Below are 144179 nucleotides of genomic sequence, written 5' to 3'. Positions count from 1 at the left end.
AGCAAAAAACTATATATGTGATTCGATCATGCTCGTATGTGTGCTAAGGCAGTAAAAAAATTGAATATGTGAATATAGCATGCTCATATGTGCTCTAAGGCAGGCAAAGCCAAAAATTTTATATGTGATTCTATCATAAATGATATATAACATGTTCATATGTGTTCTAAGGCAGTTAAAAAACTCTATATGTTATTATAGCATGTTCATATGTGTGCTAAGGCAGTCAAAAAACAGAATATGTGATTATAATATGCTCATATGTGTTCTTAGGCAGTAAAAAAACTGAATATGTGATTATAGCATGCTTATGTGTTCTAATGCAATCAAAAAAACTTTATATGTGATTCTATCATGCTCATATGTGCTCTAAGACAGACAAAAAGTTAAATATATATATATGTGATTCTATCATGCTCATATGTGTGCTAAGGCAGTAAAAAAATTGAATATGTGATTATAGCATGTTCATATGTGTTCTAAGGCATCTAGAAAAACTCTATATGTGATTCTACCATGCTCAGATGTGCTTTAAGATAGTCAAAAAAACTATATATGTGATTATACCTGAGAGGGACCTGGAATCGAAGATCCCCTATCCTGAACAGCGGCCTTGATCTCATTTCGGAGAAAGGGGGCGACGGTGTATTGGAAGTAGTTATTCAGTGATTCATTAATGATCTCGCGTACATCATCACCGGAAAGAATAGTCGGCTGCTTGGAGCTTATGTCGGCGCAAGAAGTTGGTGAGCCGTAACTGGAAGAACCAATAACTGGTGAAGTGTTCATATTACTCCCAAACCCGAACACGCGACCTTTTTTGGGTTCACCTGCTGCAGTCACCCATGCTGTAGGATCAAATGATGGATGCTGAGTAGCGTCTTCACCATATCGCTCTACCATTTGTTGCTCATATGCCTCCTACAAAATAATGTTTAAAGTATTCATTAATAATTAATGATAACATTTATACCGTAGTCTTTTGTATGGAATCGATAACCATTTACGATATACCCGTTGTAGCATTGCACAACTTTGGTCGGACCATTTTCTAAATCACATATTCCTTGATCTTTAACATCACCATGGCGAACCTACGCACAGACATAAACAATTATTGTGATCACGATCAATTAAGTAACTTAGTGTTGTTTATAAGTACAAAATTTATGTTAGCTTCTTTACCAACTGTTTCAACCACTCCACAAACTTAGTTTCACGTTCTTTTTGTACTTCTGCATTAGTGAGATGTGAAACTTTGCTTTGCAACTCCAGATCAAATCGTCTGCAAACCACAAATACTTATATTACCGAGCCATGTATCCACATATAGAACATAAAAGGATTTATAATTGAGTTGCATATACATATACTTACTCGATGTATGGGTCGATCGCTGAACAATTAAAAAGAATATAGATGTGTGCTGCATCTTGCTCTCGATCTGTCAATAGCCTTGATCGGCAACTACCAAATGCATGCCCAAGTCGTTGAAATATCGATAGCTTGTCAGCTACAGTTACTTGTTCTCCATCATCGTTACGGGGCGAGCATGTGTAACGTGTTGAAATATATGAGGTTCGAAGTACATAGATGAGAAATTTGAAATCTCTTCTAAAGTGTACGCCTCACAAATAGAGCCTTCTACTCTTGCTTTATTACGAACCTTTTTTTTTAGGTCGAACATGCATCTGACAAGAATATACATTTCAAATTTTAAATATCTGTCATAAAATCTACTAGCTGCATCGTTTGGTGATTCTTCATCTACGACAGTTCTTACATCACTAGAACTCATAGCAGAACCCAGTTCTGTTCCTGCAGCATCAAATATCAAATTCGTATATGGATTATCGTGCACCACATTCACCCGTGCATCAAAATCGTTTCTAAATTCTTCTCCATGAAACGCCCAGTTCTGATAATCACTCACAAAACCCTTCCTGTATAGGTGATGTCTAACGCCATGAGGTTCTACAAATCGATTATTCTTACAAATCTTGCAGGGACACCTAATCCGACCTGTGGGATCTACCGTACTGACACTCGCCGTTGCAAATTCAATAAAACTATCGACACCATCCATATATTCATGCGATAACTCATTGTCCACTATCCTACGGTACATCCATTCACGGTTTGCAGTCATTCTGTCGTATGATATTACGAATAGTATCCTAACGAATTAAGAAAAAAACAATCAGAATGCGACGATGAAGAAAATATCAAATTTATCATGCAATATACTATGTCAAACAATAACAAGAATTTTGATGCATGCATTGATAACTTAATATTTTCATGTGCAAACTATTAATGACATGATACAATCATTTGAAGCATGCTTTTATTATAAAATTTCACATGGAAGTCAAAATCAAATTGAAAGTAACTACATGCAAGCATGGATACAATTACATCAAACATTGCAATACATCATAATCATTCATATCAAATAAATGGCAAACATGTACCTGCAGCAAACACACTTCAATATCTCACTAACTACTACCATGCTTAGCATGGACTCCGTACTCCAAAAATAAGAACACTTCCATATTTCTACATTAAAATCATGCTCAGCATGATCTCCGAACTCCAACAAAGCAGTCCTAGATATCAACAACTAAGTGAGTGTGTGAACAATAAAGTGCTGCATTCAATAAATTAAATAACATGTGATACGTTTGCATCACTTACTCACCACGGGTATTTACCCGATTTGCATTGTTTTTGTCATTTACTTACCACAGGTGGCCGAGCACGAGTTGGTTCCGTTGAAAAATCTGCACAAAAACAAAACAAATTAAGTAACAAACTAACTAATCATGAAACAAGATGAAACACTAACTAAAAAAATCGGGTATTTCTCTCAAGGTACGGGCATTTTCTTATGTGAAACGTTTGAGAAATCGGGTAGAGGTAGGATTTCCATGCATGTTTTGATGGAAATCCATGGCGAATCAGTGGATCTACGAATCCACTATGTTATATTGATATTTTTCCTTGTTTTTCATTTTTTTTTTCAAAAAGAAATCCATGGCACGATCGATGTGGTATGGGTGTCGGCTGACAGACCAGCCGAAGTCAAGCCGTGAACCCTCGTTGTTGGCCCAGCCGAGTGATCGGCTGGGTATGATCCCTTTATTTCAAAAAAAAAAATCTTTTTATTCACGTTGGTGGCTGTTGGCTGGCTGGCAGCCAGCCGAGTAGCACTCGGCTGACTGCCAGCATGCTGGCAGGTGCGCCAGGCCCAGCACCCAGTCGGCTGGGTGCTAGGCGAGCCTATGACAGGGCCATAGCCGGCCCAGCCGGCCCAGCCGGCCCAGCCGACAAAAATTCTTTTCAAAACAGGGAAGGGGGTTAAACCCCCTGCCGGAAAGGCAGTTCCGGCATGGGGGGTTGACCCCCTGCCGTGCCTTTACGGCAGGGGGGTCGACCCCCCATGCGTTTCCGGCAGGGGGTCGACCCCCCATGCGTTTCCGGCAGGGGGTCGACCCCCCATGCCTTTCCGACAGGGGGTCGACCCCCCTTGCCGGAAACGCAGGGGGTCGACCCCCCCTGCCGGAAAGCACGGCAGGGGGTTAAACCCCCTCCGTTTCCGGCAGGGAAGGGGCGTACCCCCTGCGTTTAGAAGAAGAAGAAGAAGAAGAAGAAGAAGAAGAAGAAGAAGAAGAAGAAGAAGAAGAAGAAGAAGAAGAAGAACCTGCGCTTCGCCGGACGGTGGCGGGAGGTTGACGGGGAGCGGCAGCTGGCGAGCGCCGGCTGGCGAGCGGTGGACGGGGAGCGGCGGCTGGCGAGCGGCGGTGGCCGGACGGTGGCGAGGGCCGACGGGCGGCGGGAGGGTGCAGTACAGCGAAACAGGGAAAAGAGAAAGAGGGATGGGATTAGGGATTTACGCGACATTTAGCGACGGCTTAGCGACGGAAAAATTCCGTCGCGAAGCCGTCGCGAAACCCAAATACCAAAAAAGCGACAGAATATATTCTGTCGCTACTCCATCGCTAATTAGCGACGGAGTAGCGACGACAGAGTTCCCTCTCTAAATCCGTCGCTAAAATGGTGTTCTTGTAATCAAAAGTAGCGACAAAAACATGCAGTCGCTAATCCGTCGCTAAGTAGCGACAGATTAGCGATAAAAGTCGTTTCCTCGCTAATCCGTCGCAAATTAGCGACAGATTCTATCTCTAGCTAATCTGTCGCTAAGTAGCGACGGGAAAAATCCGTCGCTAATTTCCGTCGCTAATTAACAATTTTCTTGTAGTGGGAAAGGGTAGGAAGTTCTAAAGAAAGGGTTGATTGGATATTATGTTTTCAAATTAAACAATATTTTTTTGGTAAATGACAAAGAAACATTATTGTGCATATTATTAAAATACACCAATGGTTGTGCATTGTAACACTTCTCATATATATATATATATATATATATATATATATATATATATATATATATATAGAGAGAGAGAGAGAGAGAGAGAGAGAGTTGAGGACTGGTAACTGTTCAATTTAACTCAACACATGGAGTCTCTTCTTTTAGATAACAATTCCCAGGATCAGAGACCAAGCCACGCTGCTTCTACCTGCAGCACTTAAGGTCACAGTGTAAAGCTCAGTGGGCTTACCCTTGCCTCCAAATAGTTGCCATGCTTAGTTTTGCGCAAGGGGTGACACCCCTGGGATTTGAACCTCGACCACCAAGCTGATATGAGCTACCATCTCCAGACTTTCTTCTAATTGCATGAGAACCACCAAATGCTTGAAGCAGGAGATTTGAATTGGCTCCATTTTAACATCCAGCCACACGAGGAAAATTTCTTGAAAATAGGGGCACAACCAGAGTAAATGCTTATCAGTTTCAGCGTTATTTTCACATAGACAACATCTGTTTTCTAAATAAATTCCTTTCTTCAGGCAGTCTTGAGTGTTTATCTTTCCAGCTAGTAACACCCAAGCAAAAAATGAAGTTTTAGGCATAGGTTCTCTACACCAAATAGTATTATCTGGGAGCCAAGACATACCATCTTCATTGCATGCTATATGGCAGGAAGCAACAGAAAAACAACCATCTTTGCTGAACGCCCATTTAACTTGGCCCAATGAATCAATATTGGCCAACCCTTTTTTGAGAGTATTTAAAGCTTTAACTATTGCTTTTCACACTTGCCAACCTTTCTTTCATATTGAATTTGAAGACCTGTAGTGCATTGAATTGAGGTTAGGTTAAAGTCTAGATCAATAAAATTTGACAGTATTTCTCAATTAAAAAGAGCATTTAGAACCTCACCAACAACATTTAAAAGGAGAAGCGAAAGTAGACAGCCTTGACAAAGGCCACATTGTATTTTGAAGTATCGCTCTTTCACACCATTAACTATAATCACAAATTTTGCAATAGTGATCATCTCCATAATTCAATTTATAAATTTGTCATTAAAAGCCATTTTCCTCACACTCTTCTAAATAAGACTATCTAACTGAATCAAAATCCTTAAAAATATCCAGTTTAAGCAAGAAAAAAGGCTTCCCAAAAGCACTTAGTGAATGCACGATTTCATTGGCTAAAAGAACCCCATCATGCAACAGACGACCTTTAAGGAAAGCTGTTTGAAAAAGGAGAGGGTGTTGTGTGTTCTCCCCGGAACACAAATTTGCGTGTTCCAGTGTGTAGGGAGGAATATCTTGGGACCCGCGATAATTCATATGCCAATGTTGCCCACGATGACTTTATAATAAAGTAACATATAAAAAAGGTAGATATGCTTTTGACGAAAATGTCCTCCCGCTGCCCGTATATAGATTTGCACGTTCCGCCTTTGTTTTTAACACATGGTCGCCTTCTTGTTCTGCCTTGTATTAGATAGAAAACTTTTTTTGGGTTCATTCCTACGTCGTGGAGATAACTATAAATCGAATGACTGGTTCGATCATTGGTGGGCGTTAAAGGGAGATTTGTTGGCCATCTCTTTTTATAGTCTTCTCTTCTTCTTCATTTTTGTTAGGCAGTATGGAAAAAAACAATGACGCACAAACATTCCAACAAGTGCCATTAAAGCATGGTGAGTACCTTTCCATGTCATCATGCTATTGTTGAAGAACGTATGTCATCGTGAGTGTCATTAAGATATTGTTTTGTTATTGCAGGTAGATTTTATTGTTTCGACGGTTAGAAACTTGAAGATATTTGTAAGCCAGTGGGATCTCCTGACAAGAATGCTTAGTTAGAGATGCGAGCTAGGGCCTCTATCCCATCCGGTATCGTTCATTCACTCAGTATATGCAATGTAACCAAATTGCGGCTGTAGTAACATGTATATCGATTTATGATATATTATTTTGTTTGTTAATATCGATCTGTAATATATTATGCTGAATTGTTGTATATTGATTTGTAAGATATTATGTGTTTTCTAGTGTCGATTTGTGAGATATTATTTTATTTGTTGATATCGATTTGTAATATATTATGCTGAATCGTCGTATATCGGTTTGTAAGATATTATGTGTTTTCTAGTGTCGATTTGTGAAATATTTTTTGTTTGTTAATATCAATTTGTAATATATTATGCTGAATTATCGTATATCAATTTATAAGATATTATGTATTTTTTAGTGTCGATTTGTGAGATATTGTTTTGTTTGTTAATATCGATTTGTAATATATTATGTTGAATAGTCGTATATCGATTTATAAGATATTATGTGTTTTCTAGTGTCGATTTGTGAGATATTGTTTTGTTTGTTAATATCAATTTGTAATATATTATGCTGAATTGTCGTATATCGATTCCTAAGATATTATGTGTTTTCTAGTGTCGATTTGTGAGATATTGTTTTATTTGTTAATGTCGATTTGTAATATATTATGCTGAATTACCGTATATCAATTTGTAAGATATTATGTGTTTTCTGTTGTCGATTTGTGAGATATTATTTTATTTGTTAATATCGATTTGTAAGCTATTATGCTGAATTGTCGTATATCGATTTGTAAGATATTATGTGTTTTCTAGTGTCGATTTGTGAGATATTGTTTTGTTTGTTACTATCGATTTGTAATATATTATGCTGAATCGTCGTATATCGATTTGTAAGATATTTTGTGTTTTCTATTATCGATTTATGAGATATTGTTTTGTTTGTTAATATCGATTTGTAATATATTATGCTGAATTGTCGTATATCGATTTGTAAGATATTATGTGTTTTCTAGTGTCGATTTGTGAGATATTGTTTTGTTTGTTACTATGGATTTGTAATATATTTTGTTGAATTGTTGTATATCGATTTGTAAGATATTATGCATTTTCTAGTGTCGATTTGTGAGATATGGTTTTGTTTGTTAATATCGATTTGTAAGCTATTATGTTGAATCTTTGATACTGTGATTCATTCAATCGTTTCTTTGACTTGCTTAACTAATCAGTAGCCATTGTTATATGCATCTTGAATAAATCGTAGTAAACCTACGTGCTGGCTAACGCAAATTGATATTTTGCTCATGACAGTATTGAACATATCAATAGTTGCAGTGAAGATGATGTATCTCAATCGTTGGGAAGTCATGGAGCAATGAACATCCGTGCTATCGACGCACCTGAAGAATTGAATATATGCACTAATGATGCACATGATAAGAAGGGTGCATTCATTAGATTCACTCTTGACTTGAATATTCCAATAGACGAAATGTAATTCAATAATGAGGTAGACGGTCATGACATTCCACTTGACAAAGGTGCAGGCACCTCAAGTCTACATGATAGTACACTTGACTCTGTTCCCGTAGAGGGAATGCAGTTTAATAATGAGGAAGCTGCATACAAATTTTACAATGATTATGCCTTAAAACTTGGCTTCAGTGTTAGAAGGTATTCTTGGGCAAAAAATGCACAGAGTGTCATGGTGAGAAAGGAATATGTTTGTTCTAAGCAAGGTTGAAAGAAGTCTAGTGGAAATCCAACAAGGAGCAAGCCAGATTCAAGATGTGGATGTCCAGCAAGAATGGTGTTAAGAAGACTTTCGAATGGAAAATATGTAGTTTGTACTTTAATCAATGATCATAACCATGAATTAGCCGCTTCATTTATGACTCCTATGTTAAGGTCACATTGTAAAGTAACTGAAACACATGCTGTAATTGCTGAAATAGCTGATAGCGCCAACATTGCACCAAGGAAGATATATAATTTATGTGCGCACGTAGATGATGATCACGAGAATGTACCATTCACATCTATGAATCTAAGAAACCACTTGAGAAGGAAGAGGTCAAAAAACATGAAAAATGAAAGAATATTTTCTTTGGTTGATTACCTACAGGAAAAATCAAACATTGACTCTGGTTTCTTTAGTGCAATGCAATTGGATGAAGATGGGTATGTTGTGAATATGTTTTGGGCAAATTCAAAGTCAAGAGTAGATTATGAAAGCTTCAATGATGTACTTCTTTTTTATACGACAATGAAGATTAATACGAAACAGTGGTCATTTGCGCAGTTTGTCAGAGTAAATCATCACTCACAGAGTTGCATATTAGGCGGTGCTTTTTTATATGACCACACCAAGCAAACCTTTGAGTGGTTGTTTAGAGTATTTACACAGGCAATAAATGGGAAGCAACTTGGAGCTGTACTTATAGATGGTGATCATGCAATTGCGACTACAGTGTCTCATGTATGGCCATGTGCACATCATCGCCTAAGTTTGTGGCATATCTTTCAAAATGCAGCAAAGAACATAGGACACATTTTTAATCAGAAGATATGGTTTGATAAAAAGTTTAGACAATGTGTACTTGAGAGCATAGACGAAGTCACCTTTATGTCTGATTGGGAGCAAATGATTCAGATGTACAACCTTGAAGATTGTGTATAGTTACAATATTTATATGCAGACAAAGAGAAGTGGGCATTGGCATATGAAAGACAATACTTTTGTGCAGGTATGATAAGCACACAAAGAGTTGAATCTATGCATGCCACACTGAAAAAAACCTTATATTCATGTTTAACAATGTTTCGCTTCATGGAATAGTATGGATTATTTGTAGACGGTCTTACACAGAATGAGCTTGAACAAGATGTGAAATGCCTCAACACCCGCCTTGTAATTTTGGACATGAAAATATTGATGCGACCTATAGATCTATATACACTAACTGTACTTGAATGGACTAAGAAGAAGGTTATACAGGTCATGAATTGCAACATAGAAGGATGTAAGAAATATGGGAATATGCACAAATATCATGTTGTATGGGAGGGCATCCAAAAAGGCAAGAAGCACATGTTACGTATAATGTTGACAACATAACAGTTAAATGTACGTGCAAAATGTTTGAATTCAAAGGTATTTTATATCGTCATTCATTAAAGGCACTTAATCAATAGAAGATACAAGAAATACCTGAGTCATATATAATGCGAAGATGGATGAGACAAGCAAATATTAAACTACTTGATACAAATAATGTCAGTCCATCTAGTGTTAATGAAAAGTGTCATCTAGCCTCCCGTTACCAACAACTATGTAAGTCACTTATGCATGTTGCAGATTTGGCATCGAAAAGCAAAGAAACCTATGTACGTATAAGAAAAGTGTCAATATAATTACTTAAAAAAGTGCAGTTAATTCACTATAAGTCCGTTGTAGCTCGTGAAGACCAATCTATGAAAATGGGATCGAACAACATAGGTGAAAATCATGCTTCCCCTGACCCTTGTGAAAAGTTGCGCTGAAACATAAACACTATCTTCGACAAGTCAGGAGTAAACATTGTAGATTATGATAGAAATACTCACCTAGCGAAGGGTATCAAAAGGAAACCTGCCTCTAATCGCAGTTGTCGGAGGACAAATGGTGCACTGGAATCGGTTGGCAACAAAATATCTAAGAAACAACCAACCCCTAAGCAACCAAGCCCTTCGCATGAACAAGTATGTAATACAATATATTGCTTCCCATGTAAATTATATTATGTGCAACTTATCAATATCTAACTTGTGTAATTTCCAACATGCAGCAATATCATACAAACATGCACTATAATGTTGGAACCTGTAATTCACCCGACCTGTTTGAGTGGAACGATAACATGAGTTTCACAAGTCTTTTGGTATGTAACAATTTTGAGAGGATGTTTGTATTTCTTGTTGAACTTAATGTAGTGTCTGATATTGTTTTGTTTCATGATATGCTCAGTTTAATTCAAAAGTGAGCAACACAACACAACACAAGAATCACGTGTGGATTCTTCAGCTACAAAATAGTTATAGCATTTAACTTTCATATCTTACAAATCGTTGTAATGTTTAGCATTCTATAATTCTTTGTTGTAGTTCTATAATTCTTTGTTGTAAATCGATAATTTTTTGTTATAATTCTATAATTCTTTATTGTAAATCGATAATTCTTTGTTGTAATTCTATAAATCTTTGTTGTAAATCGATAATTCTTTATTGTAATGTTATAATTCTTTGTTGTAATTCTACAATAGAAATCATACTACAAATATCATAAAAATTCACACTAGAAAACACATAATATCTTACAAATTGATATATAACAATTAAGCATAATATATTATAAATCGATACAGAAATTCAACATAATATCTTACAAATCGATACTCGAAAATACATAATATCTTACAAATCAATAAACGACAATTCGGCAAAATATATTACAAATCGGTATACGACAATTCAGCATAATATCCTACAAATCGATATACGGGTGCACTAGAATTGGTTTGCAAAAAAATGTCTAAGAAACAACCAAGCCCTTCGCATGAATAGGTATGTAATACAATATATTGCTTCATCTGCATGGTTTTTAGAACATGGTTTGCTCAATGCATTTGTTCATCTATGTGGTTTTTAGTTTATAGTATATCGTCAACCTTTTCTATCTTTTGCTTTAGCTAATATTCAGTTTGAGACAAAGGAAAGATGATGATTTTGAATACGAAGTGCCATTGACCCGATCATGGCTAAGAATCGAGGAACCTCCATCTTATCTACCCTCTATTTCACCGTTGTCTTATCGCGACACACCAACACCGTCGAAGAAACCCATGCTGGAGGAGCCAACCCCACCAAGAAGGCAGTTGCAATTGAAATTGGAGCCACCATCTTCCCCACTTCAGTCTTCTCCTCCAAGATTGTTGTACCATGAAGCCTCGTTGTCGAGGAGACCCATGTTGGAAGAGCCTCCAAGAAGGCGGTCTGTGAGATTGCAAAAGCCCCCACGTTCACCATCAACATCTCTTCTATGATTGCCATATCAATAATTCTTTGTTATAAATCGATAATTCTTTGTTGTAATTCTATAATTCTTTGTTGTAAATCGATAATTCTTTGTTGTAATGTTATAATTCTTTATTGTAATTCTATAATAGAAATCATACTACAAATATCATAAAAATCGACACTAGAAAACACAAAATATCTTACAAATCGATATACAATAATTGAGCATAATATATTACAAATCGATACGAAAATTCAACATAATAGCTTACAAACTGATATTAATAAACAAAACCATATCTCATAAATCGATACTAGAAAACACGCATTATCTTACAAATTGATATACAACAATTTAGCATAAAATATTAAAAATCGATATTAAGCAATTCAGCATAATATCTTACAAATTGATATACGGTAATTCAGTATAATATATTACAAATCGATATTAACAACCAAAATAATATCTCACAAATCAATTCTAGAAAACACATATCATCTTACAAATCAATATACGACAATTCAGCATAATATATTACAAATCAGTATATGTCAATTCAGCATAATATCCTACAAATCGATATATGGCAATTCAGCAAAATATATTATAAATCGATATTAACGAACAAAATAATATCTCACAAAATGACAGTAGAAAACATATAATATCTTACAAATCGATATACGACAATTCAACATAATATATTACAAATCGATATTAAGCAATTCAACATAATATCTTATAAATCGATATACGACAATTCAACATAATATATTACAAATCGATATTAACAACCAAAACAATATCTCACAAATCAATATTGGAAAACACATATTATCTTATAAATCGATATATGGCAATTCAAATAATATATTACAAACCGGTACATGTCAAGTCAGCATAATATCCTACAAATCGATATACGGCAATTCAGCATAATATATTACAAATCGATATTAGTAAACAAAACAATATCTCACAAAACGACACTAGAAAATACATAATATCTTACAAATTGATATACAATAATTAGCATAATATATTACAAATCGATTTTAACAACCAAAACAATATCTCACAAATGAACACTAGAAAACACATAATATCTTACAAATCAATATATGACAAATCAGCATAATATATTACAAATCGATAATAACAAACAAAACAATATCTCACAAATTGACACTAAAAAACACATAATATATTACAAATTGGTATACGGTAATTCAACATAATATATTACAAATTGATAGTAACAAACAAAATAATATCTCACAAAAATGTATATAATATCCTATAAATTATAAGATGTATTGATTTGCAAGATATTTGTATTATGATTTTGAAATGTATGCCTGTAGAATTTACAATGTTGCGATTTGGGCGCTTGAGGTGGCGATTTACGTATTCAACACAATTATGCCAAGTTAATAATTTTGGTTTATGGATCAATGTGAATTTTGTATGCAGTCTTACAAAATTTGTATACACAGTCTACAAAATCTGTTACAAATGTTTGTACACAAAAAAATTAGAAATTAAAAGTTAAACAAAAAATTGCTATCTCTCTCTCTCAGCAGTAGAACATAACCCTCTTCACGTTATCCTTGAGAATAGGTAGACGTTTAAAATGACTTCCTCTTACTCCTGGGGACCTCACGTCCTTCATAGCTTTCTAGGTAATCTTGCAGTATGGGTTTTTTATCTTCCTCAACTAGAAAATCCTTCAATTTTTCGTACAGTTTTGTGCAAAATCCAGGTATATCATCTTGAAAAAAACCCAAAAGTCAGACCAATATAAAAATATAGTCACCAATAATATATGATAATAAAATATGTTTAAGTGTACAGTATACAATGGTGAATTTTGGTGCCCATCCATAGTATATTGCTTCAATATACTTTATTACAAAGTTGCCATAATCGATACCATTATTTTGTAAAGGAGCATCATCTACGATGTCAAGCCTCCACGGGCCAATGTCGACACCCAACAAGTCTCTGAAAAATCCAACTTGTGGTTTATGCAAAAGCAAGTAAATTTTGGGCCATGGTATATAATACAATAATCTTAAAGATAAAAACTTACCAAATGCACAATGTCACGGTCTACACCAATGTTATAGTCCAAGGAGTTGTATAACCATATTTTTTGTTCTCATACATCCAACACGTATAATACTCAATGCTTTTCTGATTGCAACAATGTAGGAATCGATATTTGCAAATCGATTATAAAGTATCTTAAAAAATAGATATGAAAATGCGTACTGATACCATAAAAATCGATGTTAAGAAACAACATATAAATCAATATTAAGAATCAAACCAATATCTTAAATCGATATTAGGAATCAACATAGAAATCAATATTAAGAATCAGAACATCTTAAATCGACATGAAAATTTCTATTGATAGCTTAAAAATAAATATTAAGAATCAGCATAGAAATCGATATTAAGAATCAAAATAATATCTTAAATCGATATTAAGAATCAGCATAGAAATCAATATTAAGATTCAGAGCAAGATCTTAAATCAATTTAAAAATTCGTATTGATATCTTAAAAATTGATATTAAAAATCAAAACAATATCCTAAATCGATATTAAGAATCAAAACAACATCTTAAATTAATATGTAAATTCATATTGATATCTTAAAAATCGATATTTAGAATCAAAATAATATCTTAAGTTGATATTAAGAATCAAAATAATATATTAAATCGATATTAAGAATCAGTATAGAAATCGATATTAAAAATCAGAACAATATCTTAAATCGATATGTTGATAGCTTAAAAATAGGTATTAAGAATCAACATAAAAATCGATATTAAGAATCAAAACAATATCTTAAAAATTGATATTTAGAATCAGCATAAAAATCGATACTAAGAATCAAAACAATATCTTAAATCTATATGAAAATTCCTATTGATAGCTTAAAAAACGATATTAAGAATCAAAACAAGATCTTAAATAAATTTAACATCTTACAAATCAATATGGTTATAAACCTTTTCACTTGAACAAAAGTCTGCCATTTGTTCATCGTTACCCCAGTATTGTAGTCCGTCTAGAAATCCAGTCGTGTATGGCATTCGGCGAACAATATTTTGTTGAATGAAACAATAATAATAGTAAGTTTAAAACACAAATATTAGTAAATAAAAAAAAAACATATAAGATAACTGATATACCATAAAATAAGGGGTGACGACGCAGACCGACATGGTTGTTTCCTTGCTTTGAATATACATGATGAAATCATGTATAGTCTGTTTACAACAAATATGCACTTGTTAATATACATACCCATAACATACGTAAATGCATAACTAATAGTGGTTTTATACGTACAAAATTACTGATAGTGTGTCCTGCAAATTCATCTCGCATCCGGTCGATGTTCTCTTCGAGCACTTTGTTGAGTTTTCTGGCACCTTGTTTTGTAGATGTTGCACTGAAATTAGCTGAATATTGAGTAAACGAACTGTAGCATTATATTCAGTAAACGAACTATAAACGAAGTAAAAAAGATGAAGCAAGTTATAGGAATCGAAGGTACCCTTCTTATGACAAATATGTAAAAGCGATTTATGATGTAGCCCATCGACTCTTCAAGGGGACAGTGCCTGAGCTGAAGTTTGTGAAGCATATTCTCAAGGTGCACCATTGCTAGAGTCTCTATCAGCCTCAGTCCGAGAGAAATGGTGCAGTGGCCTGCCATTACTAATGAGCTCATTTTCTTGGAGAGGATATATCCGCAGCTGCACATAGAATCGCTTTGCAGCAGAAAATGAACTTGACAATAAATAATACGAATGGTTTGAGTACCTCTTCTATAAAAATGGGAGTCTCTAAAAGATAAATATGTGTTTGATGGGAATGTCCTCCATAAATAGCTGTCCACATTCCCGCACCTAGATTTCATTAGAAGCACATCACTATTTCAGACGTGGGTTTCATACTAGTGATGATATCTATTTTCTTTCTTGATGATGGTCATGTATTGTATCTAAGCCACACCATTGGTCATGATGTATTGTAACTAAATACTAATATTTTTTGTATATGAATATGGTTTTAAATCATGTGGATTTGTAGTTACGAGGTTTCAACGAGAACGATATATCTTTATGAATAAAATTGATTTGTATTTAAGAAGTTGACTCGATTTGTATCGTTGAAGTAAAACCCAAAATTCTTAAACCAAAAACCTAAACCCTAAACCCTAATCACCTGTAAAAGCAATTAGGAAATATCGTTGATATAGACATAGCCCGTAAAAGCAAATCGCGATAGCACATGGCCTTCATACATCATTGTGTAAATCACGATGGTATGTGTCATTCACTTAGACAAAGCTCATTGTCTAAAAGACATACGTCATTATATAAATCACGATGGTATAACGATTTACACAATGACATCTATGTCGGCCACATCTAGATAAAAATCGCAGTGCATGAGTACAAATCGCGTTTATGCAAATTATTTCAGTTGTTTGTCAAAATTTATGCAAAGAGATTCATTACTAGTATATTGCTTTTATGTTTCAAAATTCATCGTTTCAGATGTTTATCAATCATTGTGCAAATCACGATAGGAACACAGCTCATAAAAGCAAATCAGTGGCATTTTCACTATACACAACGCTAAACGCTTGTTTGATTTTTATTTACAAACGCTGATTATTACAATGATTTGTTCAGTGGCAATGGTTTAGTCGATTTGCCTTTGTTACAAAAATATTGTCTTAGTATAACGTAATTTGATGATCAAATATCATATAAATTGATATGAAAATTCCTGTTTATAGCTTATAAATCGATATACAGAATCAACATATAACTCAATATTTAGAATCAAAACAATAGCATATACATCGATATTAAGAATCAAAATAATATCTTAAATCGATATCAAGAATCAGCATAGAAATCAGTATTAAGATTTAGAACAATATCTTAAATCGATTTGAAAATTCATATTGATATCTTAAAAATCAATATTTAGAATCAAAACAATATCTTAAATCGATATGGAAATTCCTATTGATATATTAAAAATCGATATTTACAATCAAAATAATAGCATATAAATCGATAATAATAATCAAAACAATATCTTAAATCGATATCAAGAATCAACACAGAAATCGATATTAAGATTCAGAACAATATCTTAAATCGATTTAGAAATTCATTTTGATATCTTAAAAATTGATATTTAGAATCAAAACAATATCTTAAATCATTATTAAGAATCAAAACAATATCTTAAATCGATATGGCATTTCCTATTGATATCTTAAAAATCGTTGTAATGTTTAGTCGATTTGCCTTTGTTACGAAAATATTGTCATAGTATAACGCAAATCGATGATCAAATATCATACAAATCGATATGAAAATTCATATTGATAGCTTATAAATCGATATACATAATCAACATATTAATTGATGGTTTAAGTAGAGGGTTTAGTGTTTAGGTTTAGGGTTAGGGTTAGGGTTACGAGTTTAAGGTTTAGGGTTTAGTAATATATTAAGGGATTATGGTTTAACATTATGGTTTATTAAGATATTAAGGGTTTAGGTTTAGGGTTAGGGTTTAGGTTTTAGGTTAAGGGTTTAGGATTTAGGGTTTAGGTTTTAGGGATTTAGGGTTAACAATTGAGGTTTAGGTTTTAGGGATTTAGGGTTTAGGGTTTAGGATTTAGTTTTAGGTTTTAGGGTTAGGCTTTAGGCATTAGAGGTTTACAGTTTCGGGTTTAGTAATATATTATGGGTTTAGGGTTTAGCGTTAGGGTTTAGTATGATATTAAGGGTTTATGGTTTAGAGTTAGGGTTTAGTAAGATATTAAGGGTTTAGTGTTTAGGTTATAAGATTAGGTATAGTAATATATTAGGCGATATGTGTACCGATTTGTAAAATAATAAGTCCTTTCTAGTGTCAATTTGTTAGATATTTGTAGTATGTAATTGAAACCTGTGCATGAGAAATTTACATTATAGATACATGAGGTGGCTATTTGCGTGTTCAAATCGTTGCTCATTTAGCGGTTTCTATAGAAATTGCTTCAAAGCATCGTACCTGTAATTAAATAGTTGTCACGTGAATCACTATCGTCAACAAGTATAAATCACTATTGCATCAAACATATAAATCATTCCTGCTTTAAACGTATAAATCGCTGCTTCAAACATACAAATCGATGTTGAAATAACACCCTTCAGAAGTACATATCGTTGTAACGTTTGAGCTTCAACAATAAACATCATTATACGATTTAGCAAACTTGATTATAAATCTTGGTAGCTTTATAAATCATAAATCGTTACTATATTAAATGTATAAATCGTTGATGCTTTAAATGTGTAAATCATAAATCATAACTCATAAATCATCACAATGATTTACCTTTGTCATGAAAATATGTGTCATTCATTTATAAAAGAAACATATACGATAAGTCATTTCTTTTATTGGCACGGTAAATAACAACTCGATGCATAGTATAGTGTGATGCAACTGACGATCATGACAGATAACATGGAGAATGATGTGCATGTAGATTTAATTTTGCATGGTTGGCAGGAAGAAATCCTTTTGCCTCATAAGTGCGCGTAGTTTTCATTCTCCTCCTCCTCTTTCTTCCTTTTCTTTTCCTTCTCTTCGCCATCCTCCTTCTTCTTCTTCTTCATCTTTAGTTCTTCCTCATCTTTCTTCATTTGCTTTTCATCTTCAATATCTGATGGATCAGGCTCCACATAATAAATATCCAATAATTTGTTCCTGTCTTTTTCATTCTCAATGTTCATTATATTTTGGTACTTTACATCACCCTCATATATATTGGATTGGAGGATGATTTCTCCAAGAGTCATCCCCTCCAACGGTGAAGGCTTTCTTAACTTAAGAATTATAGTCATTGCTAACCTGCACAACACATAAATTTAACCGCATCATTGTATGTTACAACCGCCTCCCTAAGTATATATTATTATAAATTATCACATTCATTACACAATCACCAACATTACAAGTCATTGTAATATTTGGCTTCATAAGTAAACATCGTAGTACGATTTAGCAAAATTAAGTACAAAGCGAGGTAACTTCATAATTACACAACGCTACTGCATCAAATGTATAAATCGTTGCTGCTTCAAACGTATAAATCTTTGTATAAATCACACCCTTCATAAGTATATATCGTTGTAACATTTTGGCTTTATAAGTAAACATCGTAGTACGATTTAGCAAACTTAAGTACAAATCGTGGTAACTTCATAAATCATAAATACACATGACTACTACTTCAATCGTATAAATCATTCCTGCATCAAACGTACAAATCACTCCTTCAAATATACAAATCATTGTATAAATCGAACCCTTCATAAGTATATATTGTTGTAAATCATAAATCGCTATTGCATTAAATGTATAAATCATGGATGCTTTAAATATATAAATCATGAATCATAAATTGGCTAAATCGCTACTGCTGAAAACGTATAAATCGTTGTTGCATCAAACAAATCGCTACTGCGTTAAATATATAAATCATTGTTAAATTCAAACTTACAAATCATTTTAGAAATTTAGCCTTCATAAGTACATATCGTTGTAATGTTTGACCTTCATAAGAACAAATCATGCTAACTATTTTTTGATGCCCAGAAGGTGGACAGGTACAAGTTGATTTGTTTTAGTATGAAAATAGGTGTTATTTAGCATGAATAGTATAACCAGTTGTAAGATTTAGCATTCCAATTTACATAACAAAAATCGATTTATTTACATAACGAAACCTTACACAAAACTCACCAAAAGGACACAAGTTTTTCTAATCCGACAGTGGAGGAGAAACACCTAGAAAGTAGATGCAGTCGATGGTGGAAACGGTGCTCCGACTACGCTCTGACAACAATAGACAATGAAAAGGGGTGCTCCGACAACAGTAGACGATGAAAAGGGGTGCTCCGACAGCAGTAGACGATGAAAAGAGGTGCTTCGACGCCAGCAAACGACAACAAAGGGTGATCCCGCGGCATCAGACAACGTCAAAGGCTGTGTCATCAAAGGGAGCTCCTGTTACAATAGATGGTGCATCGTCAAAGAGTGAGACAAAACGTTTAGGGTGACATATTGCGATGAGATCCTGTTAAAGCAGAATCGTTTACTCCTTAGGGCGAAAACAATGATGATTTTAACCCTTTCTTCTAGCGGGAGGACATTTTTGTCCTTTACTCGAAACATCGTTTCATGGCACTAATGGCGGGAAAGGGTACTTAAGTCTTTGCAAACAAACCAGAATCTGATGCTAAGTGATGCCGATACACACGGGGAAACGAGCTCCATGTGCTTACATACATGGCGCTTATTCAGACCCGAGAACACGCACCCGCGTGTTCCAGGGGGGAACATATAACCTACTTCATTGAAAAAGAGATGATACCAGGCAAAACAAACTTTAACCTACTCAGCAAGAATCTTATACAAACTATTCAACAAAGAAATAGGTCAGAATCTTGAAACATCCTCAACATTTAGGTTCTTAGGAATCAATATGAACTCCATCCTATTAATCTCTTAAGATAGCACCATTATCTTGAAATTTTCAAACCATTTGCAGGAACTCAAGCTTACAATCGTCTGTTTAAAAGTAAAACTAATATTACTATGATAACAAAGTTATAATCGGTGTGTTTGAAACTGAAACTAATAGTTCCAAGGGCACACATATTAAATTAAAATGTCATTGTATTCAGAATATGGTTCAAAAAGAAGAATTAACAATTGACTTATTTTCCTTTTGAACAAATGATAGTAGATCCCTTAACAAAGGGTGTTATAAATGATATATTCAAAGCATGTTTATTTAATGGGACCCAGGACACTCTAAAATTCATTATGATCGAGGAAATCCAATTAAAGCATGAATAACCTCATGGTAAATATGTTAATGGCATAAAAATATAGATTCATTGATATATGCGCATAATATCATGACAATTCCATGATAATTGGTTTAATTCAAGTAGTATAAGTGATATAAATCATGGTGCATGCATTCGATTCCATGGCCAAGTGAAAGGTGTTGGTGCACATATGAGCCATGTTATACATACGCTCAAGTTAGCCAAGTGGCTTAATGTTCTGATAAAGGTTTAATTTTTTACTGATCTATTTCAAATTCCTTTCAATTTACAAGCTATTTTTGAAAAGGTTTCATCTCTCAATTGGATTAGATAAGAATAATGAGAGGGAAATGGGGGTCATCTTGTGTCAGCAGGAACCACCCTTATAATATGAGATAATAAAGGAAATGGATAATATGGAAAGCTATTCGAGAAGAAATCCCATTCACTTTGAGTGGTCTTTGCAGATATCAGTACAAAACTAGAATGGTAACATTTTACTCCCTGTTCATCTGGATAATGCAGCTCATTCGCAGCCTTCATGCAAGCATCTTCTATGCCAAGAAAAAAATTCTCTTGTTAAGATATATTTGAGACCAATAGAAACGACTATGATATTACTATTATTAATTAACTATATGTTCCTTTCTTGCATTCACTTTTAGCTTGACGTTGCCATGGTGCCTAATTTTGTTTACTATTTAGAGCTACTAACCTACTAGTAATAAGAGAGAGAGGACACCTTGGGTGATATAGGGGAGCCAGAGAAGGATGTTCTACAGGCGGGTTGAATTCGTACATGGTTAGTTAAGGGTTCATCTTTCTACCGAGATTCAGAAAGACCAACCCTCACCATGCAAAAGTCATGCAAAGCTGACAATGTCCAAGGCTCCCCTTGACATGGCCTCAGTGGATGCCATAGTACAACAGGATGGAGCACATAAGGTTTGGTGGTTGAGGACCTACAGAAGCAGGTTTCACTCTACATATCAAATTAAGAGAAGGATTGAGGGATTGCACTGGCGCCAGACCAAGATGTTAATCTGAAAAATTTCCTTCTTCTAAGGAAATATCTTTTGATCTTAGAGAGGAGCAGATTTAGGGAGGAATGGTTGCCAATATTGGTGAGGTGTGTGCAGACCAGAGGATTGTCATGGCAGGACATGTATAGCCTTCTTCAATCAATTCAAGCGCAACCACGGGTTTGAATCACATTGAAAGATGGCTAAATCAACTATCATGTATTTTATTTTACTAAGGAGAAATTTGCAAATGTTCACTTACCTGAAATGCTTAAATCTTCACTTTAAGAAAATACCTTAGCCTTCTCGTATGTTTTGATCTGAAATCAATGAATATCCTGTATTATCATTTACAGTCTCATCTTTATAAAAATTATTAAAATACCCCTGAGCTTAAATGCCAAACTCTGACTTTGTTCTTTCAGAATTTGTCATCACGTCCCCTACTAATGGACCCCACTTGAAGAGGAGAATCCAAGGATTCAAAATTCACTTGATATTGACTTCGATATACCAAATTATGCCTTATTTACTAATCAGTCATATTGAGGATAAAATAGTCTTTTTACTTTTTGACCACCCTGGTTCAATGAAATATTTTTCGATATATGTTGTCTTTACACCATATCTAATTCATCTTAAATTTTGGATCTAGATCCACTCTGATTTCAAAATAGATCACTTAGATTTTTAAGTGTAATTCCAACTGGATCTTGGATATGGTACACCTGATCTAAACTTATTTGTGATGGTTTGGCACATGTATGACGTCTATGCTGAATAGTCTTGGATTTTAGACTAAGCTCTACTAAATTCACTTAGTTTCGGATCCACTTTGGGTATTCGCGATCCAATTTGAGTTTTGGATTCAAACTTGGATTCAGTTCGTAGTGGAAAATTGAGGTCTTCGCTATCTCGATTTTCCATCACACCCATTCAATTCTACTTACATGCACACATATCTATTAATATACATAAAAAGTCTGGTTTGTCTTGGTCTAGACCGAGTCAGTTTGATCCATATCAGGCCCGACATGGTCTGGATCGAGTCGGTTCATAGAAATAGACCTGACTCGTTCTATCTTGAACATAATCCAGGCTCAGTCTGTTCTGGCTAAGCCGGTTTGTTAAGAAAATAGACCCGACTCAATTTTTCCAGACCGAGATGGTCTCTAAAACCACTCAAACCTGACTCGATCCAAACATACTGAATCAGTCAAAAAAATTAGATTTGACTAGATCTGTTACTAATACATAGACCCGACTCAGTTTATCCAGACTGAGACGGTCTGTCAAAATACACATACTTGACTCGGTCTCTCTAGACTGAGTCAGTTTGTTGATTTTTTTTTTCTATTGCTTGGATCGGTCTTGGCACGCCCAGACCGAGTCATATCCCGGTCTGCACCTAATCCGGCTCGGTCTAGGTCATGCTCAGACCGAGCGATATGGCCGATTCGGTCTGTAGAAAATGCAAACTGAGTTTGCTATTCAGGTGTGTGGTAGTTCCGACAACCCCACTGTTGTCGAACTACTGCAGTCTCCTATTAGTGGGGCGGCACCATTGGCGATCTCCGATCGTTGATGGCTGTCGGCCCCTTTATATTTTGTCATCACCATCCGAGGGTTTTGATAGCAGAGGAAAAACCCCTTTGCTACCCTCTTTGCACTGAACAAAAAATGGAAAAGAGAGGGACTTACCTGTGTTGGTGGAGCAGCTCCTCCTCCTCTTCTTCTTCTCTCTCTCTCTCTCAATTTTGAGTAGGGAAGGGAGGAGCCCCCCATGGCTTTTATAGCTATGGGTGAGGGGCGTTTGTTACCCCCCTCACCCCTGTCCTTCCATAATAGGTGAGTCATTCCCCCCCTTCCCTCTCCCACTTTTCATTTCCATGGGAGAGGGAGAGGAATAGCAGTTCCCCCTTTTCCCATAACCGCCTTAGGAGGGTGGCATTACAATTTCACTCCCTTTAAAAGAAGATTTATCCTGAATCTTACTTGAAAACAATTAAAAAAACTGTGTGAATGTCTGTTTCATTCTCCCATGTAACTTCATTCAAATAACCTTATTCCTTAGCTTATGTTTTTTGAATTCTAATATATCGATTGGTTCCTCCTAAATACTTAAGTCTTCTTAGATATTTAATACTGATTCTACTGTATCCAATATATGTGAAGGATCTGGTATGTACTTTCTTAACATGGATACATGAAATACATTATGCATCCGAGAGGGCGATGGGGTAAAAGTCAACCAATAAGTTGTAGCCCTTATCTTTTTCAAAATTTTGAAGGGTCTGATATACCTTAAACTTAATTTGCCCTTCTTTCCAAACCTCATTACCCCTTTAAACAATGATATCTTTAAGAAGACATGATCACCCTGCTCAAATTTTAATTCATGTCGCCGCTTATCTGTATAACTTTTTTGATGACTCAGCCATTTAGAGTCTTTCATGGATGAATTTGATCTGCTCCTCTATTTGTCAAACCAATTCAGGCCTTAAGGTTTTTCTTTCACCTACCTGGTCTCAACATAGAGGCATTCTAAAACATCTTCTGTATAAAGCTTTGCAGAAAATCATACCAATGCTAGCCTAAAATTTATTGTTATAGGCAAATTTTGTTAATGGCAAAATCTTGTGCCAAGAGTCACGTTACTCTAATATGCATGCTCACAACATATCTTCTAGCGTTTTGATGATCCTTTCTGACTACCCATTTGTTAGAAGAAGAAAAGTTGTACTCATCTTCAATTGAGTCCATATGGCTTTTGAAAGCTTTGCCAAAACTTGGAGGTGAATTTTAAATCTCTGTTAGAATCAATGAAGTCTAACATTTCGTGCAATCTCACTATCTTTCTAATGAAGAGATGAACCAACTGTTCGAAGGAACACGTTATCTTGCATACAAGAAAATGTGCAGACTCAGTCTATCGACAATCACTCAGATTGCATTTAATCCTTCTTTGGTCTTGGAGAATCTTGTGACAAAATCCATTATTATATCCACCCACTTTCATACAGGGATAGGTAGTTGTTGCAATAGTCCACCCGGCCTTTGATGTTCAATCTTTACTTGTTGACATACCAGGCATCTACTAAAAAAATTAGCAACATTCATCTTCATTTCATTTCATTTCACAAAAAGTTGTCCTTCAAGTCTCTGTACATCTTTGTACTGCCTAGGTGGATGGAATACCTGGAATGATGCACTTTGGTAAGAAGTTATTTCTTAAGTTCTTCATCCTTAGAAATACATACTCGATCTTGAAATCTTAGAATACCTTGGTCGTCTATTTTAAAATGTGGATTTTCACTTTTAGATATTGCTGATCTGATTTCTTATAATTCTTGATCTAAGGGTTGTTTCTTCTTAATTTTGTCTCAAATTTCAGACCCTAAGGTCATTTGGACAAACATCAACCGACATGAAAGACATTGCACTTCTACTTTTTTCTCCATAATGCTAACAAATAAGTTTGACATGGATAGTCTTGTGGCTGATTCTACTTTCTGACTAAGTGCATCAGCCACTATATTGGTTTTTCCTGTATGATATTTTAATTCAAAATCATAATCTTTGAGTAGCTTAAGCCATCGACTTTGTCTCATATTCAATTCTTTCTCTGATAACAAATATTTTAAACTTTGATGGTCAGTGAATACCTCAAATTGTTCTTCATATAAGTAGTGTCACCAATTTTTTTAGTGTGAACACTACTACAACCAACTCCAGACCATAAGTTGGGTAGTTCATCTCATACACTTTTAGTTGTCGAGATGCATATGCAATAACCCTTCCATGTTACATCAAGACACAACCCAATCTTTTATGTGATGCATCACTATAAATGGTAAAAATGCTAGTACCAAAAGGTAGGACTAACACTGGTGTAGTGGTTAATCATTTTTTGATTTCTTAAAAAATTCTCGCACTTCTCATTCTATTCGAACTTAATATATTTCTTCATCAGCTTAGTCATTGAGAATACCAATATTGAGAATCCTTCAACAAAGCGCCTAATATCTAGCTAACCCTAAGAAACTCTGAATCTTTATGGCATTCTTGGGTGTAGTCTAGTTGGTCACCGCTTCAACTTTTATTGGGTTCACCATCACTAATTTTTTACTGATGATATATCCCAAAAATGAGAGTTGATCTAGCTAGAATATACACTTAGAGAACTTAGTATATAGCTTTTAATCTCTAAGTATTTACAAAATTGTTCTTAAATATTATGCGTGTTGTTTCTTACTAGCCGAATATATGAGAATGTCATCCACGAATACCACCATGAACTTGTCCAAAAATAGTTTGAACACTCAATTCATTAAATCTATGAATGTCGTTAAGGCATTTGTTAGCTCGAAGGACATGACCAAGAATTCATAATGGCCATATCTTGAGCGAAAACCTATCTTGGCCACATTCTCTTCCTGAATTTTCAACTGATGATACCCAGAACGTAGATCCAACATAAGAAAATGAGCTTCTCCTTGAAGTTGATCGAATAAGTCATCTATCCTTGGCAGTGGATACTTGTTCTTTATTGTCACTGTATTCAATTTCTTGCAGTCGATGCACATACGCAATGACCCATCCTTTTTTATGAACAAGATCGGTGCACCCCAAGGTGACACCGATGATCGGATAAATCCCATATCCAACAATTCTTGCAGTTGATCTTTGAGTTTCTTGAGCTCTGCAGGTCCCATCCTATATGGTGGAATATAGATGGGTGTCGTGTTAGGAGCTATATCTATCTGGAGCTCGACTTCTCTATCAGGTGGAAGTCATGGAAGTTATTCAGGAAAAATATTCATGAATTCTCGCACAATCTCTACCTATGTGACTGAGAGTTTATTGTTAACTTTGGTCTTTATACAAGCCAAATATCTAATACATCCCATTTGTAAGTAACGATTGGATTGAAGACATAAAATAATTGTCGGTTTGCAATTTCTAAACACCCTAAAAGGTGAAAGTTAGAGTTTTTGGGTGTTAAAAACTGATGTTTTTTCTTCGACAATTGATCATCGCATGATGGTTATATAACCAATCCATGCCCAAGATAACATGCTTTCCCTTAAAGTCCAATATCAGGAGGTCTACCGATAATAGATGTTCTTCAATATGTACTATGAATCCTTTGGTGATCTTATCTACACATACGGTCTTTCCCACTAGTGTATCTACTTGATATTTTATGTCTAGAGTTGTAGGTAGAACAGGTAATAATGTCACAATGTAGAGGTAATGAAGCTATGCATAACACCCGAGTCAAATAGAACATGTGCACTAACACTAGGAATCAAAAGTGTACCTTCCATCACATCTGGGCTAGCCAAGGCTTCCTGCAGAGTCACCATATAAACTCGTCCTAGAGCAATTGGTTTCTCTCTGGGTTTTGCTCTCTCTCTCTCTCTCTCTCTCTCCACAAGCTGGGGGCACTTCCTCGTGATATGTCCCATCTGCCCATAATTATAGCACTTGATATTATTTTCATCACAGCGGCCTTCATGCTTGAAGTCACAAGTCTTACAATTGTTGTTTCCCTTTGAAGGTGGTCCTTGGTATCACGATTTCTTTGCTTCTGCTTGCTCAGGTTTCTTGCCCTGCTGCTTATTATTGTTTCCCGCTCTGCTTCCATTATGCACCTTCAAAAATATGTTGTTTCCTTTCCTCTTCTTAAAAAAACCACGAGATGTCGAATTGAATTATCTCTGTTGTACTTGCTTGAGTTTCTCCTCCATCCCTGGCTTTGTTGTCGGCGTATCTCAAAACTCGTAACAAGATGCCATCTCCACCAATCTGATGAATTTTTGAATTTATAGCAGTCCCACCATTCTTAGAATCTTAGGCTTTAGTTTGCACTCATAGAGCATGCATTTCTGTTTTTCTTTAGAGTCTAAAGACTTAGCGAATCTGGATAATGAATTAAACTTGGTGGTATTGGCCGCCACACTCATGCCTCCTTGTTTCAACTTTCTAAATTCTTCTTCTTTCTCTATTTTTGGAAAGAATTATTTGTAGAACTTGTTCTTGAAGGTGATCCAGGGAACACACTTTTCACTTCTCAAGATATCTCTGATAGATCGCCACCAGTACTTAGCATCCCTGACTAAATTAGATGTTGTCACCCAAGTCTTCTGGTCCTCTGGGCACTATATTGCACCGAGTGCCTTCTCTACTTGCATCATCCACTTTTCGGATGCCTCTCCTCCAGAAGTTTCGTCGAAGGTAGGCACTCTCATGTTCTTGAACTTCTCAGCCTAAGAACTACTTTCTAATGTTACCTGATTCTAGCTTTGTTGCAATGAATTTTGTAACAACTTGTACAAAATTCTTTCTGTGGTATAGCCGAGAGACACACCACTACCCACTGTAACATGCTCATGTCGAAGTGAAGCTCATCCACCTTATGCTCACATACTCCTTGGAGACAAATTGCCTTATGCCTGTGGAAACACAAGACCACCAGGTCTTGTAGTACTCCTCGCAAAACCCTCATTTGCTTGCCTTGCCTAAGAAGGACCTGCATGACTCATGCTTGCTTGGGAGACCCTGGATTTATATGATGTACCCTAACGAGTCTTCATACTGCAACATTAGTAGAGTGTATTATTGAAAAGTCATATTTGCTTACTCATTCACATTTATGTAAGTAGACACATTTGTTATATGAAATTTTATTATTCATAAACAAAAAACATCTTTACATTTTTTTGTGGTTTCTTGCATAATACAACCCATGACTTATTACGAACAACTAGGCCATAACAACCTTTATTATATGACTAACAAGACACTAAACCAAGATCATAAAATTTCCTTTGGTGTAGGGGTACTTGGGGTGTAAGTGGAGTCCTCTTCGTCCTCAAAATTTGAAGGAACCTAACCGATACTGATGTTGTCGTGTTGCTAAAAGCACGTAGGTATGCATGCATATTCATATACTCTCTACCTCTCTTAGTTAGGGACACGCCTCAAAGAGGTTGCAAAAATTCTCTTGTTTGATCTTCTTCTGTCTTGTTGCACTACTGTCTTCCTAACACCCTCATGATAAGATGTTCTGGGTTAATTTTGACTTCTTCTCCTGCTACTGGTAGGTATATTGTTGCTTGGCCTTGCCCCGTAGTGGCCATAACAAGTCCTACCACAACCTGAACAACATGCTACTGCTCCTCTACCTCCATGATTTTCCAATGATCTTCTCTTGACATGCCTATAGGGAGGACATCCCCAGGACCCTGTTGATTCTCCAATGGATAGTTGAGGTGGTGCTACCCCTTCCTCTTCGACTTTGTGCTCTCGGTCATTGATTATGACCATAAATGAAGCTAGGAGAGGAATGAGATGTGTCATACTCCCAATTGCCCTAGTCACATCTATTATAGCTGTCACAAAAAGATAGAGGATAATGACCATTTAGTCTGTGTGTATAACCTCGGAATGCTTTCATCTCTTTGCACTCGTATCACTCCTACGATCGCTTCTGTTGCTATTACTACTATTAGCGTTTGTTCTTGCGAACATGAAACACTCAATAAGTTTACGTTCTAATCACTACTTGGGCTTTCCTATGACTTATTATCACTTATTCATTTTTATGGTTCAAATTATCTATTTTATAGGGTTTTCTAAACATTATAATCCTCAACTTTCTCAAAATTGAACTTTTCTAAAAAATCTGGCTCTGATACCACTTGCAACGACTCAAACTAGGGTCTCTCGAGCCCAGGTTCATGGACATTAGTTTCTAGAGAGAAATTATTGTAATAACCTAAAAAACAACCTAAAAAATCATGACAATTTTTTTTAATTTAATAATTGAAGGTCCATACAACTATTTACAATAATCATAATCATCCAAATACAACTATCATAAGTAGAATAAACAAAAGAGTGAAAGTGAGCCATACTTCAAACGTACTAAAATCTGGTGATAGAGTTGAAGTCCACTACTAAGTCCTATGATTAGAAGTAGTTTCTGAACCTACTATTATAACCAAGAGAAGGGGTGAGTCTACAACCCAATAAGTTTTCATTTACAAATACACAACCATTACAATTGTAGTGAGTTTTAAGCTGCTAGTCTTAGTTTAGTTTGTTAATTATGCGTACATGTTGTTTATAAATTTTACCCCTTTTATCGTATCTCTGTCATCATTCTCAAACTCATACTCTACTCTAATTACCTATTTCAGACATAGCCTTCTCGAGCATAGCAACCCACGTAGCAACTTATAGTTTATGGTGTTTGTCAAACATATAAACTACTCACAATAATATAGTCCAAACCGGCCTTGATTATGGATACAAGTGTTGTAGTTGCTCGCCGGTTGTAAGTCAGGAGCTACAAAGAGCTTAATCGATAGCTAGCAAAAGAACCATGGTGGCTATACCTGCCCCTAAGGTACTCAAAGAGCTATACCTGCCCTCAAGGTGTCTAAAGGAGTTATACGTACCCTCAAGGTGTCGAGAAGCTATACCTACTCCCAAGGTTTTGTGGTTCATGCTACATCTTACATGTGTCTAGTGGGCAATGTTTTAATCCTTAAGGGTAACCTAGGAACGTCTGAGATATTCTCAAGGTATATACGAGGTACACACCTCCACAATGCCCTAGACCATGCCTCATAGTGGAGTTCCTTATTATGTTTTATGTGGTCATTTTATACACATCATTCTTTCAACATTCATTTCTTAAAGTTAGTGCATTATACAATCATCAATGTATGTTAACTAACTATTTTTTAATACGTGTTCACATGTCAGAACTTTAAGGATAACAACCCACCACAGACTTATTAAGTCACGACACTTACAATGTCCCTCCCAAGGCATAAGTATGAGATCCTCAGGATAGTTCCTACCTCGAGACTCTAAAACTCTACACTCAATTCTAAAAAACCATACATCAATCTTTTACATGAAGTAATGTCATGATTTCCTCCACACAAGATATATTCATAACTAAAGCATGTCGTCAATCAAGTGGCATGCTATATGTATTATCATATTAAGCATCATACTGAACATCATAATTTATGGATTCCTAAGCATGTTACATATTGTTCTATTCAAAATAAATAAAACTAGCATACTTAAAGCATATAAAATCACATTAAAAGATGTATAAATCAACTAGCATGTATTTTATTTGACTAAGAAAGAATTTACAAATATTCACTTACTTGGAACACTTAAATCCTCACTCTAAGAAAATACCTTAGCCTTCTCGAAAGTTTTGATATTAAATCAATAAATATCCTATATTATCATTTACAGTCTTATCTTTATAAAAATTACTAAAATACTCATAGGCTTAAATGCCAAACTCTAACTCTGTTCTTTCAAAGTTTGTCATCACATCCTCTGCTAATGGATCCCACTTGAAGAGGAGAATCTAAGAATCCAAAAATCACTTGAATCTGACTTTGAGGTATCAAATTATGCCTTGTTTACTAATCAAACATATTGAGGGCAAAATAGTCTTTTTACTTTTTGACCACCCCCGGTTCCATGAAATATTTTTTATCTATGTTGTCTTTACACCACATATTTACACCATATCTAATTCGTATTGAATTTTGGATCCAGATCCACTATGATTTTTAAACAGATTACTTAGGTTTTTCAACTGTAATTCCGACTAGATCTTAGATTTGGTACGTCTGATCCAAACCTATTTGGAATGATTTGGCATATGTATGGCGTCTATGCTGGACAAACTTGGATTTTGGACTAAACTCCACTAAATTCACTTAGTTTTGGATCCACTTTGGGTGTTCACAATCCGATTTGAGTTTTAGATCCAAACTTAGATTCGATTCGTACTAAAAAATTGAGGACTTCGCTATCTCGATTTTTTCACTGCACCCATTCAATTTCACTTACACACATACATATCTATTCATATGCATCAAAAGTCTGATTTGTCTTGGTCAGGACCGAGTCGGTTTGACCCATATTAGGCCTGACTTAGTCTGGATCGAGTCAATTCATAGAAACAGACCTGACTCGGTCTTTCCAAACCGAGTTGGTCTGTCTTGAATATAATTCAGAGTTGGTCTGTTCAGGCTAAATCGGTCTGTCAAGAAAACAAACTCGAGTTGGTCTGCTAAAACCACTCAGACCCGACTTGGTCTGAACAAACCAAGTCGGTAAAAAAAATCAGATTTGACTCGGTCTGTTAAGACTGAGACGATCTGTTCAGATCGAGTCAATCTATTCAGACCGAGTCGGTCTGTTGCTACTATACAAACCAGACTCGGTCTGTCCAGATGGAGACAGTCTGTCACAATACACTGTCTAAGTCAGTTTGTTGAAAAATTTGCTTTGTTTTTATTGTTTGGCTTGGTCTGAGCACGCCCAGACCGAGTCATATCCCAGTCCGCAACCGATTTCGCTCGGTTTGTAAAAAATATAGACCGAGTCTGCCATTCACAATGTGCGGCAGTTTCGGTAATCTCACCATTGTCGGACTGCTGCAGCCCTCTGTAAGTGGCGGATGCTGACACCTTTACATTTTGCATCATCATCCAAGGGTTTTGATAGTAGAGGGGAAACCCCTCTGTTATCCATTCTTCTATCGAAGATAGGGACATAGTTTTCTCTGTCCCTGTACCTCAGCAACTCGTCGACAGCCTCACGATTGTCGGTGACCTCTATACTGAATAAAAAATGGGAGAGAGAGGGACTTACCTGTGGTGGTGGAGCCGCTCCTCCTCTTCTTCTCTTGTTCTCTCTCCCTCTCTCTATGTTGATTTTGAATAGGGAAGGGAGGAGCCCCCCCCCCCCCCCCCCCCCAATTTTGTGGGAGAGGTAGAGGTTCCCCCTCTTCCTGTAACAACCCTAGGAGGGCAACATTACACTTATATTGGCAATTTGGTCCACCTAAGGCTAGTGATAATTTGGTCCACGCTTTGTGTTGGATCTCACATTTTGAGAGGCTAACACTACCTGTGTGCAGTAGCAATGATACGTACTCCATGGCACCAGGGATTCTAGCAACACATAGTGAGTTCTTCTTTTTGCCAGTGATTCTATCAACTTGCACTCCTAGTTAACTTGCTCAAACAATTTCCTGATGCTAACCCTCCACTCTCAATAGTCAATGCTAGGAACATGATTGCTCACACAAGAACACCATGGAGTCAAGGTGTGGACCTAGTTCAAGTAAGCTAGGTCACATGTCAAACCTAGCCAAAACTAAGTCCAACTACCTCCATTGCTGAGATTCAAAGCTTTCTCCGATGTCATTTGACTAGAACTCCACAAATTAGACACTGATATGCTATCTTGATTTCCAGGACTCCACATACACACATTTTTCACACACTATTCAGATATCTCATTGTCATTCCCACATGGGTCCTGACCCCTTTGTTCCAGGTTTGACTCCCACGGGGGTGTACGGGTGCCTTACACTAGTGGTCGTAAGGAAGCAGATCAGGTCATGCTGAACATGAGCTTTTTTGCTCATGCCAACATCGTGGCTATCCGTTTTGTATTTTGAAAAGTTAAAAAGACAACAGAATAGTTGTGTGCTATGTGGCATTCATCCAAAATGCAAACAGACGGCCACGATGTTGGCATGAGCAAAAAACTCATGTTCAGCGTGACCTGATCTGCTTCCTGATCGTAAAGGCTTGATCAGTGTTAGTGACCCCACCTGGAGATTATCAGTTTTCATGAAGCATACAGATTAATCATATATGTTACCAGCATAGGAAAGTCATGAATGGAGGTTTGATATTTGATGCATAAGAAAAATAAATAGTTATATATATCATTTTACCTTCTGCTGAATATATGAAAGCTAACACTAGGTCCATGCCAAAACATGATCTAGCAATATAATATCTTAGTTTTTTTATTTCTTAAATGCTATTATTTACAAAAGTTCTAGGCAAAAATATAATTTCATATTTCAACACTTAATGTTGTTGTTGGACTCAAAATTTATAACCTTTTGTCTCTAGTTCTTTGGACAAATAATTCTCTTTTCCTAGTTTTTTACGAAATAGATTTTGAAGAAAAAATTTACTTTATGAAATATGTTGTCACACATTAAACTTTTTTGAGAGACACATTGGGTTTAAAATGTGTAGTTGAACTTTGGACTTACATTTAGATTCAGATTTAGCTTGACTCAATTCAGTTTAATCTGATCTTGGTTTGACTTTGATCAATCTTTTTATTGCCGTTTTTTGGAAAATTTGTACCACATATATTCTTTAAAAAACTTTTATTTTACCAAACCATTTTGGTGGTTGATTAGAGCAGTGAAAGCCATTTTTGACATATTTGGGGAGTGACACCTAGCCTTAACCACTAGCCTCAGTGTCTTTGGCATGTTGGAAAAGCGAGTGGGTGAATGAGGCCCTGTTGTGGGTAGTCGTTTAAGCCTTAAATGAGTGCATGCTCATGCCACACGTTTGGCCTTTATGAGTCCATTCAAATGGTCATCTAGACCGTTCTGTGGGGGTTTATATAAGCCCCAGTTGCCTCAGGTCAGTGAGCTTAGCCTTTTTCTTCTCTCTCTCTCTCTCTGTCATTTTCTTGAAGCTGTTTAGGGTGACCGTATCGTGGTGGCCAACCTTCTTAGAGATAGGAGTAGTTGGCATTGCATGCTGAGGTGCAAACTTGGTTATATCCTAAAAGTGAACCCTACTACAGCTGAATTCATACTTGGTGGAGCAATTGTGCTTTTAAGAAAGCATCATTGTTTCGTGCCTCCAATCTTTTGTTCTCACCTTTTGTTAAGAAAATTCTAACAAATGTTGACACCAACTTAATGCACCTTAAGACTCCTTAAAAATTGTTTTAATTAAAACACCACGTCCAAAATAAATAAATAATATAGAAACGACCCCATAACAAATTAAAAATGGTCCCATGTCACATTTAAAATTGTTATGAAAAAAAAAATCAAATTTGGAATAGTCTATCCCAATTCAACTTGAAAAGGCGTTGGATGGATGGACCTACATGAACTCTTTGAATTTCTGCTATTGATGTTACGTTCAGCATTTTGTGAAATATCACCAAGTTCATGATCCATTGTATCTCATCTAAACTTTGACACTTAATTAAATCTACGTCTATTATCAAGCAAAACATGACCAAGATTACGAACTGCAATCTTTCTGCTATTAAGGATGTGTTTTGCTTCACAAGCTGCATGAAACTTGCCCAAGTTTATGAACTCAAAAAAGTTGGAACTTACGCTCTTGTCCAGTTCAAAGTTCATGAATTAAGTTAGTAGTGCTCCATGTGACATCCCCACGTACCTAAAGCTGCACTCCTCAGGCACATAGCTGTTAATAACTATCATTTCTGTATTCTTGACATGTCCCCTTCTCCATTTTGCAAGCGGCTTTATATGGCACACCATTCAGATCCTTTGAGAATGATAATTTAACTTGGGGTTGAGTTTTAGCTAATAAAAAAGGAGAATCGTATTGATCCCTTTGTCTCAAGTTCGACTTTCATGGGGTGTGCGGGTGCCTTTCACTGGTGGGCTCTGTAAGGGTTTGGGTGTCGCGACCCTCCCGAGGATTACTCGCTTCGGCCGGGAACTTGTTCATTAAAAACAATGAGAATAATGGTATCGTTAATTGCTAACCTGTAAATGGCCAACTATTTTAAAATGTGCCAGGACATAGTGGCCCACCTAAAAGTAGCAAAACAATATGCAACATCAGTTTCCCTGTCCAGTCACTAGCATTTATCCTCTTGTTTTGTTGTTGCTCTATTATTTGTGGCTGTGTTCCATTGATGGTCTCACTTCAAATGGTACCAAGATACACACACACACCCAGGTCGCCCAAATGGCAGTGAGATTGGTGTGAAAGTGCTGACCCCTTCATCCCCAGGTTCGACTCCCACGGGGTTACCATAAGAGTTTGCGTGTTGGTGGCCCCACCCAGGGTTTACCTTGCAAGGGGTAGGTTTTTTCTTTTAACATGGGGAAACCACTGCTATAGTTTGGATGTCCCATTACAGGTAGAGAGGTGTCATGTTGATCATGGACTTGAGTCGATGTCCACAGTGTAGAACTCCACTAGTACTTCCCCCGCCCAGCCGATATAGTTTCCTATTAGGCTGAATTCTCGGGGACAAAGGACGCGCACTCCAGGTGTCACTCTCTCGACTCTTTTCAACTTGAAAGCTTTAAGCTGACCCACCTAGCCAGGTGTGTGGAGATCTTGAAGCTTAGCTTGACCATCCAAACAAAATCTAGAAACTGTAGACAACCCTGGGTGATCATGATTTTCCTTTCATTACACACTCGTGGGCTCCTTCTCCTTGTTTATCTTCTTTCAGACAGCATCCTGTGATTCGCAGGTGTGTAGGGCCATTCCCGGTCCACCTGTTGTCAGAGCCGAATTTGTTCGACAGGGACACGTGTTGCTCTGTGGGCAAGATAAGCCATAGAGAGGTTCTCAGTTTCACAGTAAAATAATACTTTGCTGCACTGTGGGCCCTTCCATCATGCAATGCCAATGCTATTTGACAATCAACAACACAAGTGGTGCTCTGTTCTAGCTTCCCAACAAAATATCTGCATGTGTGGTTCTAGCTTTCTCAAGCCTATTTGCCAACTAAAATACAGTCATAAAAAAGATTTATGGATGTATTGCTAGAGGCAGGCACAGACAGATGAGTCCGGATAGGGTGCAATATAATTGCACAAACATTGTGAATTAAGCACATGATGGCTCTCCATCAGGTCTTGGCCCAGCACCTGACATGCCTTATCCCCAAGATGGAGGGCGCTTAATGCACAAATTTTTGTGCAATCATATTGCACATGTTTTCACCAGACAGATGACGGTAGACAATAGTTGTTTATTTGGGTCATTGCCACACGTGACAAAGAAAGTCCCGAGTCAGGACAGAAGGCCATCAGGTGCAATGTGATTGTACACTTTTAGTATACTGTTACACAAATCCGTTTCACCCACCTCCAAAGTCATCCCCATCTTTGTACCTTTCTTTGGGCTCTAACTGACACAAATTGTTTTGATCAAATCGAATGCCATAGATGTGATCTACATCCTTCATTTGGTGAAGATTGACATTTAAATCTTTGACATCTGTGCTGCAAAAATCAACAGTTGACAAAAGATAAAATTTTGTGAATTAAAAAATTCACATTTTTTCATCAAAATAGTATGATAAGGGTCGAATTTTTATTAAATCGAGTATACGGTCAGATTTGATAAAAAAACTTGCATCATAAGATTGTAGAGGGGTATGAAGATGGGAGATGACATAGAGGATGAGTCATGAAATGGTACTGTACTGTTGCACCTGATCACCTATCATTTTGAGACACAACCTGTCAGCTGTGAGGCCCAAGCAAAGATGGTGGGTGATCTGCAGCATACTAAAAGTGTGCAATCAAATTGTACCTGATCCTTCTTCCTGCTCAAACCGTTGAAACTGTAAATAAAGCAGCTTATATGCCCCCCCCCCGAACAGAGCAGGTAGCTACATCTCATGTTCGGGGGTCCCAAAGAGCACCACATATGTAAGCATGTGCGACTCGTATCCCCATGTTTGTCAGCATCATTTAGCATTTGAGTTTAATGTGATTGCAAAGACTTAAGTACCCTTTCATCCATTGATGCAAAAAAAAATGACGATTCTAGAAAATGAGTGGTTGTAAAGACTTAAGTACCCCAAAGATGGTTATTTAAGACCCAGTCCCTGCACTGCAGGATTATCCAAGAAAGGAATCCCCCTGAAGAAGGCCATGAACATCAACATTCTTACTCTCTCTCTCTCTTCTCTTTCTGCTTTTGTGCACATCCAGCAGATGATCCTACATTGCTCCATCAAGCACCGACTAACCAACACACTTACTGTAGCATCGTTCAACTTGATGAGTTGTGGAGCCTGATTCAGAGTTTTTGCCCTTACAGGAGGGGAGTCTGGGAGCTCTCTCCGACGTAGGTAGCATCATTCAACTTGATGAGTTATGAAACCTGATTTAGAGTTTTTGCCATTACAGAAGAGGGGTCCGGGGGCTCCCCCCAGACCAAATTTTTTTGGGGCTTTGTATAAATTTTTTCTTTTCTTTTCCTCTTGTAACTATAGAAAAAGAGCAATAAAGTGTTTTTTTTAATTGTGGTGCTCATGTTTCCTTCGGTTGTTTCTTGCTTGAGGTTTTCGTAACACCCTTTCCCACAATTTTTCTATTTTTTTTTGTTTTGCGATTTTCGTAAATCGCTACTCGATTTGCCATTTTTTTTCGCTGCGCAATTTTCATAAATCGCTACTCGATTTTGTGATTTGCTATTTTTTCGCTACACGATTTTCATAAATCGCTACTCGATATAGCGATTTACAAAAATCACATAGCAATTTGTCCTTTATTTATTTTTTTGCTACGCGATTTTCATAAATCGCTACTCGATTTTGCAATTTGCCATTTTTTCGCTACGTGATTTTCGTAAATCGCTACTCGATATAGCGATTTACGAAAATCACATAGTGATTTGCCATTTTTTTTTGCTACGTGATTTTCGTAAATCGCTACTCGATATAGCGATTTACGAAAATCACATAGAGATTTGCCATTTATTTATTTTTTTGCTACGCGCTTTTCATAAATCACTACTCGATTTTGCGATTTGCCATTTTTTTTATGCGACGCGATTTTCATAAATCGTGATGCCGAACACCGCCCCTTGAGCACGATCTTCGCCATGATTAGGTTGTAGTCGCCAGCCATCTCGATGGCAGTCTTAAGGTTCGTGATGGGGAAGCTAGAGGTTGTACTCCGTTGTAGGTGTACTGAAAGAAGATTCCATTGTAGGTGTCCCTCAAAGGCGAAGGAGGAGCTGCCACAGTCGATTGCCTGTTGAACGAGAGCAGCATACTCCGTTGTAGGTGTACTGGAGGAAGATTATGTTGTAGGTGTCCCTCGAAGGCGGAGGAGGAGTCGACACAGTCGGTTGCCCGCTGGACGAGAGCAGCATACTCTGTTGTAGGTGTACTGGAGGAAGATTCTGTTGTAGGTGTCCCTCGAAGGCAGAGGATAAGCCGCTGCAGTCGGTTGCCCGCTAGACGAGAGCAACATTCTGGCCACTACTAGTAGAAAGACGATGACAATCACCATCGGATTGCTGGCTCTTTGTCTCCCTTGATTTCTTCTCTGGAGAGAGAGAGAGTTTTACAGTGTTTTATGGAGAAGGAAGAAGAAGAAGAAGATGATGACAAAAAGTTCAAATTGACATTTTTGATGGCTCAGGTTCGTTTCGTCGGATCACCATCGGATCGCCGACTCACCATCGTTTTGCCGAATCACCATTGGATCGTCGGCTAAGGTTCGTTTTGTTGTTTAGACTTTGAAGAGTCAACATCATCCTCGACTTTCTGGACGGAGGACATGTTTGTCTTTTTTTTGAACTGTTTGTTTCCCTTTTTTTGAATGAAGGATATTTTTGTCATTTTCTCAAATCATCGTTTTATGGCAAGAATAACAAGAAAGGGTACTTAAATCTTTGCAACTGCACCAGACTTCGATGCTAAGTGATGTCAATATACACAGGAATACGAGCCCCATGTGCTTACATACGTGGCGCTTATTCGGACCCCCTGAACACAGACGTGGGATTTAGTGAATCATCGGGGGAGAACATATATCACCCTCTTGTAAATATGGTCCAAATGATGAGCTGAATCACACATTGCAGGAAAAGATCTTCATATATAAACCTTTTTTTTTTCTTATTTCTGATGAGAAAGGTCTTAATAAACCTAAGTTGGTGTGCTGTTGTAACTCGCAACAATGGGTCGAAGGCAAGCAAAATGAAAGCAAGCGTTGAGGCAACAATGGGGGAAGCTCTACATAATGCGCAAGTGTGTGTTGAAGCTGCTTTGCTGGCACAAGTATGAATATACAGATAGCATGGACGCTTGTGCATAATGTGGAGGACTATTACTGCTAGCAGTTGTTGGTCTTCATCCTCAACAAGCTTTGAGGCTTCAAGACCGCTTTGCCTTGTAAATACTAACTAAAGTTGTTTTAGAATCCTCTAGACGAGACATTTTTGTGGCTACCAATAGCTTAGTTGATGCAAATGCAGACTTGATGCCATCTGATGGATGCGCTCATGGGATTTCAATAGTTTAAGGCGCGAGGGGTGCACCACTTGTTTACACCGTTGGGATAGCAATCGTAAGTATGGCATGCATAGCCAGCATGACTAGATCTTTGTTTTGGGCGTGGTTGGTGGTTTATTTGTTCTTCATGGAAAGAAAAAAAAAAGTGTTGTTTTGTAGATAAACAATGTGATCTTGCTACTCAGTGTCTAGTTAGATTTTGTTCCTTGAAATGTATTAGGGTGTCTGGAAAGACAAATCGCCTGACTCGGCTTCCAGATCTCCACTACATATGACATGCTTATATTGTGTAATCTCATGCTGTGTAATTGGTCAGTGTCTGCCTAATGCCCAGCTTGTCAATAAAAAAAATTGGTAAAAAATCCATGTGTAAGCCTCATTTTTTTTGAAGAATCTCTTGGTGTAGCACATATAGACGACTTCAAAGTAGCTGAATTTTCTCTTTAAATCTTAAAAGGGTTTTGGATACACAAGATAGGAAGCAATAGTAGTTTATATTAGCATATGGGTGTATTCCGGCTCGGAGCCACTGATCCGGCCCTAGTACTTTACAAAATACTCAAGCCACACAAAACACAGATGATGTGTGTGTTGGGAATAAATTAAACTTGAACAAATATTTCTAGAATTATTGAGTATGTACAAGTTTCTAAGAGTCTTCTAGAATTATTGAGTATGTACAAGTTTCTAAGAGTCTTTTAGAATTACTAAGTAGGTACAAGTTTCTAAGAGTCTTCTAGAGTTATTAAGTAGGTACAAGTTTCTAAGAGTCTTTTAGAGTCTCAATACATCTAGAAAGGTCTTACTAGTGCTATAAAAGCCTAGTCTAAGAGTCATTGTAGGTATCAAAGTGTGAAGAACATTTTTGAGTAAAAGTATTAGAAGTCATTCTCCATCATCGTTCTCCACTTTTCTCTCTTCTCTTCAAATTGGTATCAGAGCTTTGTTCGATTAAAATGAACAACTCTATTCCTCTTTCTTTCGTCTCTCAATTAGCCAAAGAAAATTATGGCAATTGGAGTATCCAAATGAAAGCTATTCTTGGATCTCAAGAATTGTGGGAGATAGTAAAAAAAGGTTATGTTGAAGTTGAAAATGAAGAAGAAATGCCACAGGCTCAAAGAGAGAGTCTAGAAGCGTCGAGAAAGAAAGATAAGAGAGCTCTTGTGGTAATCTACCAAGGAGTAATCTCAAATGAAGTCGCTTTTGAGAAGATTATGTGTACTACTTCCTCAAAGCAAGCATGAGAGATTTTGGAAAGTTTATTTAAAGGAGGTGAAAAGTTAAAAAGGGTCTGCTTGCAAACTCTTCGAGGAGAATTTGAAGGTTTGCATAAAACAGAGTCGGAATCAGTTTCTGATTATTGTTCATGAGTATTGTCTATAGTTAACCAATTAAAAAGAAATGGTGAAACTATGGATGATGTTCGTGTCATTGAGAAAATTCTTCGTTCTTTGGATTCAAAATTTGACTACATTGTGGTAGCCATTGAAGAATCAAAGGACTTGAATACCATGACCATTGATGAACTTACGGGCTCGTTGCAAGCTCATGAAGAAAGGCTAATCAAAAAGAAGAAAGAAGTAGTTTTGGATCAAGCACTCTAGTCAAAATTGTCTCTAAATAAGAAGGAGTATTTCAAAAATCGAAGAGGTTGAGGACGTGGTCGTGGAAGAAGTGAAAGCTTTAGAGGAAGAGGCTCATATGCTCGTGGAAGAGACGATTATTCAAACAAGGAGAATGGCTTGAATCAAAATCAATTTTTCAAAAGCTCGCAAAGAGGAAGAGGTCGTGGAAATCAAAGAGGGAGAGGTCGTAGCTATTTTGAATGCTATAATTGCCACAAACCTGGTCATATGGCAAGTGAATGCTGGTATAAGGAGGAAGAAAGGCATGATGCTCGTTTGGTGTATGAAAACAAAAACCAAGAGAAAAATCATGACACTTTGTTGCTTGTGTCTCATGGTGGAGATCTTGATAATGTCTGGTACATAGACAGTGATGCTAGCAAGCATAAGACAGGTAACAAAAAATTATTTTCTAAGTTGTTTGAATCTAATTATAGTGAAGTTAAAGTAGGAGATGGAAAGGCTTACAAAGTTAGTGGTGTTGGTGAAATGAAGTTCAAAACAAAATCAGGAAAAATGGAGAAAATGTCTGAAATTTATTTTGTTCATGGTTTGAAAAATAATTTGCTCAATGTGGGGCATCTTTTGAAGAAGGGATATGACATTCATTTCTATGACATGGCTTGCTACTTGTCAAAGAAAAAGCAAGTTATTGCAAGGGTTGAAGTTGCTTCAAATAATCTTTTTTCACTCACTCTTCAAAATAAAAATATGTCTTATTTTACTAGTATTGATAATGGAGTTTCTAAGTTATGGCATGATAGATATGGACACTTGAATTATGGAAATTTAAAGCTTCTTGCAAAGAAAATGATGGTCAAAGGCTTGCCTCAAATTGATCATCTTGATGAAGTTTGTGAAGCATACCAACTCGGAAAGCAACACAGAAACACATTTCCTCCTCAATCATCATGGCGTGCAACAAGACCTTTAGAGCTTATTCATTTATATTTTTGTGGTCCAATGTTGGTGACATCTTTGGGAGGTAATCGTTATTTTATCTCTTTTATTGATGATTACTCACGAAAAGTTTGGGTGTATTGTGTCAAAGAAAAATCTGAAGCTTTTTAGAAATTCAAAGACTTCAAGGCGGAAGTTGAAACATTTACTAGGCTGAAAATCAATACTTTGCAGACTGACCGCAGAGGTGAATATTTTTCAAATGAGTTTGAAAAATATTGCAAGGACAATGGTATTCGACATGAAATGACAGTCTGACATACACCACAGCAAAATGGTGTGTGTGAAAGAAAGAATCGGACAATTATGGAGATGGCCAGATGCATTCTTAAGAAGAAGAAATTGTCAAGAAGATTTTGGGCAGAAGTTGTTTCTTGTGCAGTTTATCTTATTAATAGATCACCAACAAGAAGCTTGAAAAATTGCACACCACATAAAGCATGGTATAGTTCAAAGCCTAGTGTTCACCATCTTAAGGTATTCGGGAGAGTGGCTTATGCTCATGTTTTAGATGCTATGAGAAACAAGTTGGATGATAAATCAGAGAAGTGTATTTTCATAGGCTACAACAAAAGAAGCAAGGCCTACAAGTTGTACAACCCGGTGACAGAAGAAGATTGTGATCAGTCGAGATGTTCGATTTGATGAAAATTCCATATTTGAAGACTTAGAGGCAGAAAAGGAAAATTTGCCTATCTTTCCTTTTGAAATTGAAGAAGAAGAGAATGGTCTAACATTTAAAAATAATGAAAATGGTGCCCAAGCAGAAAATTCTCCTGCTTCCCCAAGTTCTTCATCGAGCAGCCCTATAAGAAAAATGAGAAGCGTCCAAGAATTATATGATGTCACAAAAGAAGTTAGTCAGAATGATGTCATATTTTTTGCCTTCTTTGCAGGTGAAGATCCAATTTCTTTTGATGATGCATGTCAAGAAGAAAAATGGAGGAGAGTCATGAAAGAAGAAATTGGTTCAATTGAAAACAATGATACATGGGAGCTTACAGATTTACCACCACACAAAAGTTCTATTGGAGTAAAGTGGGTGTACAAGACAAAAATGAATTCAGATGGCTCTATCAACAAGCATAAGGCAAGGCTGGTAGCAAAAGGGTACAAGCAAAAAGAAGGAGAAGATTTTACAGAGGTATTTGCTCTTGTTTCAAGACTTGAGACTGTTTGTTTAATTATTTCTCTTGCTGCTTAGAATAATTGGAAGCTTTTTCAAATGGACGTGAAATCTGCGTTCTTGAATGGTGTTCTTAATGAAGAAGTCTATATTGACCAACCACATGAGTTTGTTAAGGAAGGAGAAGAGAAGAAAGTGTACAAGTTAAAGAAAGCTTTGTACATGTTGAAGCAATCACCCAGAGCATGGTACAACCGCATCAATTCATATTTTGAAAAGTGTGGATTTCAAAAATGTCTATATGAGCATACTCTCTAAATCAAAGCCAATTCGAAAGGAAGATTCATTGTTGTAAGTCTTTATGTTGATGATCTAATTTTCACAGGAAATGATATGCAGATGTTAAATGAGTTTAAGAACTCAATGATGGCAGAGTTTGAGATGACAGATTTGGGTGAATTGCATCATTTTCTTGGTATTGAAGTTTATCAAACCAAGAAAGGGATTTTTATTTCGCAGGAAAGCTATGCAAAAGTGATCTTGAAGAAGTTCAAGATGGAGAGTGCTAATCCAGTTTCGACTCCATGCATTTCAGGTTTGAAGCTATCTAAAGAAGGTGAAGGAAAACTTGTCAATTCCACTATGTTTAGAAGTTTGGTTGGAAATCTAATGTATCTCACATCCACAAGGCCTGACATTATGTATGTTGTCAGTTTGGTGAGTAGATTCATGGAGAAGCCATATTCAAATCATTCGGAAGCTGCAAAAAGAATTCTAAGATATGTGAAAGGAACTATTGATTATGGAATTCATTATGAAACTAATGTTGCAGTCAACCTTATTGGTTATATTGATAGTGACTTAGCAGGGAGTGTTGATGATAGCAGATGTACTTCAGGTTATGTATTTAATCTTAGAAGTGGAGCAATTTCGTGGAGCTCAAAGAAACAACTAAGCATTGCGCTTTCTACTATGAAAGTAGAATATATTGTTGTATCTTTTGCAGGTTGTCAGTTAATCTGGTTGCGTGGAATTTTGGAGAGTTTGAAGCAAAAGCAAAATAAGCCAACAACTATTTTTTGTGACAACAACTCAACTATCTCCATTGTGAAAGATCCAGTTCTTCATAGAATGATGAAACACATTCGGATTCGGTATCATTTTCTGAGGGAACTTGTGAATGAAGGTGATGTTCATGTGGAGTACTGCAGAACGGAAGATCAGATGGAAGATATTTTCACGAAGCCACTAAGTGGACAAGTCTTTAAGAGAAATGCAGAAAGATTGGGCATAAGGAGCAAGTTTAATTTAGAAGAGGCATTGTTGGGAATAAATTAAACTTGAACAAATGTTTCTAGAATTATTAAGTATGTACAAGTTTCTAAGAGTCTTCTAGAATTATTGATTATGTATAAGTTTTTAAGAGTCTTCTAAAATTATTGAATATGTACAAGTTTCTAAGAGTCTTCTAGAATTATTAAGTAGATACAAGTTTCTAAGAGTCTTATAGAGTTATTAAGTAGGTATAAGTTTCTAAGAATCTTTTAGAGTCTCAATACATCTAGAAAGGTCTTACTAGTGTTATAAAAGACTAGTCTAAGAGTCATTGTAGGTATCAAAGTGTGAAGAACCTTTTTGAGTAAAAGTATTAGAAGTCATTCTCCATCATCATTCTCCACTTTTCTTTCCATTCTATATTTTATTCTCTTCAGTGTGTGCAGCAATTTTCTGTGTTTTGGGTTTTATACAAAATCACCTCGCAGTATGTGTGCTGTGTGGCCGGAGCACTTTGCCGATCACCTAACCACACAGTAATAAAATATGATTATCAACTATCTTAATTTTATATAATGGATCAAAGTTTTAGCCAAGTTCTCTCTCTCTCTCTCTCTCTCTCTCTCTCTGGTTAAATGATCTGTGTGTGTGTGTCTGTGTGCGCCCTTGCATGTATGTGAATGCCATGAAAAATCAAGAAATAGAAACAGCTTTATATTGCCCTTCTGTTAATGCCACATTACTTCTGCTATATGTACACATGATGAATGTGATTAGACTGTCTTACAAACTCTTGGCAGATTCCATTGCAACAAAGTCTAACATGCAACTCTCACAATGTAATACTAACCGTTTTAGAAGCTGGCAGCTGGGTTGGATGGATCCAAACCAGTTTGGCTAGGAAAAGGAAAGTCCCAAACTAGCTAATATGGCCCCCCTTGACTGAAAAGATGGATTAGTGACACCATTTTGAAACAATTCATGAGAAAGCAAGGTGAGCAGGTGTGCAAAACGAGTGTCATATGCACATGGAGTAGCTGCAGGTGGCACGTGAGGGCCTCATAGGAAGTTGGTGTTTCTGTGAAGCCGTTTTTACCATTGTTGGGAGGTGGGTCAAGACCCGACATCCACGGCTGGCTTTGCTAATTATGAACCACCATTTGTGTCTGGTTTCATTGACCACCTCTCTATCTCTCTCATTGATGCACAGTTGATTGCTCAGATGGCTTATCATGTCTTTCAATGGCCCTGATTAGTCGTGTCTCTTCGGATGAGAGGTTTTAGCCTCACATCATCATCCTCTTTCAGACACGTACATGACCTATACCTTGACAATTGAGAGGTACATCTATGCATGCACCGTACATATACGATGTAAGATCAAGGCTACAAATATTGCAATGCATCCAATTATACAAATTGTTGATTAGTCATGAATTTGGCCTCACTTTAAATTGTCCAATTCATTGCAATAAACTACTCGACCATATGATCGAATGAGGATCAGGTGCAATGTGATTTGTATACCTGAGTATCCTTACTCTTTGAGATATAGGTTGTCCGCTGTGGGGCTCAACAACAAATGGTGGGTGATCAGGTGCATAACACACCAAAAGTGTGCAATCACATTACACCTGATCTTTCTGTTGGGCTTATACGGGGAAGAAAACATGATTTATCTATCTATGTATGTGTGCATGTGTGTGTCACAAACAATTCGATAACAACCATAATAAATTTAATAGAAAAAAAAAAAAAAAAGATCAACAAGAACCAAACCACCAAACACCAGATATAAGTGGAAAACCCTCTCAACATATTGGGAAAAACTAGGGGGCAAACAAAAAACTGAAATCCACTATGTGAAACAGTTCACACACTGATCTTCTCAAGTTTTTTTTCCAAAACTTGATAAATACAAATAAAAGCAAAGAAAAAATACAAGGTTACCTGTATTTGGGTGAAATACCCAAATCCACACCACACAAACCCCAAACAGTGAAGTGTCTCTTCTCTAGCCTCTCTCTCTTACAAAGCATTGGACTTGTTTGGACAACAGTGAGGTATGGGTGCTCAACAAGGGCAGGACATAATAGCTTCGATCAAAACAGGGTCGGCTGGCACAATAGGACTGGATGACACAACAACAACGAGAGAGTGACAGAACGGGGCAGGACAACTGAACGACATAGCAATGACGATGCAACATGCTCCTCCTCAATGATGATCTCATTTTCCAGCAATGATGAAGTCTTGCAGTGAGCTCCTACTTGATGACAAGACCCTGCAACAAGCTTCTCTAATCGCTCCCCCACAAAAGTAAACAAATAACCAGAAGTAGACTTTCAATTATCACAATCACCAGAATTGGTTGTGTCTCTAAATCTTAAGCACTTATTTGAACTTCATCTTAGATATCTGAAAATCCACTTTACAACTTTTCAATTGTCCTTTCCTAGATTAAAGAAAAATCTATTCACAACTCCAACTGCATGAACAATATTTGGCCTAGTGCAAACTATTGCATACATCAAACTTCCTTCAGAGGCATATGGAATACGTAATTTCTTCCTCATCTTTTTTGGTAGAAGCATTGCACATTGTCAATTTTGAACTAACCACTTTATTTGCAATTTTTATATTAAATCTCTAAGTATACGTTCAATATATTTTTCTTGCGACAACTATACATTTTTGGCATTTCTATCATGAATGACATGCATGCCCAATAACTAGTGTGCTAAGTCTTTCATGTCAAATGTCTTGAACAAATCCTATTTGAATTTGGCAATCATCTGTGTATCTTGTCCAAGTATAAGCATATCATTCACACATGATAGAAGGATAATAGTATTGGCACTTGAGAAATTGTTGAGATAGACACATGAATCTGCAAGAGTCCTTTGAAAATCATGACTCATCATAAAAGAATCGAATTTCTTCATGCCTGCTTTAACCCATAGAGACTCTTCTTCAATTTAAAGACTATGTACTCCCATGTAAATCTCTTCCTCCAAATCTTCGAGGAGGAAAGTAGTCTTTACATCAAATTATTCAAGCTCAAGATCCATATCAGCTGTCAATCTCAAGGTTGCTCAGATGAAAGTCATTTTTACCACTAAAGAAAAAAATCTCATAAAAATCAATTTCATGCTTTTGACCAAAAACTTTTATCACAATTCTTGCTTTGTACTTAAATAGGTTTTTATTTTCATCTCTTTTCAACTTATATACTCATTTATTCTTTAATGCTTTTCTGCCTTTAAAAGGCTCCACCAGCTTATAAGTGTTATTTTTCTGAAAAAAAACTCATCTCTTCTTGCATTGCCTTAACCCATTGGTCCTTGTCTTTATGAGTTTATACTTTCTCAAAATTCTTTGGCTCTCCCTCTTCTATTAACAAAATATACTCAGAGGTGGGGTATTTGGATGAAGGTTGGTGCTCTCTTGCATATCTTCGAAACTCATGTTCTAAGCTATATTCTTTGTGTTGGTGCCCCTTGCTCAAGAGCATCTAGATGTGACTCATCATCCATCTCTGGTATCTCATCTCTATCATCTTCATTTTGGTTATCTTCCTCATTTCTTATGGCGGCGATAATGAAGGAGGAATATGTGTAAGATCCATAACACCATCGACATAATTTGACTTCTCAATCTTCATCAAGTTAACTCCAATCTGGTCCTCATGAAAGGTAACATCTCTATGCCTGGCAATCTTATTAATTACTGGATCTTATAATCTGTAACCAAACTATTTAACTTCATAGCCTACAAAAATGTATAGGATTGTCTTGTCATCAAGTTTGTCTAAGATTTCTAGGAACATATGCAAATGCTTTACACCCATACACCTTTAGATGAGAATATGATGAATCCTTCTCAGTCTATACCATCTCTAAAATGATGAAATTTTGTTAATCAAGTAACATGTTGAGCAGCTTCACCCCAAAAGGTCTCAGGTAGTTTTGCCATCTTAAGCATACATCTCACTTTCTCTATAATGGTGTGGTTTATCCTTTCAGTCACCGATTATGTTGTGGAATACCAAGCACATTTCTTTCATGATGTATGCCCTGATCTACACAGTAGGCATCAATTTTCCTAGAGATGTATTCTCCACCATCATCAGTACGGAGACGTTTTAACTATTTTCATATCTTCCCTCTTAACCATGACATGAAATTGTTGAAAATATTTGGGTGTCTAATCTTGTCCTCAAAAAGTATATCAATACTCTTCTTGATGCATCATCAATGAATGTGATAAAATACTTGTTTACTCCTAAGGTCTTCACTTCAAAAGGACTACACACATTATTTTTCTTTTCTGAGGTCTTTTGAAAAGACACCTTGTTATAGTTCATAAAATCAAGGGTTATACTCAGGGAATGAGGAACTTCTTTCTCAAAATATGTAAACCTTTCTCACTCATGTGTCCAAGCCTCTTGTGCCACATATTCGGAGATGAATATCATGAATTGCATTCAAGCCACTCTTACACACATTTGCATGTCTTATACATGTTTCAACAAGTTTTGCCTCTGGCTACAAGTAATGATCCTTTGGTCAACTTCTACATTTTATTTCAAAAGTAGTTTTCAAATCCTTGTTTGTCTAAAGTTAAACAAGAAGTTAAGTTGATGCACAAATAAAAATCATGACACATCTTTCATAACTAATGTTCACCCAAGATCTATCTACAAGAAAAATATCACTCATTCCTACAATCTTGGATTTACTAGTGTTTCCCATCTTTACTGTCCCAAAGTCTCTCTTGATTTGTGAGAAGTAAAGAATTTCTTGTTCAAGATGATATGAAGCTCTTGTATCCACTACCTAGTCAGTGTTTTGGTGATCTGCAGCATGCAATTTTCTGTATATATATATATATATATATATACTGCATGCATTAACAAATTTTTAAGTTTTGTATATCACTCGACCCGATCACCTAACCATGACAGAGTCTCCTCTGGCGCCTTTGTGGGATTGGGCGTCTGTCTCCCACCTCACGTGTGCTGATGCTGACAAAACTCACGTGCGATGGGATTGGGAGACGGTGGTCCCCACCTCCCTTCATTAAAAAAAAACGTGTGGGGTCCACGCGAAACTATTCTCGCGACCGCACATGAATCTCGGTGGGGCCCACGTGACTACGTACATTGGCAGACGGCAACAGATTCTCCCAATCATAGGACAGGCTGTGGGCCCCACGCAGTGGGGCAGTCTCTTTACGAGTGGAGCCATAGGGGGGGGCGTGGCCCTCACGTGGGCTGAGCAGGAGGGGACCCCACCCCAGTTCTGGTGAGTGGACCAGGTATGACTGGCTGGACGTGCTTGGATAGGTGGGTCTGGTTTTGCTTATTAATTTCAATTCCACCACTTAAAAAACTTGGCTGATGTTGCTGAACTCATATTTGTGCTGCTGTCAACGGGTCGGGTTTGGTTTGGATCCTAATAGGAGCAAACTCAGACCTGGTTTGGGATGATGGTATTGGGTCCGAACCCATGTCTAATCGGAATCACCATAAGATAAACCATACCCGGATCCTATAAGGATTCCATGAACTAGAATCGGGCCATACCCGGTAAAATAAAAAAAATTTAATCTTTTTTACATTGAAAATTTGTGGATCTTAGTCGGAACTTGGGTCGGGTCGGGTCTCGTATGAAATTTTACAAACCATACTTGGCTCCATATATTAACTAAAATTCTAATTGAACCTTCTTGTTCATCACCAAACCCTGACCCAGGTATGGGTCAAACCCGACCCATTGACACCCCTACTTGATATTAGAGCATGGTTAGAGATTGAACAAAAGGTTGAACTGTTCACGTACACTGGTCGGAATTTAAGAACCAGTCGTTGGTCTGTCTCATACGAAAGAACAGGGAAGGATTTTGCTAGGTCATAAAATGTGTGCATTAATTATAAAGAAAATATCTTGTGCAGCCCACAAGGGCTCAGCTCATCTAGTAGGGGGCACTTGTGAATGTCATCGAGTTGACAGGACGTCACAAGTTCGAAACCATGGATGATGACACTTGCCGCAAGGTCGAAACTGGGTGTACTCCTTGGTGAACAGGCAGAACCTCAAGGTTTTATCAACAGGAGGCCAGCCAATGTGCGATCTGTGATGAGTTTTTTTTAGTTGGATTATCAAAAAAATAAAAAAATCTTGTGCAGGAAAAGGAGATCTCTTTTTTTTTAAAGGTATGAAACATATCCCTTTTAAAAATGATTATGCCTTTCCTGTACAAATATGCAAAAAGGGGCCATTTCTTGATTTTTAACTTTTTTATATATATTCAAAACACTGTAACTCAGCTGATTTCTTTTCAATTTGAAAGTATTCAAGGTGGTTAACAGGAGCGTAAAAGTTGTAGATCACTGCATCCTTGGAGCTGCGATGTTGCTAACTTCAAAATTTAAAAGCAATAAGCACTTGTGCCATGTACATGTTGCCAATTTTAATGTTTAATAGAATTTATTTATTTTTTAGGATAAATAGAAAAAGGATTTAAGCATGTCTTAAAGACACGGCAACAAAGGCAGGAGACATGCCATTTTCTGTAGAATTTTCCATTAAGAATGAATGGTACATTAGAGGAAACAACATGAGTGAATTGGAGTATCCCTGTGATATAGTTTTTTTTCTCTGAATGATTCGAAGAAACTGCATTTGGGATCGAAGAACTGGTCACACTGGCTCAGTCTGTCATGCTTATGATCGTCGTTCCCAAGGTGTAAAACTCTGAAGCTAGGATCCTCACTCCTAAAGCCCATGCAGGACATTGGCTTGCCCAAAGGAATGACACCCACACGAATCAAACCTTGACTACCCGTCTAATGGACTAGGCCCCATCCCACTATCAATGCTTGGGATACAGGATTTAAGCACAAGAGATATAAGATGACTCTAAAGTGAAAGCAAAGGCTGGGGTTCTATTATCCAAGCGATGCAGAGAGGCGATCAGGGAACTAAAGGATCATGTAGGAGAACATTGGAGAGCAGAAGACTGGATCAAATTTACAAATTGCAAAGTAGTAGTACAAAATTGTGGCAACTTTTTCTCAACCGGACCATGAAGCAGCAGGGAAACAAGCCAAGCTGTTTGTGTCTGGTTGATGTTCGGTTCATAAAGAGCTCATTCAAGCTTGTAAAATACACGCTCAGCAAGCTGAACATGAAAATAAGTATTCGGCTCAACTTGACTCATGTGAGCTCCTTAAGTAGTAAAATATATATTTTAGATATATTTTACACCATATACTATATGTAGAACATATGATTGAACTATAATTGGTTTTCAAAAAGTACCATTAGTGATAACATCTTATTACTTCTAGCTTTGAAACATTGTGTTTTTTCTTTATAATCATATTTATTCCAACTCTAAAACAATGTATTTTTTTTTAAAACAAGTTAGCTTGAACTCGACTTATTGAACTTGGTCTCAATATGAGCTCGAACTCTGCTTGACTTGCCACAAGAATAAGCCAACACCCACAACCTAATCTTGGCCTTAGGGAAAAGGATTAGGTTTAAGTGACAGGAATCTAAACCATAAACCATATATAACACTAGGTCCATGACTTTATCCACACTGGTAGCCAAAAATCCTTTTGGAACAAAACCAAGGGCGCCCAACAGAGTGAAACCAAACTACGGCATAGTGCTTATTTTATGTATCGATCCTGTTTCGTTTTGCCTATGATTCAGGTGAATAAGCCGATACTGATACTCAAGTGAATCGTTTTGAACAGGCCAAAATATAATTAAAAAATATTATGTGTCAATCACACATGTTAAAGCTATTAAAATAATTTATAGTATTTTTATATTTATTAAAAAATAGTCTATTCAGGGGTGAAACGTACCGATTACAGGCCGATACGCACAATATTGGTCGAGAGGACAAGTCCCACGTATGGGCACGGACACGTTTGTCATCTGAGTTGTCACGTAGCTCAGTTGGCCGGACAACCCTGGCCAGCCTGCCCCCACCCAGCAACCCTTTCCCTCCCCTCAATCATTGGTGCTTTCTCTCTCTTTATCTTCATCCCCCCACCTCTCTCTCTCCCCTCCTTCAGCCATCTTTTCTTCATATATAAATATATGTGCACAAGCGAGCAAAGGGTAAAGTGCGGTAGAGTTTATATACAGAAAAAAAATAGCCTTGTTCTTCTACCTCCCATCCTTTTTTTTCCATTCTCAAGATGAACAGAAACATGTCTTCTTCAGGTTCCTACACTTCAAAATTCCCCAAGCACCAAGCGTTGGATCGATGCTTCAGGCACGCGAGGGAGCTGAGGTCTAGATTCTACATCATCTGGAGATGCACTGTCATCCTTGTTTGTTGGGACGAGTGACCTCTCTCTCTCTCTCTCTCTCTCTCTCTCTCTCTCTCTGAGAGTGGCATGTACACACAAGTGGAGTCAGTTCGAAAGGCAGAAAGCAGTAGGGGGAGAGGAGCCTTGAGGCTTATATAACATGGCACACCTTTGATGATCAAAGTTGTGTGGGTGGCTGCAAGTTCCACATGGTTTTGTAAATTGTGTAAATATTATACAATATAGAACAATTTTGTGGTGAATATTGAGCTTATAGATTTACGTGTTTCAAATATTTGCGCTACAGTTTTAATTCCAAGACCATTAACTTCAAACATTTGCTTTAGAGCTTTTTTTTTTTTTTGCTCAAAGACAGTGAATGGAGTAACAGAGATATTGATCATCCGCATGCCAAATCTTTGGAGAAGCGGAGAAGTAAATGTGGGGATCATGCATGTGCTCAGAGTCTGTTGCAGATACTGAATCTTTTCATGAAATTGGCCTCTCCGAGCCATTTTGGACTCGGGACTGGTTTTCCTAAGAGCTACTATGTGTTGTGTTCTGCAATGAGAGTTCAAAACAACATCATGCTGGAAACAATTTCCTGGAGCAGTGGAGGAAAGAGTTTGGGAAAATATCAAAAGCGTTTATTTCTCAATCCAAAACCCCAATTTTTGAAACAATAAGACTTTTTTTTTTTGGGATAATAAGCAAAACTGCCTTGCTAATGAACTCATTGGTGTAAAAGCCCTAGGTCTCTCTTGTCCCATAGTTACCTAAAGCTTCTTGCTAGCTTACCTAGGAAGCGTTCCCCAAAAGTAGGGAAAACTTTGAGAAACCCACTTTGGGAAACACGGTTTCTTTTAGCGGGAAGCACGCTTCTTTCTCATTTTCCAAATCTATTATCTTTCACTTAATAATTTCCTATAACTTATCACTTTTCACTAGCTTTTCCCTTGCTTCTTATATTGAACAATTATAATTTTTTTATAACAAGCTTGCATGTTAGTTTTTATATCATTTTATATTTGTGTCACATCATTTCTTATTTGTTTTGGCTTACACTTTCGTATTGATTTCCGTGTTTTCTTTTTATTTTTGGTGTACTTGAATAATCACCGTTCATTCGAACCATGATTGGATGTAGAATCTTCTAATCAAATGAAAGTAATTCTAAACCAACCTATTCTATATACAAGCATGCCACCTATTAAACAACTTATTAGAAACACAAGACAGCACATGAGAAATGTCACAAAATCTCCTGCTCTTTGACGATGTCCTCAGCGTAGAAGAACATGTACTAGGGTGTATGTGTGACTCGTTCAACCTAAACTAAACCAATAGTATGTGTCATTGCTTCTTATACATTTTTAACACTCATTTTTCCACTTCCACTTCAAGCATCGCTTTTCGTATCCATTTTGTTTCTTGATAACTATGCATGTATACTTAGCTTCGGCCTCGCGGCAAGGGATGCACACACATGGGTTTCAAAAACATGGCATCCCTTCAACTTGACGACCATCAGTTGCCCCTACCAGACGAGTAGAGCCCTTGTCGGCAACTAGACTGTTTTTAGGAATAAACTTTTACCCATTTCCTTTTGGTGAAAACCTATATCATAGTAATACGCCATTTATAGTGTATGACATGAACTCATGGGTGACACGAGTCCCATTTGAAAGAGACTGGTCGAATTCAAAGTTCAAACAATTCATGTGGTAACAAAAGATGAATAAACCTCCTGGAAAAGCACATGATATTGACATTCAACATGATCTAAGTACACTGAAGAGCAAAGCAAATGCATACTTACATGCACGAGCAAGTGCACTGAAATGTTAAAGAAGCCCCCATCACTACTCTCAACCGTATACAAAGTAAGGCCTGCCCCGAAATTTTTGTTCTCACAATAGAATTCACCTCTTGTAATGAACACCCCTGTAATTTTCTCAAATGAGGTAGAACGTGTGGCCAGGATTTGGTGAAGAAAAATGAAACACCAAATCGGAGGGTGCAACTGCAGATTTATATGATGGATCATATGGCAGAGTGAACACCATGGTGATGATCAAATCATAACCCTTTCCACGCACATACATATTCAAGGTCACCAGCATAGTGACAAAAGTTTTAAAAAAAAAGGCAAAATCTCAGCATCCAAAAACTCGTGAAAATTTTAAAAAATTTGTAAATCTGGCATTTTTTTGACAAAATCTCAGCAACAAAAAATTAATTAAAATTATAAAAAATAAAAATACATTTTTATAAAATTAAAAATAAAAAAATATTTAAAAATAAAAAGCATGCAGTTTTTTACAATAAACAGCCGATAAAAGCATAAATATCACGTTTAAAACATGATATTTATGTTTCTGAGGAAAGAATTGCACGAGTTCTTAACTTTCATAGTTTCTCGCAATATTTTCACAAGATTTGTCACTATGTTCACCAGGACGCAGGGAATTGTGAATTTGTGATCCGAGACAACAAATTTGTACCAGGGCAACAGATTATTAAAAATTGCTAGCTGCTATAGAGGAGGCCAAACTGAAAGCATGGGCCGGTTTGGGTAGAGTCGCAGCATAGTAGGCTCATAAACATTGTGCAGGAGGAATGGCGACATGCTCCATGAATATGAAGCTCATGGTCACGAAGGAAAAGAATTGTGATCAGACACATGAATCAAGTCAATAAGTAGATGATTGCGAGCATAGAGGAGTTCAAATTGCAGGAGAGCGAGGGCGTAGGGCGGTTTCAAAATCGACATGTAACGGAAACTGCTTCCCCACCCCAAAATAGTCCATGCTCTTTGGACATCCCATAATTTTAAGGATACGTACAAACAGGCCCAGTCAATATCCCCTAGCAATTCATTCATAACTGCTCCTTTTGTAAGACATCTTTGCAACGGTTAAAGGTACAAAAATCATAACAAAAAGAAATTGCAAAATTAACTGCAATACAATGTGCACTATGCATTAAAGGAATCAACACTGTTATATCTAACTACAAGATATTACAGGAAGAAAGGACAAAGGATGCCAAGCAACTTTCAAAATGTGGTTTTCTTGCTTATTCATCTACTGTATGCAACACAGGAAAAAAAAAAGAACCTGTAAAAATCTGTTTACGCATCAACAGATTTTTAGTGCTAATTCAGCACGCAAATCAGAATCATCCTTTAAAAGCTCCCATGGTTCATCCCACGACTCCTCTTGGCTGACCATCTCCTTCACTGAAATCTGCTCGTCTGTTCCCTCACACTGTTCATCAGTTGCAAAGTACGGATTTGTTGTTTCTTTCCTGACCATGGATTCAACTGGTTCATAACTTTGGCTTGCTCCGCTTCCTTCAGAAATTGAAGTCTGACTCTTGAGAGACAAATTCAAAGATGATAAAACACAATATGTGTCATTGCTCAATTTCGAACAAAGGAAACTTGAGCTGCTAACACTTAAACCTTTATCAAATCTTTCCTTTAGTAACTTCACATCCTCACAAATTACTGAAATTTCTCCTCTGCAAATAAAAAAATATAACCAAGTCAGTATCTTTGATGAAACATGATACCAATTAATGCCTCTGAAAATTATAGGTACTTTTATCATTCAAACAAAAATAAATCAATCCAATATATACTTACTGCAACACATCAACAATGCGCCCACGGTCTACTAGAAATTCACGTAGCTGGCAACATTAAGAAGAATCAGGTATTAATGAAATATAAGTGCTATCCTTTTAGGCAGTTGTTGCGTCCAACATTAAATATATCCCATTTTAACTAAAAATATCACCTTAGAATTCTCCTCCGCCTGTTGCTGAAGTTTCTTTGACTCTGCAACCACTTTCTCCATCATCAGTTCCTGTTCAGCTAGAGATTTACGTGCAGATTCCTCCTTTTTTAATTTCTCTTGCTCTGCTGCTGCTTTTACTGCATTTGCGGCAGCTATTCTGGCTTGAAGATCTATGCTCATCTGTAATGTGTTGGCCAAGTATAAATCAGACACTGAAAACAATTTCTGGCATAAACCAATCATGTTTAGTCTTCGCAGAAATTGTAAAGTCACGTAAAAATATGCTAGCACCTCTTCTAAATAAAGCAATCCACTGTCAGTGTGACAAATATCGGCGTTTTTTTGAAGAAATGCAAAAAGATGAATTAAAAACGACTAAATCTCACGCCCTTTACAAATTATTAAGATATAATTTTTTTTTTACTTAAAAAACATGATAATATCATGATATTTTGTAAAAAATGTGATATCGGGTCAAAATCTCAGGTTTTCATTTTTGGAAGTTTAAATCATTAAAAGTTTTTAATCATCACATGTTTCAAAATGCATGCACTGTCCTTAACTACACATGGTTTCTCATTTTTTATTTAATTATTTCCAAAAAGTATGATTGATTTGGCTGCCTTTTTAATCATTGCCATGTTTTGAAAAAGCACCTCTGCTTTTAATTTCACCACAGTTTCAAGTTTCTATCATGAAAAAAAAAAGAAATGTGGTTGACTATTCTTATGTGGATCCTGCCTGGAACTCATGCACTAAAACTGAATAGAATCCGATCAAATGTCAAGTAACATCCGTATTAAAATTTGAATTCAATTGAACTTCATGTGTTATAAACCGATTTAATTATCCAATTGGATCTGAAAGTTCATACCAAACCCAACAAAATGGGTTTGGGTCTTTTATACAAAAAAAGTAAATGGGTTTGGATCAGTCTGATGTGGAAATAGATTTATAATTTTATGCATGTAAAATTTTAATTGTGTAAATATAGTATCTGTACAATTAATTTTATTTTTATTTGCTTTTTTAATTTTTGCTGAAATTTTGCTGATGAAAACACAAGAAAATAAAAAATTGAAAATCTCATGAAAAATTCACAGCCGATATATTGTCCTTTTAAACTTTTGTCACTATACCCACTGTTACCTATTTGCTACATTCTTTACAATCAGCTATTATTAGATCTAAGCATACAATAACAGGGGAAAAGAAAAGGTAGTGAACATGGCATGACCAACATAACAAAGAATAAAAAATATAAATGGCTGAACTTTTGAAACAGAAGCACAGGAAAGTAAGTATTAAAGTGCAAGATAAATCCCCTGTAAGACATGGAGAGATCCCATTATCCAAGGGACGACTAGTATACCTAACTCCTCTAGAAACATTTGGTGGCAGAAGAGGCATACAACCATTAACAGCATCAGAAACACAAAGTGAAGAAAAGAGCTTGAGAAACGAGAAAGTAATAAATAAGCATACTATAGTAGACAGTATCAGAAACTTAAAAAGAACAGAAAAAAGGCACTAAACAAGCACAGAATAGCAACTTAATAGTTAATACTCAAGATGTTTACACATGAAATGTAACGCCCCAAAATTTCAAACTTGCGAATTTTTCAGAAAACAGGCAAGAGACTAGAAGAAAATCTCTTTTCTTTCAGAGTTTGTTTATGTAATCAACGGAAGATAATTCTTTTGTTGAATTTAGAAAGGCAAGCCGACAACTTTGAGCACGTTAACTAAAAGAACCAAAATTCACTACACATGTTACTTACAAAACACTTGGAAAAGCCAATTTCATTTAAAGAAGTTTTTAAATAGTACAAAATTCGGATATCCAAAGGAAAATCCGTGAGAAAACCTACAAACGTCTAGGACGCGAGCTAAGAGCAGGAAAAAGAAATCTTGAAGTCATCTTGTCATCGCGTCATCGCCCGTGATGTACCTAATCATCACTTTGTTAAAATGTATACTCAAAGACATTATTGTAAGTATAAATATATATACTTATATACATAGAGATATGTATACATATGTTATATGTATACGTATCTCTATATATAAGTATATATATTTATACATTTTTCCCTTTTTACCCGAAAAAGGTATTTTAGTCCTTTTACATTTTGCGCATATTCCATTTGGAATATGCTGTAATTTTTCCTTTATTTTTAAATTTCTTTTATTTTTTATTTTTCCTTTTTGTATTTACAAAAAGGTGCATTGGGGGTCTCCCCAATAGAGTCGTTGGGGAGCCCCCAACGGTCACAATTGTGACCGTTGGGAGCTCCCCAACGACTCCTTTGGGGAGCCCCCTTGCAGAGACTCAAGCATTTGCTTTTATTTATGAAATACATGCATTATTGCATGTTTATTATTTATACGCTTTTTGCGTATTTTGTTCAAGTGTTGTGAGAGTGCTTTCGTGCACTTCTTTTATAAAGTATTTGTGTTTGTATGAGTATTGTCTCTTTGTAGACAATTTTACATGGTATCAGAGCTCGGTTGGTGATTGGAGATCGTGGGATCCTCTTTTGTTCGAGTGCCTCGAAAACCGTGCCTTCGGATCTTTAGAGATTGAAGTGGTGGATCTTGCTTCTCAAATATTTTAGAAAGATCTTGTGCAAAGTAGAAGTTGAAACATTGTATTGGTACGCCTTTTTTCTCCTTCTCTTTACGCCTTAATGGGTGAGAAAGAGTCTCACTTTGCCCTTGGCTTCAAGTTGAATGGGTCCAACTATCATATTTGGGTCGAGAATATGGAGGCCCACATAAAAGGAAAAGGATTGTGGGGTTATGTGCAAGGAACGATTCCGGAACCGGAACCCAAGATAACCGTAATGGACGGAAGTGAAATCAATATCCTTGAAGGAGAGGAAAGAATCAAAGCTCTTGAGGAATACTCCAAGAAACACGACGAATGGGAAATGAAGAACTTCAAGATTCTTTCTTAGTTCTTCGCATCCGTCGAAACAAAGATTAATGCCAACATTATCAAATTCAAAAGAGCATCGAAAGCTTGGCATTATCTCGAGAAAATGTATACATCAAGAGATCTATCCCATAAGTATTACCTTCAAAAGAAGGCCCTCTCCCTTACTCAAGGTGAAATGTCTATTAGGGAATATTTTGTCGATCTTTCCTCTATTTAGGATGAGCTCTCTATGCTCGAACCAAAATGGAGTGGAGAGGCAATTGAACTTCGCCACAAGCAACTTGAAGAAGATCGTTTCTTCAATTTTTTGAATGGGTTGAGACTGGAATTTGAGCAAATAAGGTCATCACTTCTATCCTCTTTTTCTCCTCCCTCTCTTGAAGATGTTCTCACCAAATTAAGTGGTGAGGAGACTTGCATGAGTTTATGTAAACAAGGATCAAGTGTTCTTATGGTTCCTTGTAATCATGAAGAAAACAATGAGGTTAATGCCGTATCAAGACCCGAAAATAATGTAAAGACCTATCGTCCTCCTCATTTTAAATTCCAAAATCAAGGAGGAGATGGTGGACAAAGAGGAAAGAGGGACTATAGCAAGACTATATGTCATTTTTGTAAAGAACCGGGGCATATCAAGCCCGTATGTCCCAAATGGAAGAAGTTTCTCGCTATGACCACCACCGGTGCACCACAAAAGGAAGAGGCATCATCAAGTGGGTCACTCTCGTTGAACCAAATAATGGAAGCCTTTCAACCTCTTCTCAAGGGAGCTACATCCGGTGCCGCCGTGTCTACTTCATCCATTCCAGGTAAAGTCGCTTGGCTTTTGGACTTAGGTGCATCTTTTCATATGTCCCCAAACATGTTTTCACTTTCCGGTTATTCAAAAAATATTTCTCCATCCTTTGTTTCCACTGTGGATGGAACCTTTCTTGAAATTAAAGGAATAGGTAATTTTGAAACTCAAGAATTTTTTATTCCTAAAATTAGATTTATACCTAAACTTAACTTAAATCTTCTCTCTATTTCTCAACTCTCGGACCATGGTTGTGATATTAAATTTTCATGTGATAAATGTTTAATACAGGATCGCCTGTCCGGGAAATTGATTGGGGAAGGCTTTAGAAAAGGCGATTTATACTATATGGAATCTCTTCAAGTTCCAAAATCTTTTTGTAATGTTGCCCGAAACAAAGATATAAATGTGTGGCACAAAAGACTTGTTCATCCTAATATCACCAAGTTATCTTATTTACATTTTGCAAAGGATCTATGTAAAAGTTCTTTTTCTTGTAATGACTGTATTTTCCGAAAAATGCAAAGTTTACCTTTTGAGCAAAGAACTATGTTCTCATCAACCCTTTGAAATTGTTCATTCCGATGTTTGGGGACCCGCACCTGTAGTCTCAAAAGGAGGCTTTTCTTATTATGTTATTTTTGTGGATGATTTCTCTAGATATTCATGGATCTTTTTTCTTAAATTCAAACATGAAGTCTTTTCGTGCTTTAGAACCTTCCATTCAATGATCAAGAATCAATTTAATAGTATCATAAAGATTTTTAGAAGCGATTCTAGAGGAGAATATCTCTCCAACCAATTTAAAATATATCTTGAAGATCAAGGAATCATTCACCAAAGATCTTGTCCTGAAACCCCTTAACAGAATGGGTTGCCGAAAGAAAACATAGGCATATCATTGAGACCACTAGAACCCTTCTTACTTCCCAAAATATCCCTAAAAATTTTTGGGCTGAAGCAGCTCTTGCTTCTGTTTATCTGATAAATCGCTTGCCTTCTAGAATATTAGGGAAAATATCCTCTTTTGAGATTTTATATAAACTCGAACCGGATTATAATAGGTTACGAGTCTTCGGGTGTAAGTGTTTCATACTTACGGATAAGAATGACAAACTCTCTCCCAAGGCTATTCCCTGTGCTTCTCTTGGATATTCTGAAACTCAAAAGGGATTTCGATGCTATGATCTTCGAGAAGATAAGTTATATGTCTCTAGAAATGTAACTTTTTTGGAAAATGAAAGTGGATTTGAAAAAATTGTTTCTCAACAAGAAAATTTTGATTATTCCTTCTTTTTTGACTTATTGTCTAGTAATGATGATACATCTAGTGATGATGATGTATCATCAAACCATGATGAGAACATTGAGAGTAATGTCGAAGAGCATAACCAACAAGAAGGCAGGAATGCAAATGATCATATAACATACTCTCATAGAAACCAAGACACCTTTAGAAGTGCTATTGATCAATATAATGAACTTGTTCCTGTTCTCGATCACCGAAGATCGGAGAGGAATAGGAGACCTCCCACTCGTTTTGTCTCCTTTGATTCCTTCTCACCCCGATATAGGGTTTGTCTTAGTGCCATTCACTCTTATTTTGAACCAAGAAATTTTAAAGAAGCAAAAAAATGTATAGAATGGCAAGAAGCTATGCAAAATCAACTTAATGCTCTTAAAAGGGCTGAAACTTGGGATTTCCAAACTCTACCCATAGGAAAGAAAACTATAGGTTGTCGATGGGTTTTTAAAGTTAAAACTAAGAGCGACGGATCCCTTGAAAGGTATAAGGCTCGCTTAGTTGCAAAAGGGTATGGGCAAGAGTATGGAATTGATTATGAAGAAACTTTTGCTTCTCTAGCCTGAATGGTTACAGTTAGATGTCTTATCACTATTGCATCTATTAAAAATTGGAATATCTTTCAAATGAATGTGAAAAATGCCTTTTTAAATGGTGATCTTAATGAAGAAGTGTATATGGATGCTCCACCAGGCATGGAGATCCCTAAAGATAAAGTCTTTCGTCTTCGAAAAACCCTTTATGGTTTGAAACAGGCCCCCAAAGCCTGGTATGACAGATTTACCAGTGTAATGCTGGAAAATGGTTTCTCCTCCTGTTATACTGACACTGCTCTATTTACTAGAAAATCTAAGGCAGGGATTGTAATATTATTACTATATGTTGATGACATGTTAATTACAGGCGATGATGTTCAAGGAGTCAAGGGTATTAAGTCTGTCTTGACTTCAAAATTTGAGATGTCAGACTTGGGATTTCTGACATATTTTCTTGGAATTGAGGTTGCCTATTCGCAACGTGGTTATTTTTTATCTCAGTCTAAACTTGCTTGTGAGATTATTGACAGATCAGGAATTTCTGATGACAAAGTATGTGAAACTCCTGAAGTTGTGGGAGCAAAAATGAAGATTGACGACGGTGTTCCTCTAATCGATCCTACTCCTTACAGACAGTTGGTAGGTTCTTTAATGTATCTCAGCATTACTCGACCCGATTTGTCACATGCTATACACATTGCCAGCTAGTTTCAGCATGCTCCTACAACCGTTCATATGAGTGTTGTGCTTCGCATCATCAGATATTTGAAGGGAACGGTGAATAAGGGAGTATTCCTATCTTCTTCTTCTGAATTAAAATTGCTTGCTTATACTGACTCAGATTGGGGAGGTGACCCTAGTAACCGTCACTCCACCACTGGTTTTTGTATTTTCTTAGGAGAATCTTTGATCTCATGGCGATGTAAAAAGCAACAGAATGTCTCCTTATCATCCACTGAAGCCGAATACAGAGCCATGGCATCTACCACCATGGAAATAGTATGGATTCGACGTCTTTTGGAAGATATGGGAGTAGTTGTCAAAGAACCAACAAAGCTTTGCTGTGACAATAAAAGTGCAATCTATATTGCCAAGAACCACACATTTCACGAGCGAACAAAGCATATAGAGATGGACTGCCATTATGTCAGGGAAGAATACTTGAAGAAGGTCATTGATCTACCATACGTGACGTCTGAGTATCAACTTGCGGACTTCTTCACAAAAGCTCTTTGTTCGCCTAGATTTCATTTCCTTCTTGACAAACTTGCGGTTATCACACCGTAAGTTTGAGGGGGGGTGTTAAAATGTATACTCAAACACATTATTGTAAGTATAAATATATATACTTATATACATAGAGATACGTATACATATGTTATATGTATACGTATCTCTATATATAAGTATATATATTTATACATTTTTCCCTTTTTACCCGAAAAGGGTATTTTAGTCCTTTTACATTTTGCGCATATTCCATTTGGAATATGCTATAATTTTTCCTTTATTTTTAAATTTCTTTTATTTTTTATTTTTCCTTTTTGTATTTACAAAAAGGTGCATTGGGGGTCTCCCCAACGACTCCTTTGCGGAGCCCCCTTGCACCTCTCCTTTCTTGTATAAATAGGAGTGTTCCCCCTTGTTGTAAAATAAGCTTGAGAGACTCAAGCATTTGCTTTTATTTATGAAATACATGCATTATTGCATGTTTATTATTTATACGCTTTTTGCGTATTTTGTTCAAGTGTTGAGAGTGCTTTCGTGCACTTCTTTTATAAAGTATTTGTGTTTGTATGAGTATTGTCTCTTCGTAGACAATTTTACACACTTGTACCCATAGAATGAGTTAGTTTCGCGAAAAACTAGTAGGTGCACAAGAGAAACTATAAGAAACTGAATTAAGAGCATTTAATTCAGCATGCTAAGCAGTTTAAAACAGATCAGCAGTTCAAAGCAAGTAAGCATTGCAACTGTCAAACGCAACATGACGATTCATTTGATCGTAAGCTGTGAACTACCACGCAACTAGCAAGTCTCATGACCCATCAACCAATGTGAGCAGACTTTATGTTTCGATATTACTGGTTTGCGGGTACGCGTAGACAAATCGTAGAAACAACTGAGACTAGTTTGGGCGTCTATTATTCTATGTATTTTCAATAACCCGAATAGCTGGTTGAGTCCACTCCTAAGGGGACGGTTTTAGCCGAGAGAGGATTCCTTAAAGGCAGGTACTTGGCAACGGATGCATCCAACTTCTGCAAAAGTCCATGGGATCTACCACCTAGGATAATGTCTGGTAGTCCCTTCCCCTAACTCCAATGACTGGAGAAGCCGGATCTTTACCCGTGGGGTGGTTATTAATAACCTGCCCATTGGAGTGTGTATCGCTTTGTCCTCTCCCTTGACAGATCACAAGAAGCGAATGAGTGCGTCAGGGGTAAATTAACTGACGACTCATTATATATGCTTTAGTCTTTTGACCAAATGAGCATATCTTACCTGTGAAGGTGATCCCATTTTTATGTATTTACAACATTGTGCATTTAACACTGTTTGAGATCGCACGATCATCTCATCCGATCATCACAGTGTTCGAGATCGCACGACCGTCTCATCCAATCATCGCAGTACTAGCGTGTAGTACACGACTACAAGTACTCTAGGATGAAAGGGGTATAGTTCCTCAACAGGAGCCTCAACAGGAGCCTCAACAAAAGTGTTTCACAAAGATGTAATGTTTCTCAAACTTTACTTTTGACAATTACTTTTGACATTATTTATCTTTTGAAACAGCCACCAACTTGTGCTAACATTTGGCATGCGATTTTCTAGAATCACATCTGTGATCGTGGTATCTATATGTCAAGTGTGACTCGATACCGGCCTCGATGAACGGGATACGGGTTTCTCAACAGAACCTCCGCTAAGAAGTTTACTCAAGCCCCAATTCGGGGTTACCCGAGATATATCGGATAGACGAACAAAACCAACCAATCACATCCTTCCAAATACTTCAATTTGGGCAGTCTTTGATGCTTTTGCGCAGCTCCCTAAATTCTCAAGTCTATTTTGCAGGACTGCTCACTCGAAAAGCCAGGATCCCTACTAGGAATCCCTCTCCTTAAACGATGATGTATCGTTAAGCCCCTGAATCAACTCTATTCGCAAGAGAGAGAGCGATAAATGCCCCTTTCATCCTCCACGAGGATGCCTTTATAGCACATGCAATGATCGAAAACATGAACATCATCTGCAATGGCAAGCCAGTAATGAAACATTTGCAAAAGTAAGAGTCTGGGCACAAAGCGTGACGGCAAAGTAAAGACATGACAGAAAGTAAAGGACAAGGATCGCGAAACCGCGTCCTTGAGTTAAATGTGTACTCGTATAAATATATATATATATATATATATATATATATATAAATATATATATATATATATATAATTATCTTTTTTAGTTAATTGAACTCAATTCAATTGTCCAAGTCCTCCGTGCAATCTATCCCTACCTCGGAAAGTTGTGAGCTTGTTGATGACTGCGGGTGTAAGCGATTGACGGCTCGGGACGCGGGGGGGCGCAAACGGGATCCGTCATACGAGCTGCAAAAGCGAGACATCAACATGTTATCTCATTTAAAAAGGTAGAGAGGACCAGGGCATTGCCGCTGTCCTGACGTGAAAGAAGGAGAGGCAGGGGCAGCGTGCCCCCGACGAACCTTCTTTACGTGCAAGAAACAGGGGCAGCGAGCCCCTGCTGACCCGCTGTCAACAAGAACAGGGAGGCAGGGTGTTGCACCCCTGCCAACCGATTGTTCAGACAGAGGTTGCGCCCCTGCCTAACGAAGGCAAGGAGAGAGGCAGGGGCTTTGCCCTTGCCTGTTAGAAAGTACAGAGGCAGGGAGCTTCGCTCCTGCCTGCCGAAAACTGGTGATGATAGGGGTGATGCCCCTGCCCTAAAGAAGAGGGTGTAGGGAGGGGGTTCAGTCACTCCCCTGCCCAAACCAAGGGAGGAAAGGGGTCTCGGCCACTCCCCAGCGAAGCAAGGAGGGAGACGACCCCTTCCCTGTAGGGAGGGGCTCGACCCCTCCCCTTGTGTAGCTCGAAGGCAGGGAGGGCTCCAGCCTCTCCCCGAAACAAACAGAGGCAGGGAGGGTCGAACCCTCCCTTGCGCAATTAAAAAGGAGACAGGGAGCCCTTCCTGGTGACAACAAAAGGGCAAGCAAGGGGCCCAAAACCCCTTGCCGACCTGTCGGCAAAGTGGCAGGGGCTAAAGCCCCTGCCGAACGGCCATTCCCTGTTGTCAAAGGGAGCAGGGAGGAGGATGGGCCCCTCTCCTGCTAAAGTCTGTGCAGGGAGGGGGGTTTGACCCCTCCCTTGGCCGCAGGGAGCACAAGGACGGCTCGGCCCCTCCCCTGCCGGAAGGAGACGCAGGGAGGAGGCTCGACCCCTCTCCTGCCTACAGAGGGCATCGAGAGGGGGCTCGGCCCCTCCATCGCTAAAAGGGGTCGCAAGGAGGTGGCTCTACCCCTCCCCTACAATTTAGGGTAGTAGGGAGGCGGCTCAACCCCCCTCTCTGCGCAACAGAGAGGTGAGGGAGAGAAAACAGGAGAGGGGGAGGAGGAGGCGCGTACTTGGAGGTCGTCAGCATTGTCGTCGGCGTTGGCAGACGAGCGAGAGAGAAACAGAGAGGGGAAAGAGGCGGTGGTGAGGTTGCCGGCGTGAGGTCTCCGAAGAGCAGACACGAGAGGGGGTCAGGAGGAGAGAGAAAGCAGAGAGAGAGAACGGAAGAGCAGAGGGGAAGGAGGTTTCGAGAAACCTCCCCCCTTTGCCTCGCTGCCTTTAATAGGCAGAGAGAGAGAGAGAGGCGGTGGCCTCGGGTCGGGTTCGGATCCGAATCCAAGTTTTTTTTTTCGGGTTTTACATCCTACCCTCCTTAAAATAATTTCGTCTGCGAAATTTCTATTGCATTTATTGGTCAAAATACAAGTCACGGTATTTTTCCCTGATATCTAACTCAGGCTCCCATGTATATTCATTTATTCCATGGTGTTGCCAATATACTTTTACAAGAGAAATCATTTTTTATCTGAGCACTTAGTCTCGACGATCAACGATTGCCACAAATCTTTCTACGAACGTCAAGTCTTTTTGGATGTCCACATCATCCTAATGAATGATGTGTGATGAGTCATGAACGTATCTTCTCAACATAGATACGTGGAAGACGTTATGGATCTGAGTGTACTGAGGAAGCAGCGCAACACGGTAAGCCGCCTCACCGATCCGATCCAGGATCTCAAATGGTCCAACGAATCGGGAACTCAGCTTTCCCTTCTTCCCGAACTGAAAAACGCTTTGAAGGAGATACCTTAACAAAAAACATATCTCCCATTGAGAAAACGAGCTCTCGACACCAACGATCGGCATAACACTTCTGCCGACTTTGCGCGGAATACATACGTTCCCTAATCATATGCACTTGTTGAGTATAGTGTTGTAGCACTATTGGTGAATCCTGCGTCCGTTCACCAACCTCGTCCCAGTAAACAGGTGATCGACAAGGCTTCTCGTACAAGGCTTCGTTCGGGACCATTCCAATGCTAGCGTGATAACTGGTTATTGTATGCAAATTCTGTCAATCCGGTATAAGAGTCTCATTCTCCCTTTCAGTCCATCATGAAGCTCGCAGCATGTCCTCCAAAGTTTGAATCATGCGTTCAGATTACCCGTCGGTCTGAGGGTGGAAGGCGGTGCTGAATTTCAGTTTCGCGCCCAAGGCCAACTGTAACTGCCCGCAAAACCTGGAGGTGAACCTCGGGTCACGATCGAAGATGATTGACACAGGAACACCATGCAATCTCACAATCTCCCGGACATAGAGGTCCGCCAAGCTGCCCAGAGACTGACTGAGGCGGATATAGAGGAAATGCGCCGATTTAGTGAGTTGATCCATGATCACCCAAATCGCATCATGTTTTCTTTGCGTCCTCGGCAAACCGACGATGAAGTCCATTGTGATGTCCTCCCACTTCCATTGTGGAATCTCCATCGGCTGCATCACCCCGCCTGGTCGCTGGTGCTCGATCTTAATCTATTGGCAAGTCAAACACTTTGAGACGTACTCGGCTACGTCTCGCTTCATTCCGCTCCACCAATATCTGCATTGCAAGTCCTTGAACATCTTCGTGCCACCAAGGCGAATCGTGTACTTGGACTTGTGGGCTTCTGCGAGAATCTCATCTCTTAAAATAGGATTTTCTGACACCCAGAGACGATCCTTATGCCATACACTTCCTTCCTCACTCAAACGGAAGGAAGTATCGGCCCGCTGCGCTAGAGCCTTCAGCTTTTCGTACTACACATCGATCTTCTGTCTGATAAAGATCTTGGACAATAGCTCAGGTTGAGCTACGATGCTGGAAAGACTGATCAAATTTTGAGTAACCGCAAACGGTTTCCACGATACCAGATCCTTGATCAGCTTCCACCCAGCGAATAACAAGTTAATGAAAACACTGGGAGACTTACGGCTCAGAGCGTCGGCCACGACGTTCACCTTTACTGGGTGGTAGGATAGGGTGAAGTCGTAATCCTTGAGGAATTTCAGCCAACGTCGTTGCCTCATATTTAGCTCTTTCTGCGAGAACAAGTATTTTAGGCTCTTGTGATCTATAAAAACCTCGAACCGCTCCCCCTACAAATAGTGTTGTCATATCTTCAATGCGAAGACCACCGCTGCTAACTCTAAATCATGAGTCGGTTAATTCTTCTCATGAATTTTAAGTTGGCGCGATGCATAGGCGATCACTCTATCATTTTGCATTATGACACAACTCAAGCCTGCCTCAGAAGCGTCGGTATAGATCACGAAGCTACCTTGACCCGAAGGTAAGGCCAAAATAGGAGCAGTCATAAGACGTTCCTTCAACATCTGAAAACTGCTTTCGCACTTGCCGTCTCACACAAACTTATCTTCTTTCTTTAGGAGCTTCGTCATGGGTAGAGAGATCTTAGAAAAGTCTTGGATAAATCTTCGATAATACCCAGCTAATCCAAGAAAACTCCTGATGTCACGAACATTCCTCGGTTGCTGCCAACTCAGTACAGCCTCAACCTTCACCGGATCCACTGACACTCCTTCCTTGGAGTTGACATGCCCCAAAAACATGATTTCCTCGAGCCAAAACTCGCACTTGGAGTACTTAGCGAACAGACGCACTTTTCGCAAGGTTTCAAAAATAACTCTCAAGTGCTCTTGATGTTGCTCCCAACTATCTGAATACACCAGGATGTCGTCGATGAACACGATCACAAAGGTGTCCAAGAAGGGTTTGAACACCCTGTTCATGAGGTCCATGAAGGTTGCAAGAGCGTTAGTGAGTTCGAAAGGCATGACCGTAAATTCGTAATGCCCGTATCTAGTCCGAAAGGCCGTCTTGGAAATATCATCTCCCTTAATTCTGAGTTGATGGTACCCAGATCTAAGGTCGATCTTTGAAAAGATCTTGGATCTTCGCAATTGGTTGAACAGATCATCGATGCATGGCAACATGATATTATTCTTTGTTGTTGTCTGGTTGAGCATCTGATAGTCGATGCACAACCGCAATGATCCGTCATTTTTCACGAACAAGACACCAACTCCCCAGGGCGAGACGCCGAGGTGAATGAATCCCTATTCCATCAACTTCTGCAACAGATTCTTGAGCTCTTTGAGCTCTATTGGCGCCATCTGATATGAAGCCTTTGAAATTGGCGCAGAAACTGACAGCAACTCAATGCTGAACTGCATCTCACGAGGCGGAGAAAGACCTGGTAGCTCCTCTGGGAAGACGTCTGAAAAATCTCGAACCACCTCCAAGTCTCTGATCGGGACTCGCATCGGCTCAGATGGGATGACATTGACCAAGAAGGCACTACATCTCTTCCTCAGGTAATTATGCACCTTTAGCGACGAAATCAACTTGCTCACCCGAACGGGTTTCACGATCTTGAATTTCACATTGGGCATTTCTGGTGGAGATAAGACAATCTTGCTATCTTGGCATGATACTTGTGCAGTCAATCCATGCCTAGGATGACGTCAAATTCCATCATATCGAGCAGGATAGCACAAGCCGATAAATGTCGATCTGCCAAGACTACGTCCAACTATGGTATGTAGGCTGCACAAATCGTGTTTTTCCCAATCGTGTTTTTCCCGATCGGGTTATACACTTCAAGGGTATTATGTAAGGATTTTACAGGTATGCGCAAAAACTCGGCAAAATTTACCGAAATAAAAGAGTGTGTGGCACTATAAACAAAAAGCACAAAGGTTGTTTGGTTAGCGACAAAAAGGTACCTTGCACTAGGTCGCCCTTGGTCAACTGCCCGACCGTGGCGGTGTAGACACATCCCGACGCCTTCTTCTGACCACTCAACTGCGGTTGCGGCGACTGATGCTGCTGCTGCGATGGCCGAGGGAGCAGAGGTGCTTTGTTGTTCTGCCTGAGGTCATCAGCCGCCTTTTTGCGACATTCGCGGAGGTAGTGGCCTATCTTGCCACAATATAGGCATTCGCCTGTCTCGAGTGAGCACACCTGCCCAATGTGAGATCGTCAGCATCTGGGATATACATTGTCAGTCTGTTGCCTGGCTGGAGGGTTTCCCTGAGGCCACTGACGCTTCGAAAGAGGAAACGGTTTCTTTCCTCCTTCGATCTTTATAAGAAATAATGATTGTTTGCTTGGACCGTTGAATGGTGTTTTCGGCTCACCACCCGCAGCGGGTGGCTTCCTGCTTTGAGTACTCTTAGAGTGCTCTCAGGCTTCACTCAGGAAGGTGGCGGCAACAACTGCCACAGAGAAGGTCGAGGGCATACTAGTTAGGACCCGATACATGAGCCCCTCCTTCAGCCCTCGAATAAACTTTCCTACCCGCTCGCGATCATCCGCGAACAGGTTGGGGCAGTAGGGTTCTAAACTCTGAAATTTGGTGATGTAATCCGTCAAACTCGAATTGCCCTGGTTGAGCTCCAAGAACTCCACCTTCTTCTTCTCCCTCGCATGAGTAGGAAAGTAGTTCTCCAAGAAAGCTTTTCTGAACGCTTCCTAAGGAATTGGTGAAATTCCCAAAAACAGGACACCCCAGGCCATGTCCCACCAGATGCAGGCATTGTCCTTCACCCTGAAGGTCCTGTATAACGTCTTCTTGTCGTCGGGGACTGACAAGACCTCAAACACTCGTTTCACCTCCTTCACCCAGTTCTTGGCCATATCTGGGTCGGGCTTACCGACGAAGGTCGAGGGGTCAAGCTTCAAAAATTTCTCATACGTCACTGCGGTATGCTGGCTCGGTTCAGGAAAGGGCGCTTGATCCCTTTGGGAACGAACTGGTCACGCATAGCCTCTGCTAAGGTATTTAGGGAATCTATCACGAATCTCCGTTGTTCTAACCATTCATTAGCAGAATCTTCGTTCAAGTTCCTTACCATCCTTGAAGTAAACAAGGGATACCAAAGATCAGAAATTTCAGAAAGCTCGAGATAGAAGCCAAAAGCATCTGTACTATTTATGCGTAACATGAGTAGTTTACAAAAACCCAGCAATGTTGGTACATAAACAGAACGTGTCAAGTTACTTAGCTTAAGAATGCAAAATACAGTTACAAAGCAAAAAAAATTGTATACTCACGGCACGATGCGGATGCTCAATGGTCAGGAATCCTTACTTCCCTTAGCTCCGATACCAACTTGTAACGCCCCAAAATTTCAAACTTGCGAATTTTTCAGAAAACAGGCAAGAGACTAGAAGAAAATATCTTTCCTTTCAGAGTTTGTTTATGTAATCAGCGGAAGATAATTCTTTTGTTGAATTTAGAAAGGCAAACTGACAACTTTGGGCACGTTAGCTAAAAGAATCAAAACTCACTACACATGTTACTAGCAAAACACTTGGAAAAACCACTTTCATTTAAAGAAGTTTTCAAATAGTACAAAATTCGGATATCCAAAGGAAAATCTGTGACAAAACCCACAAACGTCCAAGACGCGAGCTAAGAGCAAGAAAAGGAAATCTTGAAGTCATCTTGTCATCGCACAATCGCCCGTGATGTACCTAAACATCACTTGTACCCATAGAATAGGTTAGTTTCACGAAAAACTAGTAGGTACACAAGAGAGACTACAGGAAACTAAATTAAGAGTATTTAATTAAGCATGCTAAGTAGTTTAAAGCAGATCAGCAGTTAAACAGGTAAGCAGTTCAAAGGAGGTAAGCAGTTCAAAGCAAATAAGCATTGCAACTGTCAAACACAACATGACGATAAATTTGATCGTAAGTTATGAACTACCACGCAACTAGCAAGTCTCATGACCCATCAACCAATGTGAGCAGACTTTATGTTTCGATATTACTGACTTATGGGTACGCACAGACAAATCGTAGAAACAACTGAGACTAGTTCGGGCGTCTGTTATTCTATATATTTTCAATAACCCGAATAGCTAGTTGAGTCCGTTCCTAAGGAGACGACTTTAGTCTAGAGAGGATTCCCCAAAGGCAGGTACTTGGCAACGGATGCATCAAACTTCTGCAAAAGTCCATGAGATCTACCACCTAGGATAATGTCTGGTAGTCCCTTCCCCTAACTCCAATGACTGGGGAGGCCGGATCATTGCCTGTGGGGTGGTTATTAACAACCTGTTCATTGGAGTGTGTACCGCTCTGTCCTCTCCCTTGAGAGACTACAAGAAGTGAATGAGTGTGTCAGGGGTAAATTAACTGATGACTCATTCTATATGCTCTGGTCTTTTGACCAAATAAGCATCTTACCTGTGAAGGCGATCACATTTTTATGTATTTACAGCATTGTGCATTTAGCACTATTCGAGGTCGCACGACTGTCTCATCCAATCATCGCAATACTCGCGTGTAGTGCACGACTAGAAGTACTCTAGTATGAAAGGGGTATAGTTCATCAATAGGAGTCTCAACAAAAGTGTTTCACAAATATGTAATGTTTCTCAAACTTTACTTTTGACATTATTTATCTTTTGAAATAGCCAACAGCTTGTGCCAACATTTGGCATGCGATTTTCTAGAATCTCATCCGCTATCGTGGTATCTACATGCCTCGCATGACTCGATACTGGCCTCGATGAACGGGATACGGGTTTCTCAACAAAACCCACGCTAAGAAGTTTGCTCAAGCCCCAATTCAGGGTTACCCGAGATATGTCGAATAGACGAATAGAACCAGCCAATCACATCTTTCCAAATACTTCGATTTGGGCAATCTTTGATGTTTTTGCGTTGCTCCCTAAATTCTCAAGTCTACTTTGCAGGACTGCTGACTCAAAAAGCCAGGATCTGCTAGGAATCCCTCTCCTTAGACGATGTATCGTTAAGCCCCTGACTCAACTCTATTCGTAAGAGGGAGAGCGGTAAATGCCCCTTGCATCCTCCACGACAATGCCTTTATAGCATATGCAATAAGCGAAAACTTGAGCATCATCTGCAATGGCAAGGCAATAACGAAACATTTGCAAAAGCAAGAGTCTGGACAGAAAGCGCGACAGCAAAGTAAAGACATGACAGAAAGTAAAGGACAAGGATCGCAAAACCCCGTCCTTGAGTTAAATGTGTACTCGTATAAATATATATATACATATATATTTATTTAATTTTCTTTTTTAGTTAATTGAACTCAATTTAATTGTTCAAGTCCTCCGTGCAATCTTTCCCTACCTCGAGGAGTTGCGAGCTTGCTGGCGTCTGCTGGTGTAAGCGATTGATGGCTCGGGATGCGGGGGCACAAACGAGATCCATCTTACGAGTGGCAAAAGAGAGACGTCAACATGCTATCTCAATCAGAAAGGTAGAGAGGACAGGGGCATTGCCGCTGTCCTGACATAAAAGAAGCAGAGGCAGGGGCAGCGTGCCACCGACGAACCTTCTTTACGTGCAAGAAACAGGGGCAGCGAGCCCCTACTGACTCGCTGTCAACAAGAACAGGGAGGCAGGGTGTTGCACCCCTACATATAGATTGTTCAGACAGAGGCAGGGGTTGCACCCCTGCCTGACGAAGGCAAGGAGAGAGGCAGGGGCTTCGCCCTTGCCTATCAGAAAGTACACAGGCAGGGAGCTTCGCTCTTACCTACCGAAAACTGGCGATGGCAGGGGCGATGCCCCTGCCTTAAAGAAGACGGTGTAGGGAGGGGGCTCAGTCCCTCCCTTGCCCAAACCAAGGGAGGAAAGGGGTCTTGGCCCCTCCCCAGCGAAACAGAGAAGCAGGGAGGGAGCCGACCCCTTCCCTGGGCAATAAACAAGCAGGGAGGGGCTCAACCCCTCCCACTATGTAGCTCGAAGGCAGGGAGGGCTCGAGCCTCTCCCCGAAATAAACAGAGGCAGGGAGGGTCGAACCCTCCCCTGCACAATCAAAAAGGAGATAGGGAGGGCTCGACCCTCCCTGTGAAAAAGAAGAGACAGGGAGGGGTCACGACCCTCCCTAAAGAAAACAAAAGGGCAGGCAGGGGCACCAAAACCCCCTGCCAAGACCCTTCTCACGGGCGATAGGGGTTTTACCCCTACCGACTTGTCGGCAAAGTGGCAGGGGCTAATGCCCCTGCCGAACGGCCATTCCCTGCCGTCAAAGGGAGCAGGGAGGAGGCTGGGCCCCTCCCCTGCTAAAGGTGGTGCATAGAGGGGGTTTGACCCCTCCCTTGGCTGCTGGGAGCACAGGGAGGGCTGAGCCCCTCCCCTGCCAGAAGGAGACGCACGGAGGGGGCTTGACCCCTCCCCTGCCTACAGAGGGCATCGGAAGGGGGCTCGGCCCCTCCCTCGCTAAAAGGTGTCGCAGGGAGGTGGCTCTGCCCCTCCCCTACAATTTAGGGTAGCAGGGAGGCGACTCAGCCTCCTTCCTTGCGCAACAGAGAGGTGAGGGAGAGAAAACAGGAGAAGGAGAGGAGGAGGAGGTGCGTACCTGGAGGTCGCCGACGTCGCTGTCGACGTTGGCAGACGAGCGAGAGAGAAACAGAGGGGAAAGAGGCGGTGGTGAGGTTGCCGGCGCGAGGTCTCTGACGAGCAGACACGAGAGGGGGTCGGGAGGAGAGAGAGAGAGAGAACGGAAGAGCAGAGGGGAAGGAGGTTTCGAGAAACCTCCCCCCTTTGCCTCGCTGCCTTTAATAGGCAGAGAGAGGCGGTGGCCTCGGGTCGGGTCCGGATCCGAATCCAAGTTTTTTTTTCGGGTTTTACATGAAAGATTGCAGAATTATATCAAAATAGGTAGAAAATGCAGCAACAGTAAGTCCAAAATTTGAAACTCTCTGATTTTTCAGAAGCACTCTTGTCTAGACCTCACCTGTACTTCAATTTTTATAAATCAAAGTATAACATGATACAATATTGGAAATGATAGGCATATAAAGAACATAAATTACCTTCAAATTATAACAGGAGCTCAGAAACCACCAAATAAATATAATAGTCGTCACAGTTTCCATCTATTTAAGAGCTAAAATGATGAAACCTCTAAAGGTAGAATATGCACCAGTACATGTATTAAGAAGAGTAAACCGAACGTTCTGCAGAATGCAAATAGTTACTAGCTATGATAAGATCGAACTTTCTACCTTATCAATTATGGAGAGAAATTTCACTCTTTCCTCAGACAGATGCAACAACCGTGACTGTAGTTCCCGTGTTTCCGTTCCCAAAATAGATTTCTCTCCATAAACTTCTCCAGCATGCTGCTATTAAGGAAAGGAAAATCTCAGCACTTCTGTTTATTGCTATTATCAAGAATCCTCACAAATTAAGAAGAATTATTACACAACCATGTCATTTTCTTCCTTCGCATTTGCCAACATTGTTTTGAGGTCTTCAACCTTATGGAGAGCGTCAGCCCCCGCAAGGATTGCTTCCTCTTTGGCAGATTCTGCTTCCTTCTCATGTATCTCTACCTCTTTCATCAAATGAGTGACTAATGTGATTGCTTTGGATAACATGGCCTGCATCAGCATGGAACCGATTCAAAATTCCCAATTAAGAAAATAATCCAGATGGGATATCAGTATCAAGTGAAATGAAATACACAACCAAAAAACACTTGAGTGCATAAGCTATGAATCCTAAAATTACATCTTCATCTATTTTTATTAAGATATTTAACTTTGGAGAAAAGAACATGAAGAAATAGCAATACAAAGGAGAATAAGCTGCAGCAATGGTTGCTATTAGTGCAAGAAAAGGAACACATTTTTATGATTACATGTTCCCAGATTAACCTTCAGTCAAATAATTACCTTTAAAGGAAAAAAATACTTATCATTCCCCTGAAAGTTAGGGTCAAAAACATAAATATCATGCCAAGCAAAAACCTCATCAGAGATTAGGTTGCAGTCAAATACATTGAAAGAAATGATTGGTTAAATAGGAGTATGAACTGGTTAAAACCAAGCAGTCCCGATTGCCTAAGATGTTCCAAAACATACTTCTATGGATGAATGACCTCACTGATCTTCTTACTTCAACTTCCAAGAAGTATCAACTTCCCAATTGAATTTACTATGCATCATTATGCATGACAATCATATCATTGGTGCATGATGCACATAATTAACACAATTCACCAACAATGTAAGACTAACTGAATTATGTGGGTAGCCAAACTTCAACATGGCCTCATTGAGTTTTGGAATTAAGTAATGGGACTGTATTAGCTACTGAAGTGCTTTCTCGAGTTTTGGAAGGACAAAAACCTGTGAGCTAGAAGAGAGAAAGAGATGTCTTATATTCAACTCAGCCATGAATGGAATTGTGTACACAAAATTCAGCCTCATGCATACTTTATGACTATCAACCTTGTTCTACATCTTTGAATTTCCCAAACGCTTCAGATAGACATTTATTTTATTACAGTTATGCCTACCTTGGGCTGGAGATGCAGGAGCTGCTGATTCAGGAAAAAGTAAAACGATGCTAAATAAAAACCATGCTGGGCCAAGCCAAACTATGAAAAGAATATAAATCCCAAAGCCATGCCCGAGTTGTTATTAACTGCCCAAACCTCAATTTTTGGGCCCAAATCCAGCCCCATCAGCACAGTTGTCCGAAGCACATTAGGACAATTGGCCTGATTTCCACAATAGTTTAAATCATAATTGCAAAAGGTGAGGAGTAAGTCATTTAGCCTTGGGAAGTTTTTGGGAAGTAATTTCTCCTTGGAAAAACAAGCAACTAATCTATGAAAGACTATCCCAACAAAGCCTAGGTTCAGTTTTAATAACCACTGTTCAAACTTTACTTCTTGTACCCAGTTCCATCATTATTGATATTTCTTTGCAGAAATCCCTTCTAGAGACTAAAGCTCAAAAACAATGCTACTTTCTGAATAAGGATCTTAGACAGCCTCCCCAGTATAAAAACTGCACAAGCAGTGAAAGAGCAATATGTAGGAGACAGAATAATGGGAAACAATTAATGAGCAGTACTAAAATACTTGCCTTTTACAAACTGCATTTCTTGAGGATTGAACATAATGATGTCAGAGGAATCTCATGTATTTATGACCTATCCAAACTCACTTCAACCAGTCTGATATCCACCCCCCTTATTGTATGACAAGTTTGAAATGAAATGGGGATCTTCGAAACACGAGCTTTGATTAACAAGAGCAAGTGTCAAGAATGACACTAAAGCATAACCCTTAAAAAGGGTATAACTGGAAACAAAATAAAAATAAAAATGTATTCTTTATTGATATGAAAAACCAATTGCTTAAGAAGCATTGAAGTGAAATACAAGAGGGGCTGCACCCCTTTATATACACAGCTGAAAGAGGACTCAATAGAGCTGTTGGGCACAGTCCAACAGCTCTATTTAGAGCTGTTGGAATGTGTCAGTCCAACAGCTCTATTGCTAGTCAAGTCTGGACAGGACTTGACTAGCAACAGTCATTCTAGTTCAAACTGAACTAGATGACATAAAGACAAAAAATAAAAATAAAGGAAAAAAAATACAGAAAAGAAAGAAATTAAAAATGTATTTATATATATATATATAATAATATAATATTATTATATATACATATATGTACAGTTTTACATTTTAACACTCCCCCTCAAACTTACAGTACAATGAGCGAAAGTTTGTCTAAGAGAAAGTGAAATCGGGGAGCAGCGAGAGGCTTTGTAAAGAGGTCTGCTAACTGATATTCTGAAGTGACATATGGCAGATCAATTATCCCGTGTAGATATTCCTCTCTGACGTAGTGACAATCCATTTCGATGTGTTTGGTGCGTTCGTGGAATGTTCTGTTACTGGCAATGTAGATCGCACTTTTGTTGTCACAACACATTTGTGAAGCCTTTGTTGCTTCAACTCCCATGTCAGCAAGCAGTCGTCGGAGCCAAACTACTTTCATGGTCGTGGTTGCCATGGCTCTGTATTCAGCTTCGGTGGATGAGAGAGATACCTTCTGATGCTTTTTACACCTCCACGAGATTAATGATTCCCCTAAAAAGACACAAAAGCCAGTGGTTGAGTGTTTGTTATTGGGATCACCGCCCCAATCAGCATCAGTATATGCAATTAAATCAAGAGAAGAGGAGGAAGATAAGAAAAGTCCTCGTGAAAGAGAGGACTTGATGTATCTGATAATACGCATGACTGCTCCCATATGAACAGAAGTAGGAGCATGTTGAAATTGACTTGCTGTATGAACAGCATGTGCTATATCTGGTCTGGTAATGGATAGATAGGAAAGTGCCCCGACAAGCTGTCTGTAAGGAGTAGGGTCTGCAAGAAGTTCTCCATCATCAATCTTCATTTTAACATTAACAACTTCTGGAGTGTCAACTTTCTTATCATCAGTAATACCAGACCGGAAAACAATATCAAAAGCAAATTTAGTCTGAGATAATAAATATCCTCTAGGAGAATAAGCAACTTCAATGCCTAAAAAATATCTCAACAAGCCCAAATCAGTCATTTCAAAATGAGATTTAAGAAGTGTTTTGATTGTTTCAACTCCCTGTTTATCACTTCCGGTGATGATCATATCATCCACATAGAGAAGAAGCACAATGATCCCTGCATCAGAACTATTAATAAACAAAGTAGTGTCAGTTAAACAGAATTGAAAACCAATATCAATCATAACACGACTAAACCTATCATACCAAGCTTTTGGTGCTTGTTTAAGTCCATAAAGAGCTTTTTCTAAGCGAAGGACTTTACCCTTAGGAATACTTAGACCAGGAGGGGGTTCCATATATACTTCTTCAACTAGCTTTCCATTTAAAAAAGCATTTTTGACATCCATTTGAAAAATAGACCATTTTTTGATAGAAGCTAAGGCAATTAAGGTTCGGACAGTAGTCATACGAGCCACCGGAGCAAAGGTTTCTTCATAATCAATCCCATATTCTTGGGCATAACCTTTGGCTACTAAACGGGCTTTATATCTTTCAAGAGTACCATCACTCTTGGTTTTAATTTTATAAACCCATCGACATCCTATAGTTTTCTTCCCTGGAGGAAGATCTTGAATATTCCATGTAGAAGCCTTTTCAAGTGCATCTAATTCAACTTTCATGGCTTCTATCCATTTGATATCATTTTTTGCTTGAAAATATGTGGATGGTTCTTCATATGAGTGAATTAATGCAATAACTGCCCTATATGTGGGTGAGAAAGACTCGTATGATACAAACTTTTCTGGAGGCCTCGAGATCCGGGATGATTGTCTAGTTGGAATGTTAGAATATTTCTCAAGTGCACATGGAGTATTAGACTCTTGTCGCCTGGAATATTGAATACTAGTATCTCTATGAACTTCTTCATTTTCAACATTAAGATCAATAATTCTTGGATCATCATCAAAGTTACAATCAAGGTCATATTCATCAGATGTTGATGTTAGATCTAGCAAAAAGGAGTACTCAGTGACGTCTTTTAATTTTCTAAAATCAAAGAAGCTCTCCTTTTCAAGAAAGGAAACATTTCTAGACACATATAGTTTATTATTTTTGAAGTCAAAACATCTATAACCTTTCTGGTTTTCAGCATATCCTAAAAAGGCACAGGGAATCGCACGAGGGGAAAGTTTATCATTTTTGTCAGTAAATATGAAACATTTGCACCCAAATATTCTTAATCTAGAGTAGTCTGGAGAAATGTTCATAAGTTTTTCAATGGGAGTGATATTTTGTAACGAAGAAGATGGCATCCTATTAATGAGATAGGTGACAGTTAAGGCAGCTTCTGCCCAAAAGTCTTTAGGGACTTGATTTGCTATTAATAAAGTTCTAGTGGTTTCTATAATATGGCGATGTTTTCGTTCTGCCAGTCCATTTTGTTGAGGTGTATAAGGACAAGATCTTTGATGTGTGATGCCATGCAATTTAAGATAATTTTGAAAATCTGTGGATAAAAACTCTCCCCCTGAATCTGTGCGAAAAATAGTAATATCATTTTGAAATTTGTTTTTAACCATATTATGAAAAGTTTGAAAGTATGAAAATACTTCAGACTTATGTTTGAGAAAGTACATCCACGTATGTCGGGAGAAATCATCGACAAAAATAACATAGTAAACAAATCCTCCTTTAGAAATTACTGGTGCAGGACCCCAAACATCCGAGTGTATTAATTCAAGTGGTCTTGAAGAGAAAAAGGTTCTGTTCTGAAATGGTAATCTTTTCATTTTGCCGAGAATACAATCTTTACAATCAAATGATTCAGAGTTACAAAATTTTCCTAGATTTGGAAAATGTTGGATTTTGGCTATATGTGGGTGACCAAGTCTCTTATGCCACAGTTCCAACTCTATTTTTTGAATATTATAACAAAAAGCTTTCTTCGGCATTTCCAAAAAATCCATGTAATAGAGTTCTCCTTCTCTATGGCCTTCCCCAATCAGCTTGCCTGACTGGCGATCCTGTACCCAACAACCATGAGAAGAAAAAGAAATATTACACCCATAATCAGAAATTTGAGATACAGATAAAAGATTTAAATTTAATTTGGGAACATGTCTAATTTCTGGAATAAAAAAATTTTTTGTTTTATAAATTTTTTCAAAATCTCTTATTCCTTCTATTTCAAGAGAAGTCCCATCAGCAGTAAAGACCTTTGACACACTTGTTTTATTTTTAACACATTTGGATAGACTTTGATTATTTGGGGTCATATGAAAAGATGCACCAGAGTCAAGAAGCCAAGAAATTTTACCTAAATCAGAAAAAGATGAGGCTGCTGCGCCGGTTGAAGCTTCAGATGAGGAAGAGGCACCTTTGATGAGAGGCTGAAGGATCTCCATTAGTTGGGCCAGGGAAACTGGTGCATCCTGATCTTTAGGCTCCGATCCAGCAATTGCAGCTCTTTTTTCTCTCAGCTCCTTAAGTTTGGGACATTGTGGCCTGTAGTGTCCCGGTTCATGACAGTGATGACAAATAACTTTCTTCTTATCATAGTCACCATTTTGTCGGTTAAAGTGAGGAGGCCTATATGATCGAACATGATTCCCTGGTCTAGACACGGCTAAAACGGAATCATCTTCAATTTTTAAAGAACCTTTTCGGAGACGATTTTCTTCCATTGTTAACTCTTCAATAGTTTCAACAATAGAAGGAATTTTTCCCCGGTGAAGTAGGGCCGATTTAGTGGTTTCAAATTCCGGCCTTAATCCAGTGATAAACTGGTAAAAATGTTCAACATCGAGTTGTTTCTGACGAAGCTCGATGTCTTCGGCACAATGCCACTTTGGTTCTAAAAGGGAAAGTTCTTCCCAAAGTTCGGACAACCCATTGTAATATTCACGAATAGTTTTGTCTCCTTGTGTCATCATTCGAACTTTTTCTTGGAGGTTGCACACGTGTGCAATATCTTTAAGGGAATACATATTCTTAAGGTATTCCCATGCCTTATCGGCATGATCAAATTTGGCAAGACTTGAGCATTTTTTAATGTCAACGCTATTGATAAGCCATGACATTATCTTCGCATGAGATATTCTCCATTCTTTCCATTTCTTCTCATATGAGGCAATAACCTTGATTTTCTCTTCTTCCGATAGAGGGACGTCTTTATCTCCCTCCTTTTTAGTAAGAGATAGCTTAGGTTCCGAATCGGAACCATCCACAATCCCCCATAAGCCTTTTCCCCATATATGGTGCTTCATGATTGAAGCCCATGTTACATAGTTCGTATCGCTTAGTTTCATAGGCATGATGGTGACTTTATCATTGTCATCCATCGATTACAAGGAGAGAAAGAATAGGGATAGAAGAGAAACAAGAAGGAAAATGAGAAAGAAAGAAAAAACAAACAATACAACAAGATGTGAAATCTTCTCCAATGAAGTGATAAAACACTTCTCTTCAAGTGGCGAACACTTTTGCAAACGGGCACGGAAACCGAGGCAGCTTTTCCTCAAGATTTAGTACTTCCGCGGCTCTGATACCATGAAATGAAATGGGGATCTTCGAAACACGAGCTTTGATTAACAAGAGCAAGTGTCAAGAATGACACTAAAGCATAACCCTTAAAAAGGGTATAACTGGAAACAAAATAAAAATAAAAATGTATTCTTTATTGATATGAAAAACCAATTGCTTAAGAAGCATTGAAGTGAAATACAAGAGGGGCTGCACCCCTTTATATACACAGCTGAAAGAGGACTCAATAGAGCTGTTGGGCACAGTCCAACAGCTCTATTTAGAGCTGTTGGAATGTGTCAGTCCAACAGCTCTATTGCTAGTCAAGTCTGGACAGGACTTGACTAGCAACAGTCATTCTAGTTCAAACTGAACTAGATGACATAAAGACAAAAAATAAAAATAAAGGAAAAAAAATACAGAAAAGAAAGAAATTAAAAATGTATTTATATATATATATATAATAATATAATATTATTATATATACATATATGTACAGTTTTACATTTTAACAAAGTTTTCATAGATGGAAAGATATCAACTTAAAAAGGTTATGCTCCAAATGGAACATAACACTAATAAACACCCAGATACATTAAAAAAAATTGATCATCATCAACTAAAAAAGAAGAAAGGTCATTTTTATGTTTCAATGTGTTTTTTCAAATAATTTCCTAAAATGTTCTAATATTACAATTTCAAATCACTGTCTGTGGAGCTGATGCTATGTTTGATGCGCGAAACTAAAAGCCATCCAACAAAGTTGAGAACTAATGTTTCTGGTGAGTTGTCACATACGCTATAAGAAAAGAATAAAGGGCATTCCAAGGTATTAGTTATGTTTGCCCATTTTTTTTTCAATCTGGATACCATGGATTCGAATAGAACTTATATTTCAAACCATCTGCTTTCATTCCAAGAGCCAAAAATGCCTGAAATTTCAAGTGTCTTGGATCAACACAAGAATCATCATTTCTTAACTACCAAGTATTAAAATCTATGTCACATGGGTGCGGGTGCGGGTGCGGGTGCGGGGATTCGGCACTTTCAAAAAACCTGGGTGCGGGGGTACGGCAAAAATATATATATATATATATATATATATATATATATATATATATATATATATATATATATATATATATATATATATATATATATACATACATATATATACATACATACATGTGGTTCTTCAATTTGAACAACCTAAGTAGAACTCGGACCTTCTTAGAAAATTATTCCAGCAACGAGGGTGGGTGTTGGAATCCATGAGTATAAACCAAGGGATTTTCTTTTCCAAATTTATACGTGAACAGCTTAATCACTCACATATATCCAATTGCAACTAGTTTTACCAACAGCACGAGTTCTAGTACACCATGGTCTTACCATTTTAGTATATAGTTATTTACACCATATCCATGTAAAATTGCAGAAGTAGAGCTGGAATATGAAATGCAGCAACTAACAAACTGAAAAGAATGCACATATACAGGCAGCAGTTTGTCACATTTTCTACCCACATTTTTTGGTTTTGGTCATTTCTCTAAATGCAAACAGGGTAATCATCACCACATTAGAATACCTAATCGGCTAATCCTCAATAAGGAGACCATTCCCTTACTAAAAAGATTCTGACTGCCACAAATTAGAATTTACCAAGTTATCCAGGTAAATGTTACATTCGTCTATATTTGTATAGGACTGAATCGTAAAAAATTGCGAGTTGGCTTTCCACAGAAAAGGTTCAAGAATTGATACATTGCATGCTGCCATCATATTTCTCATTTTTGGTAACATTTTAAGCATGCTGTTACTAATGATCAATTGCTTGAGTGATACAAAACTTATCTTTTGCTTATTGTCATGTTTTAGCTTTTTTACCGCTCTATTTTTATTCTATTATCCATTCTTTTGTTATTTCCTAAAATAATTAGACTTTTTACAGTTTTGTCTCCTCTTTCATTATATGTAAAACCCGGTTAAAAAAAGTTCGGATCCGGGCCACTCAAGCAATTGATCATTAGCCGCCGACGTTGGAACCCTCGTCGCATCGGTGACCACGTGCACCGTCTCTCGCCGGTGAAACCTTCCCCCTTTTTCGGTCACCTCTCAGGTAACCCTTAACCATCTCTCTCTCTCTCAATCTCCCGCTCTTTGTGTCCTCACTCAGAGGACGGGGAGGGGCGCAGCCCCTCCCCTTGCGTTTTGATCAGGAGGGATGTTGTCCCCCTCCCCGCTCCTTGTTTCCTCTCTCAGAGGATGGGGAGGGGGAGTGTTGTTTTCCCCCCTCCTCGTTTTCTTCATCTCCTTTTTCTTTTCTTCTTTTCTCCCTCTGATTGCGGCAGAGGGGAGGGCGCCTTTGCCCTCCCCCTCTCTCGCTCTAGGTTGGGTTCGTAGTAGAGGGGCTTGGCCCCTCCCTGCACACTCAGTTCGCAGAAGAACCTTTTGAGGAATTTTTTTTTTGAAGTCCGAGAATTAGACTAAAATGACTCTGGGTGCGTTTTGACCGCACCCGGTGCCGCACCCGCATCGAGTCGCGTTGACGCAGGTGTGGCACCGTGTTAGCCGAATCCCTGTGACATAGATTAAATTATTACCGTAGGCACGTAGAGGTTGTAGATGCGTGTTCAACTAATATATCTTAAGCTATGTCACACGGACTCGGCTAGGGAGGCGCCGCACCCGAGTCGACACGCCCCGACATGGGTGCGGACACGAGTGCGGCTTCGGACACGGGTACGGCTTTGGACACGGCCCGAACTCGGTCAACGCCGATTCGGACTCGGTCAACAAGTCGAGGCCGAGTCCGTCCTTTTTAGACTCGGTCAACGTTGACTGAGTCCAAAAATTATCCATTTTAGGGTAAAAAAAAAAAAATTTATATTTTTTTAAAAAATATATATATAGCATGAGTCTCAAACATAAGCCCCAGAAAAAAAAAATCCGGGGGGCGCTGCCCCCCTGGACCCCCGCCCGCTGACCGCGCAGCAGGACCCGCGTCGGGGGGAGCCCCTAGACCCCCCTTTCTGTAAGGGCAAGAGTACAATTTGCAAAGTTTATAAAAACACTCATGTTGGTGCCAAACTTTAGAGGACAATATCCACATATATGCACATAGGATATATTATTATATATATATTTTTTAAAATATATATATACACATATATATAGCCGAGTTCCCGTGTCCAAAATTTTTAAAATTGCGCCGCACCCGTGTCGCACCAGCACCCGCACCCATGTGACATAGGTCTTAAGCTATGTCACATAGGTGTGGGTGCGGGTGCGGATGCGGCACTTTAAAAAAACTTGGGTGCGGGGAGGATATATATGATTTTTAACAGTTTTAAGTTGACACTACGTGTATTTGTGTGCATTTATGTATTTATATATAATATAGATAAAAATAGACTTGATTAGGGTTAACTGAATCTACTTTTGGATAGAAATGGACTTCCGTGTAGTTGACTTTACCTAACACAAAGGAAGCAGTGTCCAAGTGTCGCACCCGCCGGGGTGCGGGTGCGACGCGGGTGTGGTGCCCTGTTAGAAGAGTCCGTGTGACATAGGTCTTAAGGATATCAATGGATAGGGGTTTAATTTTTAACCAGCCCAACATGATTCTGACCATACAAAAACTCTGGACATGAACACACCTGAGCAGACTTGACAAGTTCAACAGGTGAGTTCAGCAGGGTCTTCTGCAGAGTCAGAGCTGCCACAACAGTTTCTAACTCAGGCGAGAATGCCAGATCTTGTTCGAAAAATAGAAAACATGGGGGGATAAAGCAGATCAATTTGGGTTTGATTCATACCTAAAACCTAGAGCAGGACATAGATTTGGACACAGACGGGTTCAGCAAGAACATAGACATAAACATACATATTATTGGCGCCCATTAAGCACAATCAGGCAGCAATTCAGCAGAGCAGCTGACCTCGATATCCAACCATAACATGTTACTACCAAACACAAGAAAGGATCCATGTAAGACCATTCATGCATCGTCAAATACAAATGAAGCTTTAGTCTGCAGCTTCCTATCAAAATTAAAGTATGACATCAAACAAATGAAGATTCAAATAGGAATACATTCAGAAGCATATATTTCTGGTTGAAACACCACCCAACCTTTAAACCAAACCTGCAATAGAAACATCCAAGCTTAACTCTAGAGAATGTTAAGCAATGAAAAAACAGAAGTATACCTTATTCTTTTTAGCATTGTTGATCAAGTCCTCAAGAAAATCAATGTTGATAATTTGGCTAGTGTGACCAGTTGCACTAGTAGAAAGAGACTCTTCAGAAGCTCTCATGGATGATTTCTCATCAGAAACCAAGTCTTCAGGACCATCATGTAGCTTCAGACTCCAAGGCTCTTCATTTTCAGTACTACTGATGTTGTTATTCCTTTCAAAAGGAATATGAGACTCCATCAGATCAAATATCTCCATATGAAACAACTTTGGAGCATTCTGAACCGAAGGCACAGTTTCTATACCACAGAAATTAGCAGTCAGCTGCAAATGCCCTTGATCATTCTCCCCAAGAGGTGTTAAATCCTTATTATTAACAACTACTTCATTTATGACTGGATTGAAACACCCAAAAACAGTACCATGATCAGTGCCAGTGGAACATTCAATCGAAACCAATCCAGGATTTGTTGAAGAGTCTTCTGCTGGATCAATGGTGGTGATGTCAGGAAACATTGAAGCACTAGCTAAAGTAGGAAAATCCTCATGAGATTCAAGTCTAAAAGGAGCTCCCTGCTTTTCTGGAGAGTTGATGAGATCGGCATGACATTCAATTCTAAGAGGAGTTCCTTGGTTTTCTGGAGAAGAGAGGAGATCCTTGGATTCAACTACGTAACATAAAAGAAACAATTTCTTAGCCACCAGAGGTTGAAGAAATACATGAATGCATCATATGAGTTAGAAGATAATCAAAGCCACATAACCAAGTTTAGAAAATAATTATTTCAAGTAATTGAAGGGAGTGTTTCATGTGTATAATTTTGACTGCCAAAGTTGCAAAATGCATCTAATTTCCACAATAATGAAGGTAATCATGATGGAATGGCATAGAATTATTACCTCCAGTTGAAAAACATGTTCCTAGAGCATTTGTAGTGGCACTTTTTGAACTCATAGAGGGAAGTACCTCATTAACAATAAAATCTATAGCTAATTCAATCTCATAGTCATGTTCAAGGGCAGCAGCCTTTAGCAAACGATCATCAACCTGTTACACATATTTCAAAACTTTCTACTTCAGACATAAGTCATGTGTGCAGGTACATGCCAAGAGCACCATCAATATGACAAGACACAATCGCGTTATGGAGTATTCATTTACAAAACAGATCAGCAAAAGTATATGCATATGAAGCACATGAATAAACAGTTATCTGTTTTATAGTTTTTGTAAGGCTACTACTAATGTTTCCAAGAGCACCATCAATATGACAAAGACACAATCACGTTATGGAGTATTCATTTACAAAACAAATCAGCAAAAGTATATGTATATGAAGCACATGAATAAACAGTTATCTGTTTCATAGTTTTTGTAAGGCTACTACTAATGTTGTCAAGTACAAATCAAATATAGTGACCCAGAACAAACCATGTGAGCTACAATCTAAACCAAAAGTTTTATTCTGATGACTGAAAACAAATATTCTGTTCAATAGAAAGATATCCAAAATTTACAACGGATCACTGCATCTCATACATGCAGACCAAAAAGTGAGCCAAGTGAGAATGGAGAACAGGCATGTCAAGTCACTATAATTAATGCACAAAAAGAGAAAAAAATGAAATCCTCCCAATCTTTTTTCAAGGTTAAGCCCTTAGATTTCTTGTGTTAAGCATAGCACAGCAGACATGGACAACCACATAGGACAGACAATCGGTGCCCTTTTACTTGACCCATCCTAAGAGATACAGGACCCGATCCACATAAGAAGAAGGGATAAGCATATCAGAGTTAGGACAAAAGGGAACAATTGTAAGCTGAAGCTGAGCCTGGTAACCACTATGAACTGGATTTTTGCCCTTAAAGGAATACTAGAAAACATGAAACTTACATATCAATAATTCAAATGTATCCAAGAAAAACTTACAACCTAGAAACTAACCTGAGAGAGAAGAAAAAACACAGATGACCAGCTTTCCACATCAGAAATGGGGGATAACATACCTGGGGGAATAACTCTTTCAGAGTCTTATAAGGTGTGACCAAACTCATCCCTCCAAGCTGCCTATTATCTGCAAGAAAAAGGAATAAAAGGTTAGATTATTCATTTTATCCATCCTCATTAGCAGCAAAGAGAAAACACATGACAATTTAGATTCCTAACTTCATCGCCACAAAAAGTTATGGATCATGAACACTGTTCGCCCCAATCAGTTACAAAGATGGCAAAGAAAAAGAAGTCGACAATAAAGCAATCGAAGCTGCCCTATGAAAGGAAAACATCAACACCACAATACTTAACACAAGTTCCAACTTTGTCATCAGCACGGAATAGTCCTCTAACAAACAAACAACAACTACGCCTTCATCCCAAAATAATTGGGGTCGGCGATATGAACCAAATAAGAAAATCATTCTGGGTCTTCCACATGAATCCTTCTCCTCCAATCATTTCTATCAAATGTCATGTCGTCAGTGAGGTTCAAAGCATTCATATCCTTTATCTCCATCCAAGTCTTCTTAGGCCTACCCCGACCTCTTTTAACTAATATATTTTCCCATTTCTCCATCCTTCTAACTGGAGCATCATTAGGCCTTCGCCGAATATGTCCAAACCACCGTAAATGATTCTCTCCCATCTTGTTTTCAATGGATGCAACGCCTACCTTCTTACGTATCTCCTCGTTTTGAACCTTATCTTTTATTGTATTTCCACACATCCATTGAAGCATACGCATCTCAGCTACACTCATTTTTTGAATATGATGTCTCTTGGCAGCCCAACCACGGAATAGTCCTCTAAGATGCAAAAAAATGATGCAACAATCTATGACAATCAAGTTCTGTACAAATCTCCTAATGCTCTTCACTGGCATAAGTTCATCAACATCAAGACCTAGAACAAATTTCTACAGTAAAAATCCAAGCTTTGTAATAATGATAAAAGAAAGACAAAGTCCCTTGGAACAGTCAATAAATCATTATGATTGATTCAATTTTCACAGTTCTCATCAGACTATTAAAAATTACATGATAATTTTATGATCAGAAACCAACGAAAATTCCTCTGACAATTCCTAATGAAGACAAACAAGTACAAAAAAGATAACAAACAATGGAATAATCCTTAGCAGAAAATAACCTTTTCGTCAAGAAATCATAATTAAGCCTCCATGAATCAAGATAAACACCTTGCTAGGAAAAAAAAAAGGATGAGTTTCCTACACAGAGAAACAACTTGGAAGCTTTCAATCGTAGATTTAAAAGAAAAAAAGACATGGAATCAACAAAACTCGACCGTGAGAAGTTCACCAACATGAAACCGAAAGCATGCTTCCTCATCCACCAACCAAATAAAAATTCCAATTACTACAACAAATCCCATCCCAGAAAAGATTGAAACCACTACGATACAAAATCAAAATTAATAATCAAGAAATTGATTTCATTATCTAAAGTTAAACAACAAGCTGAGAAAAAAACAATAGTGAAATCCAAATTCAGAAACAATAAAAGAACAAAGATTAATCGACCACCCATCTCGTTCCTTTTAACTCCTTCATGAAAAAACGGAAAAGAGAGAGAGAGAACAATTAAAAGAAGAAGAAAAATTAAAATCTCATCCATCAAACTCATACTAATACATAAACGAACGATAATTGCGCTCGACATAAACTATTAAATTCATGATGAAGAAAAAGAACCAACGAAGATCACACCAAAGTGGGGGGGAAACGAAAGAGACTACCAAATTCAATCAAAGAGGGAAAAAAGAAAATAAACAAAAATAAAAAACGAAGAATGAATAATCAAGAAAGCATTCATCGATTCTTCAAGAACCAAAGAGAGAATTCAAGAATTTAGGTCATTCGTACCAAAAAATTCACCAAGAGAGACGAGAGAAAAATTCCGAATCTTCAGAGAGAGGAACGATGACAAAACCCCTAATTATGAGTGGGGAAGGAAAAAACCGATGAAGGGCGAAACGGAAATCCCCAACTTCCAGAAACTGCGGGGTCAGAGCGATCTCTCCAAACGCGAGCGCGCGTAACGTAACTCCCGTTTCTATAGAGTGGGAGGACGGAGGAATTCCCAGGGCGTCTTCGTCATTTCGCACAGATGAAGAGATTTCGACGAACAAAAATGCGCCGCGAGAGAAGGGGCATTTCAGTTATTATACAGCCACAGATAGGTAAAACGGATCGGATCAACTTTAATTTAGCTTAGCTTGAAAGGTTTCATTTTTTCTTTTTCTTATTCTTTTTTCGGAGTGGTGTAGTGGGATGGGGCTTAGGCTGCTAGGCAGGCACTCTAGGTTCAAATCCCATGGGCATTACTTCTTCCAAGCGTGGCAACTCCCCTTAAAGGTAAGGGGTAAGCTTTAAGCTTATGAAGTTTTAGGCTAACAAGACAATGATCGTAACTACGACAGGCAAAGCCAGCACAGCTAGGTAGATCCTGTAGGTGGTTTCTCCATGTAAATATCAAAAAAAAAAGAAAAAAGAAAGCGACAGCAGATCAGGTCAGAGGTGTGCCTTGATGATAAACTGCCAGGATCCCTTTGATGTCGTTCATCCATGAGATTGAACGGCATCCAACGACCATGGTGTTTTCTCTTGACTACAAACAACAACAACAACTACGCCGTCATCCTAAAACAATTGGGGTCGGCGATATGAACCAACAAAGAAAATCATTCTGGGTCTTCCACATGAATCCTTCTCCTCCATTCATTTCTATCCAATGCCATGTCCTCTTGACTCAATCATCCATTTCTTTAGAAATTAGATGAGTTTCATCACTGGTGGCTCACCAAGACAAACTATCAATATTTGGTCCATTGGATGAATGGGATCAAAGGGACCCCTGAACCGATCTGCGGTCGAAGAAAACAGTGATTTTCTGTTTGACAGCAGGTACTACCGTTTACAGAGCCATATTTTTCGATGATCTTGCTTATTTGGAGGTTGTTAATCTAGTATGGCAAGCTGGTTTAGGTGACTAGGGCAGGTAAATGAGCCAAGCCATTTCATGCCTGGCTTGGTAATCAGTTCGCTTGGACTCATAAATAGGTTATGTAATACAAGAAACTTAATGTAAGAGCTCATTATCTTTAATGAACTTTGGCTCATTCTGTTTATTAAACCAAGTTATAACTTAAGCGGGTATATTTACCAAGACATGGAGGCAGCTTGAAACAATACAAACAGTTCATTTTGCATGATGAAATCGGTAAAGGGTCGTATACCCAATGCAGACCCATATCTATGATTACAAATAACTTTTTAAGCTATGCATGAAGTGGCTACTCCCAGGATTTGAACCCATGATTGCTTGATGAGTTCAGCAGTATCACAACTCATCCCAAGCAAAAGGAGAGAGAGAGAGAGAGAGAGCATACCTGATGGGGGCCTTCAGTTTGGTTCTCCTTTGCTAATGCAGGCTTTCTTCGGACTGCTCAGCAGCAAGAGAAAATAGGGTTGCAAAGGAGAAGAGGCAAAAGAAACGAGAAGAAACATAATGCATGGATTCGTTTCCCAACAGGGGGTGAATGGGAAACGAATCTGTGCATTTTAACCCTCTCGTTGAAACGAGATCCTCGAATGAGACGAGGATCTCGTTTCTTTCGTTTGTGTAATACCATGGAAATTACACGTCTTTCTATAACTTGGCACCGAAAACACCTGTTTTCCTTGACAAACAAACGGGCCCTCAACTCAGGTCACAGGATCCAAGAAGCGAAGAAACTCATAAAGAACCAAAAGTGATGAGATTGAGATAACTAGCTTTCCATTCCTCCTATAGAAATATACAAATAAAAGAAAAGAATTAAAAAAAAGATTAAGATAAACTTAACCCTGAGTTGCACATTCGATCAGCTCATCTTATTTGATGTCCCATACTGCCACAAACCATTTTTACAAGGAATTACATGACAGATAAAGCTTTCTTGAATTATGAGGAAACCAGTGGATTTCTGCACTTATCCTCTTTTCGTCCCCAGGAGCGACTCGAGGGGACTTCCTTGGCTTCTTGCTGAGTTCGGTTCTCGAGATCTTGCAGAGTTAGGTTCTTGGGATTTTGCCAAATTTGGTTCTTCATCTGATGGATTCTTTTGGATTGAGTTATGCAGTTGCCCTTGTCGATTTTGGGCACCCTGGAGAATGATCTAAAATTCAGTCATCGATAGAGAAACAAAGATCATGCAAAATGCAACTAAACACCAGGTCCAAGGCCTGCATACAATAGCCTCCCTAATTCTTCTAGCTTACTACTCACCGTAGTCACCAATATTGTTCTCGGCCATTTCTCGTTGAGGGATTTTATTACAGAGTTTGTACTAATTTTCTTGCTAAAATATAAGGAAACGAGTAGAAAAGTTCTTAAAATACAAAAGAAACAAAGGAAAACATAGGCTTAAAATATTTAAAAATAAGAAAGTTCTTCAGAAATCACACAAAAATATCATAATATATATTTTTTAGCAACATTTTGAAAATATCACAATATTTTCTCGGCTTACCTCAAAAATCTGATAATATCACAATATTTTCAAATATCAGTGACTACGACACTAACTGATAAAACATGACTAGCCAAGTCGATCTTAATTGAGGGATCTTAGGCTGTGGAACCATCAGGTGTTATTCTCCATCTTGTATTTTTGGGAAATTAAGAGAGAGAGAGAGAGAGGTAAAAAGTGCTCCAGCCAGCTATCAGAAGGTTAAGTTTTTTTTTTCCGAGCATGCGTTTAGGAAATGCATGGTGAAGAGGAATTAATCTGTGCCAGAAAGATTATGTTCCCAAAGAAGTAAACCATGCAACTCATTAGGAGCATTCATATTCAGAACATCAAGAATAATCTTATTCAAGCTAGTTTTAGAATCAAGGGATGCAGGGTACTCAGAAAGTAATCACATACTCCTGTCTTTTGCCCAGTTAACCTCCGAGCAGATGGAGCTCGTGCAACAGATGAGGCAGCAGCAGCAGCTGCAACACGAATCCTGTGACACATCATATTCCAGGTTACAAGGACTCAGACTATTTCAAGTTTCTACAGGAGTCTGCAGTTTTAACCAAGATAATGAAATTATAAAAAATAAACAAATATTATCAATTTTTGTAACTCTCAAAATATGAAAAATCTGCATCCACCAATGTTCCTCTGTTCACTGTAAAGGACAAGGAACACCCACATTGTAGGACAGGATAACTAATCATGTTCATCGTACAGATGAATTCATCATTTGATGGCACAGAGGAGATATTATCATCTTCTTTAAATGGAAATAAACAGGAAAGTAATAATTTTAGCTAATGTAAACTCAGTTTTCTATTCTGCGTGTGAATTAAACAAGTCCAGCCTCAAATGGGTAAAGTCATGCAAGATTATTGAGCTGAAAAAAATCTAGATGAAAGCAGGAGCAACAAACTATCACACTCAGAGAAATAAGATGATTCATGCACTAATAAAGAACACAGCTTTACAGAACCAACAAAGAATAACCACGATGGTATTAAAGCCATACAGTTAAATGGGGTCAGTAAACAAGTCACTCTCACATATTTGAACCATAGTCACAAATATCAGCCATTTTCTGAAAAACTCGGGATATCCCGAGATTTTCAAAAATCAATATAATACTGACAAAATGCATTGTTTTCAAAATGTCACATATTTTGAAAATATCATGTTTTTATCCCAAAATTCTCATGTTATTAATTCGATATTCATATGTTCATATTTATAATGTTTTTTTATTATAGTTTTATGTGTTTTTATATACTTAAAATTTAATATATCAATATTTTCCCCAGATTTTCCAAGAAAAACAAATTTTTTTAATTTATCATGAGATTTTCCTTTGCTGAAAAAATCACAATAAATGAGATTTGTGACTATGATTTGAACTAAGGACAGGCCAGGTCAGAGCTTTATATTGAATGTCATGTTGCACATTGATTTCACCATCTTCTATCGGGAGGGGTAACTGAACTCAACACAAATTTTCCAACGTGCATGACCATTAAAAGCATGGATTTTTTTTCAGAAGTAATTGTAAGAGATGACATGCAAGGGTATTTTCATCATTTGACACACCAAGGGCAATCTGATCATTATACACTAGTGCAGGGAGAGATTAGTATACTTGTAACTACTCATAGTTTACATTATAGTCATAGTATATATTATGATGTAATTTTACACAATGGTAAAAATGCATTATGTACCTGTTGAAGGTGTAAGAATGCATTTTAGCTTATCGAGATAAAACATAAACGGAATCTGATGGGATGCTCAGCTTAAGAAGGTATTCTGGGGTCTCTTCTTTAACCAGCCAGGATACTCTGACTTTCTCTCCTTCTCATCTATTGTCACAACTACCAGCAATTTTAGCATGGCATCAAAAGAGAAAGGTGATCAAAGAAATACCCAACAATCTTTTCTTTGTCTATTTTCTTGAAACTTCTTTCTTTTCTCCTTAATCTCTTTCTTTCCTCAAATCTTTCAACATCTCCATTACTTTTCTTAAATCTTTCAAGCTTCTTTTAACCTTTTATTCATAAAAACTCAAATCAGAAAAATCTTTTAAACTTCTCTCTTGACATATAGTTGTTATTTAGACTTCAGATCTGATACAGTGTCTTGATAAGATCTTACTCTTTTTTATAAAGAAAAAAAAAACACAAGGTTGGCATCACCTGCCATGCAGCTGATGTCAATAACCACTGGCAGTACTTGGACTGTCTCTGGTTGGTTTTCTCCTTCAGCTGCAAGAGAAAAAGGGAAAGGTAAAAAAAGGAAGTGGGGAAAGGGCAGGACGGATCTGATCTTGGGTTCTTTTTTCAATTTATTTCAGAAATGTGCTCTTATATTGGACTTCCATGTTATCTCAAAACAAATTGTTCCCTTCCTTGGAAGCCTAGAATTGATGGGTCATCTCGATGGTAGCACGCTTTCGACATCAAAGTACATGTCAATAGAGGAAGTTGATGAGAAAGGTGGACAAAAGTTGGCAACAAGACCCAATCCTTCTTATCATGAGTAGGTGAAGAGTGATCAGACCACTGTGGCCTATGTGACTGCCACCCTCTCATTTGAAGTCTCCATTCAAGTCCTAGACGAATGCATTGTTGTGGCATGTCAGATCTCTTTCACAAGTGGTTCATCCAAATACCTACTCCTCGAATCTATCAATTAAAAGAAGAATCCAACCATCTACGTCAAGGGTGCATGAGTGGCATAGAGTACCTCAACAAAAGCAAGACCATTATCCATCAGTTAGCTACTGACAGTCTCATTTCAAATCAGGATAAAATCATTCAGAAACTTCAAGGGTTTGGACCATATTACAAGATCTTCAGCACCATGGTCACTAGACGAGTACAACAATCCTCTTTTAAAGAACTCCCTTCTATGATACTATGATATGATTCTTTATATATGTCCAGTATGACAACTCATTCTTAGAGTCACATACTCATGAAATGCTAGTCACTAACATTGGTGAGGAAGGTTCCCCTTATACAGGGAAAGAGGAAGGAACAATTTTCAAGGTGGATGAGTCTGTTATATATATATATATATATATATATATATATATATATATATATATATATATATATATTGGCATTGCCCACTAGGGGCATTTTTGTCATTTCACACATGTAATTGGGACTGTCCACTAGGGACAGTTTAGTTATTTTATTGTTTTATTTTTTGTATCCTTTTTGCTTAATGTAAAGGCACTATGGTCATCATGACCACAGAGTCGTTGGGAGCTCCCCAAGGCCATGGTTCTTTGTATATAAATGGGGCTTTCCCTGTCTCGAACCAAGCCTTTAGAATGGGGCATGTGCAGTGTGGAGCTCAACTAAGTGAAAAATGTATCGAGTGTAGGAACGTGCGGTATGCGTGAGCTTGATCATGACATGTGATAGGCAACGGTATCATCGTTGGTGCAACAGTGTGTGGCAACACAAACGTGGAACATTGTTTGGTTAAGCAGTGTCAGCGGATTAGAGGATGTTGTCTTTGGGGATTTGGTTAATGACCTCTCGACTTGTATGAGTTTTCCACGCGTAGCATTTGGATGCACAGGGTGCGTGTGGGTTAGAGCTAATTTCCTCAAGAATCACCTTAGGTGGTTCCAACCGAGCGGGGCTAGGCGAGTGAATGCTTAGGAGCCGGCGAATGAGTCTGGGTAGTGCTCTTCACTATAGCATACAATCATCAATTGGTCTTTGGACTAAGGGTCACAAGGCGTTGTCTCTTCTGTGGTGAGGTTATGCTTGAGCATGCTCATGAAGTTGTGATATGCTTCATGGCATGCAAGGCTAAAGCATCTATGCACTTGCTAGTCGGTATGGGACGGTTACGCACATAAATTGCATGGACCGGATAGAATACGCATTTGTAGAGTGTTTGATCAGCTTTTGCTAGGCAATTGTGCACGAGGTGGTGTGCAAGGTCAATAAAATGATTCAGCACATGAAAAAATGTTGTTGTGCAGCTTTTGGCTAGCCAGACTAGACAATCTGACGCAGATTGCAAAAAATTCTATGCCCGTGACAAATTGATATTAGAGCAGAAAGATTCACAAGACTTGTTGTTCAGTAAGTGCAACACTAAAGAGGGCAGTGATGGTTTGTCCTGTTTACACGAATTTGCACAGCTGAAGTGTGGTTAACCGAGTGCAGAAGCAAGTTATTGGCAAAATGGTATAGGTCATCTTGTTGATGGTAAGCAAAAGTGTAAGGTTGTTGTTCAGTTGGCTAAGGGAACGTGGATAAATCAAAGATTCTTACCAATTGTGCGTCAGGCTTGCAGGTGGAACATGATGTTTGTCTTGTGCATGCAGAGAATGCACGTTGAATTCGGCTGGATGGATTTGCACCTTTGATTATGGGAGACTCAATTGAACTTTTATGTTCTCTCCGAAGATTGTGAGTTAGAGAAGTGCTCATCTTGAGCAGAATGCTCGCTACCAGTTGTGTGTCACGCTCGCAGATCGAGCATGGTGTTTGTCTTGTGCATGCAGAGAATGCAAGTTGGATTCAGGTGGATAGATTTGCACTTTTAAGTATGGGAAACTCAATTCAACTTTTATGTTCTCTCTCGAGATTGTGGGTTAGCGTAGTACCCATCTTGAGCAGAATGCTTGTTGTTTTGATCTACTGAGTTTGGCAATTTCTCAATGGATTGTGTGTGTAGAAAAAGTCGTTGTTCGTTGCTCGTCGATTTGGTTCTTGCGGAAACGTGTTTGCTAACTCCGGATGAGAGTTATAGCATGTTGGCTCTAGATGTGAGTTGCAGCGATGTGCCATGAGTTGTCCCTTATGTGGATGAGTGACCAGAAAGATGCTTTGAAGGACCGCTTTGGGGTGATATAAAGTAGGTGTCCCCCCTTGAGAACTAGGATAGACCATTGGAAAACCGGAGTTGATATCCCTGCGACACGCGTTGGTGGTCGTCTTTCTCTATGAAGACCACGAAGGGCTTAAAATTTCCCCTGCTGGGGTCAGAAGGCATTCCAGCCATGAGCATGAAGACAGCAAGTTTGTCGTGCGGGCGAGGATGACCTGCTTGTGTATGGGATTGCACTAGGGTCCTACGAGTGAAGAGTGCTCGATATTGATAGAGCGAAAGATCGTTGTCTAAGTGATTTGAGGCGCGTTGAAGAATGGGACTTGACGTGCTAAAGGTTGCGGCAATGGTGAATAAAAACCAAAACTAGTTGAGTAGGGTAAAGAAAAGAAGACCAAAGATAAGTACAAAGAAAAACTGGCATAAGTAAAGGTTGTGTTCTTACTCGCATCGACATTGTCGAGGACGACAATGGTTTGGGTGGAAGAGAATATCCCGGACCGAGCCTTCAGAATGGGGAATGTGCAGTGCGGAGCTCTACTAAGTAGAAAATGCATCGTGTAGGAACGTACGGTATGTGTTAGCTTGATTGGTGACGTACGGTGGTAGCATGACATGTGATAGGCAACGGTATCCTCGTTAGTACGACGATGTGTGGCGGCACAAACATAGAGCATTGTTTGGTTAAGCAGTATCAACAGATCAGAGGATGTTGCCTTTGGAGATTTGGTTAAGGACCTCCTGACTTAGATGAGTTTCTAACGCGTAGCATTTGGACGCACGGGGGTACGTGTGGGTTAGGGCTAATTTTCCCAAGAATCACCTTAAATGGTTCCAACCGAGTATGATGTCTCGGGGCTAGGCGAGTGAATGCCTAGGAGTTGGCGAATGAGTTTAAGTAGTGATCTTCGCTATGGCATACAATTATCAACTGGTCTTCGGACTAGGGGTCGCAAGGCCTTGTCCCTTCGGTGACGAGGTTATGCTTGAGTGTGCCCATGGAGTTGTGAAACGCTCCATGGCATGCGAGGCTAAGGCATCTGTGCACTTGCTAGCCGATATGAGACTGCTATTCACATAAGTCATGGACAAGATAGAATACGCATTTAGAGATGCGCTTGATCAGCTTTCACTAGGTAGTTGTGCACAAGGTGGTGCGCACTGTTAAAACATATGTAATAATATGTAATAATACATCTATATATATATAAATATAGATGTATATTCACCATAATACCTGATAGGAGTATTATGGTCTTTTCACAAGTACCCAATAGGGGTACTTGTTTTATTTCTTTTATTTCACTGTTTTTTATTTTTTATTTTTTAAATATATTTTTGGATACCGAAAAGGGGCCCCACAATGGAGTCGTTGGGGCCCCCAACGGTCACAATTGTGACCGTTGGGGGCTCCCAACGACTCTATTGGGAGCCCCTTTGGTCTCCTTTTCTTATAAATAGGGGGAACCCCCCTTGTATGTTGTATTGCTCTTGAGAGCTCCTCTTCAATAATAGTGATATTATTTTTCATGTGTGTAGCCTTTTTATAAGGCCCTTCGTATATCCCTTAGTGGATTTCCTCTCTTATGCTTGTTGCATTTGTCCGTGTGGGACATAGTGAATGCTTTAGCATTCTTGGATTCTTCCGTATATTTCATTACATGGTATCAAATCCATACGATCTTCTAAGGTAAAATCGTGTATCTCTCTACTTCCTTTTTTTTCTCACACCTCCATTTTGTAGCAATGGAAGTCAAAATCGATTTATCATTCAAGCTCAATGGGAAAAATTACATGATGTGGGCATCCGCAATGGAGAATAATCTCAAAGGCAAGAAGCTTTGGGGTTATGTAATGGGAACCGTTCTGGAACCCCAACTTAAGCTCACAAAGATGGAAGAATATCAAGAGAAAGCACTTGAAGGCGATGCTCGTCTCAAGGCTATTGAAGATTATCATCACCAAATGGAAGATTGAGAGAGCAACCATGCAAAAATCCTAGCATGGTTTATGAATAATGTTGAACTTAAGGTATGTGCAAATATTGCAAAATTCCGCCGGGCAAATGAAGCTTGGTTTTTTATGAAGGGTATGTTTACCCAAAAGGATCTTGCAAGAGCTTATTTTTTGCAAGAAAAAGTGAGAACCACAAAACAAGGTGACATGAGCATACAAGACTATTATAGTGCTCTAAATCCTTTGTGGGATGAATTGGCTCTTTTAGAGCCTAAATGGGTGTCTATGGAGGATGTGGTACTAAGACAAAAACAAATGGAACAAGATAGATTGTTTCAATTTTTATTTGGGCTTCGTCCCGAATTTGAACAAGTTAGATCCTCACTTCTCCATAGATCTACGTTTCCTCCCTTAGAAGAGGCTATTGCCGAGATTACTCAAGAAGATACTAGGCATAATATGGGTAAAAGCATTGATGAAGTTCTTGTCGTATCTAAACCCGGCAATCATGTCAAAACATACAAACCACCTCATTTTGGTAAGCAAGGGAGTGGTGGAAGAAAAATGATTATATGTCATCATTGTTATGAGCCGGGGCATATTAAACCCGTTTTCCCAAAGCTAAATGGAGCATTCAAGCCAAAGGTGGCTTCCGTTGAAGAATCATCCACCAAAGAAGATGACGGCAAGAACGGGGATCTCAAAGATACTCTTGGACAAATTTTCTTGGCTCTCCAACAAATTCTAAAGGCTACTTCTTCCACCTCCGGTGCCGCCATTGCCTCATCATCACCTCCCGGTACGTACTCTTGGATTTTAGATTCCGGAGCTTCTTTTCACATGACTCCTCATGAAAATGCATTAACCAATGTGCACACCAATTCAAAAATATCTTGTGTCTCTACGGCCAATGGAACTTTTCTCAAAATAAATGGTGTTGGAACTCTTGATTCTAAAAAAGTTCAAAATTTCCTTGTTCCAAAAGTTAGAATAGTTCCAAAATTAAATCTTAACCTCTTTTCCGTTTCTCAAATAGCCGACCATGGATGTGAAATATCTTTCTCATCCCAAGGGTGCTTTGTGCAGGATCTCCGGTCCGGGAAGCGGATTGGGCAAGGCCATAGGAAGGGAGATCTTTATTTTATGGATAACTTAATGCTTCCAAATACCTTATTTTGTACTTATGTCCAAGACAAAAATATTGAAACTTGGCATAAAAGGCTTGGACATCCAAGTTACTCTAAAATGTATCTTTTTCCTTTTGGACACAAGTTTTGTAAAGAAAAAGATATCAATTGCAAAGATTGCATTTTTTGAAAAATGAAGTCTACTCCTTTTCCTATTAGAACCTTTGTGACAACAAGACCTTTTGAATTGGTGCATTCCGATGTTTGGGGACCATCTCCGGTTCTATCCAAAGGTAGTTATTCGTATTATGTTACTTTTATTGATGATTATACTAGATATGTATGGATTTATTTTCTTAACTTTAAATCGGAAGTTTTTAACTTCTTTAAAGAATTTCATGCAAAAGTTCAAAATCAATTTCAAAGTCAAATATCCATTCTTAGATCCGATTCGGGTGAAGAGTACTTATCAAATGATTTTCAATCATATCTAAAACAACATGACATTTGTCATCAAAAATCTTGTCCAAGAACTTCTCAACAAAACGGTCTAGCGGAAAGAAAACATAGACATATTTTGGAAACCACTAGATCCTTACTCATTTCTAAAAATATTCCTAAAAGTTTTTGGGCCGAAGCCGTGTTAACCTCCACCTATTTAATCAATAGGATGTCATCTTCAAAATTGAACAATATCTCTCCTTATGAAAAACTTTTCAATATGACACCCGACTACAATCGTCTTCGTATTTTTGGGTGTAAATGCTTTGTTCTTTTAAATAAAAGAGATAAATTGTCACCTAAAGCAATAGAATGTGTATTTTTAGGATATGGTGAAAATCAAAAGGGCTATAGATGCTTTGACCATAAAAACAATAAATTATTTGTCTCCAAAGATGTGACCTTTTTAGAAGATGAAAATGGATTTGAAATATTGGAAAAACCAAATGAAATTGATTATATGTTTATCAATGATCTTTTAGAAGATTCAAATGATGACTCTTTGAGTCATCCGGAAGTTTTAGAAAATACTCATGATTCTCATGATAGTGATGTATCACCAACTAATGGTGACAATCTTCAAGTTTACACTCGACGTGAGGATGCCCAACCTATTAGTGCTTTAGAAAAATTCTTGCGACTTAATGAACCCCTAGAAGAAACCTCTCTTAGGCGTTCTTCTAGAACATCAATTCCACCTAATAGGTTTGTCTCATATGAAACTCTCTCACCTAACTATAGAGCTTGTCTAATAGCCTTGCATTCTTACTATGAACCTTCCCATTATAATCAAGCAAAAAATATACCTCATTGGGTTGAAGCAATGAAAGTTGAACTAGATGCTTTAAATAAGGCTAAAACTTGGAAAATAGTTCACCTTCCTCCAAATAAGAAAGCTATAGGATGTCGATGGGTCTACAAAGTCAAAACAAAAAGTAATGGTTCCCTAGAACGTTATAAAGCTAGATTAGTTGCTAAGGGATACTCACAAGAGTATGGCATCGATTATGAGGAGACTTTTGCTCCCGTGGCTCGCATGACAAGCGTTAGAACTTTAATAGCGGTAGCATCATCTAAGAAATGGCCTATATTCCAATTAGATGTTAAAAATGCCTTTCTTAATGGTCAGTTGAATGAAGAAGTATATATGGACCCTCCGCCGGGAATTAGCGTTAACCAAGGTCAAACTCTTCGGTTATTAAAAGCTTTATATGGTCTTAAACAAGCCCCTAAGGCTTGGTATGATAGATTTAGTGCTATCATGTTACAATTGGGATTTCGCTCATGTTATACTGACACTGCTCTTTTTGTTAAACGTGCAGGTAATAGTACCATCATCCTTCTGCTTTATGTTGATGATATGATCATCACTGGCAATGATGAAAGTGGTATTCTTAATGTTAAAAATATGTTAAAACATAATTTTGATATGTCTGATATGGGTTTTCTCAGGTACTTTCTTGGTATAGAAGTAGCATACTCTCCTCGAGGGTATATATTGTCACAGATGAAGCTTGCTGCAGACATATGTTCCAAATCTGGGATTTCAGATGACAAAAAGGTGGAGACTCCCGAGGTTATCAATGTTAAACTACGACTGGAGGATGGAGTTCTGCTGGATGATCCTACGCCCTACAGGCAACTCATAGGCTCCCTCACCTATCTGACTATCACCAGGCCAGATATTGCTCATGTTGTGCACTCTGCAAGCCAATTTCAGCATGCTCCTACATCTGTGCATATGAGTGCTGTGCTCCGGATCATTCGATACATCAAAAATACTTTGACTAAAGGGCTATTCCTATCCTCACTCTCTTCCTTAGACTTACTGGCTTATACTGATGCTGACTGGGGAGGAAACTCAAATGATCGAATCTCAACTACTGGCTTTTGTGTTTTTCTAGGAGATTCGCTAATTGCTTGGAGGTGCAAGAAACAACAGAAAGTCTCATTGTCTTCTACTGAAGCAGAATACAGGGCTATGGCAACTACTACAATGGAGCTTGTGTGGCTTTGAAGTCTTCTTCAAGATATGGGAGTCGAAATTACCGGTGCTTCGAAGCTTTGTTGCGACAACAAAAGTGCCATATACATTGCCAGCAACCACACCTTTCATGAGAGGACTAAACATATTGAAATGGACTGTCATTATGTACGTGATGAATATCTTCGTGGGACAGTTACACTGCCATATGTCACTTCAGAATATCAACTTGCAGATTTCTTTACCAAAGCCCTGCCTGCTCCTCGCTTCTTGTTCCTTCTTGGCAAACTTTTGGTCATTCCCCCGTAAAGTTTGAGGGGGGGTGTTAAAACATATGTAATAATACATCTATATATATATATAAATATAGATGTATATTCACCATAATACCCGATAGGGGTATTATGGTTTTTTCACAAGTACCCAATAGGGGTACTTGTTTTATTTCTTTTATTTCACTGTTTTTTATTTTTTATTTTTTAAATGTATTTTTGGATACCAAAAAGGGGCCCCACAATGGAGTCGTTGGGGCCCCCAACGGTCACAATTGTGACCGTTGGGGGCTCCCAACGACTCTATTGGGAGCCCCTTTGGTCTCCTTTTCTTATAAATAGGGGGAACCCCCCTTGTATGTTGTATTGCTCTTGAGAGCTCCTCTTCAATAATAGTGATATTATTTTTCATGTGTGTAGCCTTTTTATAAGGCCCTTCGTATATCCCTTAGTGGATTTCCTCTCTTATGCTTGTTGCATTTGTCCGTGTGGGACATAGTGAATGCTTTAACATTCTTGGATTCTTCTGCATGGCCAATAAAATGATTCAACATGTAGAAAAGTATTGGTGTGCAGCCTTTAGCAGTCAGGCTGCCCAGACTGGGCAGTCTAGTGTGTCGCGGGTTTGCGAAAAAAATTATGACCGTGACATTCCCCCTCCTTTGTATTAATGCTTTCTCAAGCATTTTCTCACTCAATAATATATATATATATATATATATTATGTTATGGCCCTCTAGTGGCTTGTGTTTATTAGACTCCTTGTGGACTTGTATTTTGCCCATAAGTGGCATTTTGTATGTGTATTTTTGTGCTCTTATAGCCCTTAGAGACACTCTTTTGTATTCCATCTTGTTTCATTACATAGGCAACTATAATGTTGGCCAAAGACTAATCCTATTGCCTAATGATCCTCCATTTCCTCGAAAAAGCCCATGCAACATGTGGTCTAGATAATCTGATAATCATAATATAGAGTTGCTCATACAAGTCCAGAGTTGCTTCCGATGCAGGATCCATTGATCAAAGTTTCTAGCATGTTGCCCACAACCATTTTATTGTCTTTCATGCCACATGCTGCTCCTTTCTGCACTACATGATGCCTAACTATTGCACTTTCATCATTGAATATATAGAATGGCATGGAGAGTGGATGGTACTCTAGGCTATATCATATGGACACTTGGCATGTGTATCTTGATTCCATACAACACGACACTCGGACACTTCATTAACACAATTAAAGTAGGGTTGGACACTGTAACACCCCGAAAATTCAGACTGAAAATTTCACTAAAAAATTTTTTGTTTTTTAAAACACAGGGAAAGGCATAAACCAGCTCTGAATCTTTGAACTCGTCACAGGTAAAAAAAAATATCACAATAATTATTTCAAAAACATTTCATTCAATTGAACAAATATCAAAGTACATACAAGCCAAAATCATGAAAACTCAGATACAGTTCAAATTAACCTAATCTACAACAAAAACACAGTTGAGTCCTCGTGCATTGTAGTATCCGCCTGTTCAACTCTGTGAACCTGAAAATTTTTAATAAAAATACTTGAGACAACTTAATGTCATCGTATGTAATAGTAGACATCCCTTGAGTCTCTAGTGTATACGAAATTATGTACACAAAATATATCACAATACCCATATGTGATATTTCAAAATACATCCAAAAGACATTTGTTTCAAGCATTTTTCCATAGTCACAATATATATTCATAATGGTAATTTCTTTAACAATCATTGATTGCATATGGACTTATAGAGTGAAGTCCTTCACACATCCATATATCTTATTCATTGGCTACCCTCAGGGTGTTGAGTGGGGGCACACCCAATGTTATCTTATATCAAAAGCAAGTTGATTATCCACAGTTATGTGCATTAGAGTATGCAATTATGTACCATATACAAATCTCTAAGGGATAAATTGTCACCAGGGGCTGAGATGTGTCTTTTTGATGTTATAACCCTATGCTTTCATGAGTTCTTATTTCACAACATATATTTGATGAACTAACATATAACATAAGTGATGCAGCAAACAATCAAGAATTTGAGCTAAAATTTTCAGATGTTGGCCATTCTCCTAATGAAAATATACAGCCCAATGAGTGCCATCAGCATGTACCTGTTAAAATGTAAATTTGTAAACATATATATATATATATAATAATAATATTATATTATTATATATGCATATATAAATAATAATTTTTCTTTTTTTCCTGTATTTTTATTTTTCTGTTTTTTTTTTTTTGTTTTTTGTCATCTAGTTCAATTTGAACTAGAATGACGTTCAATTTGAACTAGAATGACATAACTAGTTCCAACAGCTCTATTTAGAGCTGTCCTCTATTGAGTCTCTCATTCTCTCCCTCTCTCATACTGTGTATATATAGGGGTTCAGCCCCTCTTGTAATGTATTGTAAAATGCTTCTTAAGCATTGCCTTCTCTTTGTTCAATAAAAGAATATTTTTTCTTTTTGTTCCCTTATACCCTTCTTAAGGGTTATGCTTAAATGTCTTGTTAAGACATCATTTTGAATCTCAGCTCGTGTTTGGAAGATCATCATCTCATTTCATGGTATCAGAGCCGCGGAAGTACTAGTCCTTGAAGAAAAGCTGCCTCGATTTTCGTACCCACTTGCAAAAGTGTTCATCACTTGAAGAAGAAGTGTTTTCTCACTTCGTTGGGAAAGATTTCACATCTTGCTGCCTCGGTTTCTGTGCTCGCTTGCAAAAGTGTTCATCACTTGAAGAAGAAGTGTTTCATCACTTCATTGGGAAAGATTCAACGTCTTGTTGTATTGTATCTCTTTCTTTTTCTCACTTCTCTTCTTGTTTCTCTTCTATCCCTATTCTTTCTCTCTCCTTGTAATCGATGGATGACAATGATAAAGTCACCATCATGCCTATGAAATTGAGTAATACAAACTATGTAACATGAGCTTCAATCATGAAGCACCATATATGGGGAAAAGGCTTATGGGGGATTATGGATGGTTCTGATTCGGAACCTAAGCTATCACTTACTAAAAAGAAAGGAGATAAAGAGGTTCCTCTATCGGAAGAAGAGAAAATCAAGACTCTAGCCTCTTACGAGAAAAAATAGAAAGAGTGGAGAATATCTCATGCGAAGATAATGTCATGGCTTATCAATAGCGTTGACATTAAAAAATGCTTAAGTCTTGCCAAGTTTGATCATGCCGATAAGGCATGGGAATACCTTAAGAATATGTATTCCTTTAAAGATATTGCACACGTGTGCAATCTCCAAGAAAAAATTTGAATGATGACCCAAGGAGACAAAACAATTCGTGAATATTACAATGGTTTGTCCGAACTTTGGGAAGAACTTTCCCTCTTAGAACCTAAGTGGCATTGTGCCAAAGATATCGAGCTTCGTCAAAAACAACACGATGTTGAACATTTTTACCAGTTTATAACTGGTTCGAGGGTGGAATTTGAAACCACTAAATCGGCCCTCCTTCACCGGGGAAAAAATCCTTCTATTGTTGAAACTATTGAAGAATTAACAATGGAAGGAAATCATCTCCGAAAAGGTTCTTCTAAAACTGAAGATGATTCTGTTCTAGTTGTGTCTAGACCAGAGAATCATGTTCTATCTTATAGACCTCCTCACTTTAATCGTCAAAATAGTGACTATGACAAGAAGAAAGTTATTTGTCATCATTGTCATGATGAATTGAGACACTACAGGCCACAATGTCCCAAACTTAAGGAGCTGAGAGAGAAAAGAGCTGCAATTGCTGGATCGGAGCCCAAAGATCAAGATGCACCAGTTTTCATGGCCCAACTAATGGAGATTCTTCAACCTCTCATCAAAAGTGCCTATTCTTCATTTGAAGCTTCAACCGGCACAGCAACCTCATCTTTTTCCGATCCGGGTAAAATTTCTTGGCTCCTTGACTCTGGTGCATCTTTTCATATGACTCCAAATAATCAAAGTCTATCTGAATGTGTTAAAAACAAAACAAGTGTGTCAAAGGCCTTTACAGTCGATGGGACTTCTCTTGAAATAGAAGGAATAGGAAATTTTGAAAAAATCTATAAAACAAAGAAATTTTCTATTCCAGAAATTAGATATGTTCCCAAATTGAATTTAAATCTTTTATCTATATCTCAAATTTTTGACTATAGGTGTAATATTTCATTTTCTTCTCATAGTTGTTGGATACAGGATCGTCAGTCAAGCAAGCTGATTGGGAAAGGCCATAAAGAAGGAGGACTCTATTACATGAATTTTTTAGAAATGTCGAAGAATACTTTTTGCTATAATATTCAGAAAAATGAGTTAAAATTGTGGCATAAGAGACTTGGTCATCCACATATAGAAAAAATCCAACTTTTTTCAAATCTAGGAAAATTTTGTAACTCTCAATCATTTGACTGTAAAGATTGTATTCTTGGCAAAATGAAAAGATTACCATTTTAGAACAAAACATGTTTTTCTTCAAGACCACTTGAATTAGTACACTCGGATGTTTGGAATCCTGCACCAGTAATTTCTAGAGGATTTGCTTACTATGTTATTTTTGTTGATGATTTCTCTCGACATACATGGATTTACTTTCTTAAACATAAGTCTGAAGTATTTTCATACTTTCAAACATTTCATAAAATGGTTAAAAACAAGTTTCAAAATGATATTACCATTTTTCGCACAGATTCAGGAGAAGAGTTTTTATCCACAGATTTTAAAAATTATCTTTAGGTCACATGGCATCACACATCAAAGATCTTGTCCTTATACACCTCAACAAAATGGGTTGGCAGAACGTAAACATCGCCATATTATGAAAACTACTAGGACTTTATTAATAGCAAATCAAGTCCCGAAAGACTTTTGGGCAGAAGCTGCCTTAACTGCTACCTATTTGATTAATAGGATGTCATCCTCTTCTTTACAAAATATCACTCCCATTGAAAAACTTATGAACGTTTCTCCAGACTACTCTAGACTGAGAATATTTGGGTGCAAATGTTTCATATTTACCGACAAAAATGATAAACTTTCCCCTCGTGTGATTCCTTGTGCTTTTCTAGGATATGCTGAAAATCAAAAAGGTTATAGGTGTTTTGACCTAAAAAATAATAGATTATATGTGTCTAGAAATGTTTCCTTTCTCGAAAAAGAGAGCTTCTTTTATTTTGAAAAACCAAAGGATGACACTGAGTACTCTTTTTTATTAGATCTGACATCAAAATCTGATGAATATGATCTTGATTATAACTTTGATAATGATCAAGGAATTATTGATCTTGATCATAATGTTGACAATGAAAAAGTTCATAGAGACACTAGTATCCAATATTTCAGGCGACAAGTGTCTAATCCTCCATTTGCACTTGAAAAATATTCTAACATTCCAACTAGACGATCATCCAGAGTCTCGAGGCCTCCAGGAAAGTTTGTGTCATATGAGTCCTTCTCACCTACATATAGGGCAGTCATTGCATTAATTCACTCATATGAAGAACCATCTACATATCTCCAAGCAAAAAATGATGTCAAATGGATAGAAGTCATGAAAGCTGAATTACATGCACTAGAAAAGGCTTCTACATGGACTATTCAAGATCTTCCTCCAAGGAAGAAAACTATAAGAGTGATGGCACTCTTGAAAGATATAAAGTCTGATTAGTAGCCAAAGGTCATGCCCAAGAATATGGCATTGATTATGAAGAAACCTTTGCTCATGTGGCTCGTATGACAACTGTCAGAACCTTAATTGCCTTAGCCTCTATCAAGAAATAGTTCATTTTTCAAATGGATGTAAAAAATGCTTTCTTAAATGGAAAGCTAGTTGAAGAAGTATACATGGAACCCCCTCTTGGTCTAAGTATTTCTAAGGGTAAAGCCCTTCGCTTAGAAAAAGCTCTTTGTGGACTTAAACAAGCACCAAAAGCTTGGTATGATAAGTTTAGTCGTGTTATGATTGATATTGGTTTTCAATTCTGTTTAACTAACACTGCTTTGTTTATTAAGAATTCTGATGCAGGGATCATTGTGCTTCTTCTCTATGTAGATGATATGATCATCACCGGAAGCGATAAACATGGAGTTGAAACAATCAAAACACTTCTTAAATCTCATTTTGAAATGACTGTTTTGGGTTTGTTGAGATATTTTTTAGGCATTGAAGTTGTTTATTCTCCTAGAGGATATTTATTATCTCAGACTAAATTTGCTTTTAACATTGTTTTGAGGTCTGGTATTACTGATGATAAGAAAGTAGACACTCCAGAAGTTGTTAATGTTAAAATGAAGATTGATGATGGAAAACTTCTTGCTGGTCCTACTCCTTACAGACAGCTTGTCGGGGCACTTTCTTATCTATCCATTACCAGACCAGATATAGCACATATTGTTCACACAGCAAGTCAGTTTCAACATGCTCCTACTTTTGTTCATATGGAAGCAGTCATGCGTATTATCAGATACATTCAGTCCTCCCTTTCACGAGAACTTGTCTTGTCTTTTTCCTCACTTGCATATATTGATGTTGATTGGGGAGGTGATCCCAATAACAGACACTCAATCACTGGTTTTTGTGTCTTTTTAGGTGAATCATTAATCTCGTGGAGGTGCAAAAAGCAGCAAAAGATATCTCTATCATCCACCGAAGTTGAATACAGATCCATGGCAACCACGACCATGGAAGTAGTTTGGCTCCGACGACTGATTGCTGACATGGGAGCTGAAGCAACAAAAGTCTCACGAATATATTGTAACAACAAAAGTGCGATCTATATTACAAGTAACAAAACATTTCACGAACGCACCAAACACATCGAAATAGATTGTCACTACGTCAGAGAGGAATATATACATGGGACAATTGATCTGTCATATGTTCCTTCAGAATATTAGTTAGCAGACTTCTTTACAAAGCCTCTCGTTGCTCCCCGATTTCACTTTCTCTTAGACAAACTTTTGCTCATTGTACCGTAAGTTTGAGGGGGAGTGTTAAAATGTAAATTTGTAAACATATATATAATATTATTATTATATATATAAATAATATTTTTTTCTTTTCTTATTCTGTATTTTTATTTTTTTGTTTTTTTTTATTTTTTGTCATCTAGTTCAATTTGAACTAGAATGACATAACTAGTCAAGTCTTAGTTAAGACTTGATTAGCAATAGAGTCGTTGGAACAGCTCTATTTAGAGTCGTTGGAGTCTCTCATTCTCTCCCTCTCTCATATTGTATATATATAGGGGTTCAGCCCCTCTTGTAATGTATTGTAAAATGCTTCTTAAGCATTGCCTTCTCTTTGTTCAATAAAAGAATATTTTTTCTTTTTGTTCCCTTTATACCCTTCTTAAGGGTTATGCTTAAATGTCTTGTTAAGACATCATTTCGAATCTCAGCTCGTGTTTGGAAGATCATCATCTCACTTCAGTACCTGCCATTTTTTTTAATGATTTTATGCCATGTTCCCCATAATGCTGAATGCAGCCACAAGGATTCCCACGCAGCAACCTCCAAATGGCACAATCCACCTATCATATATCATAGGCGGGAGCAGCATGATAATAATGAAGCTCGTAGAAGTGATGTTGCTGGTCAAGCATAGATTATTAAGACCAGCAGGGCTATCACATCCAATCCCCAACTTAATATGACAGCATTCAAAGAACCCATGAGGAGATTTACTAGAATTTGAAACCCAGGTGACCGTTTAGTTATGAAGCCTTCTATGTCAGATTTTAGCATCTTATACATAATACAGCCATCAACGAAGAACTAAACTTCTTTATCAAGCATATAAAAATGATAGATAGATTGAGACAATAAATACTGAGATGCAAGCTTTAGATAAATGTGATGCTTAAAATCATTGATTATCTCAAAGACAAGCATGTTGTAAGCAGCAAGTAGGCGTATAAAATAAAATATCGAGCAAATGAGAGCATTACATGATTTAAATCTCAGTTAATGAAAAAGGGGGTACACTCGAGCATGACCTCGATTGTGATGAGACACTTAGTCTGAAAACACAAATGGGGACAAGAAGAGTTGTATCTCTTGTAATAATTGGTTGGAAGCTTCGTTAGCTTGATGTTTTCTCAAATTGCACCTGTATTTTTCTTTATTTTCCTTTTTCTTTTGTTTAGTTCATTATAAAAAAAAAGAAGAGTATCTTTTATTACCCGTTCAGGTAAGGATCAAGCCTGAGTCTCTCCTTTGGGGAAAGGAGAGGAGAATCTAGTCATGAAGGTGTCAATCCGATATCAAGTAATTCCTTTCACCAAGGATTTCAAGAAACATTTGCCAATTTGTTATAAAAAATAGTTGTTGATCTCAAACTTTTATTGTACAAAATTTTATCTCAAATTACCCTCAGTATTCTTTCTAAAAAGACATGTAGAGCTTAAAAAAGTCTACATGGAGCAACTCTTTAAGTATGCTAAAGGAGATTATGCAAATAAAGTGTTTCACCCAAAGAAGGTTAATTATGGCTTGAAACAAGCTTCAAAACCATAGCTTGAAAACTTTTGATATGTAGTAAGGTCCCATTGATTTGTTCATACATGCTTTATCTGTCATGAACGCATGGAATCACACTGATAATGTTATATATGGATGATATTGTGATTAGTGGTAATTATGAAACACATATTTCATGTGTTAAAAAGCAACTACATGATAAGTTTTAGATTAAATATCTGAGATCAGTCCATTACTTTATTGGAATTGTAATATCTCGTAATTTTTCCATGATTTATAAGCCCAAAAAATATAAATTTTAAATTATATACTTATATTTAATTGATAAAAATCATGCAAAATATATATATATATGGGTGACGTCAACTGGGTTTGGGCTTGGTCCAGAGCCCACTGACAAGATCTAATTGTGTTAAGAATAATTTGAGAAATTTATTGTTTTTAACCTTTAAATTCAAGCGAAACTCGAGTTAAATTCAAGCAAAATTGAGTTAAAACCACTATTAGATCCGCCTCAGAACGTAGATCTCGTAGGAGATCTATTTATCCAAAAATTGGATTATAGTTGGCCCGAAAAATGCATTTTTCTAAAATAATCGGCCTCTGTTTTTGAGTTTTTTCTGGTTTGGATCGGATTGGATCCACTCCATTGGACCCAAGCTAATATGGATTTGAACTCAGTGCAGGGTCCATATTAACTAGGATCCGGTCTAGATTGTGATCCAATTGGATACTGAATATAAATTTGGATCATGGATCCAATCTAGATCCATAATCTATTCATGGCAATTTTAAAACTAAAGTGAATTTAAAGTTTTAAAAATAACCACTTTTAATTAAGAATAAGGATGAGGTAGAGTTCTACCTGGGGTAAAACTCTACCTCATATGGACTTCGAGAAGGGGGCGTTCCCTCCTAGAATATTCTTTAAGAATATAAATTAAATAAAATATATAAAATCTTAAAAATCTAGAAGGGATAAGGAAGTAGAGTTCTACACTTGCTAGAACTCCACCCATATAAAAAGAGTCTAGAAGGGGGTGTCATCCCCACCCCTCCTCTCTAGAAGAATTAAAAAAATATATAAAGAGAGGCTAGAGAGCTCCTCCTCTCTCTAGAACTCGTGTTCTAGAGAGAGAGAGAGAGTTGAGAAAAATAAAGAAAGAGGGAAAATCATGTGTGCTAGTGAGAAAAAGGAAAAGAAAAAGAGAGGAAAAAAAGAGAGGAAAAAAAGAGAGGAAGAAGCCATCTATCGATTTTCTCTAGTTTTTTGTAACTTTGAATCAAGGTATGGGTTTCTCTCTTAATTCGCACAGGAAAGGAATATGTATAAATTGATTCGAGTGTGGGTTTAGAGGGCAAAAAGAAAAATATGATTTCAAAGACAAATATATTGTCGATTTTATATATATATATATATATATATATATATATAAAATTCAGTTCTGTCAATTTCATGCTCATGCATTCGGTATATAAATATGTAGTTCAGATTTGTTGATTTCATGCCCATGCATCCGAAATATATATATATATATATATATATATATAGAGAGAGAGAGAGAGAGAGAGAGAGATTTCAGATTTGCTGATTTCATGATGCATTGTATGTCAGTTATGCTAATTTTAAGTTTATGCATCTGAAAGGCATATTTCAGTTGGTCAATTTTATAAGTATAGACTAGTTGTCGATTTCATGAACATGCTATATGTATATGTTTTTTTTTTTGTTGCTGATTATTTTTTTGTTAGGAGTTTGAATCATGTATGCACATGTATTTTTGTTTTATCCGATCCATGTTCATGAATCTGATCATGTACTGGCCAGCAGCTGAATATTTTGTGTTGGTCGATCCATGTACATGAATCTGATTATGTACATGAATCTGACCAGCTGCAGAATATTTTGTGTTGGCTGATCCATATACATGAATCTGGCCAGCAGCTGATTATTTTGTGTTAGTCGATCCATATACATGAATCTGATCATGTACATGAATCTGGCTAGCAGTTGTTTATTTTGTGTTGGCCATCCAAGTACATAAATCTGATCATGTATATGAATCTAGCCCGCAGCTGTTTATCTTATTGATTGGTTGATCCATGTACATAAATCTAACCCATAGTTGTATATTTCCTTATATGACCAATCCATGTACATGAATCCAACCAGTTGTGCCTATTTCTTGAATGGTAAATCCATGTACTTGAATCTAATCATGTACATGAATCCGACCAGTTGTTGCTTATTTCTTTACTGGCCGATTCATGTACATGAATCTGACCAGTTATTGCTTATTTCTTGATTGGCTTATTCATGTACATGAATCCGACCAGTAGTTAAATTCTGAGGGTCAGGGCTCGAAATTGTTATTGCATGTGGATTTGTAAAATGGTTCTTGTGTAAAGAACTTGAAATTGATTTAAATGATAAAAATGACCAAAACAGTGTAATTATACTCTTCTTTAATGTCTCTTCTATAGTGTAGAAATCTTGGATGGCAGTCATGGGATACCGTGAGGATACTAAAACTCCGTGTGCAATTGTGCCCCAGAACCCAATGTGTGGTTTACTTCTCGGCCACGATTTTAGAGAACTTTCAGCCACTTTGCCTGAGGATGGTATTGTTGACTCAGCTGCAGTGATTGGTATACCAAGAAAGTGGCGTCAATGGTTGAAGATTTTTATTGATGTCCCGGCATTAGGTGAGGATTCCTAATATTCTGATGAAATGTGAGGATTCCTGATATCGATCGAGGAACAAATGTAGAACCCAGTAAATAAAATACAAATTGTGTTAAGCTATGACTGGGAACCTAACTTGAACCTCGAGAACTGTACTTATTTTGAGTATCCACGAGTTTAAGGAAAAGTACAAATTAAATTCGTGTGCATTTAATAGAAACATGCATGCAAAGCAACTCTGATAAATAACTTCATAAGTTATTCATGCATGTACATTAAATCCTGTATATTTTACTATTCAACATTAGTTCATGCATCTTTGTATATTTGATTTTGAATGATATATGGTTGGATGCTTGAATAGTAAGTTATTGCTTATGATTTTCTTTGAAATTTATGCATGAGTTAATTTATATTTTTTCTTTTATTATTGGATTTTTAGAGGAATTCGTACAAGAACTTCGATTCTTACCCGTTTTCTTAAAATTATTTTACAGGAATAGATGCTCAGTGACGTGTAGGACTGGCTGGAGGACAAGAGACTTGTGACTCGGTGTTTGGGTTCTGACCAGGGCACAGGATTTTGAGAGAGTTGATTTCTATATTTTGACATTCAACTTATTAATTTAATTAACGAAGTTTGATTTATTATTTTTAAGTGATTCTGGGATAGTTTGTGGTTTGGTTATATTAAATTTGTGATGTACCCCAAGTCCTTGGGAGGTTTTCTGCAATTATTTAAAAAAAAATCACTATTTTTTAAGGGTCAATTGGGGTCGTTACAGGAATTGTGGTTGACATGAAGGATGATCAATTACTCTCACACAACACAAGCATGCCTTTGACTTCCTGAAGTGCATAGGTATGATTGACTTGAAAACTACGATAAGGCCAATAGCATTAGATGTTTGAGATATGATGAAGGGGAGTTGCTTCCCAGGCCGGAGGAATATGAAAGCATAGCTGGAGCCATTGCAGTATTTGAATTTTCACTCAACCACAGTGCGTGCAGTCAAATATACCAATTTATGTATGCACTTACAACAACTCATTTTAAGACACTCAAGATACATAAGGGAAGATTAAAAAAGGGACTTCTTTATAGAAGAACATAGTTGAATAGTGGAGTTGGTCTTCATATGACTGGCATATTTTGATGGTGATTGGGCAGGAGAAACCAGTATTAGACACTTGTGTTTGGTTTCTATGCATTTTTGTGCTCACACTTGGTGTGTTGTAGCAGCAAGAAATAAAGTACCACATTGAACTTAAGCACAGCAGCCGAATACCACGCCCTGGCATCTATGACTACAGAGATCACTTGGATCAGAAGTTTACTTACCTCTCTACATCTCAACATTGGGAATTTTGGGCTGTTGTAAAAACTGAAGTACATTTTCCATATCTATAAATTCGGTGCAGCACAATAAGCATTTTGTGTGTGAGAAGATTGAAGACCAAGAATTGGAACCACAGTTTGTTAGCACTCATTTACAAATTGTGGATATTATGACAGCCTCTTTCTTTTACACATCTTTGCATGATGAAAGATAAACTCTCGATGATCATAGACCATGCTTGGTATGGCAAGTGCTGTAAGAGAAGAAGTGGAAGGGCATTTCTGCCAATTGAGACACTAGGGGCAATCTGGTCATTATACACTAGTGAAGGGACAGATAGGTACACTTGTAATTAGCCAAATAGTTTACATTGTAATGTGGTAATTTCACATGATGCTAAAATGTGTCAACTACATGCCTAAAGGGTAAAAATGCATTTGATCCCATTGAGATTAAATACAAATAACAATCTGATAGGAACTGAGACTAAGAAGGTTTCCTGGGGTGTCTCCTTCAACCAGCCAGCATACTCTCTTTATTTCTCTCATTCTAATATATTGCCATGAATACCAGCAAATCTAGCAGTGATCACAGGAAAGGATGCTGAAAATAAGAGGCTAAGCTGTCATACTAAGTGAATAACTGGGAAACAGGGGTAGGAAGAAGGATAAATGAATAAAAATGAAGGAAATGAAGGCTCTAGGAAATAACAAAAAGCTTTAGCTTCTCTTCAAAGTTTTAAAATAAGTCACATGAAATCCTGCAAGGCAGAAAATACAAGATTTCATGTGACACTGCATGTGTAGCATGAAGACTGGGAACACAACTAAACACTGTCAACTCCCACAAAGCAATCACTCCAGGAAGTTCTTTCAATGATTGAATATCACAAGAGCAAACTGCTTTCTTATACCTTTTGTGCACATCGACGAATTCATCTGTCTCATCCACAATTTCCTCCTGCATTGCAAAAGACAGTAAGAAGTTAGTTAACTGGGTATGAAAGAAAAAAAATAGGACTTCTTGTTAGAGATCTTTTGAGCCATAGGGGTACGGATGGGCAACATGATACGGGTTGTAGGAATTAAAAGACCACCAAGGAAATGGGAGAAGCAAATTCAAAGAATGTGGAGAGATTTAGGTGTTAAATGTATGTAAGTTGCAAGGGTTGAAAAATCAATGGCCTACAATTTACCAAAATTTTCAACCCTCATAAAGTCCTATTTTTACACCAAAAAAATATGATCCAAGAGATGATTCCTACTATTTTGACCATGTTGAACACATCTGTGGGTTTAGATTTGGTTAAAACAACCTCCCACTATGAGTTCCAACAAGGAGGTTCCTTACACACGAGAGTACCAAATACTTATATATATATATATATAGATAGATAGAGAGAGAGAGAGAGAGAGCTTGACCTGCAAGAGTTCTTCGAACACATCCTCCAGGGTGATGATACCAATGACTTCCCCATCTTCAATATCCACTGACAATTGTGCCTCAGCACTGAATGCCCCATCAATCTGCTGATAAGAAGACCTCTTATTTGGAGGGGCCACAACATTCACTCCTTTCTCCACATCAATAAAATGATCTGAACACCCATCCCGCTTCTGCAGCAACGGAGAAGTAAGGGAAGAGTCTGCACTGCTAACTTTGTTCTCTTCAGATTTCTCATCATCTCCACTTATTGGAGGATTTCGATCCTTTGCTCTAGTCTTCACTACAGCCGCCATGTGGCTGCTTCCTTTTTGAAATTCATTCAGGATGTCATACAGGGGCATGTCTGCTGGAACCCTGTTTAAAGATGTTAAAAAATCATAACTAAGCCAATTCTAAGTTCCTCAAATATAAATTCCTGAACAGTCAATTCTATTATATACCTTGGAATTCTCCTGATGGAAACAGCACTCACAGGAGTCTCTGTCTCAGCACGCACTGTTAGAAGACTTTTCACCTATCCCAAATAATGATAATTCATTCAGCAAACAGAAGTAAGCAAAAACTTAGCCCTTCTTTTTTTTCCCCAACCTACCAGGAGAAGCCCAATAATATTTTTTGGATTTCCACAATATACAGGAACTCGACTATGCCCTCTAGCAAGGATTTTCCCCATTGCTTCCCTGATATCACCAAACCAGATAAAATTGGATTATCTTTCATAACAAGTAATGTACAATCTAGTGGATAATCTACTGATTATCTCTTTTACTTCTGAATATCCTAACTGATCTCAAGGAGGGAACTCGTAGTCATAGCTAAATCTCAACTCCTAACATAACGAACTTATACAAATTGAATACAACCAACACTCACCAGTCCAACTTTGAGTTAACATCCAAAGAAAAAGTTGATTCTATGGGTGTCATGGCCTCCTCGGCAGTCTGTTTAATCAAATTAAACATGATAACAGAAACATCAGATGCTAGATTCTTTCATACATATGATTGCAGTATAGCACCCATAGTCACAAAAATCATTATATGGAATTTCTCCAAAGGAAAATCTCAGGATAAATTAAAATTTTGTTTTTCTTGGGAAAATATGGGTATATTTAAGTATATAAGAAAATATATAAAAATACAAGAAAAACATTAAAAATATAAGTATCACATTATAATGCAAAGGCACAAATACAAAGTAAAAGAGAAAAAATAATTACTAACAATATGTTTCAAAAAACCAAATCATAACCCTATTTTCTACAAACATCATAAATTATTCATTTATGCTAGTTGATAAAATCAAATCCCACAATATTTATGGACTCATGTCTAATGGTAATCAGAAAAAAAACACAAAAAACCCTAAAACTATAAACTAAACATTCGAAAAAAACAAATCAAAACCCTAATTACTACAAACAACATAAATTATGCATGTATGCTAAGTGATAAAAAAACACTAACATTCTAACCAAAAACACATCTCGCAATATTCATATATTCATGCCTAATGATAATTGGAAAAAAAAAAGGAAAACCCTTAAATCATGACTAAACATTTATGTCATTTAAAAAAACAAAAACCTAATCCCTACAAACATTATAAATTATGCATTTATGATTAATTAATAAAAAAAAACCTTAATATTCTAACCAAAATGAAATCACATAATATTCATGGATTCACGCTTAATGGTAATTAAACACACACACACACACCCCTTAAAACCACAAATATAAACATTTACGTCATTCTAAAAAAAACAAATAGAAACCTTAAATCCTAACAAACATCACATTATAGATATGCTAATTGAAAAAAAAAACCTTAATTAAATATTTACATCATTTAAAAAACCAAAAATAAAAGACATAAATCCTAACAAAAATCAAAGATTTAGGGGTTTGATAACCAAAATCAAGCATTTATTTATCGAATCACACTTAATGATAATTAAAAATAAAATAGTAGATCAAAAACCTTAAAACCTTAATTATATATTCATGTTATTTGTAAAAATCCAAATCAATACTCAAAATCCTAAAAGAAATCAGAGATTTATGCTAATTGAAAAAAAACAAATAAAACACCTAATATTCTAACCAAAAATCAAGCATTTATTATTCATGCCTAATGCTAATTAAACACAAAAAAAAACTTAAAACCCTAATTAAGCATTCATGTTATTTCAAAAATAACTAAATAAAAAACTTAAACCCTAAAAATATATTATGCTAATTAAAAAAAAAGTAAAACCCCTAAAATCAAAACCCTCAAAATCAAGACCCTATCAAATATTTTGAAAAAAAAAATGAAAAGAAAGAGACCCAGCCACCAGGGCCAGGGGCGTGTGCCAGAGAGCCCGTCGAATGGTGGATGGTTGGTTGGAACTTGGAATCCAGCAAAGTTTCGGCGGAGAGAGAGAGGAACTCAGGGCAGGGCATGTGCACCAGCACTGCCGATAGTGCTGCTAGATTGCAGATGGACCAGCGTTGAGGGGGTGCAAAGAGAGAGAGAGAGAGGGGGGGGCAGTCGGGTAGGGGGTAGAGGGGAGAGGCGTGGGTCGAGTCTGAGTGTGCTCACCCTGACCCAACTTTTCTGAGGGTGAGGGTGGGCACTCACTACCCAACCTGTCGGGTCAAGGTTGGCACATGCCCACCCTAGCTCGAATGTGGCTCCGCCCCTGTTATAATGTGATAATATTGTAATGAAATATGCGGAAAAGAAATGTATGTCCTACAATGGACATTCACACATAGAAATCAAAGAACAAGTCCAAAAGAGGACATACACGAAAGCCAAAAATGGCTAGAAAGCATAAAATCTTATAAATGCACTAAAGGGCTTGTAGAAGCCACACTTTACAAAGGGGGAGACCCCACTTATTTATAGGCAAGAGAGGAGTGAGGGAGAGTTAGAGAAAAGCAAGAGAGAGGGACCATTGGGAGTCCCAACAAGGAGTCGTTGGGCTCCCAACGGTCACAATTGTGACCGTTGGGGGCCCAACGACTCTTTGTTGGGGCCCCCAATGGTTGTGCATTAAATGCACAAAAAGAAAAATAAAAAAGACAAAAAGAAATGGAAAAAAATGGAAAAGGAAAAAAATAGAAAAGGAAAAAGACTAAAATGCCCCTATTGGGCGAGTTACAGAAATACCCCTTATCGGGCAGAATATATTTATATATATATATATAGATATATATATATAAATATATATTACATATATATTTTAACACCCTCCCTCAAGCTTTACGGGGATACAACGAAAAGCTTGTCGAGAAGAAACATGAAACGAGGAGCAGCAAGAGCTTTGGTGAAGAAGTCCGCCAACTGGTACTCGGATGTGACGTAGGGCAGTGTAATGGTTCCTTTTAGGTATTCATCTCGAACATAGTGGCAATCCATCTCAATATGTTTAGTACGCTCATGGAAGGTGTGGTTGCTTGCAATATAGATAGCACTCTTGTAATCGCAACACATCTTCGAAGGAATTGAGATGATGATGCCCATATCACAGAGGAGACTTCTAAGCCACACAAGCTCCATGGTTGTAGTGGTCATTGCACGATATTCCGCTTCAGTTGAGGACAATGATACTTTATGCTGCTTCTTGCATCTCCAAGAAATCATAGAGTCACCTAAGAAAACACAAAAACCAGTGGTTGAGACTCTATCATTGGGATTTCCTCCCCAATCAGCATCTGTATAAGCAATTAAATCAAGTGATGATGAAGAGGAAAGAAAAACTCCCTTAGTTATGGTGTTTTTAATATATCTGACAATCCTTAAGACTGCACTCATGTGCACAGTTGTAGGTGCATGTTGAAATTAACTGACGGAATGAACTGCATGAGCTATGTCTGACCGAGTGATGGATAAGTATGTCAGAGACCCAACGAGTTGACGGTAGGGAGTAGGATTCTCGAGAAGTGTCCCATCTTCCAGCCTTAGCTTTGCATTGATAACCTCAGGGGTTTCTGTCTTTTTATCATCCGAAATTCCAGACTTGGCACAAATGTCAGCAGCAAGTTTCATCTGAGAGAGAATATACCCTCGGGGTGAATATGCAACTTCAATACCTAGAAAATATCTTAAGAAACCAAGGTCAGACATGTCAAAAATTTCTTTTAAAATTTTCTTAATATCATGGATTCCTTGCTCATCATTTCCAGTGATGATCATATCATCAACATATAGTAGTAAAATAACTACAGAGGACCCTGCACTTTTCACAAATAACGCAGTGTCAGTATAACATGAACGGAAATTTAAGTTAGTCATTACATTGCTAAATCTGTCATGCCAAGCTTTTGGAGCTTGTTTTAACCCATATAGTGCCTTTTTTAGTTTAAGAACTTTGTTTTCACCAATAGATACTCCTGGTGGAGGATCCATATAAACCTCTTCACTTAGTTCGCCATTAAGAAATGTGTTCTTAACATCCAATTGATAGATATGTCATTTTTTAATGAATGCAACCGCAATAAGAGTCCTAACACTAGTCATTCTAGCTATGGGAGCAAAGGTTTCCTCATAGTCTATTCCGTACTCTTGAGCATATCCTTTAGCAACCAACCTAGCTTTATAACGTTCTAATGACCCATCACTTTTAGTTTTAATTTTGAAGACCCATCTACATCCAATAGACTTCTTTCCAGTGGGTAATGAAGTTATTTCCCAAGTTTTAGCCTTTTCAAGGGCACTAAGTTCTAGTTTCATGGCTTTAACCCATTGAGGAATGTTTTTGGCTTCATTATAGTGTGATGGTTCATGATAAGAGTGTAATGCAATTAGACATGCCCTATACTTAGGTGTTAGGGATTCATAGGAAACAAACCTATTAGGAGGATTGGAGATTCGACTAGATCTCCTTAAAGAGGTTTCTTCTATGTTGGAACTTTGAGAATATTTTTCTAAAGCACTTATGGGAATTTCTTGACCACGCCTAGCATAGGTTTGAATTGACCTATTTTCAACATCATTACTTTCATTTTCAACATTACTAAGAGGAGTATCCTCTAAATCATTAAGAACATCCTCTACGTGAGGAGTCACATCTTCTTGAGAGAGAAGATCAAATAAGAAAGCATATTCGCTTTCATCAATATCTTTATTTTTCTCAAAGCCATTCTCATTTTCCAAAAAAGTAACATCTTTGGATACATATAGTTTGTTGCTTTTGGGATCGAAGCACCTAAAACCTTTTTGATTTTCTCCGTATCCTAAGAACACACATTCGATAGCTTTGGGAGATAACGTATATCTTTTATGTGTAAGGACAAAACACTTACACCCAAAAATTCTTAATCTATTAAAATCGGGTGTTCTTTCAAAAAGTTTTTCATATAGAGATATATTTTGAAGGGATGAGGATATCATTCTATTTATCAAATAAGTGGAGGTTAAGGCGACTTCGGCCGAATAGCATTTTGGAATTTCTTTGGAAATGAGAAGAGTCCTAGTGGTTTCCAAAATGTGTCTATGCTTTCTTTCGGCTAGACCGTTTTGTTGGGGAGTCCTAGGACATGACCTTTGATGACAAATTCCATTGGTTTCCAAATATTCTTGAAATTCATTTGATAGATATATACCACCGGAATCGGATCGAAGAATGGAGATATTAGTTGAAAATTGTTTTTTGACAATCATATGAAATTTTTTTAAAAAGTTAAAAACTTCGGATTTTAAATTAAGAAAATAGATCCACACATATCGAGTGAAATCATCAATGGAGGTAACATAATATGAGTATCCTCCTTTTGATATGACCGGAGAAGGACCCCAAACATCTGAATGAATTAATTCAAAGGGTCTTTTTGACACAAATGTTCTTTTTGGAAAGGGGGTGGATTTCATTTTTCCAAAAATACAACTCTTGCAAACAAAATGTTTCTCATTACAAAATTTCTTTCCAAAAGGAAAGGAGTACATTTTTTAGAAGCTTGGATGTCCAAGTCTTTGATGCCAAGTTTCTATATTTTTATCTTGAACATGATTACAAAAAGAGTTGGTGGGAAGTTTCAAATTGGTCATGTAGTAGAGATCTCCCCTCCTATGGCCTTGCCCAATCCGCTTCCCGGACTGGAGATCCTGTATAAAGCAATCCTTGGTTGAGAAGGAGATTTCACATCCATGATCACATATTTGAGAGACAGATAAAAGATTTAAATTAAGTTGAGGTACTACTCTTACATTTGGCACAAAAAAATCTTTTGAGAAATCTAAGGTTCCAAAGCTTTTAACTTGTAAAGAGGTACCATCGGCGGTGGAGACAAAAGAATTTTTGGAGTTGCTATATACATTGGATAGTCCATTTTCAATAGGGGTCATATGAAAAGATGCTCTAGAGTCAAGAATCCAAGAAGGCGTACCTGGAGGAGAAGAAGAGGCAATGGCGGCTCCAGAAGTTGACGACGATTTGAGTAGAATTTGAAGTGCTTCGGATAGTTGAGCAAGGGAGGACTCTTTCCCTTTCATTGGCTCCTCCTTCTTTTGGGGAATTTCTTCAATAGTAGCAACTTTACCTTTTGGAGGCTCATTTATCTTTGGACAATTAGGTCTTATATGACTTGGTTCTTGATAATGATGGCAAATAGCTTTCCTATAATTGCCATTATAGTTATTTTGCCTCCCAAAGTGTGGAGGCTTATATGCTTTCATATGATTGCCGGGTCTAGACACGGCAAGAACTTCATCTCCTCCCTTAATCATGCCAAGACGAGTTTCTTCTTGGCATATTTCGGCTATGGCATCTTCCAATGGAAGCGGTTTTGATCTATGAAGAAGAGAGGACCTTACTTGTTCATATTCGGGCCTAAGCCTATGTAAAAATTGGAAAAAATGTTCTTTCTCCATTTGTTCTCTTCTCATTTCAACATCTTCACTTGATACCCATTTGGGTTCAAGAAGAGATAGCTCATCCCATAAAAGTCCAAGAGTGCTATAGTAATCTCTTACACTCATTTCACCTTGCTTAATGGTACGAATTTTTTCTTGGATAAAGAATTGACGAGCAAGGTCTTTTTGGGTATACATACCTTTCATAAAGAACCATGCTTCATTTGCTAAGCAGAATTTAGCAATGTTGGCGCAAATCTTTAGCTCCACGTTGTTCATGAACCATGCAAGAATTTTTGCATGCTTACTTTCCCAATCTTCTACCTTGGATTGGTGATGTTCAATAGCCTTCATGCGAGCACTTCCTTCTAGAGCCTTTTCTTGATCACCATCTATTTTTGTAAGTTGAAGTTGAGGTTCCCTAATGGTGCCCATCACATATCCCCAAAGCTTTTTACCTTTGAGGTTGTTTTCCATGGTGGCGGCCCACATCATGTAGTTCGTACCGTTAAGCTTGAAGGAGAGATCAATCTTTTGTTCTCCTTCCATTATATAATCAAGAATGGAGGACAAACAAAGAGAGAGAGAAAACTAGACAACTAGCTATATGAAACAAGAGCACAACCAAGGATCTGATACCATGTAATGAAATATGCGAAAAAGAAATGTATGTCCTATAATGGACATTCACACATAGAAATCAAAGAACAAGTCCAAAAGAGGACATACACAAAAGCCAAAAATGGCTAGAAAGCATAAAATCTTATAAATGCACTAAAGGGATTATAGAAGCCACACTTTACAAAGGGGGAGACCCCACTTATTTATAGGCAAGAGAGGAGTGAGGGAGAGTTAGAGAAAAGCAAGAGAGAGGGACCATTGGGAGTCCCAACAAGGAGTCGTTGGGCTCCCAACGGTCACAATTGTGACCGTTGGGGGCCCAACGACTCTTTGTTGGGGCCCCCAATGGTTGTGCATTAAATGCACAAAAAGAAAAATAAAAAAGACAAAAAGAAATGGAAAAAAATAGAAAAGGAAAAAGGAAAAAAATAGAAAAGGAAAAAGACTAAAATGCCCCTATTGGGCGAGTTACAGAAATACCCCTTATCGGGCAGAATATATTTATATATATAGATATATATATATATAAATATATATTACATATATATTTTAACAAATATCGTGATAAAAAGCCAATATTTTCAAATAGATGATGTTTTGAAAACATTATGTTTTCTCAAGATAATATGGTTTTTGAAAATCTTGCAATAAAATTGTGAGATTTTCAAAAAATGGCAGATATTTGTGACTATGATAGTGCCTTCTATAAGAACATCAAACAAATGCTCTACTTTGTGAGGATTTGAAGGTCGAGGTTCCACTACAAATTAGTCTTGAAAGAGATGTCAAGTTCTCACAAACCCTAAAATTTAAAACATGTTTTTGAAACCTGAGTTTATCAAGATTTTCCATTTACCATGCTTCTTGTAGTGGCAAACTCCTTATTCATGTTTCTTAACACTCATTCAAATACATTGGGATCACCACTTTAGCTATATGTCAGAAAGTATTCTCCATCAGTTCAATTGCATGCCATAACAACACTCAAGAGAAAACTCAATATGTTGTTTCTTTTATATATTTGGAAAGACTCAAAGTGCATGCTGCCTACACTACATCCATTGCCAAAGAAACATAATACGGTTAATATTTTATTAACTTACTTGCCCCAACATTGAGAAAAAGACCTAAAGAGATGAGCAAACCCTGTCTAACATTAAAAATTAAAAAAGGAACCACATTTATCCTAACATATCTATAATATAATAAAGAAATCAAAGAAATGGAGAATCAAATCAAGTTTCTTCTTATAGAGCATTCAATATACAAAACATACAACTGCAGAGAGCTTCATAATGCTGACAATTATACTAGGTAAAAATTACTTATAGTAATATGGTGTCACCTTAATGAGAACAAACCTTTCATATTCATACCTTTTCAGTCAAATCAAGTGCACCACTTATAATTGTGGTCTCATCATGTGTTAGCTCCCCACCTTTACCAGCCTGGGAACATTGCAAGAAACACAATCACAACATATGTATCAGTAATGCATGACTAGAGGGAGGAAAAGAAAAATTGGCTGCAAGCATACACCACTACAGAAACACAAAAAAAGTAGCTTTTATCCAGAGTAAGACTACCTCTTTACTGTGGATAGAAACAAGGGCTTTTAATTGAGCACGCCTGAACAGTGCAGAGTCATTGTGCCCAAGCACGAAATCCAGAATCTATGAAAACAGGAGAGATGATTAGAAAAAAAAAGGCTCTTTTCAAAATGGCTGCTATTTCTCGTCTTGATCAGCACAGAAACAACTTCAATTAATATTGGTTTTAGGCTTCAAAGTTTCAAAATGATTGCAAAAATATATCAACAAAACATTTCTAAGATCTATCAAAATTAACAATTCTGATGGTAGATTTCTGATCACAAATAATGCTAATACTTAGAAGCATGACCAATCAAAATCTAGAATATCATTTTATGGCTGTTATGTAACATAACCAACTTTTTATGCAGAGAAGTCACCTTCCCAATAGGATAAGCTATGGGATAGCAAATTATCATTAGAATACGAACAAGCCAAACAAAATTTGCACCCACAGCAAGTCCATATCTTGAACAGATGGCCTGTGGAATAACCTGCAAAAGTGGAATGTTACAAACAAAAGACGATTTAATTAGAAACATATCTGCCAAAAGAAAGAAGGATACTATACAATTTCTTATGATCATGAACTCAAGTAGATAGTGGGCTAGCAGCATACCTCCCCAAAAGCTAAAACGAATGTGACAGACAAGATAACTGCAAGAAAAGGGTTGAACATCTTATCCAGATAAATTGGGAGAGCCTGAAAGAAGCACCAGATAGAAATTTCAATTATGTTATGTTTTAAGTTTTTAACTGCAATCAGCTACCAGTAATTAAAACTGCATGCAGAACAATAAATCTGCTCTCTGTAGCTTAATCAACGTTTACACACAGCACTAACATTAGATTCACTTGGCTAATGGCATTCATCATTTCAACAAATGAATCGCTCTAGTAGCACAACTTTACCCAAAGCCAACCACCGGCGCAAATCCTTCCTGGGTCTTGATTTGTCGCATCGTCTAAACTACTTCCCCACAACAATCAACAGTGCATTTTTTGTTTGTACCACTTCTCCAACTTTTTAAACAGCTGTCTAGGTGACATACACCCTCTCATCACTATCACATTACTATGCTATTACAATACGAGGATATAGGACGATGAAAAGTCACTGGAACAGTTCAAGAAGGTATCGTGTTCACGCGCAAAAGAATCATGACATGAAACAGAGCACAACTAAGTAGATGAACCAACAGTCACCGCAAATACATTTCTTTCTGAAACTCAGGAGAGAGCGAATACCTCCATCGCACACGCATTGCATAGAAGCAGCGTCACGAGAAGTTGGTGTTGCTTCTGAACAACTGGAAGGATAGCAGCTGCAGAGAAAATCATCTTTGAGCACCCAAAAAAGGAGAAAAAAAAAACTATTAAGAGAACAGAAATGAGATCCTAAATCCCCAAATCCTTCGAAACTAAAAAAAATGACGACAAAAATTTCATGCTTGAGCTAAAGGCAGAATCATTAGAAAAATTCGAAAGAATTCGAGAAAATTAAAAAAACAAAAAAAAAAAGTTCTCCAAACTCAAACGAAATTACTACCATTATTATCACCAGTCTCGCTGTTGTAATCATTGTTATTATTATCTACGATCATTTATCTCCATTATATTTCTTAATAAATTTCATAAAAATACCAACTTGCAACTTACTTAGCAACACCAATTCTGCACATCCACCAAAACCGAAACAAAAAAAAACCCACAAATTCCCGAGTCTCAGCTAAAAACAGGAAAAAAAAAGGAACTTGAGAAAAAGCTAATTATGTAACAAATGAAGCACAACCGAAAATTCGAAGAAGATGGATGGATTGAGGGAAGCGCACCGGCCTGCTTCTTCTCGAGAGGGGTGCCGCTGCGCTCGAGGACCTCGAGGTCGACAAGTCCGAGGGACATGAGTCCGAGGGTGAGCCCCGACATGATGCCCGCGAACAGCACCAGCAGACACGACACGCCCGCGTCCGCGAACCACCACAGTGACCCGAACACCATGTCCACCGCGTTCATCACGAACCCTCCCTCGCCTGTCGCCATCCGAGCCACCTCCATCAGCACCATCCCTCTCCTTCTTCTTCTTCTTCTTCTCTCTGCGAGAGTTTTCGTTTTTCCTTCTTTCGAAATGAGAGAGAGGGAGAGGAGGTCTGCGAAGGTCTTGGATCATTTTGGAGTTACTGCTGTTTATTCGGGGGGATGGTGCAGAACGAGGAGACGAGAACGCGTAATTACTGAAATACCCCTTCGTGGTGATGCTCAAAGTCGTGAACTCGTGATATTTGCTGGACCCGTTGACAAAACGGGTCGGGTATGATCTGGCTCCGACTTGTACCGGGTCCGATAGGATTTGGGGTTTGGCATGAAAGGAGGAGGTCTGATTAAGAATTCGGGTCAGATTTATAGGGACCGAATTAATATTCAGATAGGATATAGTTTTATGAAGTTTCATACCAGACTCGGATCGGACCTGAGTTCCTATTACGATCAGCGGGTTTTCAATGAGAAAAATATAAAAATATTATTTTGCCGGGTATGCGATGAGTTGGGTTTATCTAATCTTAAGACCTGGGTATGGTTTTACCTATAGTATGTTCTATTAGACCTGTGTTCGGATCTGTTACCAACACCCCTTATTCAGATCTGAGTTTCAACCCATCTTTTTTTATTACTATTAAATTCAACATGTTGACACGTCTTCAGTTTCAGTGGGTCAGGTTTGGTTCAAACTCAGATGCAACCAGACCCAAACCTAATTTGAGATGATGATACTGAGTCTGGACTCGGGTCTAATTGTACCCACCATAAGAGAAACCATACCCGAATCCTATAAAATTTACATGAACCAGACCAGGACCATACCCGATAAAATAATATTTTTATCATCTTTACCTTGAAAAATTGCAGATCTTAATTGTAACTCGGGTCAGGCCTGAGTCTGATATGAAAATTCACCTGTCAGGTCTGACCTAGATTCTAATCGAGCATTCTTATTTATCACCAAACCCTGACCCTATATGGTTTGGTATGGGTCAGTCCGGGTCAAACCCGACCCATTGACACCCCTAGTTTCAACAATGCAATAAGAGCCTAAAAGGGCTTCATTCATCTGATGGAGGGTGACTTGTATGTGTCGCTGTACCTCACCAAGTTGATGGATGTCACAAGTTCAATAGTCATGGTTTGAACCATCTCTGATAAGTTTGGTTTGCTGGGCTACATGTGATTCTGATTCTCATTTAAATAGGAAAGCAATTCTCATTTGTAAAGGCAAATGAGAGTCAATTTCTCACTACTCATTTTCTCATGATTGTTTGGCTGGTCCCAATGAGATTAATTCTGTCATTTGCATGAAAGTACTCAACCAATACAAGTGTACCCTCTAACCAGAACTTGCCAATATAGGAATGATGATGGGAATACTTTCCATTTCCCTTAGCCTAACCCAAAAACCAAAAACAAAGCAAAAGTAAGGAACTGGTAGCAATTTCCAATTACCAGTTGGGCACAAACCAGCTGCTAAAATCATGGAATCTGAAAGACACATGTTTAGAAGTGCCTCTCCACTGTGTAATTGGTTCATTATATTTAAGCATTGGGATGGAAAACACTGTTTTCATGCTGCACACAAATATAATTTTGCTACAAAAGTTTGGGATTGCCAGAATATGATTTTGCCCAACGTGTTCACATTATATGTAGTGGCGCTGCATGAAGCAACCATCCATCTTGGCAATTCTCCATATTGGGTGTGGTCTCCATCAAGAGAAATGTTGAGATGGCTTGCTGGCTGTCGGCGGCGGCAGCGGCAGCGGCTGCTGCATAAAACATCCATCTTGGCAATTCTCCATATTGGGTGTGGTCTCCATCAAGAGAAATGTTGAGATGGCTTGCTGGCTGTCGGCGGCGGCGGCGGCAGCGACAGCTGCTGCTGCATAAAAAATGACCTCTTGACAAAATGTGGTATTAGGATGGATAGAATTGTAATGGATAACGATAATGTTAAGGCCCAAGATATTGGTCAAACTGAGAGATTGTAATCTCTCAATTCTTTGGACTCCCCTTGGCTCTATGGACTCCTAATATAGCAGCATCAGGACTCTTCAAGGATAAGCCAAATGTAACAGCATCAGTATTGAGGACTCTTCAAGGATAAGTCAAATGAGTTGTAATCATGCTAGGTAACCTACTGTTTTGTAACAATGATCTTCTGTTCTATCGTGTAAACCATGAGGACTATAAATAAATGATTTTGCGTCTCAGCTAGATACATACTGAGAATGTGCTTCCTTCAGAGCCACTGTTATCGTGTTCTTTTCATGGTATCAAAGTCATCCTCTACAATGAGCTGTCCAATGGCGTCCACCGCATCTAATCTGAATGGGTCGATGACACCTACTGTAGCAGCAACTCAATAGAACGTTGTGGCTAGTCTTGTCTTTATCAAATTGAATCGAGAAAACTACCTTCTCTGGCAGCTGGAATCTGTCATGGTGAGTCAAGATTTGCTAAGTTTTGTTGATGGTTCATCTTCTAAACTCGTCGAGTCTATATCTGATAAAGACGGTAAACAGGTAGTCAACCCTGACTACTATGTATGGCGTAAAGTCGACCAACTCACCTTTAGCTGGATTAAGGCAATGGTCTCTGAAGCTGTTCTCGAGCAAATAATAAGAACCAAGTCTGCCCGTGAAGCCTAGGTAATGTTAGAAAAAGCCTATGGCTCGCAATCCCCTTTGCGCATTATGATGTTGAAGAATGAATGATTCATCAAGAAGGAATCACTGAACATGTTGGCCTATCTTGATAAAATCAAATTTTTATTTGATTCATTGGCGGCCTCAAACCATCATGTTAATGATTCGGATATTATTCAAATAACTCTAAATGGCCTACCCATTGAATATGAAAGTTTTGTAACGTCAGTTACGACAGGATCCACCATTCACGAGTTCGCAGATTTATATGATTTATTAATCAATCAAGAAAAAGAGTGCTCATGTTACACTCTAAATTATCTGAAGTTCAAGAATCCAGTCAAACTGAATTCTATACCACTCGAGGAAGAGGCCGAGGACGCGCTACAAAAAGCGGTGGAATCAAGGTAGGGGGAATGGTTGTGGTTCTCCCTTGAATAACAATCAAGGTTCCTCTAATCCACGGGCACTTGTAACTTTTCAATATTGTGGCAGACGTGAGCACGTTGCGAAGGACTGTTGCGACATTCCAAAGGCTTTTTTGGCCATATCTATGCAACAAGGAGGAGATGAATTTTGGTATCCTGACATAGGGGCCACCAATCACCTAACCATGCATGAGAAAAATCTTACAAATAAATCTCCATATCTTGGGAATGACTCCATTATGATAGGAAATGGTAAGACTCTCCCTATTTCTCACACAGGTGACATGGTTCTCTCATCTCAAGGATCTCAGTTTTCATTAAAAAAATGTTCTTCATGTTTCAACCATCAAAAAGAACTTATTGTTTGTTGGTCAATTTACTCAGAAAAATGATTGAATTTTTATGTTCTCACCATCTCACTTTGTTGTTAAGGATCGTCAGACAGGCAAGATTTGGCTTCAGGATCAGAAAACCAGTGCGAGACTATATTCCATCAAGGCAAGCAGTGACTCGTTACATTCAATGGCTTATACAACAAGTCATTAATCCTTTGACCTATGGCATCTGCGGCTCGGACATGCCAACAAAACTATTATTTTGTTCCTTGGATCTAACAATAGTATCTCTTTAAAAAAAGAAAGACAAATAAAAACTTGTGTCAACTATCTCACTGGCAAGTCTCATAAACTATCTTTTGGCCACTCTCAGTCTTATAGTTCGCGGGCTCTAGAACTTTTGCATGCTGATGTTTGGGGTCCTGCACCTGTGGAATTCAGAGAAGCCTTTAGATATTACTTTTTATTAGTTGATGATTATTCACGTTTTTGTTGGCTATTTTTCATGAAAAATAAATCGCAAGTATTTGATTGTTTCAAAAATTTTAAGTCTATTGTTGAATTGCAAGCTGGATTCACTATCAAATACTTTCAGTTTGATAATTGTGGTAAATTTACTAGTTCAGAGTTCAAGAATTATCTTCAACAACATGGTATATTTCATCGTCTCTTGTGCCCACATACACCTAAGTAGAACAGTCTTGTTGAACGCAAGCACCGTCATGTTGTTGAAACTGGCTTGAGCATGCTCAGTGATACCCGTCTAGCCCTTGAGTACTGGGTCGATGTGTTCCGAACGACCGTCTATATTATCAATCGATTACAAACCTTAGTTCTGAAACGTCGCACCCCATATGAACTCTTCTTTCACCATAAGTCGGATTACTCTCATATGTGCATATTTGGCTGCCTATGCTATCCTCTACTCACGCCCTACAATAAATCCAAGTTTCAACCTAAGACTCTACCTTATATTTTTCTGGGTTACTCCCCTTGCCAAAAAGGATATATTTGTTTTCATCCTCCAACCAATCGAATATACCTCTCTCGTCATGTATATTTTGACGAGTCTTCTCTTCCCAATGTCCCAGTTTTGACCAATTTGTCTTCTTTCTCTCCCTCAACCGTGTTCTAGTGGGGTCTTTCCCAGCTCGCCTCGCCTACCATGCCCCCTAGACCGCCCTCTCCTCCATATTCTACTCTTGCACCTCCTACTTCCCCAATGGTTATCGAGAATGCTGGATCTGGTTCACCGTCCCAATCGTGCTCTTATCCTGATATTGCTTCGACTCTAGGTCCTTTTGTGTCTCCAGAACCTTTCCCAACACATTTCTTTGTCTCTCCACTCCCAGTGCCCACCCCGGCTGATCATTGTCCCTCGGCTCACACCCATCCAATGGTCACTCAATCCATGACTGGCTCTCTAAAACCCAAAACTTTTGTGACTTCTCTTTACCCACTTGTCCTTACTGGTCTCTATGCATCTCTCCTCGAACCTGAACCTACTACCTTTAAATAAGCTTCCCAGCTTTCCCAGTGAAAAATGGTTATGCAACAAGAATATGATGCTCTTATGAGTAATCGGATGTGGCACCTGTCCCTCCGCAGTCACATCTTAATGTCGTCAGATGTAAGTAGGTTTATTGTATCAAGCGTTATTCAGATGGTACTATTGCTTGGCATAAAGCACGACTTGTGGCCAAAGGGTTTCATGAGGAAGAAGGTCTTGATTTTTTTGAGACGTTCAGCCCTGTTATCAAGCCAACCACCATTCAGGTCATTCTCTCTCTTGTTGTCTCCTCAAAATGGACCATGCGTCAACTTGACTTCAATAATGCCTTCCTTAATGACTATCTTGATGAAGATGTATATATGACTCAGCCACCAAGCTTCGAAGATGCTAAGTTCCCTCACTATGTGTGCAAATTGGACCATGTCATTTATGGGCTCAAGCAAGCTCTCTGGGCATGGTATCAATGTTTGAGTGCCTACTTACCGTCTCATGGATTTGTCATGTCTCAACCTAACGCCTCTCTTTTCGCCTATAAAAAATGTCATCTCATACTGTTTTTACTACTCTATGTAGATGATATTATAATTATAGGCAACTCTCCAGGGGCCATCACTTGCATGATCACAGACCTTGGCTCTATCTTCTCTATCAAAGATCTTGGGCAGTTAAGTTATTTTTTGGGTGTTGAAGTTCAGTATCTCTATAATTGTGTGCACTTATCTCAACGACTGTATATCAATAATCTTCTTAAGAAAGTTTTCATGGTCGATGCCAAACCCGTTTCTACTCCAATGAGTTCCTCTCTAAAACTCACCAAAGTTAGGACTATGCCATTCTCCGATCCAACGATATACCGTAGTGTCGTGAGTGGATTGCAATATTTGTCTCTTACTTGCCTGGACATTGCATTTGTTGTTAACAAAGTTTGTCAGTATATGCATCAGCCTTTCGAAGAACATTGGTTTGTAGTTAAGCGCATCCTTCGTTGCTTGAAGGACATTGTTGAGTATGGACTTCTGCTTCATCCGTCTTCGTCTCTTATCCTAAGTGACTTTTTTATGTTGACTGGGCAGGTTGCTCCGATGATCGCAAGTCCATCGGCAATTTTGTTGTCTTCTTAGGCAACAATGTTGTCTCATGGTCTTCCCGCAAACAACGCATTGTTGCACGGTCCAATACTAAAGCCGAATACAAATCCCATGTGTGTGTTGCCTCTGATCTCCTATGGTTAAAATCTTTACTTATGGAACTTGGTGTTCATATGCTCAAACCACCAATTTTATGGTGTGATAATCTTGGTGCATTATTCTTAGTGGCCAATACCGTGTTTCATGCTCGCATGAAACACGTTGAGATTGATTTTCACTTCGTTAGAGATCATGTACGTACTGGCAGTCTTCAAATTCAGTTCATCTCCTCTAACAATCAGCTTGCCGATAGTCTCACTAAGTCGTTGCCTACGTCACAGTTTCATGATTTTCGTGTCAAGCTCAACGTGTGCTTCCCCTTGTTGAGCTTGTGAAGGCGTGTTAAGGATAACAATAATGTTAAGGCCCAAGATAATCTCTCGATTTCGTGGACTCCCCTTGGCTCTATGGACTCCTAATATAGCAACATCAGGACTCTTCAAGGATAAGCCAATTGTAACAACACCAGTATTGAGGACTCTTCAAGGATAAGTCAAATGAGTTGTAATCATGCTAGGTAACCTACTGTTTTGTAACAACGATCTTCTGTTCTGTCGTGTAAATTGTGAGGACTATAATTAAATGCTTTTGCGTCTCAGCTGAATACACACTAAGACTGTGTTTTCTTCATAGCCACTGTTATCTTTATTATTATCGTGTTCTTTTCAAGAATCACATTTACATGAACTCTTGAATGACCAGAGCGATGCAACAAGCAAGAAAATGCCCCATGTACGTCATTCTGAATCACCAGGTGAGCCTGAATCGAGTTTGACCATGGCCTTGGCTTGACTTAGTCCGAGCTATAGAGATGGCTGCTAAAATCATATTTGAGGGTATTTCAGGAATTAACTTAAATTAAACTAAGAGCATCTAACAAAACAAATTTTTCCCTTCACTGGTTGGTCACTGCAAGGTAGGGATGTAAACAGTTTCGGTTCGAATCCGATGTGGCCAAATACCTTATTCGAGTAGTCGGATGTTGGCTAAACAGATTCGAATTCGGATAGTGAAAAGCTCGTATCAGATCCACTTTTTTACATGTAAATGGATTTAGTCACAAAAAATCAAAACCATATCTGCATCTGGCTATAATTGGATATGGTTTTGGCTTAACAAATTCAACTAAACCCTATCAAATTCGGTCAGATATCAAATAAATTCCTATTCATCGACATCGCCACAGAAAAGATCGATGAATATCAAACTGAATATAGAAGGAAAAAACAAAAAACATGAGAAAAAAGAAGAAAAAAATGTGAACATCAGCATATCATCAAACTTAATAAAAAAAAAGTCACTTTAACAAAAGATCAAAATCGATGTACGTTTGATGTCCATGGCGAAACAGTGATGACATATTTGAAATTTTGGATAAAATAGTCGATTCAAACACTGGTATTCAATATCTTCTGCTCCATCAATACAACTCAACCAAACTCACAACACTAAATCACCAATGCACACCCTTACACAATGGTGCAAATATGGAGACCTTTAATTCACATCCCTAACACCACAGGTAAAAGAATTCTAGCTAACATTCAGTCTACCACGAAAGTTATTCCACTATGAGAAAGATAAAAATGAGCAAATGGAGAGAGAGATATATGTCATAAAGCTCCTTTGGTAATGATTTTGTTGGAAGTCTAAAAGTGACGGATGGGTTGCATTATGTGTGTTGTGGGGAGTAGGTGGCCACCAAAGATAGAAGCTTACAACAAGTGAACCAAGGTTTTTCACAAATCTAACCTGATAGATGTGTTTGGCATGGTTGATTTGCTAGAAAACAACGCTCATATAGCAAAAACATGAATTTGTTAGCTTGAATATTTCTAAAAATTATAGACCTTTGATTTTTTAACTTCATAAAAATCTGTCCACATGTCAGAATTGGACAATCCAACCTATAAAATCAAATATGTAAAACACATCTGAATGGTCAGATTTAAGGAAAACGTGAAAAATGATCTAGAAGCCTGGTAAGCCGGAATCATAGTAGCCAACTATCCTCTACTCATATATATATATATATATATATATATATATATATATAGAGAGAGAGAGAGAGAGAGAGAGAAGGTGGTAACCACTTTTCTAGATAATTGGGCTTTTGAAATTTTTTTCTATGTTTTTCTTAAATATGACCATGCAGATGTGTTCTACGTGCTTGATTTTATAGGAATCGACTATTTGATCATCCAATTCTAATACACATGTAGGTTTTTATAAGGTTTAAAAATTGTTAGTCTAAGATTTTCATAGACATTCAAGGCTTAAAAAATCATGTTTTTTATAAAAAAAAAACATGATCCAAGTATCGTTCTCAAGTAAATTGACTAAGTCGAACACATTTGTTCTGTCAGATATAAGGAAAACATAAAAAACTCATTAAAAATTTGTTTATCTGCACAATTATTTAAAAAAGTGGTTAGCATCTACTACCTCTCTCTCTCTCTCTCTCTCTCTCTCTCTCTCTCTCTCTCTCTCTCTCTCTCTCTATATATATATATATATATATATATATATATATATATATATATATATATATATGGAATGACTTGCATTATGAGATCCCAACTAAATTTTGTATAACATCATGAACATTGTACGACCTCATGTTATCTACTTCTTTACGTAAACATCTACCATGCGTATAATCACAATCATTTTCATAGGATAAATGCTATGCATCTGTTGGTGAAACATGTTCCACCAGTGGAGCCAATTTTCACTTGAAAGGTGTTTGCCATATTTTGTGTCATGCACTGCCTTTCTTTTTTTACTTTGGTAATGGAGAACCGTTTTAGCAACTTACCCTTGGATACTTTGACATATCATGGATATTTTAGTCATTTTAATTTATTAAAATATCTGATATATTTTCAAAATATAGCAAGATTACTGCTTAACTGTGACATATTTACATTAATTTATATTATATATGTAACATATTTACATTAATTTATATTGTTTATATATCAAAAATAGTCTTTTTGTTGTATGTATTTTTAATTCATATTTATTTCTATATATTCTTTTCTTATTTCTTATTTATTTATTTTGCCAAAAAATGAGAAAAAACAAAAAAAAAATATTCTCGTGAAAGTTTGGCTGTCATTTTAAACATTTGTAGATATGCCTACATTCAAGGTTGTTTCATAACTAAACTTGGTTTTGAGCCGCGTAGATTAGAAATTGAACTATATTCGGACATATAAATGCTACAACATCTATAATGATAACTAGCTAGAAAGGGCATTGTTGCTAGAGAAATGGAGAGAGAGAGAGAGTTATAAAAAGTTTCATCTCCCTTCACAATTGTGAAGTAAAAAACAAAAAAGAAGGCAGTGAATGAGACAAAATAGAGCCAACATACCCCTTGGTGTCTATAGCATTTCTCTTTTCATAAATTGTAGATGTTGTGAATAATTTTATATGAAGCAACCATTAGAGCTATGATGACTCAAAGATATAGGGATTTATCTAACAAAAAACAGCTGCTTGATGTGCTTGGTAGCAAGGCCCAAGTGTTAATTCATGGGTAGATAATGGGGCCAAAGGTCTAATATTGCAAGTGTATCCAACCAAATAACTGTTTTCTTTTATATAGGTGTACAGAAGTATGCATTAATAGCATATGTTAAACTATAATCTAATGATGATAAAATAAGTTTTGTTTATGAGGCTAAATTTAATATATTCAATGCACTTAACCAATTAAATGCAAAGTATAGCATAAATAGGTTTTACACTCAGCTTGATAGTTGGTCCTACGTTCTAGCTAGCCTCACAAATGACATCCACTTTCTTATTTAACAACATATGCTCTCTTAATATTTTTTTCAATCTTGCACGAACACTCTTCGGTACTTCATAATCAAGTTGTCTAATTTTGATTTTATCTATAACCTTGCCATGATAAGATAAATTGCTGTCAGCATACAAGGTAGATTGGAAAACTATTGTCATATGTTGTAATGACTTAAATATATTAACTTGTATGAGAATGCTCAATTTGGAAAACTATGAGCTAGAAATGAATTTATTTATGCTGGGATTTCTTTGTCATTAATAGCAATATGTGGTTGTGTGTATAAAGTCATGTCAATAATAATATAATAAAAAATTGGTAATTTATAGTCAAATCTAGACTCGAGGTTGTAAGAAAAAATCATAGAAGAAGTCGTGGATATATTTATGATCATGTAAGAATATTTTTTTATGGTTTATGTAAGGTGTCTTGGAATTTGCATTATTAAGGTTGTACCATGTATAAATGAAGACACAATGTCTTTTATATACCCATGATTAAATAACCCAAATGCATATACAGCTTATCATCATCAAAGCTTATCACAAAAAAAGCCACAAATATCAAGAAAATTGTTGGTTTTGACATAAAAACTATAAAGAAAAAAGTGTCAGTTATGCATAGTTATCTTTTGCAAACAAATTCTAGTTGTTTCATTTTTATTTGCCTTTTGTTTTTATAAAATTCAATTATAAAGAATTTGGTGATGAATAAAGCTATGTATATAAGAAAAAAGAGTCATAATTGCTTATGACAAGCAATTTATTTGTTATTTAATTGTATGTATAATCTTACATGTGTTAATTAATTGTTTAATGCATTTTCTTAATTATAAAAGAACTAAGGATATATTTATATCCATAGTACACTCGCATAGGCAGCAAAAAACATTCATAATGATTGTTTAAATTATTTAAAAATTAATTAATTTAAAGATTTTATTAGTGATTTTGTTTTTTATAAAAGCAACCAAAATTAATAACTTTTAACTTACCTTTTCTCTTTTAATCTATAAGAGAATGTGTTCCATTTACCATTATTCATTAGTATATTGTCCTACAACCACATATTAAATTATAAAAATGACACATATAAATATGAGAAAAATCATTTAAATTATTAATTAAGGTTAAAAGATTGATTTTATTTGATATAAAATGTAATAAGGTATGGTTTTATAAATTTGTTACAATCAATTATATTTTTTAATGCTTTTATAATAATTTTATTATTAATTTTCTTTTATATATGTGGCAGAAATTTATTGATTAATTATTATGATCCACTAATTTTTTTAATCAAGATATAGTTTTATTAATATATTATAATAACTAACATTTTATAATTAAAAATTTAAATATGCATAATGTCGCATAGAGGGCCATTGACATGATTATATGAGTTTACAAAACAAAAAGAAGAAAAAGAAGAGAATAAAAAAGAAGGAAAAATCTTATTTATTGCTCAATTTTATAAAACTTCTGTTTTTTAGTATCTAAAATAAAAGTGTAAAAGAATATCAAAATTATACATTCTAATTTTAAAAGTAAAACAATTTGATATTATATATTTTACAATAAAAGGTGTTAATTACAAAGCTTAGAAGTTGTATCTATCTGACTTGAATGTAAATATTATTAAGCAAGTATATATAGATAATCTTACTTTTTTTATAGGAGATAATCTTACAATAAGCTAAAAGATCCTTTAATTTGTATTAAGTTTTACTTTCATGTTATTAAGAATGTTTATACATGTCTAAGCTTAAAAATAAATAAATATATTGTTAAAACTTCTTTTAGACTTATCATGACTCATGAATTTATCATACATTATAAGAATAGATATCTTAACTTAAAGCATGTATGAGTCTTATGTCGGATAAGCAATTGATTTATTATTTTCTGTGATAAAAAAATATTTTTTTTTAGTTTGTGATATATCACTTTACATATATGGTGTAACAATCATTTTGGCATTACTTGTTCTTACCAAGTAAGCAGATATTTTGTACAAAAATATAAAAGTTGCAAAGTGAAAGTCAACCATTTAATTAATTATAAATATGCTTTAACAAGTTACAATAAGGCAAATGTGCATCGGTGCATCATTAGTGACAAAAATATCCTTTTAGGTATACTTACATCTTATAATAAGTTTTCTTTATTTGTTAAACATATATTGGAAAAAAATGTACATATAATATTACATATATTAATTTATTGTTTGAAACAATTTTTTAGTTATTAAAAAACTATGAGCATAATTGTATCTATAGAACACTTGCATATGCAATAAAAAACATTTATAATAATTGCTTAAATTATTCAAGATTTTATTAAATTTAAAGTTTTTATTGGTGATTTTTTTTATAAAAGCAAATCATAACTTTTAAGTTACATTTTCTCTTTTACTATATAAGAAGATGTGTTGCATTTGACATTATACATCAATACATCATAGAACTGTCAAATATTAAACTATAAAAAATGACACTTACAAGTATGAAAAAATCATTTAAAATGATAAATTAATGTTAAAAGATCTTTTTATTTAATATAAAAGAAAATGAGGTATGTTTTATAAGTTTATTACAAACATTTATAATTTCTTAATGATTTTATGATAATTTTAGCATATTAATTATGTAATATTTAAGTTTTATTTATCTTATTTTCTCATATGTTTTAAAAAAATTTATGGCTTAATTGTTTTGTTATAGTAAATCTTTTAGTCAAGTTATAGTTTTTTTTAATATATTAAAATAGCCTAATTTTTATTATTAAAAAGTTTAATTTATATAATATTTCACACGAGACTATGAAATGATTATACAAGTTTGCATAGCAAAAAAAAAAAATAAGAAGATAAAAAAGAAAGATAAGCTTCTTTATTGATCTAATTTATAAAACCACTATTTTTTTGTGTCGAGAATGAAAGTGTGATGATATTACAAAATTTTATAATTTAATATTAAAAGTAAAAATTATGATATTATATATTTTACATTTTAAGTTTTTTATTTATTAAAATTTGATGTTTTTAAATGTGATATTTTTAGGAATTAACTAAATATTTTATGACTATTTGTGTTGACATGGAAACCATAAAGAAACCTACAAAAGTGTTAAAATCTTGTTATGCAATGGATTTGCAAACGAATTTTACTTCTCATTTTTTTAATTTTGTGTGTTTTTTGTTTCTTGAAAACTCAATAATAAATAATTTGGTTGATAAATGAAGCTATGTATATTAGAAAAAAGGGTCTTATTACTCATAATATGCATTTTATTTATTTTTTCTTTTGCAAGGAAATCAAATGGCATGGTTTACAATGACAAAAAAACAATAATATAATGTTGAAGGACTTTTGTGTATATTTTCTCACATTAAAACACACACATAATGCATGTTGTTCTAATTATTTTGAAAGTTTTCAATTGTCATTGTTGTTGGTGAATAGCCTTTGGTGTTCATCTATGTCTTATGTGTGAATTGCACTGCACTATGCAATCCATTGACTCACCAATTATATAAGTTTGATATCCTTACAATGAATATATTAGACATGTATAATGTACTCTTTCGCTCTCTATTTTTTAAATGTTTCAAAATATAAACTATTTATTTATAAAGATATTTTTTTTGTGTTATAACTTGAAGTCGAACTGATGTAACAAATATTTGGTAAGTCGCCATTATCTCGACCTATGTAAAGTTGTGAAGTAGCTACAATGCATTAGGTGTCACACACAATCATGAACCAAAGGTGATATAGTTGTATTGGCCGTGAGTTGCAGTCACAAGCACAAAGTATTCCAGCTATATAGTCTTTGACACAATTCATGCATCTAGTAAGGAGAATTTTTCAAAGATAGCTTTTATTTTTTTAACAAACATTTACATGTTTTATTTATTTACTTTTTCTTTAGTTTGTTTGTTTTAAGGTATACTTATAATATATTTCACAAGAAAATCTTAGCAAGAGAAATTCACATGTTATTTTTAAAATTTTGGTTTAAAAAAAAACTTGAGAAACTCTTGGTATATATAAAAACATGAAGTACATATAAATTTAAAGTAAAGATACAAGTAATAAAAAAAATCAAAAAATCATTTTAAATATGGTAATATGCAAAAAAAACAGTAAAAGTTGAGCTAAAAAAGATCCCATTTATATCTTGGTATTTCTGATGCATACCTTGGTTGAATAAAAAACGAGAGCAAAAAAAATGTTCAAGAAGAAAGGTGTTTGTTTACAACTTTTTGTTAGTGAAAGAGTCACTATGTTGTTTGTGTTATACAAAATACAATGACTTTTATTTTAGGCATGACACATTTTTAGTGTGCTATATGATTTAATGTTCTTTTGATTAAATTGCCACTTTGTTTGTGCATAATATAGTTTTGTGCACTATATGATTTAACCTCTTGCTCAAATAATTGTTTGTGTATACACAATGTGAAAATTTAAATTTTGGGTATTCTAAGTTTTGTTGCAACCTTATGATTTATTTTCCTCTTGTTGAAGTCATCGTTTTGTTTGTGTATATAAAGTACAATAACTTAAGTATTGAGTATGATATAATTTTATCGTGTTGTTGTTGTTTAAAATAGACCTATAGGTATAATTTTATCGTGTTATGGGCCCCATGCCTTGAAGGGTTTCTAATTGGTCAGGTCCATGAGGTCTTGTATATGTGTTTGAATTAAGACTACTTTTATGGGGAATTGAGTATTGTTTTATTGTATCTGGGGTGTTTGAGAACAAGGGTGGTATTTTACATAGTTGATTTGTTGTAAGGGTATACTGGTCTTTTGAGCTTTATGATCTTTATAAATATGAAAGCTAACATTCAAATTGTATCTTGGGCACATGGAAGTTTTGATAGAAGCTAATATTCAAATGAGATAATCTCTTTAAAAACTTTGACCCAACTTGTTCTTTCGTAAGAAAAACACCACATAACATTTGATTCCTAGTAAATAGATAGTTATTGGAAGCTTCTTGCCACATGGGGAAACTCACTTCTATCGAAGCTCGCTTCAAAAGCGATAAACTCTTCAGTTTCCTAAAAGAAGATGAAGCTTTAAAAAACCTGATTCTCTTTAGTGGGAAACCCACTTCCTCCTCTTTTCCCAAATCGATTCATTAATGTTTCTCTCTCACTTCGTATCACTTCTCATTCGCTTCTTCATACTTATTACATTTTTCATATTTAAGAATAATTTTTTTATAACAAGTTTACATGTTAATTTTATATCATTTTATACTTGTGTT

At 37.3% G+C, this 144179-nt stretch overlaps 2 protein-coding genes across 5 annotated transcripts; both read right to left on the bottom strand.

Moving 5' to 3' along the window:
- Positions 1-55636: 55636 nt before the first annotated feature.
- Positions 55637-90907, bottom strand: LOC149851316 (ELKS/Rab6-interacting/CAST family protein). Of its 4 annotated transcripts, none has more exons than XM_090000008.1 (10): positions 90574-90907; positions 88703-88770; positions 87595-87742; positions 87117-87362; positions 86707-86993; positions 75892-76065; positions 75688-75807; positions 56492-56671; positions 56338-56384; positions 55637-56213 (listed from the first exon to the last, which is right to left on the bottom strand). In XM_090000008.1, the coding sequence occupies exons 2-10, from the start codon at positions 88748-88750 to the stop codon at positions 55829-55831; spliced, it is 1635 nt and encodes a 544-aa protein (XP_089856134.1). In that variant the 5' UTR covers positions 88751-88770; positions 90574-90907; the 3' UTR covers positions 55637-55828. The 4 variants fall into 4 exon arrangements, with proteins under 4 accessions (XP_089856134.1, XP_089856143.1, XP_089856119.1 ...); XM_090000017.1 differs by having other exon boundaries at positions 75688-75804; XM_089999993.1 differs by having other exon boundaries at positions 86707-87362.
- A 1587-nt stretch (positions 90908-92494) lies between these two features.
- On the bottom strand, positions 92495-129013 carry LOC149851315 (DUF21 domain-containing protein At4g14240-like). Its single transcript, XM_090014647.1, has 13 exons — positions 128760-129013; positions 128176-128252; positions 127547-127630; positions 127308-127421; positions 126922-127008; positions 126712-126783; positions 118748-118815; positions 118467-118554; positions 118315-118388; positions 117850-118228; positions 117342-117388; positions 93621-93702; positions 92495-92855 (listed from the first exon to the last, which is right to left on the bottom strand). Exons 1-13 carry the CDS (start codon positions 128989-128991, stop codon positions 92682-92684), a joined length of 1578 nt encoding a protein of 525 aa, XP_089870773.1. The 5' UTR covers positions 128992-129013; the 3' UTR covers positions 92495-92681.
- Positions 129014-144179: the final 15166 nt, after the last annotated feature.

The sequence above is a fragment of the Nuphar pumila genome, chromosome 1 (genome assembly GCF_984573655.1).
Source record: "Nuphar pumila chromosome 1, dmNupPumi1.hap1.1, whole genome shotgun sequence".
NCBI lineage: Eukaryota > Viridiplantae > Streptophyta > Magnoliopsida > Nymphaeales > Nymphaeaceae > Nuphar > Nuphar pumila.
Note: the sequence above shows the minus strand (reverse complement) of the source record. Positions and strands in the feature narration are given on the sequence as shown.

Excerpts from the sequence above, each read along its gene's own strand:
- LOC149851316 (XM_089999993.1), bottom strand. The coding sequence starts at position 88,750 with ATGAGTTTGGTCACACCTTATAAGACTCTGAAAGAGTTATTCCCCCAG. Across the intron at positions 56,385-56,491 it reads AGGCGGAGGAGAATTCTAAG|CTACGTGAATTTCTAGTAGA; the intron begins GTGATATTTTTA and ends TAATGTTGCCAG. Across the intron at positions 56,214-56,337 it reads CGCATTGTTGATGTGTTGCA|AGGAGAAATTTCAGTAATTT; the intron begins GTAAGTATATAT and ends TTTTATTTGCAG.
- LOC149851315 (XM_090014647.1), bottom strand. The coding sequence starts at position 128,991 with ATGGTGCTGATGGAGGTGGCTCGGATGGCGACAGGCGAGGGAGGGTTC. Across the intron at positions 118,816-126,711 it reads CACTTGATTTGACTGAAAAG|ACTGCCGAGGAGGCCATGAC; the intron begins GTATGAATATGA and ends TTGATTAAACAG. Across the intron at positions 118,229-118,314 it reads TCCATCAGGAGAATTCCAAG|GGTTCCAGCAGACATGCCCC; the intron begins GTATATAATAGA and ends ATCTTTAAACAG.